Source organism: Anolis sagrei, chromosome 2, assembly GCF_037176765.1.
Source record: "Anolis sagrei isolate rAnoSag1 chromosome 2, rAnoSag1.mat, whole genome shotgun sequence".
Classification (NCBI taxonomy): domain Eukaryota; kingdom Metazoa; phylum Chordata; class Lepidosauria; order Squamata; family Dactyloidae; genus Anolis; species Anolis sagrei.
Window position 1 is genome coordinate 303,655,899 of NC_090022.1, and position 123,248 is coordinate 303,779,146.

Consider the following 123,248-nt stretch of genomic DNA (forward strand, 5'->3'; position numbering starts at 1 on the left):
CCCTTCAAGCCAGGCTTGCTTTTGCCATTTTATATAAGGGACGCCATTTCTCTCTGCTACTTGATACAATGGGGCTGGAGCACCCACATTTGCTGGTGTCTGTGGGGCCCTTGAACCCAGGCCCAGTAATGAAGACTCCGTCGGAACCAATGTCTGAAGGCGACTCCTGGGGAGAAGGAGCCGTTTCCCAGGGACGCGGCCTTCCCACGCTCCCGGGGGCTTTGCTCCCTTGAACCACCCCTTTCCCTCCCCAGAAAGAAAGGGAATAACCACCAAGCGGAGCAAGGAAGAAGAAGGTCAGAAAAGGGGGAATTCCCACTTACAGCACTGGGAGGCAGCGGAGGGCAGCGGCGGGATCCCCACGACATCATCCCTGAAGGAAACCTGAGGAGAAGGAGGACAGGACATCTGTTGAGGGTGCTTTGACTGTGCTTTTCCTGCATGGCAAGGCGTTGGACTAGGTGGCCCTGGAGAACAGAACTCCGTGGAGCCATGGGTTCAAAGGACCGGAAAGGAAGGGGAGTCCACCTGACCATTAGGAAGAACTTCCTGACCGGAAGAAGAACTGTTCAGCTGTGGAACTCTCTGCCCCAGAGTGTGGAGGAGGCTCCTTCTTTTGGGGTTTTTAAGCAGAGGCTAAATGGCCAACTGTTGGGGGTACTTGGATGGTGTTTTTCCTGCATGGCAAGGGGTTGGACTGGGTGGCCCTCGAGACTAGAACTCAGTGGAGCCGTGGGTTCAAAGGACCGGAAAGGAAGGGGAGTCCACCTGAACATTAGGAAGAATTTCCTGACCGGAAGAAGAACTGTTCAGCTGTGGAACTCTCTGCCCCAGAGTGTGGAGGAGGCTCCTTCTTTGGGGGCTTTTAAGCAGAGGCTGAATGGCCATCTGTTGGGGGTACTTGGGTGGTGTTTTTCCTGCATGGAAAGGGGTTGGACTGGATGGCCCGTGTGGTCTCTTCCAACTGTATTATTATTTGCAACACAACCAGATGAGTCCACAGCAGACACTCCTCTGGCTGTTGAATTGGATCACACCTCAGACCCTTCCCAAGTGTCTAGGACTGTGTGATGAATTATTATTATTATTATTATTATTATTATTGTTATTGTTATTGTTATTATTATTTGAAACACAACAAGGTGAGTCCACAGCAGACACTCCGCTGGCTGTTGAATTGTATTGTTTTGATGCGCCACGGTGTTATTGTTAATGTTTTTTGGCTTTATTTATGGGGTTTTTTATTATTGTATTGTTGTTGTTGTGTTTTATTGTTGTTGTATTTGGGCTCGGCCTCTTGTAAGCCACACCGAGTCCTTCGGGAGATGGTAGTGGGGTACAAATAAAGGATTATTATTATTATTATTATTATTATTATTATTATTATTATTATTATATTGGATCACACGCCGGGCACTTCCCAAGTGCCTAGGACTGTGTGATGTGTCGGCAAATAACGCCTGCAGATCCCAGTCAGGTGGCCTATTGCAACTGGCAGGTGGTGGTTTTGTCAGCGCCGATTGTGTTTAAGTGCAGGCACTGCACCCAGTGTAGTATTATTATTACTTTACCGACACCAAACACAGTATGTCGCAGCAAATGAGATTATTATTATTATTATTATTATTATTATTATTATTATTACTATGGCTAGACGGCCATCTGTCGGGGGTGCGTTGATGGTGCTTTTTGTGCATGCAAGGGTGTTGCACTAGATGCCCCACATGGTCTCTTCCAACTCTATTATAATGTGTGTTAAATGTTTTTAATTTTGTTTTATTATCATTGTGGCATCGAAGTGTGCCAGTGTAAGCCGCCTTGAGTCACCTCTGGGCTGAGAAAGGCGGCATAGAAATGCAGTAAATAAATAAATATTATTCTAGGTAAGGAAAACAGAGAGGACTCTGAGCCAAAAAGGGAAAGGGGGGGGAGGGCTTTTAGCATGCTGGCCTTTTAGCCTTTTGCACGCCTCTCTTGTAACATTTTGCATTCTGCCTTGGCCGACCTGTAAGTGCAATGAGTAAACTTGGGAAGTCTGACTTGGCCACGGTAGTCCACGCTCTGGTTACATCCCGTTTAGACTACTGCAACGCTCTCTACGTGGGGTTGCCCTTGAAGACAGCTCGGAAGCTTCAACTAGTCCAACGCTCGGCAGCCATGATTTTAACAGGAGCGGAGCGCAGGGAGCACACAACCCCCCTGTTGCGCCAACTCCACTGGCTACCGATCTGCTACCGGGCTGAATTCAAAGTGCTGGCGTTGGCCTTTAAAGCCCTAAACGGTTCCGGCCCAAGCTACCTATCTGACCGCATCTCTGCCTATGAACCCACCAGGACTTTGAGATCTTCCGGGGAGACCCTGCTCTCGATCCCGCCTGCTTCTCAAGCTCGGCTGGCGGGGACGAGAGATAGGGCCTTCTCGGTGGTGGCTCCTCGGCTGTGGAACGCCCTTCCTACGGAGATTAGACTAGCACCATCTCTAATGGTATTCCGCAAAAAGGTGAAGACCTGGATGTTTGTGCAGGCGTTTGAGTAATTTAGTGCAATCTGGTAATGGGACATAGGAATGGAGCAATGGACGACGAACCTGGACTACGCTTGGATGAGGAGAAGATTGGGTACGGTTGTTTCTCGTAATAATTGTGCATTGTAATGGCTTATTGGTAATTTATGGATAATGTGTTAAGTCAATTGTTCTATGTTGTATGGAACCCCTGCTGTTTCTACTGTTTTTACTGTTTGTGAACCGCCGTGAGTCGCCTTCGGGCTTGAGATACAGCCGTATAGAAGCAAAGTCAATACATAAATAAATAAACCCAGAGAGTAATTCCACACTTGGACCTGGCAGGATTTCCCCCCAAAGCTGCAACATTTCCTACTGGAGAAGGAAACTGGCACCGGGGGGGGGGGGGGGGAGGGCTTGTGCCCTGGGGCCTCCCCCCTCCTCCCCCCCCCCATCCTGTGGCTTGCTCCCACGGGTGGAGCCCAGGACACGCGCCCCCGGCCACTCACCTCCTCGTCTTCGTCCAGGGAGTTGATCTGCTTGAGCTTCTGGGTCCAGTAGCGGGCTTCTTCCTCCGGAATGTCTGCAGAAGGGAAACAGAGTCACGGGACGGACACGGGCACGGGCTCACATCACGCATCAAAACATAGTTGTTGAGCAACGCTCTCAAGCAAAGGACCACAACACACATTTCCTAAATGCAGGGAATTACTCCTTGGCTCTTCCTGCTCCATTCCTGGTCTCTTCTTCCCACCTACTTTTGGCACATTTCTATTCTTCCCATTCGGCCTGGAGTTCACCAAGGGATCTGACCATTTTTCCCCCATGTCAATTTGGTTTTCAGACAGACCTAGTCATGCTGCCCAGAGGAGTCACGTGGACAGGTAACAAAAACGCAAATAAAACAACACAAACCAAGAACACGCACGTGTGCACACACAACACACACCGCCCCGCTCTCCAAACAAAGAATGTAGGTATTGTCGAAGGCTTTCATGGCCAGAATCACTGGGTTGTTGTAGGTTTTTTCAGGCTATATGGCCATGTTCTAGAGGCATTCTCTCCTGACGTTTCGCCTGCATCTATGGCAAGCATCCTCAGAGGGAGTGAGGTCTGATGGAACTAGGAAAAAGGGTTTATATATCTGTGGAAGGACCAGGATGGGACAAAGGACTCTTGTCTGCTGGAGCTAGGTGTGAATGTGTTGTTGTAGGATTTTTCGGGCTGTGTGGCCATGGTCTAGAGGCATTCTCTCCTGACGTTTCGCCTGCATCTATGGCAAGCATCCTCAGAGGTAGTGAGGTCTGTTGGAACTAGGAAAAAGGGGTTTATATATCTGTGGAATGACCAGGGTGGGACAAAGGACTCTTGTCTGCTGGAGCTAGGTGTGAATGTGTTGTTGTAGGCTTTTTTGGGCTATATGGCCATGTTCTAGAGGCATGCTCTCCTGACGTTTCTTCTGCATCTATGGCAAGCATCCTCAGAGGTATGTTGGAATTAGGAAAAGGGGTTTATATATCTGTGGAAGGACCAGGATGGGACAAAGGACTCTTGTCTGCTGGAGCTAGGTGTGAATGTGTTGTTGTAGGATTTTTCGGGCTGTGTGGCCATGGTCTAGAGGCATGCTCTCCTGACGTTTCGCCTGCATCTATGGCAAGCATCCTCAGAGGTAGTGAGGTCTGATGGAACTAGGAAAAAGGGTTTATATATCTGTGGAATAATGTCCAGGGTGGGACAAAGGACTCTTGTCTGCTGGAGCTAGGTGTGAATGTGTTGTTGTAGGATTTTTCGGGCTGTGTGGCCATGGTCTAGAGGCATTCTCTCCTGACGTTTCGCCTGCATCTATGGCAAGCATCCTCAGAGGTAGTGAGGTCTGTTGGAACTAGGAAAAAGGGGTTTATATATCTGTGGAATGACCAGGGTGGGACAAAGGACTCTTGTCTGCTGGAGCTAGGTGTGAATGTGTTGTTGTAGGCTTTTTTGGGCTATATGGCCATGTTCTAGAGGCATGCTCTCCTGACGTTTCTTCTGCATCTATGGCAAGCATCCTCAGAGGTATGTTGGAATTAGGAAAAGGGGTTTATATATCTGTGGAAGGACCAGGATGGGACAAAGGACTCTTGTCTGCTGGAGCTAGGTGTGAATGTGTTGTTGTAGGATTTTTCGGGCTGTGTGGCCATGGTCTAGAGGCATGCTCTCCTGACGTTTCGCCTGCATCTATGGCAAGCATCCTCAGAGGTAGTGAGGTCTGATGGAACTAGGAAAAAGGGTTTATATATCTGTGGAATAATGTCCAGGATGGGACAAAGGACTCTTGTCTGCTGGAGCTAGGTGGGAATGTGTTGTTGTAGGATTTTTTGGGCTGTGTGGCCATGGTCTAGAGGCATTCTCTCCTGACGTTTCGCCTGCATCTATGGCAAGCATCCTCAGAGGTAGTGAGGTCTGTTGGAACTAGGAAAAAGGGGTTTATATATCTGTGGAATGTCCAGGGTGGGACAAAGGACTCTTGTCTGCTGGAGCTAGGTGTGAATGTGTTGTTGTAGGATTTTTCGGGCTGTGTGGCCATGGTCTAGAGGCATTCTCTCCTGACGTTTCGCCTGCATCTAGGGCAAGCATCCTCAGAGGTTGTGAGGTCTGTTGGAACTAGGAAAATTGGGTTTATATATCTGTGGAATTACCAGAGTGGGACAAAGGACTCTTGTCTGCTGGAGCTGGGTGTGAATCATAGAATCATAGAATCATAGAATCATAGAATCATAGAATCAAAGAGTTGGAAGAGACCTCATGGGCCATCCAGTCCAACCCCCTGCCAAGAAGCAGGAATATTGCATTCAAATCACCCCTGACAGATGGCCATCCAGCCTCTGTTTAAAAGCTTCCAAAGAAGGGGCCTCCACCACACTCCAGGGCAGAGAGTTCCACTGCTGAACGGCTGTCACAGTCAGGAAGTTCTTCCTAATGTTCAGATGGAATCTCCTTTCTTGTAGTTTGAAGCCATTGTTCCGTGTCCTAGTCTCCAAGGAAGCAGAAAACAAGCTAGCTCCCTCCTCCCTGTGGCTTCCTCTCACATATTTATACATGGCTATCATATCTCCTCTCAGCCTTCTCTTCTTCAGGCTAAACATGCCCAGTTCCCTAAGCCGCTCCTCATAGGGCTTGTTCTCCAGACCCTTGATCATTTTAGTCGCCCTCCTCTGGACACTTTCCAGCTTGTCAATATCTCTCTTGAATTGTGGTGCCCAGAATTGGACACAATATTCCAGATGTGGTCTAACCAAAGCAGAATAGAGGGGTAGCATTACTTCCTTAGATCTAGACACTATGCTCCTATTGATGCAGGCCAAAATCCCATTGGCTTTTTTTGCCGCCACATCACATTGTTGGCTCATGTTTAACTTGTTGTCCACGAGGACTCCAAGATCTTTTTCACACGTACTGCTCTCGAGCCAGGCGTCCCCCATTCTGTATCTTTGCATCTCATTTTTTCTGCCAAAGTGGAGTATCTTGCATTTGTCACTGTTGAACTTCATTTTGTTAGTTTTGGCCCATCTCTCTAATCTGTCAAGATCGTTTTGAATTCTGCTCCTGTCCTCTGGACTATTGGCTATCCCTCCCAATTTGGTGTCGTCTGCAAACTTGATGATCATGCCTTCTAGTCCTTCATCTAAGTCATTAATAAAGATGTTGAACAGGACCGGGCCCAGGACGGAACCCTGCGGCACTCCACTTGTCACTTCTTTCCAAGATGAAGAGGAAGCATTAGTGAGCACTCTCTGTGTTCGTCCACTTAACCAATTCCAGATCCACCTCACCGTAGTTTTGCCTAGCCCACCTTGGACTAGTTTCCTTGCCAGAAGGTCATGGGGGACCTTGTCGAAGGCCTTACTGAAATCCAGGTACGCTACATCCACGGCATTCCCCGCATCTACCCAGCTTGTAGCTCTATCGAAGAAAGAGATCCGATTAGTCTGGCATGACTTGTTTTTGATAAATCCATGTTGACTATTAGCGATGACTGCATTTGTTTCTAAGTGTTTGCAGACCACTTCCTTAACAATCTTTTCCAGAATCTTGCCCGGTATCGACGTGAGGCTGACCGGACGGTAGTTGTTTGGGTCATCCTTTTTTCCCTTCTTGAAGATTGGGACCACATTGGCCCTCCTCCAATCTGCTGGAACTTCTCCCGTTCTCCAAGAACTCTCCAAGATGGTTGCCAATGGTTCCGAAATGACTTCCGCTAGTTCCTTCAATACTCTGGGGTGTAGTTGATCTGGCCCTGAAAGGGGACTTGGACTCATTAAGAGCGGCCAGGTATTCCTGGACGACTTCTTTCCCAATTTGGGGTTGGATGTCCTCCAATCCCTCATCCACTCCATCTTGCTGAGGTTGAAGACTCTCTTTTTGTGAGAAGACCGAGGCAAAGAAGGCATTAAGTAGTTCTGCCTTTTCCCTGTCCCCTGTCAGCATTGCCCCATCTTCTCCTCGAAGAGGTCCTATCGCCTCCTTGTTTTTCCTTTTTCTACTGACATAAGAATAGAAGCCCTTTTTATTGTTTTTAATGTCCCTGGCAAGTCTGAGCTCGTTTTTTGCTTTAGCTTTGCGGACCTTTTCCCTACAGGTGTTGGCCATTTGTTTGAAAATGTTTCAGCTGATCACCTTGATTAGTATATAATGGCCTGGCAGTGCTGAGGATGCAGGCGAAACATCAGGAGAGAATGCTTCTAGAAGATGGTGCAGTTCTTCTCCCCCACAAAACATTTCCTGAAGTTCGAATCTGCGAGGCCCAGAGAAGGCGGGCTGTTTTGCAAATTCCACCGCAAACATGCAAGGGCCCCCACGCCAAGCCCCCCCCCTTCCCACCCAGCCCCAGAAGCACAGCCAGGAGGGAGGCTTCAGGTCACGCCCTGGGCAAACACACAGCACCCGAGGCACACGCATGCATGCACGGCACACAAGGGCAGAGGTACCACTTTGGCCGCGTCCATCTCATCGCGCCAGAAGGAGTTCTTTCGCCTGGGAAGCGGAAGACAAGAGGGCGCTCAGCCCAAGACAAGGGGGTCTGGGGGGGGGGACCCCGTGAGAAAGGGACGGGCAAGAGGGGAGGGGGCGCAGAACAGAGCAAATGGGACACTGAATGCTTTAGAGAACAGAGACTCTCTCAGGCCAGAGAGGAAGTTTGGACTTTGGACTGTTAACTGTAAGGATAATGTCCTGCGTTACCTTCACAGAGAAACTAATTCAAATCTATTTGTAACTGGATTGATATTCAAAGTTACAAAGTCCTTGTATGCTGAATACATGAAGTTTGTGAGTAAACCAAACTCACAAGTCTGCTTATTTTTGGTCTCTTGAGAGCATGATGTAAAACCAAGATGTTTCAAGGGAGAGGATATGTTTTTTGGGCAACTGAAAGAACACTTCTGAAACTCTGCAAAATATATATATACTAGCCGTCCCCTGCCATGCATTGCTGTGGCCCACTTTGGTGGTCATGGGGGTTCTGTGTGGGAGATTTGGCCCAATTCTATCGTTGGTGGGGTTCAGAATCCTCTGTGATTCTAGGCCCAGCGTACCTGTCCGAACGTATCTCCTTCTACGTCCCACCTCGGAGTTTAAGATCTGCTGGGGGGGGGGGGGGGGCTGCTCTCGGCCCCACCTTTATCAGAAGCGAGACTGGTGGGAACGAGGGACAGGGCCTTCTCGGTGGTGGCCCCTCGCCTGTGGAATGCACTCCCCGGGGAAATTAGGATATCAACACCCCTCCTCTCCTTCAGGAAGAAGCTAAAAACCTGGATGTGGGACCAGGCTTTCGGGTAAGCTGGCAGACGGACAAAGACAACCAATAATGACCAGAGTAGGAAAGGACAATGACGATGTTAGATGGTTTACGGACTTGGATTTGGTGAACACTGACCACAGGATGTTTTTATTGCTGCTAGTATACTGTTTGATTGTTTTAATTAGTGATAACTGTGATATTATATGGTAAATTTGTGTATTGTATATTCCATTGTATGTTGTAATTGTTAGGCATCGAATTGTGCCTTTTGTAAGCCGCTCTGAGTCCCCCCCCCCCCCAGGGGTAGAAGCACCCCAAATAAATAAATAGATGAACTATAAATCCCAGCAACTACAACTCCCAAATGTCAAGATTCTATTTTCCCCAAACTCCACCAGTGTTCACATTTGGGCATATTGAATATTTGTGTAGACTTTGGTTCAGATCCATCATTGTTTGTGTCCACAGTGTTCTCTGGATGTAGGTGAACTACAACTCCCAAACTCAAGGTCAATGTCCATCAAACCCTTCCAGTATTTTCTGTTGGTCATGGGAGTTCTGTGTGCCAAGTTTGGTTCAATTCAATCATTGGTTGAGTTCAGAATGCTCTTTGATTGTAGGTGAACTATAAATCCCAGCAACTACAACTCCCAAATGACAAAATAACTTTTGTTTTGAGTGAAGGACATACATTGGGTTGTTAGGTGCCTTGTGTCCAAATTTGGTGTCAATCCGTCCAGTGGTTTTTGAGTTGTGTTAATCCCACAAACGAACAGGACATTTTTATTTATATAGATATAAAGATAAAGATATATATATATATATAATGTGCATTGGCATTACTTTGTCCCTAACAGTTCCAAGAGACACCTAGGTATATCAGTCCAACAGCCGAGAACCCCAACTGCCTTGCATGAATGCGAGTGGATATTTACCACTAAGGAGAAGGTTGACTCGAGTGAGTTTTTAACTCCTCTCAGGGAGATTCCTGGTTTTCTCTCATGGTAATATCCAGCTAATATCCATTTCCCAAAAAGTGATGTTGTCATTTTTCACCAGGAAACCACAAGATAAACGTAAACGAACAAGCAAGTTCCACAACCACGATTTCAGCAGGAGAGGCAGGGGCAGCGTGGGGTCGGGAAGAGGAAGAAAGGGATGACAGAAAACCGGGGTAACAATCACCCTTTACGATCAGGCTCAATCTGGCATGATAACATGTTCACCTTGGGGGGTAAAATAAGAGAAACTGAAGGTAAATGGATGCTTGATATGGAATGGATGAAAAGCAGCAAAGTCAATGCAAATATTGTACGGAAACTAAGGAAATGGTGCTCGTGGCTAAGGAGAAAGACAGAGATCAGGCATGAGCAAACTTAGGCCCTCCTAGAATCCTAGAATCAAAGAGTTGGGAGAGACCTCCTGGGCCATCATCCTCCAGTCCACCCCCATTCTACCAAGAAGCAGGAATATTGCATTCAAATCACCCCTGACAGATGGCCATCCAGCCTCTGTTTCAAAGCCTCCAAAGAAGGAACCTCCACCACACTCCCTCCGGGGCAGAGAATTCCACTGCTGAACATAGAATCCTAGAATCCTAGAGTTGGAGGAGACCTCCTGGGCCATCCTCCAGTCCAGCCCCATTCTGCCAAGAAGCAGGAATATTGCATTCAAAGCACACCATAAAGATGGCCACCCAGCCTCTGTTTAAAAGCCTCCAAAGAAGGAGCCTCCAACACACTCCCTCCGGGGAAGGCAGAGAGTTCCACTGCTGAACATAGAATCCTAGAATCCTAGAGCTGGAGGAGACCTCCTGGGCCATCTTCCAGTCCAGCCCCATTCTGCCAAGAAGCAGGAATATTGCATCCAAAGCACCCCTGACAGATGGCCATCCAGCCTCTGTTTCAAAGCCTCCAAAGAAGGAGCCTCCACCACACTCCCTCCGGGGCAGAGAGTTCCACTGCTGAACGGCTCTCACAGTCAGGAAGTTCTTCCTCATGTTCAGATGGAATCTCCTCTCTTGTAGTTTGAAGCCATGGCTCCATTGCGTCCTAGCCTCTCTCCAGGGAAGCAGAAAGGAAGCTTGCTCCCTCCTCCTCCTCCCTGTGGCTTCCCCTCACATATTTATACATGGCTATCATATCTCCTCTCAGCCTTCTCTTCTTCAGGCTAAACATGCCCAGCTCCCTAAGCCGCTCCTCATAGGGCTTGTTCTCCAGACCCTGGATCTGCTCCCTCCTCCCTGTGGCTTCCTCTCACGTATTTATACATGGCCCTCATCATATCCCCTCTCAGCCTTCTCTTCTTCAGGCTAAACATGCCCAGCTCCTTAAGCCGCTCCTCATAGGGCTTGTTCTCCAGACCCTTGATCATTTGAGTCGCCCTCCTCTGAACACATTCCAGCTTGTCGATATCTCTCTTGAATTGTGGTGCCCAGAATTGGACACAATATTCCAGGTAAAGTGGTCTAAACAAAGCAGAATAGAGCATAGAGAGCATTACTTCCCTAGCTCTAGACACTATGCTCCTCCTCTTGATGCCTGAGGCCAAAATCCCATTGGCTTTTTTTGCCGCCACATCACATTCCTGGCTCATGTTCCCCTTCCTCTCCACGAGGACTCCAAGGTCTTTTTCACACGTACTGCTCTCGAGCCAGGCATTGTCCCCCATTCTGTATCTTTGCATTTCGTTTTTCCTGCCAAAGTGGAGTATCTTGGAGTATCGTTTTTCCTGCCAAAGTGGAGTCCAAAACACCTCCCTCCAGGTGTTTTGGACTCCAACTCCCACAATTCCTAACATCCTACAGGCTGTTAGGAATTGCGGGAGTTGGAGTCCAAAACACCTGGAGGGCTTAAGTTGGCCCAGGCCTGATATACAGAAGAGTCTCGCTTATCCGACCTCTGTTTATCCGACATTCCATCTTATCCAAGGCCCCCCTTTTCCTCCAGCATTTCCTCTTCAATGAAAGGAGTGCATTTCCCCAACTCTCTCTCCATTCCCAGTAAGAGAAAAAGGGAGGAAAGGGGGAAGGGGGCGGGACCGGAAGCGGAACCCCCCCCCCCCCACTTCCCCCTGGGATCTCCACGCTCCTCTTCTTCCGCATCCGGGCACTTCCTGCTGGGCCGCTCTATCCCTGAGTATAGAGCCTTGCCTTCGCCCGTGGAGTCCCTCTCGTTAGTATTCTCGGTGCCTGGTGCTGCGTCAGGCAGGTATCTGGAGGAGACTCCCTATTATCCGACATATTCGCTTATCTGACGTTCTTCCGGTCCATTTATGTTGGATAAGTGAGACTCTACTGTAGGTGAAATACGTGTCCTGAGGGAGGGGGTCGGGAGGATTTCTACAACTAAAAATGAGTATTATTGAAAGGATGTGGGTGGGGTTCACTATGAGCGGGGGCCGCAGTGAGGAATACAACGGGAGGGAGGGAGAAGGGAGGTCACTCACCAAAAGGCAACTCGAAGCGGGCGTCCATCAGAATCTTGTGTGGGGTGGGGTTCTTGGTGCCGCAGACCTCGTGGCCCTTCATCAGGACCTCCGCCTCCAGGGTGGACCACTCCCCCGGCCCCTCCTGTGGAGAAGAAGGGGGAGCAAGGGGCGTCACTCACTGTAAGGGGGCTCAGGACCCCTCCCCAGGCCCACCCAAAGGGAGCCACGTGCGAGACACCCCCCCACTGTGAGCAAGGGTCCTCAAACGCAACGGCCACGGAGCCTTTGCAGGGCTGCCTTCCCCCACGGGTCCCACGGGCTCCCCATCTCTCCTTGCAAAACCAAGTATCAATGAGAGAATCCCAGCAGGTCTGGAAAAGTCCCACAAAGTCCAAGGGTTCGGCAAGAAGCCTTACTGATGTCATTTGTGTAGTTTGGGGTTGGGGTGGGATTATTTCAGGAAAATGTCACTAAAGAGACCCTTGCACAAAAGAAATGCAAGGAAAGCCTACGGGAACGGGGAGAAGGTCCACGCTCTTGTTACATCCCAGATAGATTACTGCAACGCGCTCTACGTGGGGTTGCCTTTGAAGACTGTTCGGAAACTTCAATTATTTATTTATTTATTTATTTATTTAGTACACTTGTATACCACTAATATCTCAGCCTAAATCGGCGACTCATTGCGGTTTACAACACTTAAAAACAACAATATTCAGATTAAAAGCATAAAACACATATACAATACACAGTATTGGGCCACCAATACAAACCAATGCATCTCTTAGTTAAAATCATAATCCAATTTCGTTGTCTGTGATTGCCAGTCCTTAGTCCAGCAAGAGGCAACCAGATTACTCACCGGAGCGTCATACAGGGAGCATACCACCCCGCTGTTGTGTCAGCTCCACTGGCTGCCAGTTCAGTTCCGAGCACAATTCAAGGTGCTGGTTTTGACCTACAGAACCCTATACGGTTCCGGTCCAGTGTATCTGTCCGAACGGATCTCCCTCTACGTCCCACCCCGAACTCTGAGATCTTCTGGGGAGGCCCTGCTCTCGGCCCTGCCTCTATCACAAGTGAGATTGGCGGGGACGAGGAGCAGGGCCTTCTCGGTGGTGGCCCCCCACCTGTGGAACTCACTCCCCGGGGATATTAGATCAGCGACATCACTCCTTTCCTTCAGGAAAAAACTGAAAACATGGATTTGGGACCAGGCATCCGGACAATCGGGCAGATAAAGAAAGGACTTTGAGAATGGCCAGGAAATGGAATGGAATTTGGAACTCTGAAAGACGAAACGCTGAGCATGGGAATAGTTTTTATATGATGTGAACTATATTGATTGTTGTATTGTCGAAGGCTTTCATGGCTGGAATCACTAGGTTCTTGTGGGTTTTTTCGGGCTATATGGCCATGTTCTAGAGGCATTCTCTCCTGACGTTTCGCCTGCATCTATGGCAAGCTTCCTCAGAGGTTGTGAGGTCTGTTGGAAGTAGGAAAAATGGGTTTATATATCTGTGGACTGACCAGGGTGGGACAAAGGACTCTTGTCTGCTGGAGCTAGGTGGGAATGTGGACAATTTCAACAGAAAGGAAGAAACCATGAAAATGAACAAAATCTGGCTACCAGTATTAAAAAACTCTAAAATTATAACAACTAAACAACAGAGAGGAAAAAACCAGGCACATCTTAACACCTCCCAGCAACAGATTTTCCCAGGCTCAGGCAGGCCTTCAAATGCTAATGAAGGTGATCAGCTAAACATTCACACCTGACTGCAGCAGACAAGAGTCCTTTGCCCCACCCTGGTCATTCCACAGATATATAAACCCATTTTTCCTACTTCCAACAGACCTCACAACCTCTGAGGATGCTTGCCATAGATGCAGGCGAAACGTCAGGAGAGAATGCCTCTAGAACATGGCCATATAGCCCGAAAAAACCCACAAGAACCTATATTGATTGTTATGGTTGTTTTAACTGTGATAATTGTTTTCACTATGGTTTTGTACATTGTGTGTAATTTTGTATAGACATCGAATTGTGCCTTTTTGTAAGCCGCCCTGAGCCCCCCCCCCTCGGGGGTTGAGAAGGGCGGGGCAAAAGTACCCTAAATAAATAAATAAATAAATAAAGGGGTGTTGTGGAGCATGCCACAAGTGGCGCTGCCTGGAGAAGCCATTCCTGAAATGCGTAAAAGTGGTTCTGCCGCAGTGGGTGAGTGACCCCTGAGTGGATCCTCACTCAGCTGGGCGGTCCCCCCCCCCCACCTCTGCCCAACTGACCTCCTCCGACTGGCGGATGGCCCTCAGCGCGATCCAGGCGGTCCCCACCATCGTGTCCCAGATGAGCCCTTTGTTCCAGACTTCCACAATCAGGCCCAGGTCCAGGCGGCTGATCTCGCTGCAAACGGGGGCAAAACACACACACGCACACACATATACATACATGTCAACACCTGAAAGGGAAACCCAGGGCGGCCACTCTGGTGCTTGACCAATGTGTCCCTGTGTGAACCCAGCAGCAGAGGTGCACCCTCGCCCTCCTGCTCTAGGCCGGACCTTAGGAAGGGAAGGAGACCCCATGACCCCATGACCCCTCCCCTGCGGCCAAAGAGGAAGCAAAGTGGACACAGGAGGAGTCCTGATGCAGGCACACACTTTGGCCACTAGAGGGCGACAGAGGACCACAAAGCCAATGGGATCAGGCTGAATAATAATAATAATAGTAATAATAATAATAATAATAATAATCAAACTTTGTTTTCATTCTCTCCTGACGTTTTGCCTGCATCTATGGCAAGCATCCTCAGCCTCAGGCCCCTTCCTTTTGCCCCTCAGCCGCTTAAGCGGCTGAGGGGCAAAAGGAAAGGGCCTGAGGCTGAGGATGCTTGCCGTAGATGCAGGCAAAACGTCAGGAGAGAGTGCTGTTCTCTCTGCTGGAGGTTTTCCAGAGGAACCAGGGAGAAAGGGGGTCATCCCTTGCCTCAATGACAGTAAGTGCAAATATACAAGCCCACATTCAGAGCAACTTAAGCACAGCGACCGTAATTTAAATAAAACATCATCAGTAGAAAATTAGAATCATAGAATCATAGAATCCAAGAGTTGGAAGAGACCTCCTGGGCCACCATCCAGTCCAACCCCATTCTGCCAAGAAGCAGGAATATTGCATTCAAAGCACCCCTGACAGATGGCCACCCAGCCCCTGTTTAAAAGCTTCCAAAGAAGGAGCCTCCACCACACTCCCTCTGGGGCAGAGAGTTCCACTGCTGAACGGCTCTCACAGTCAGGAAGTTCTTCCTCATGTTCCCTTACGTCCTAGTCTCCAAGGAAGCAGAAAACAAGCTTGCTCCCTCCTCCTCCTCCCTGTGGCTTCCTCTCACATATTTATACATGGCCCTCATCATATCCCCTCTCTGCCTTCTCTTCTTCAGGCTAAACATGCCCAGCTCCTTAAGCCGCTCCTCATAGGGCTTGTTCTCCAGACCCTTGATCTTTTGAGCCGCCCTCCTCTGGACACATTCCAGCTTAGAGTCAATATCTCTCTGGAATTGTGGTGCCCAGAATTGGACACAATATTCCAGATGTGGTCTGACCAAAGCAGAATAGAGTATGGGGAGCATTACTTCCTTAGATCTAGACACTAGGCTCCTATTGATGCAGGACAACATCCCATTGGCTTTTTTTGCCGCCACATCACATGATAACTAACATAGAACTTATACATAAAGCAGGATCCCCCGGTGGCACAGAGGGTCAAGCCCTTCTGCCGACAGGACTGAAGGCTGACAGGTCAGAGGTTTGAATCCGAGAAGAGTGTGGATGAGTTCCCTCTGTCAGCTCCAGCTCCCCATGCAGGGACATGAGAGGAGCCTCCCACAAGGATGGGAAAACGTCAAAACATCCGGGCAACGTCTCCAGGGCAATGTCCTTGCAGACAGCCCATTCTCTCATACCACTAGCGAATTGCAGTTTCTCAAGAACAAGCCCTATGAGGAGTGGCTTAAGGAGCTGTGCATGTTTAGCCTGAAGAAGAGAAGGCTGAGAGGAGATATGATAGCCATGTATAAATATGTGAGAGGAAGCCACAGGGAGGAGGAGGGAGCAAGCTTGTTTTCTGCTTCCTTGGAGACTAGGACACAAGGGAACAATGGCTTCAAACTACAAGAGAAGGGATTCCATCTGAACATGAGGAAGAACTTCCTGACTGTGAGAGCCGTTCAGCAGTGGAACTCTCTGCCCCGGAGGGAGTGTGGTGGAAGCTCCTTCTTTGGAGGCTTTGAAACAGAGGCTGGATGGCCATCTGTCAGGGGTGATTTGAATGCAATATTCCTGCTTCTTGGCAGAATGGGGTTGGACTGGATGACGGCCCAGGAGGTCTCTTCCAACTCTTTGATTCTATGATTCTAGGGGCAAAAGGAAAGGGCCTGAGGCTGAGGATGCTTGCCGTAGATGCAGGCGAAATGTCAGGAGAGAATGCCTCTCTCTCTGCTGGAGGTTTCCCAGAGGAACCAAGGGCGGATTCCAACCAACCAACCAACAGGCAAACATCCCATGCCTCAATGACAGTAAGTGCAATTATAAAAGCCCAAGGTAACCCCATATTCAGAGCAACTTAAGCACAGTGACTATAACTTAAATAAAACATTATCAGTAGAAAATTATAACTAACATAGAACTTATAAATAAAACATCTGAATCAAGATATGAAAACAGCACGAAGGTTGACAAATGTGTGCATAGATTGTGTGGCCCAAGTTGTTAAATGCGAGAGTGTGATCTAACAAGCATAGAAGTCAGGTACTTTTGAGGAAAGTCGGCGTGCATCTGCACTAGTCTAGGCGCACCAAAGTACAACTCCTACGATTCCATATCATTGAGCCATGGCAGCGAAGGTGGCATCAAACTGGCTCTATTCCGCCGTGTAGATGCACCCTACACTCCCACCTGCCGAGACACCTGGGGTCCGGAGGTGCCGCACTACAAGAAAGGAGTTGCCCCTCCGTTCTTGGACCCCAGGATCCTCGCCAGCATACCATACTGGGCCAGGACCCCCAGCTCCAGGGCTTTCTGGATGGACCGGACTACCTAGATCCATTCTGTCTGGTTTCAGGCCTGATTGTGGGACATAGAATCCTAGAATCCTTGAATCCTAGAAGAGTTGGAAGAGACCTCCTGGGCCCTCATCCAGTCCAACCCCATTCTGCCAAGAAGCAGGAATATTGCATTCAAAGCACCCCTGACAGATGGCCACCCAGCCATCTCTGGACCTTGGTGGATGATCTATGTGGAGACGTGGGCGGGGGAGTGTGCCCCTCCCTGCTGGTTCCCTGCACCTTTCAGCAGGCTTCAGTGCCATCAACCCACCGGGATCTCCCCCTAAGTCACCTCTCAGGGGCTCCATTCCTTCCTCGGACTCACTCTTGTGGCCCAAGGCCTTCCTTGGTCTCCCACGCTACTTAACATACATGAAACGGCTGGGAGGGGGGCCTGGGGGGCTGGGGCGCACCACAATCAGTCTGCAGGTGATGCCCAACTTGAGGTCTGTTAAAACCTCAAAAACCTGTTGAGGTCTGTTTCTCCACCTAGTTGCAATGAGGCCGTAAGGAGGGACCACAGACTGAAGCAGGACGCGGGGAAGACAAAGGTGTTGCTATCTGTCGGAAGGCCCACCTGGAAGGCGGGCCTCCTCCTCTGCCTGTGCTGAAGGACAGGGGACCTTCCCCCCAAATCCTCATAACTAGTATTATTAGGACTGTGTTTATGTGTATGGATGCCCTGCTTTCTCCCCCCAGAAGGAGACTCCGAGCGGCTTTGTACTCACAAGAGGAAGTCTTGCTCCCAGCAGGGCTGGTCCCCCCGGACGGCCACGGTGGTGCTCTTCACGTTTTGCACCTTCAGAGTCACGTAGGTATTGAACTTGTCTGCGCAGAGAGAAGAGAGCGGGGCGGGGGCCCCTCAGCAAGCCCCTCGGGCCCCTCCCTCGCAAAGGCAGGACGAGGCCGCAAGGGATCCCCCCCCAGAGAGAGTGGGGGGGGACACACTCCAACCACCTCCCTCCACCCCCAGCATTTGGCCTTTGGCTCCCATGCCCAGAAGAGGCCTCTCTTCCCGCTCTGAGGGGGGTCCACCAGCCCCTCCCCAAGCAGACCCCAGGAGGAAGCCCCATTTGGGCCAAAGGCAGAGCCCCCAAGGCAGCAGCAGCCAGAACAGAGGGGGGCATCTCACATCGGAGGGGAGAGTGAGTGGGCAAGGGGAGGCAGGCAGGTAGGCCCTCACTCACTCACTCACCTGGCGGCCCTTGCAGCTTCGCTTTCTTCACTGTGAAGAAAAAGAAAGGAAGAGAACATGAGGAATGGGTCCTTCAAGAGGGTCAATGTTGTATTGTCAAAGGCTTTCATGGCCGGAATCACTGGGTTGTTGTAGGTTTTTTTGGGCTATATGGCCATGCTTTAGAGGCATTTTCTCCTGACGTTTCGCCTGCATCTATGGCAAGCATCCTCAGAGGTCTATGCATCTATGGCAAGCATCCTCAGAGGTCGTGAGGATGCTTGCCATAGATGCATAGACCTCTGAGGATGCTTGCCATAGATGCAAGCAAAATGTCAGGAGAAATGCCTCTAGAACATGGCCATACAGCCCAAAAAAACCTACAACAAGCCAGGGTCAATATTCCCGGTGTAGGTGAATACAGGCCGGGTGCTTCCACACACCTGTGCCCAGGAGCCCCCCCCCCCCCCCGGTCACAGCAGGAGGAGGCCACATCACCTGAGGCACCCCTCTTCTGCCATACAACCCAGGCAGATTATAAAGATCAAGTGGTGAAACGCTCCTATCGACTCAGCTTAAGGACAGCCGTCACTTGAAACTGGCTAGAGGTGGTGGGGGACCCTCTGCGGAAGTGGAAGAGCAGCCCCCAACCCCCCACCCCCCACCCCTTGGCCTGGAGGAAGAACTGGAACACCTTCCTGTGTGGAAGAGTTTTTAACACCTGGGACTGACCCCCACTTTGGGGTGGGATTGCACCTTCCTGGGCACGTCAGACAGCCATGAGTCATTTTTGATATTATTATTATTATTATTAACTTTATTTATACCCCGCAAAATCTCCCGTAGGACTCAATGCGTCTCACAAAGGCCAAGGCCGCCAACAATCAACAACATACAATACACAATAAACTCAAAAGCAAATAATAAACATCGAGCAAAACAATAAACAGTAAAACAATGACACCATGACATAATTAAAACCAAAGGACAAAAACTAAAATGCTGAACTTGACAGGTAATATGTAGAGGGATATGGAGGCAGGTGCAATGTGCAGATCATCCTGAGTCTCTAGCAAAGTGTAATTGGGGCTTAAAGCCAGGAGTTTCCTATTCTGGAAAGGCACGCCGGAACAGCCAGGTCTTCAGGCTCTTCCTAAAGACTGCCAACGCTGGGGCTTGTCTGACGTCCTTGGGGAGAGAGTTCCGGAGTCGGGGGGCCACCACAGAGAAGGCCCTGTCCCTTGGAGAAAAGAGACATGGAAATGCCCCGATACATAAATCAATAGCCGTGCACCTGGAGGGCATGAATGGGGCAGAAAAGCAGCACAAAAAGGAGAAGAGCAGAGAAGAAATGAGCAAGTTTTTCTTCCTGTTTCGGCCTTGAAAAAGATCATTTCCTGAGTCCTGAGCCTCATTCGGATGCAACCAGGCATTTGGGGGGAGATGGGGGGGGGGGGAGATGGGGGGGAGGGCAATGGGTTAAAGCACTGAGCGGCTGAACTTGCTGACTGGAAGGCTGGCAGTTCAAATCCGCAGGACAGGGTGAGCTCCCACTGTCAGCCCTAGCTCCTGCCAAACTAGCCGTTTGAAAACATGCAAATGTGAGTAGATCAATAGGGACCGCCTTGACGGGAAGGCAAAAAGGCACTCCAAGCAGTCGTGGAAGCCACACAACCCGGAGGTGTCTACGGACAACACAGGCTCCCCCAGAGCCAGAAATGGAAGGAGAAGCCTTTGCCTTTGCCTGTTTGTGTCTCACTGTATGTTGTTGTAATAAGGCATTGAAGGTTTGCCTGTGTGTCTGTTTATGTCCTGTAATTCGCTCTGAGTCCCCTCAGGAAGAAGGGCGGAATATAAATAAAGTGTTATTATAAAGTGGGGGGGATGGGGACCAGCCCAGCCCCCCACCCCCTTCTCCCCAAAGGGCACAGCCTCCGAGCTCTTTCTGCCGGCTTCTTGGCCGGAAAGGGGGGCTTGCAGGGCACCCACCTTTTTGTGGGCTTGACTGAAAGCACTCGAGAGTCAGAAGGGGCCCCAAGGGCTATCTGGCCCAACGCCTTTCATCCACCCAGCGAAAGCACTCCCCAAAGAGGCCCATCCCTCCTCCGGGAAAGTGGGGCTGCTGCTTCCATTGTGCTGATGCTCTTGGGGGAGGGAAGAAGGGAGGGAGGGAGGGGCCACAGGGCCAGGCACAATTTTGCAACAGAATATACTGTTTTCACCAGAAATATTTTTGTTGGGATTAGCCAATGAGGCCATCAATAAGAAAAATATGGTTTTCTTTCAAAACACGGTAACAACATAAAATGTCAGGCGCTGGCAAGAAAGTCTGGCCCACACGCAGGGGTAATTACCCTAGGTCATTTTCAACGGTAAGCAAACAGTATTTTGCCCCCCCCCCCCCCCCCCGCGCCAACCAATCATTGATATATATTTTCTGTGTGCCCTATTTGGTTCAATTCCATCCTTGGTGGAGTTCAGAATGCTCTTTGATTGTAGGTGAACTATACATCCCAGTAACCACAACTTGCATATGTCACGGTCTATTTCCCCTCAAGAGCGCCCCTGGGCAACATCAACTCTACCGTAAAGGCTTACTTTGCGTAATGGTTGAGCCGCCCCTGCCCACATGTAGGAAAATGGTTGACCAGACTACCCAACTTTGCAGAATCTGATGCACAGACTTGTCTCCTTAGAAATAAAACTATATAATGATTTCAAAGGAACTGGAAGCCTTTTGCAGAATATATAGGCAGAACATAGAAAGGCTGGACCATAATGGCACGGAGCGATTTAAAAAAGCCCATTGACAGGAAGAAGAGCAAGATCGTGATCAATGTGACATCCTGAGGTCACCTTTGCATGTCATGTAAAGCACAATTCAAAGTGCTGGTCTTGACCTATAAAACCCTATACGGCTCCGGCCCAGCGTACCTGTCCGAACATATCTCCTTCTACGTCCCACCTCGGAGTTTAAGATCTTCTGGGGAGGCCCTGCTCTTGGCCCCACCTCTATCACAAGTGAGGCTAGTGCGGACGAGGGACAGGGCCTTCTCGGTGGTGGCTCCTCACCTGTGGAATTCACTCCCCGGGGAGATTAGGCCATCAACATCCCTCCTCTCCTTCAGAAGGAAGTTTAAAACCTGGATTTGGGACCAGGCCTTTGGGTAAGCTGGCAGATGGATAAAAGACAATGACGACCAGAATAGGAAAGGACAATGACAAGGCTGGATGGATTATGGATTTATGAATTCACGAACGTTGACCACAAAAGGATTTTATTGCTGTTGTTGTTTTAATTTGACTGTTTTAATTAGTTATAACTGTTGTCATTATATTGCATTTTGTATATTGTATTTTGTGAATTGTTGGGCATCGAATTGTGCCTTTTTTGTAAGCCGCCCTGAGTCCCCCCCCCCCCCCCCCAGGGTTGAGAAGGGCGGGGTAGAAGCACCCCAAATAAATAAATAAATAAATAAACTTTGCATACATGTATTGATGAATATACAATGCTGGTTAAGAGCTTTGAGAGGACCAACTATTGAAAGACTCTCTTCTCTACCGGTCTTGGGTCGGGAAGTTTCCTTCCAAAATAGGACACACACACGTGTTTTACTATTATTGGGAGGTGTCAAATGACTTCTGTGAATGGGTGGTTTCCTATACCAAGAGTGATGTTAGAATGCAGGCCTGGGCCAAGTTGGGCTCTCCCTCCAGGGGTTTTGGACTCCAACTCCCACAATGCCCGATAGCCTACCGGGAGGGAGGGATGGAGGGCCCAAGTTGGCCCAGGCCTGTCCTAATGTGTACACTCAGGAGGGAGGGAGGGAGGGAGGGGGGGAACGGGCGAGGAAAGCTGAGAGCAGCAGGAGCCGCGCTGGCCTAGATCTGGGGCTTTGGCAGAGCGGCCCCGAACATCTGGACAGGCTCCCAATGCAGATGAGCGGCTGAGAGGGAGGCAGGGAGGGAGGGGCCAGCAGTGGGCAGGTGCACAGGAGGTGAGCAGCCCTGCGCCGTCCATCCCCAGGTAGTTGCACCTTTTGCGTCCAAAGCCAGGGTGAGGCTGGGTGCATGGCCACAGGAAGGCATGATCCCAAAGGTCAAGCGAGGGGGGCGCGGAGAGGGGGCTGCGCCTGGCCCCTCCCAAGCGCAGCGACCACATTTCATTTATTTATCTATTTATTGTATTTATTTACTTACTTACTGTATTTGTATAGCTCCTTTCTCAGCCCGTAAGTGACTCAAGGCACTTAACAGGGTAAAATTCAATGCTTACAATATCATAAAGACAATTAAAAACATAATAAAAATTAAACATATCAACAAAATATAAATCCATAGTGACTCCTTGTTAAAAACGCTGTCCAGTCTCATTGTCGTCATTCCATTTTCCTACATCAGTTACGCTGTATTTGGAAACGCTTGTTCAAAAAGCCACATCTTGGCGTTTTTCCGGAATGTTAAAAGGGAGGTGCCCGATCTAATATCTATAGGGAGGGTGTTTCACAGCCAAGGGGCCACCACCGAGAAGGGGCCACCTTCCTGGGCCATCCTCCAGTCCAACCCCATTCTGCCAAGAAGCAGGAATATTGCATTCAAAGCACCCTTGACAGATGGCCATCCACCCCCTGTTTAAAAGCCTCCAAAGAAGGAGCCTCCACCACACTCCCTCTGGGGCAGAGAGTTCCACTGCTGAATGGCTCTCACAGTCAGGAAGTTCTTCCTCATGTTCAGGCAGAATCTCCTCTCTTGTAGTTTGAAGCCATTGTTCCCTTGCGTCCTAGTCTTTCTCCAGGGAAGCAGAAAACAAGCTTGCTCCCTCCTCCTCCCTGTGGCTTCCTCTCACATCTTGATCCATGGCCCTCATCATATCTCCTCTCAGCCTTCTCTTCTTCAGGCTAAACATGCCCAGTTCTCTAAGCCGCTCCTCATAGGGCTTGTTCTCCAGACCCTTGATCGTTTTAGTCTCCCTCCTCTGGACACATTCCAGTCAATATCTCTCTTGAATTGTGGTGCCCAGAATTGGACACAATATTCCAAAGCGGAATAGAGCATGACTTCCCTGGACCTGGACACTAGGCTCCTCTTGATGCCTGAGGCCAAAATCCCATTGGCTTTTTTTGCTGCCACATCCCATTCCTGGCTCATGTTCCCCTTCTTCCTCCCCACGAGGAGGACTCCAAGATCTTTTTCACACGTCCTGCTCTCGAGCCAGGCACCCCCCATTCTGTCTCTTTGCATTTCGTTTTTTCTGCCTCTTTGTGCGCACCTTCTGCCCCGCCCAGGTGTCTGTGTGGACAGTTCTGGCCCCGTCTACCAAAGTCTGCCTCGCCCTCCTCCCTCCCACCGCCAATTCCTGCATTCCTTCCCCATGCCGACCTCGACTGCCTTGACCACAGTCTCTTTCTCTGTCTGCACAGGCACATCTCAAGCAGGCTTGACCACCCCGCAATCCTCAGCCCCATCATGGCTGACCACACTCTCCTGTCCAAAATCCCCATGCCCAGACCCCTGTGGCTCTGCAGGACCGTGGCCATTTGACCCTGAGACCTCAGGCAAGGAAACCATTCCAGGCTGGACCACGGCACCTCTGGGGCATATTGCATTGGGGGGGGGGGGGCTCCTGGGTGTGTTGCACTGGGGGGCTTGTGAGTGTCAGGCTCCTCCCTGGGGCGACTGGGTGGGGTCTCTATGCCCCAAAGGCCAGGCTGCGAACCCCAATGGGCCACCCTCCTCCCCCTCCCCCTCCAAGTGGCTCAACCTCCAAAGGCAGGCGGCCCAAGAGCGGCCCCCCCACTCAGGGAAGAGGCCGAGAGTGGAACCAGTACCAGAGTGGGGGGGGGGGGGGGGAGCCCATAGGGAACACAGAGGTATGTGTATGTGTGTGTGTGTGTTAATCGTAGTATTTTAGGGGGAAATGCCGAGGAGGGTTCTGCTGCCGAGAGAGAAAGAAGGAGCAGATGGCCAGCAGATTATATCCCAAATCCAGCACACAATTTGCACAGCAGCCCATTCACCCTCGCGCGGGCGGAAGGAAGGAAGGAAGGAAGGAACCAACCACCGAATAGCTGGCCGGCCAGCCACACAATCTGCTTCCAAGACCAAAAACAAGGCTAGAGGCAAGGAGGAAGCACCCGGGGGGAGAGGAAAGGGAGGATCCAGCGGCCCCTTCTTCAGACCAGTGTGGTCACACAGCCGTTTCCGGCTTCTGCTGGTCTAAGGAAAGGGCCACAAAGGACCAAATGTTCACCTCAGCTTACCTGGCTGAGGGGGGAAAGGAGGCCGGAGGCCGTGAGGAATGCTGGGAGTCCACCACACCTGGAGTGGGGGGGGGGGGCAGCGAACTTGGCCCAGGCCTGAGATATACATTAACTAGGTCTCATTATGTATCTGCATATGTAAAGGAACCCCATAAATCAGGCCCGTGCAACCTGTGACCCTCCAGACATTTTGGACGTCAGGTCCCAGAATTCGTGGACAAGATGGCCAGGGCTTCTGGGAGCTGAAGTCCCAAACCCCTGAGGAGGGGGGGGTGGGGGCATAGGATGCCAGAGAGAACCCAGTTAGCACTCCTCTTTGCTCAGAGGGAGCCCTCTCTCTCTGCCATCGCCTCACGCTGCGGTTGAGCCCTTGGTTGTGCTTTGCCGCCAAGCCACTCCTGGCCTAGGGTGGCCCCTGGGCGAAAGGCCTGCAGGAGTCCAGCTCGGGACTTGCAAAGCCAGGGCGGCAGCAGCAGCAGCAGGGTCCATCCTACTCGGAGCGTCCCCTTCCTCTCTTCCGGCCACCTTCCCTTTTCTTAGCATTCCTATCTTTCCCACACTGTTTAGCGGAATTGCACGACCTGACATCTGCCGGGGAGTAGCAACCAATAGTGAAAGGACCAAGGCAGTGACAGCTCTGGCCCGTGCTCTGTTCGGATATCATCCAGCACACCAATGCCTTATATCAAGAAACAGCTCTCTAAGATCTACAGAGACACTCACTGGGACACCTCAGCAAGTGAGAGTCCAAAAGTGGCAGGCTAGAACCCAGACCTACAAGAAGCACAGCCTGAACATCAAGCAAAAAGTGGGGCGCTAGAAACAACATCATACGAAAGCTGACTGGCACAACCTGGGGATCACAACCAGACACAGTGAAGACATCTGCCCTTGCGCTATGCTACTCTGCTGCTGAGTATGCATGCCCAGTGTGGAACACATCTCACCATGCTGAAACAGTGGATGTGGCTCTTAATGAGACATGCCGCATTATCACGGGGTGTCTGCGTCCCACACCACTGGAGAAATTACACTGTCTAACCGGTATCACACCACCTGACATCCGCCAGGAACTAGCAGCCAACAGTGAAAGGACCAAGGCAGAGACATCTCCAGCTCATCCCCTGTTTGGTATCAGCCAGCACATCAACACCTTACATCAAGAAACAGCTTTCTAAGATCTACAGAGATACTTGCAGGAACACCTCAGCAAGCCAGAGTCCAAAAGTGGCAGGCTCAAACCCAAAACCTCAATCAGTGGCTGAGAGCAGATGACAGACTCCCTCCTGGGCTCACAGATGAATGGAAGGCGCTGAACAGACTGCGCTCTGGCCCCACGAGATGCAGAGCCAACCTCAAGAAATGGGGCCACAAAGCAGAGTCCACGACATGTGAGTGCGGAGAAGACCAAACCACTGGCCACCGACTCCAGTGCAACCAGAGCCCTGCCACATGCACGTGGGGGGAGCATCCCACAGCCACACCAGAGGCACTGCAAGCGGGCAGCTTCTGCTCAAAGGACATTTAATAGAATGCCAAGTGTGCAAACTTTGTGTTAAGAAAATACATCACAACTGTTTGGTTTGATATGATAAATAAATAAATCTTCCCCACAGAGTCCAAACACGTTGAAAGAAGAAGAAACTGGATCGGAATGGGGGATTTTCCATGATCCTGGTATTTGTTGGGAAACCAACTCAAGGAAGCCGGCCCCACGCCTTTCCTTGGCGAGAGACCCTCCTTTCCACCACAACGACCTCACGAACAAGGCTGGTCAGAATTATTTATTACTTTATTATTATTATTATTATTTGGGGTTCTTCTACCCCGCCCTCCTTCTCACCCCGAAGGGGACTCAGGGCGGCTTACAGAAGCCAAGGCACAATTCGATGCCTGCAGCACAGAACAATCAAGACACCAAATTACATCAATTCACAATTCACACTAGTTCATGCATTATATCAATAAGATCAATAAAACCAATACAAACCAATACAACCCCAATTGCTCCTCTTACATGGTCAGCGATCGCTAACTCATAGTTCTAGTTTTCCGTTCCACTTCATCAATCCTGTTGGTCTTACTCGCCTGGTGGTCTTATTTAATTGCCTGGTTGCCCAAAGGCCTGGTCCCATAACCACGTCTTCACCTTCCTCCTGAAGGAGAGGAGGGATGATGATGCCCTGATTTCCCCCGGGAGTGAGTTCCACAGGTGAGGGGCCACCACTGAGAAGGCCCTGCTCCTCGTCCCCACCAGCCTCACTTGTGACAGTGGTGGGATCGAGAGCAGGGCCTCCCCAGATGATCTCAAACTCCGAGGTGGGACGTAGAGGGAGATCCGTTCGGACAGATACACTGGACCGGAACCGTACAGGGTTTTGTAGGTCAAAACCAGCACCTTGAATTGTGCTCAGAATTGGATTGGCAGCCAGTGGAGCTGACATAACAGGGGGGTGGTGTGCTCCCTGTATGTCGCCCCGGTGAGCAATCTGGCTGCCGCTCGCTGGACTAATTGAAGTTTCCGAACAGTCTTCAAGGGCAACCCCACGTAGAGCGCATTGCAGTAGTCTATTTGGGATGTGACAAGAGCGTGGAAGTCAGCAAGCCTCTCCCCTTTCGTGCCAGCTCTCCTCTCTTCCAAATAATTTACCTTCAGCGACAAAAGAGAACAGGCTGGGACCCACACGCTTTCCCCCCATGACCTGAGTTCCCCCAAACAAGCCTGGCAACGGCCCTAAAAGATCAAGTTCTGGACCGGCTGCACTTCCTCCTCGGGGATTTCCTTTGGCGGAAACACTTCCACCTGCAAGGCCGGGAAGCGCCACTGTCCTGGGCGGTTTGGGGGCTCCCTGCCACAACCCACGTCTGCTGGGAAGGAAGCATGGCAACGAAGTGCGCAGCGCATGACGATCATGACGTCAGCGGGAGAGCCAATTTCACGGAAGGACACGCTCTGGATGAGGCACCGGCTGGGCAGGGGGGCAGCTGCAGGAACCCACCCCCACTGTCCCCATGAGGGAGGGTCATCCCCTTGACATTGGGGGAGTGGTCTTGGTTTCCAAGCAGCAGCAGCAGCAGCAGCGTCACCTTTTCAAGCTCCAACACCAGGAGCCTAGTGATAGGGACAGGTAGGGAAGGAGGGAGGGAGGGAGGGAGGGGCAGGATGCCAAGGCGTCGTCAGGGAAAGAGGCCCGGCAGACCAGGAGCCCTCGAGAGGAAGGGGACAAGGAAGGGGGCTCAGTGGAGCCCAATGAGAGGGAAGGAGATCCCCCCTGAACATGAGGAAGAACTCCCTGACTGTTCAGCAGGGGAACTCTCTGCCTTGGAGTCTGGTGGGAGCTCCTTCCTTGGAGGCTTTGAAACAGAGGCTGGGTGGCCATCTCCCGGGGGAGCTTTGATGGTGCTTTTCCTGCATGGTAGAAAGAAGAGGGTGGGACTAGGTGGCTGGGATGATCCCACAATCATAGAATCAAAGAGTGGGAAGAGACCTCACAGGTCATCCAGTCCAACCCCATCCTGCCAAGAAGCAGGAAAATCACATTCAAAGCACCCCCGACAGATGGCTATCCAGCTTCTGTTTAAAAGCCTCCATAGAAGGAGCCTCCACCACACTCTCTCCGGGGCAGAGAGTTCCACTGCTGAACGGCTCTCCTTACAGTCATGAAGTTCTTCCTCATGTTCAGGTGGAATCTCCTCTCTTGCAGTTTGAAGCCATTACTCCATTGCGTCCTAGTCTCCAGGGAAGCAGAAAGGAAGCTTGCTCCCTCCTCCTCCTCCCTGTGGCTTCCTCTCACATATTTATACATGGCCCTCATCATATCTCCTCTCATCCTTCTCTTCTTCAGGCTAAACATGCCCAGTTCCCTAAGCCGCTCCTCATAGGGCTTGTTCTCCAGACCCTTGATCATTTTAGTTGCTCTCCTCTGGACACATTCCGGCTTAGAGTCAATATATCTCTTGAATTGTGGGGCCCAGAACTGGACACAATATTCCAGGTAAAGTGGTCTGACCAAGGCAGAAGAGAGCATGGGGAGCAGGACTTCCCTGGACCTAGATTCTAGGCTCCTCCTGATGCCTGAGGCCAAAATCCCACTGGCAGAGGCCCTGGAGGCAAGGAGCCCTCGAGGAGGAAAGGAGATCCCACCTGAACATGAGAAAGAACTCCCTGGCTGTAAGAAGAGCTGTTCAGCAGGGGGACTCTCTGCCTTGGAGTCTGGTGGGAGCTCCTTCCTTGGAGGCTTTGAAACAGAGGCTGGGTGGCCATCTGCCAGGGGTGCTTTGAATGCAATATTCCTGCATGGCAGGAACCGGGGGGTGGGACTAGGTGTCCCAGGCAGTCTCACCAACTCATACAATCACAGAATATGGGAGCTGGAGGAGCCCCACCGCCTGGCCATCTAGTCCCACCGGCTCCTGCCCTGCCTCACCCAATGCCAGTCCACACACACCAAGGTGTCTTCTGCACAAGCTGCCAAGCCACAAGCCGCAAAACAGGAAGGGGCCTGAGAGGAATGTGAGGAGGAATGGTGGGAGGGCCCCAGTTGGATGATTCCCAGGGGCCCTTCTGCAGCCCCGGCCATTCCCAGAGCGGGAGCCTCTGTCGGCCTTTCTGCCTTGGGAGTGGGAGTCGACCCCTGACCCCCACAACATCTCTGACCCCCTGACCCCTCCGACTGACCCTCCAGCCTCTCTCACAAAGGGAGGGAGGGGAGAGGGAGGGAGGTTCTAGCTTCGCTGTGTTCTAGCATCATTTTCTCCTGACGTTTTGCCTGCATCCACCAGGGAGAAAATGCTGCCAGGAAACTTTGGCCATAGATCCCAGAAACGACACAACACCCCCCGTGATTCCACGTGTGAAAGCCTTTGAGAATCCACTGTCCGTCCTGTGGTTTCTTCCTGTGGGGTGAACTGAGCCTGAGGACAAGAGGAGCGCAATCTCTAATTCCATCACGGAGATTACGGGGAGGGCGTTAATCCCCTGGCGCCAGGAGGAAGGAAGGAAGGAAGGAAGGAAGGAAGAACGGATGGGAGGAAGGAAGGGAGGGAGGGAGGGAGGAAGGAAGGAAGAACGGATGGGAGGAAGGAAGAGAGGAAGGAAGGAAGGAAGGAAGGAAGGAAGGAAGGAAGGAAGGAAGGAAGAACGGATGGGAGGAAGGAAGGGAGGGAGGGAGGGAGGAAGGAAGGAAGAACGGATGGGAGGAAGGAAGAGAGGAAGGAAGGAAGGAAGGAAGGAAGGAAGGAAGGAAGGAAGGAAGGAAGGGAGGAAGAATGGATGGGAGGAAGGCAGGAAGGCAGGAAGGGAGGGAGGGAGGGAGGGAGGGAGGGAGGGAGGGAGGGAGGAAGGGAGGAAGGAAGGAAAGAAGGGAGGAAGGAAGGGAGAAAGGGAGGAAGGAAGAACGAGCCACCGCTTCCTAGGCAACCTGGTTCCCCAAAGAAAGAAAGAAAGAAAGAAAGAAAGAAAGAAAGAAAGAAAGACAGACAGACAGACAGACAGACAGACAGACAGACATGGAAGAAGACTCTTTTGAGGACGGGGGAGATCCCAAGTCTGGCCCCGTTTCTCGTCAAAAGCACAATTAGAAAGTCAATTTCACGCCCAGGGAGGGGGCTCCCCACCCACCGGGGGTCCTGCCCCCCCCCCCCCAATCTTCAAAGAAGGCGCACGTTTCGGCCTAAATTGCATTTCCTTTTCATTTCCAGCTTCTCCTCCCTGGGGAGAATCTCCTGATTAGATGTGGTTTCAAGTTAAGCCCTTTGTATTGGAAGAGGTTTGCTCCCCAAGCAGCCCTACTTCCCAGGCAGGTAGGCAGGTAGATGGGCAGGTGCTGCCCAGGTAAGCCCCCCCCTTCCTCCTCCTCCCCCTCCTGCTGCCGCTCTGCCCGACTTCACAGGCTGCGTGCCCCACTTTGAAGGGGAGAACACGCCAGCCCACGCTTTCATCCCACTAACAAGCATTAAATGAGGAAGGGGAGGCAAGGAGACCCAGAGGCGGGGGGGGGAGGGAGGGGGGTCCGGCAAGGCAACCCAGGAAAGGGGGGCCGTCCCCATTGCAACGACTGAGAACAAAACTCTTCCCGTGTGTGTCGGGAGGCAGGCGGGTAATTTCCACACTAACTTTGTGGACTTGAGGAAGGATATTTCCCGTCACGGCTCCATTACCTCCACGCTAGATTACTTCCATGTTCATTTTGCAGAACACCGTCCCCAAGGACATCCCATTAAACCGTGGCCGTTGGGGCTGCTCTGAAGTGGATGCGCCTGCACTTCTGTGGCCACGGCATAATTGATGGAAGTGAAGGAGATTCCACCCGGGCACCTGCAGAAAGCAGCCAAGTGGGGACGGGGGACGGGGGTGGCATTGTAAGCCGGCTGCCTTGTGTTTCAGGGCCGGGCTTTAGCACAGCTGGTTCATCACCCGCAGCAATACATCTGACCAATCCAAAAGATGGCAGGTTGAAGCCTTCAGGTGAGCACCCAACCTTCATCCTAGCTCACTGTCCGCTAGCTGTGCCCGTACCTCAGGAAGTCTGACTTGGCCACGGTAGTCCACGCTCTGGTTGCATCCCGCTTAGACTACTGCAACGCTCTCTACGTGGGGTTGCCCTTGAAGACGGCCCGGAAGCTTCAACTGGTCCAGCGTGCGGCAGCCATGTTACTAACAGGAGCGGGACGCAGGGAGCATACAACGCCCTTGTTGGACCAGCTCCATTGGCTGCCAATTTGCTACCGGGCTCAATTCAAGGTGCTGGCTTTGGCCTATAAAGCCCTAAACGGTTCCGGCCCAGGATACCTAGCTGACCGCCTCTCGGCCTACGAGCCCACCAGGACTTTGAGATCGTCCGGGGAGGCCCTGCTCTCGATCCCGCCTGCCTCACAGGCACGGCTGGCGGGGACGAGAGACAGGGCCTTCTCGGTGGTGGCTCCTCGGCTGTGGAACACCCTTCCCGTGGACATCAGACTGGCTCCTTCCCTGGTGATATTCCGCAGGAAACTAAAGACTTGGCTGTTCAAGAAGGCGTTCGAACAAGAAGTGCAATAAATGGTAATGACGACAGGAATGGAACAACGGAAAATGATACTGGATTGTGGTTTAACGATGAGACGACGCGAATGGTTTTTTGAATTAGTGATATTGTTGATGTTTTTGATGACGATGTTGTTGATGTTTTTGATGACGATGTTTTTTGGTTATTGCTAGATTGATTTTAGATTGTATCTTGCAATTTGCACCCTGTCCTTTCTCTGTTGTACACGGCTGTGAGTCGCACCCGGGCTGAGAACAGCGGTATAGAAGCACAGTAAGTAAATAAATACAATAAATAAAGAGTCCTAAAACAGCTGTGAGCTGAGAGAGCGGGCACCGTTGAAGTGGGGAGGTATTTTACAGCACCATAAAAAGGAAGTTCCGGAAAATCCTGGCGCTCAAAGGAAGGAGGAAGTCTGTGATGAAAGCTCTTCATTATAGTCGATGGGGGCTGTGGGGCCAGAGCAGATTTTGCCTGCAAGCTGGAGCCCTTCTTCTTCTTCTTCCTCATATCCCAAGCAATTTTATGTCCCAAATGCACTTTATGAGAGATTTAGAATTGTCTGCATGCCTGCCTATCCCTAAGATATCCATCCTATTTCTCTTGGACATGCCCAGCATTTTAAAAGTTTTCGTCATTACATTTGGCCCTGCCACAGGTTTTTAATGCGTCGGGATATTACTGTTATTGTTTTGCTTTGTTGTGAGTTATTTATTGTTGTAGTTGTGTTTTACTGATGTATTTGGGCTCGGCCTCTTGTAAGCCGCACTGAGTCCTCCGGGAGATGGTAGCGGGGTATAAAGAAAGGGTTATTATTATTATTATTATTATTATTATTATTATTATTATTATTATTATTCTGCCTCTTCAAGGCTTCCAAATGGGCCTCCAAGGCGCCTCCGGGCCTAGCAGATGGGATGGGATGAGATGGGATGGGATGAGATGAGATGGGATGCTCCTCGGGAGAGAAGGATGGTCACCAGGTGCACCGTATCCTGCAATCTGGGTTTGGAAGCTTTTAAACAGAGACTGGATGGCCATCTGTCAGGGGTGCTTTGAATGCAATATTCCTGCTTCATGGCAGAATGGGGTTGGACTGGATGATGGCCCAGGAGGTCTCCTCCAACTCTTCTAGGATTCTATCATTCTATGACTGTGAGAGCAGTTCAGCAGTGGAACTCTCTGCCTTCCCCGGAGGGAGTGTGTTGGAGGCTCCTTCTTTGGAAGCTTTTAAACAGAGTCTGGATGGCCATCTGTCAGGGGTGCTTTGAATGCAATATTCCTGCTTCTTGGCAGAATGGGGTTGGACTGGAGGATGGCCCAGGAGGTCTCTTCCAACTCCAGGATTCTATGATTCTATGAATGGGTCCTCACCTGTCCTGCCACCTGCTTTGGTCAAAGGAGCAGGCAAATCAAAATGGATGATGAATGACCAGGTCAATGACCCCTTCCCACACTGGGATGCCCCTCTTCTAATTTCCGGTGCATCTTTCTTTAAAAGCCTTGGCCTGAGGGGGTGGGCCCCTTGTCCAAAAGACACCTCCCACCCAGATGCCTCCTTTCCGAGTCCACGTAAGCGAGTGACGCGCCTGCCCACTTGACGTCAGAGGCCCCGTTATCACTAACACAATTAATGACCGCGTCCAAAACCAACACCTGGGAGGCTTTGCTTCCAAACCTGGCCTCGGCAGAAGGGGAGCGGGAGGGACCAGGAAGACCCCTCCCTCCCGCAAAGAGCAGCGGATCCAGCACAAACAGCACTCACCCTCGCCATTGTCAACTTCCTTCTTTGGGGGGGGGGGGGAGAGGGGGTTGAAGGACACCAGCCCGGCTGGGCCTGTCCGCACTTCCCATCCGTCCCATCTCCTTCATCTACGAAATGGCATTGGTTTTTCTAAAAGATGTACACTAACTTATTGATCGGCTGAAACCAGTTGATTAAAAACCACTTGAAATGTTTTAAAACAACAGAAAGCACGGCACGCTGGAGAGAGCAACCTGCTACGAGCAAGCCTCCTTGTTACTTGTTATGTATAGAATTGAGATTGCTTAATCATAGAATCCTAGAGTTGGAAGAGACCTCCTGGGCCCTCATCCAGTCCAACCCCATTCTGCCAAGAAGCAGGAATATTGCATTCAAAGCACCCCTGACAGATGGCCATCCAGCCTCTGTTTCAAAACTTCCAAAGAAGGAGCCTCCACCACACTCCCTCCGGGGCAGAGAGTTCCACTGCTGAACGGGTCTCCCAGTCAGGAAGTTCTTCCTCATGTTCAGATGGAATCTCCTCTCTTGTAGTTTGAAGCCATTGTTCCATTGCGTCCTAGTCTCCAGGGAAGCAGAAAGGAAGCTTGCTCCCTCCTCCTCCCTGTGGCTTCCTCTCACGTATTAATCCATGACCCTCGTCATATCTCCTCCCAGCCTTCTCTTCTTCAGGCTAAACATGCCCAGCTCCTTAAGCCGCTCCTCATAGGGCTTGTTCTCCAGACCCTTGACCATTTGAGTCGCCCTCTTTCTCTGGACACATTCCAGCTTAGAGTCAATATCCCTCTTGAATTGTGGTGCCCAGAATTGGACACAATATTCCAGGTGTGGTCTAACCAAAGCGGAATAGAGCATGGGGAGCATGACTTCCCTGGATCTAGACACTTGGCTCCTCTTGATGCAGGCCAACATCCCATTGGCTTTTTTTTTTTGCCGCCACATCACATTCCTGGCTCATGTTTATCTTCTTCCCCACGAGGACTCCAAGATCTTTTCCACACGTCCTGCTCTCGAGCGAGGCCTCATTGTCCCCCATTCTGTCTCTTTGCATTTCCTTTTTTCTGCCTCAGTGGAGTCTCTTGCATTTGTCCCCGTTGAACTTCATTGTGTTAGTTTTGGCCAATCATCTCTCTAATCTGTCAGGATCGTTTTGAATCCTGCTCCTGTCCTCTGGAGTCTTGGACAGGAGCAGAATTCAAAATGATCTTGACATACATGTATTGTATGTATGTGATTTAGTGTGCAGTTTTCCCCTTAACTCTAGGTTGTCTGAGGTTGTGGGAGGGCCAGATCTGGGACTATTCAGACTGAGACTCTATTTTAGAAGTCAGTACAGCTGAGTACGGAATAGCACTCCGTATGGCATCAGAAGTTAGCAGAGTACAGTATGCATCGGAAGAGAGTGCTAGCCCGTACACAACAGAGGAGAGGCCAAACCAGAAGGCCTCAGAGAACAGGTGGGTTCCAACCCTTCCCAAGAGTGTGAATGCCAAGAGATCTCCCAGAAGGGTCACCCTTCCACACGGCCGGGGAGATGCTCGTTTTCCAAAAGGTTAGGATCTCTCAAAAGGTCCTGCCTTTCCAAAACGGGATAAGTGTGAACTGGATGGAACCCACTGACCCATCACAGAATCATGGAAGCCTACGTTGAAAGAGACCCCATGGGACATCTAGTCCAATCATAGAATCCTAGAATCAAAGAGTTGGAAGAGACCCCATGGGCCATCCAGTCCAACCCCATCCTGCCAAGAAGCAGGAATATTGCATTCAAAGCACTCCCAACAGATGGCCATCCAGCCTCTGTTTAAAAGCTTCCAAAGAAGGAGCCTCCACCACACTCCCTCCGGGGCAGAGAGTTCCACTGCTGAACGGCTCTCACAGTCAGGAATCATAGAATCAATGAGTTGGAAGAGACCTCCTGGGCCATCCTCCAGTCCAACCCCATTCTGCCAAGAAGCAGGAATATTGCATTCAAAGCACCCCTGACAAATGGCCATCCAGCCTCTGTTTAAAAGCCTCCAAAGAAGGAGCCTCCACCACACTCACCCACAAGAACATGACCAACTTGACCCCTCGCAGCCTTCTGCCCGGTGGCCCGCCGAGAGGCACAGCCTGTCCCCACTCCCCCCCCCCCCGGCTTCCTTTGGGGAAATGGCCCTGGGTGGCCCTGGGAAGCGAGCGGCCACAGCGGCGTGTCCGGACGAGCGCTGGCATTCAGCCTGCCATTCAGCGTTGCTTCCCTGACATTTCCACGCACACGCGCTGCAAGGCAGAGAATGGCAGGGGAAGATTAATAACCATGACTAATCCACAATCCTGGCCCAGATAGGCCGAGAGGAGGAAAAGAACATTTCGGAAAAGCCCCGTTTGCATGTCCACCAGGGAATAAGCGCAGCCGGACCACGCACGACACGAAATCTACGTGGCTTCGGCACCGCCGTCCATGAAACTCCAAACCACTCCCAAGGGAGACAAGAGAGCAGCAAAGCACGGGCCCAAACCAAGGAAGGAAGGAAGGAAGGAAGGAAGGAAGGAAGGAAGGAAGGAAGGAAGGATGAATGCGGCATGAGAGCAGGCCTGGGCAAACCTGGGCCCTCTTCCTCAACTCTCCCCATTCCTCTGATCCCCAGGCCCCTTCCTTTCCCCCCTCGGCCGCTTATGTGGAACGGAAAGGGAAAACTGTTTGCCTTCCACTCCTTTCCTGTCTTCCTCAGCCTTTTTTATCCTGGAGGAGCCTCTGGAATAATTTCCAAGTCCCCAGAACACTGCTGTGCTGGTACAGCTGTACCAGGAGCTCCACTGAATGTTTGCTTTGCAATCCCAGGCTTGGGATTTTGCAGCAGGGTGGCGTCTTGGTATAGTTTGCAATCATAGGGCAAGCCACCTGTCAATTATCGTTAGGTTCCCTGGTCCCGCCCCTTTTTGAGTTTTGGAGGGAAGAGGAGCCTTTTTGAGTCAGTTCTCACAGAGAAGCCTTTCGCGCAGGACATAGAACGAAGAGCTCCTGTAGAAAGCTTCGTCTTCTACGGCTTAGCCGGGGAGATATACAGCCTACAGCCTGACTGGAGTTATACAGCCTTACAGCTCCTTTCGCTGAGTAACTTCAGCCGGCCATCACAGCACCCTGAACTCCTTCTTTTCCCCTGGAAGTCTACAAAGCTTTGTTGGGGCAAGGGTCTCTCACGGAAGCCAGATGCAGTTGGTACCGGGTGCAGGGGCTCCACGCCAACAGAGGCAAAGACAGACTGCCCAGATTAGAGGTTAAGGACTTCCCCATTAGTTACAGTTAAGAAGATAGTGCCTGTCCCCTGTGGACAAGATTGAGAGAGAGCCAATAGACTGTGAAGAAAGCTTTAGAGTCCCTCTTTGTTTTCACCAATAAAGAATTTTGCTGGACTTACTTTCAGCCTCTACAGAACTTTGTTTAAGGAAATCCAAGGGCCTTTCATCTGAGGCATCCCCGTTGGGCATCCCATTGGGCACACGGAATTTATGTCCTGTCTACAGTCTTATGCGCAGGCCCAGCATGTGACAGCACTACTGTCATATAAAAATGCCCACCGCACGACAAGGTGTGTGCCTTGGCTTCAAGCGTGGCCCCACGGAGAAGAAGCCCACAGAGGCTCCGAGGAACGCTACTCAAGGAACCTGGGAGCCCGGCAGACTCTCCTGCCTTCTCTGGAGGCTTTTACGCAGGGGCTGCGTGGCCATCTGTTGGGAAGTCTTTGGTTGTGTCCTCCTGCCTGGAAGACAGAGGTGGGACTGGATGGGCTTTGGGGGCCCTTTCCAGCTCTAGGGTGCCGTGATTCTATAGGATTCTATGAACCCCGTAGCAAGGCTTTATCTAGAGCAGGCTTGGGCCAACCCCGGCCCTCCAAGTGTTTTGGACTGCAACTCCCACCATTCCTAACGGCCTCAGGCCCTTTCCTTTTCCCCCTCAGCCGCTTAAGCAGAAGAGGTCCTGCTCAGGATCTCCATTCATGACTTAGATGAAGGGCCAGAAGGCAGGATCATCAAGTTTGCAGACGACACCAAATTGGGAGGGAGAGCCAAGACTCCAGAGGACAGGAGCAGGACTCAAAGGGATCTCCACAGATGAGAGAGATGATGGGCCAAAACTAACACAATGAAGTTCAACAGGGACGAATGCAAGAGACTCCACTTTGGCAGGAAAAACGAAATGCAAAGAGACAGAATGGGGGACGATGAGGCCTGGCTCGAGAGCAGGACGTGGGAAAAAGATCTTGGAGTCCTCGTGGGGAGGAAGGGGAACATGAGCCAGGAATGTGATGTGGCAGCAAAAAAAGCCAATGGGATTTTGGCCTGCATCAATGCGAGTAATAGTGTCCAGATCCAGGGAAGTCCTGCTCCCCATGCTCTATTCCACTTTGGTTAGACCACACCTGGAATCACATTGTGTCCAATTCCAGGCATCACAATTCAACCCTCAAAGCCAACCTTAAAAACTGTGGCATAGACACTGAGAACTGGGAAGCCCTGGCCCTTGAGCGCTCCAGCTGGAGGTCAGCTGTGACCAGCAATGCTGCAGAATTTGAAGAGGCACAAATGGAGGGCGAAAGAGAGAAACGTGCCAAGAGGAAGGCTCTTTTCTCTCCCTGCGTGATGTGGGCAAGCACCCTCCATCCCAGCCCGGGGAGAACGGGAGCACGGCTGTTTCTGAAGTGCGCACACACACGTTGAATTGTGTGTTAAGCGTGTTGGCAGTGGGCACTGGCATTTCCTTCCATGTCAAGGGTGGGTGGCACTGAAACGCTCTGAAATGCCAAGGCATCCTATTGCAAGAGACTGATGAGAGAGTGAGGCCTGCCTGGGCGCTGGGCAGTGGTCACTCTCTGCGGAAAGCAGGCCCAACCGGGCCAGAGAGGAAGCGCGGCAGCATTTGCACAGGATGTTTGCCCAAGATACGGGAGGAGGAGAGCGCACGCCTTGGCCCGCTCCTTGGCCACTGCATATTGCTGCTGCTGCCGAGGCTCCGGTTGCAAAAACGCAGAGCTGGATGCCACCCAGCCAGAGGTCAGCCTGCCTTTGCCCTCCAGCAAGACCCCCATTAACCCCTTGAGGGGAGGGGGTCTCTAGGGGGAAGGCCCACCACCCATCCCCACACCAGCCTCCCTCCCACAAGGATGTCCTGCCAACCCCAAAGGGCAATCATCCAGGGAGGGAGGGAGGAAAGAAGGAAGGAAAGCAAGAACAGAGAGGTGAAGGGGACAAGGGACCTGGCTTCATGGGATTAGTAGTATCAGCAATAGTATGAAGACTAGCTTGGCCAAATGAAGAGCCTTATCCTTAGAAATCAATTGAAGGTAGTCTTTGTGTTAGAAGAATTGAGCCATGAGGGAAAGACACACTCAGGAAGAGGCTCACACGAACAGCACAACGAAGAAGGCAGGCACCCCACGGATCCCTCAGGAAGCAGGCCACCCCCTTCTCTCGAGGTGCAAAGGAGTCCGTGTGACCCAGGGAACCCCCACCCACAAGCAGGCCGTAAAACTGCAGGGAGAGCAGTCTTCGAGGAAGGAATCGGGAAGGGCAATTTGATGTGTTTTTATTTTGATGCATTGAACCAAATAAAATCCTCAAACCGTCCCAGGAAATCCCAGATGGCCTATTGACACGCTGAATGGTTGTAACTGGGGAATTGTGGGGAATGGCCTTCCTGAACTGTTTTGATACAGCACGGATCACAGTGCCAGGCGCAGGACGGGAAGAGGAAGAGGAAGAGGCAGGTCAAGGAGGGAGGGGCACGAGAACCAGGATGCGAGAGGGGTGAAATGTCCTTGGGAATCCTATAAAGCCCAACCAAGCTGCGTCTCGTCTCGGGGTGGCCCTTCCTTTCCCGTGCTGCCCACAGGTCTCTATCTTGCAAAATAAAGCCTCTCCCCGCTCTCAGCCCCTCATTGAAAACCGGCCTCTCAAAGGTTCCCAAGGGGCTTGCCTTCTCAGAAAAGGGTCCTCGCGGCTCGGCCTCTTGAGAGGAGGAGATGCACACCCCACGGGCAGGCGGGTGGGCAAGGGGCCCCTGCACGCATCAGGTTCCCCCCAGGAAATGGAGGGGGCCCGGCCATGCCATGCCACGCCAGCCCCTTGGCTCTTCTTGCCAAAGCAGTCTGATGCCACGCTGAGCGCCTCTGCCACCCACGTTGAGTGGCTTAATGGAAGCCCTTCCCAGCAAACCTCTGGGATGCAATGTCCACTTCATGTCCTGGCTGGGGGTGCAGAGCGCCCTCTTTCTAAGTTGAAGCCCCCCCCAACCAGAAGGGCCACAGGGGAGCGGGCAAGGGGCCCAAGAGGAAAGTGCCCGCCTCCAAAGAGCCCCCCTCCAGAGGGAAGCTTTACCCATGCTTTACGGTGGAATATCTACAACAGGCCTGGGCCAACTGGTTTAGGACACCCACTCCCACCATCCCTCCTCGCAGCCTCGGGCCCCTTCCTTTTCCTTCTCTGCTTAAGCGGCTGGGGGGGGAGGGAGGGGCTGGAGGCTGTGGGGAGTTATGGTGGGAGTTGGAGTCCAAGACACCTGGAGGGAGGGCGGGAGGGCAGGAGGGAGGGCCCAAGCTGGCCCAGGCCTGATCCAGAGAGACACGAGACTGTGTCCAAAGCCCCCTCCTTCCCCCCCAGGGTGGAGGCAGGCAAGCCAGCACACTCTTCCAACACCAGCCCAGGAGAGAGGAAAGCCCCCACCCACCCACCCACCCACCCCAGATCTCCCACCAGAATCGCCTTGGCCTTTGTTGGATTCAGCATGATCTACTTTGGGTTCAAACTGCACCGGCTTCCCATTCTAAGCAAGGCAATCCCACTCACAGACACACGCAAAGCCAAAACAACTCCGTGCTAACTTCCTTGTTCCCAAATGCCAAGGTCTGGGTGACGCTGCCTCCCGCAGTTCAGGTTCACGGACCCCCTCCTTCCTTCCTGCCTTCCTGCCTTCTGGTCCAGTCCTTGTTTGTGAGAGGAGGAGGAGGAGGAGGAGGAGGAAGCCCTGCGCCAGGGAGAGAGGAGCAGCCAAAGGACCCCTCCCCTCCTTTCCCCCTTTCTGCATGGAGGCAGGCAGCACCTCCTGAAGCCCTGCTTGACCAAGGCTCTCTGGCCCAACACAGGGTCAGGGTCAGCGCTGCTGCTGCCAAGGGACGCTCCCAACAGGTGGGACAGGTGGCAGGGGCCAAGGGGCCCCCACTCACTCACTCGCTCGCTCGCTGGGCCCAATCTATATAAATAAGAATGTCATGTTAGTTCGTGCTACCATCAGAACTCAAAAACCACTGGGGGAATTGACACCTCATTTGGACACAAGACACCTAACAGTCCAATTGATGTCCTCCACTCAAAAAAATTGATTTTGTCATTTGGGAGTTGTAGTTGCTGGGATTTATAGTTCACCTACAATCAAAGAGCATTCTGAACTCCACCAATGATGAAATTCAACCAAACATGGCATACAGGACTTCCATGACCAACAGAACACACTGGAAGGGTTTGGTGGGCATTGACCTTAAGTCTGGGAGTTGTAGTTCGCAAGGCTAAAGCAAAAAACGAGCTCAGACTTGCCAGGGACATTAAAAACAATAAAAAGGGCTTCTATTCTTATGTCAGTAGAAAAAGGAAAAACAAGGAGGCGATAGGACCTCTTCGAGGAGAAGATGGGGCAATGCTGACAGGGGGTGATAGGGAAAAGGCAGAACTACTTAATGCCTTCTTTGCCTCGGTCTTCTCACAAAAAGAGAGTCTTCAACCTCAGCAAGATGGAGTGGATGAGGGTTTGGAGGACATCCAACCCCAAATTGGGAAAGAAGTCGTCCAGGAATACCTGGCCGCTCTTAATGAGTTCAAGTCCCCTTTCAGGGCCAGATCAACTACACCCCAGAGTATTGAAGGAACTAGCGGAAGTCATTTCGGAACCATTGGCAACCATCTTCGAGAGTTCTTGGAGAACGGGAGAAGTTCCAGCAGATTGGAGGAGGGCCAATGTGGTCCCAATCTTCAAGAAGGGAAAAAAGGATGACCCAAACAATGACCGATGTCCGGTCAGCCTCACGTCGATACCGGGCAAGATTCTGGAAAAGATGGTTAAGGAAGTGGTCTGCAAACACTTAGAAACAAAAGCAGTCATCGCTAAGAGTCAACATGGATTTATCAAAAACAAGTCATGCTAGACTAATCTGATCTCTTTCTTCGATAGAGTTACAAGCTGGACAGATGCGGGGAATGATGCCGTGAATGGAGCGTACCTGGATTTCAGGAAGGCCTTCTTGGACAAGGTCCCCCATGACCTTCTGGCAAGGAAACTAGTCCAATGTGGGCTAGGCAAAACTACAGTGAGGTGGTTCTGTAATTGGTTAAGTGGACGAACACAGAGGGTGCTCACTAATGCTTCCTCTTCATCTTGGAAAGAAGTGACAAGTGGAGTGCCGCAAGCAGGGTTCCGTCCTGGGCCCGGTCCTGTTCCAACATCTTTATTAATGACTTAGATGAAGGGCTAGAAGGCAGGATCATCAAGTTTGCAGACGACACCAAATTGGGAGGGATAGCCAATAGTCCAGAGGACAGGAGCAGGACTCAAAGGGATCTTGACAGATTAGAGAGATGATTGGCCAAAACTAACAAAATGAAGTTCAACAGTGACAAATGCAAGATACTCCACTTTGGCAGAAAAAATGAAATGCAAAGATACAGAATGGGGGACAATGCCTGGCTCGAGAGCAGTACGTGTGAAAAAGATCTTGGAGTTCTCGTGGACAACAAGTTAAACATGAGCCAACAATGTGACGTGGCGGCAAAAAAAGCCAATGGGATTTTGGCCTGCATCAAGAGGAGCATAGTGTCTAGATCTAAGGAAGTAATGCTACCCCTCTATTCTGCTTTGGTTAGACCACACCTGGAATATTGTGTCCAATTCTGGGCACCACAATTCAAGAGAGATATTGACTCTAAGCTGGAATGTCTCCAGAGGAGGGCGACTAAAATGATCAAGGGTCTGGAGAACAAGCCCTATGAGGAGCGGCTTAGGGAACTGGGCATGTTTAGCCTGAAGAAGAGAAGGCTGAGAGGAGATATGATAGCCATGTATAAATATGTGAGAGGAAGCCACAGGGAGGAGGGAGCAAGCTTGTTCTCTGCTTCCTTGGAGACTAGGACGCGGAACAATGGCTTCAAACTACAAGAGAGGAGATTCCATCTGAACATTAGGAAGAACTTCCTGACTGTGAGAGCCGTTCAGCAGTGGAACTCTCTGCCCCGGAATGTGGTGGAGGCTCCTTCTTTGGAAGCTTTTAAACAGAGGCTGGATGGCCATTTGTCAGGGGTGATTTGAATGCAATATTCCTGCTTCTTGGCAGAATGGGGTTGGACTGGATGATGGCCCAGGAGGTCTCTTCCAACTCTAGGATTCTATGATTCTATGATTCTATGATACATCCAGAGAGCACTGTGGACTCAAACAATGACGGATCTGGACTAAACTTGGCACGAATATTCCATATGCCCAAATATGAACACAGATGGAGTTTAAGGGAAATAGACCTTGACATTTGGGAGTTGTAGTTGCTGGGATTTATAGTTCACCTACAATCAAAGAGCATTCTGAACTCCACCAAGGATGGACTTCAACCAAACATGGCATACAGGACTTCCATGACCAACAGAAAACACTGGAAGGGTTTGGTGGGCATTGACCTTGAGTTTGGGAGTTGTAGTTCACCTACATCCAGAGAGCGCCATGGACTCAAACAAGGATGGATCTGGACCAAACTTGGCACGAATATTCCATATGGCCAAATATGAACACAGATGGAGTTTAAGGGAAATAGACCTTGACATTTGGGAGTTGCAGTTGCTGGGATTTATAATTCACCTACAATCAAAGAGCACTCTGAACTCCACCAATGATGGACTTCAACGAAACATGGCATACAGGACTTCCATGATCAACAGAACACACTGGTAGGGTTTGGTGGGCATTGACCTTGAGTTTGGGAGTTGTAGTTCACCTCCATCCAGAGAGAACTGTGGACTCAAACTGCGCTTGTATACCGCCGTTTCTCAGCCTAAATTGGATCTGGACCAAACTCTACACAAATACTCAATATGCCCAAATGTGAACACAGATGGAGTTTGGAGTAAATAGACCTTGACATTTGGGATTTCTAGTTAGTGGGATTTATAGTTCACTGCAATTAAAGAGCATTCTGAAACCCACAAATGACAGAAATGGGGCAAACTTCCCACACAGAACCCCCATGACCAACAGAAAATATTAAGGCCATCCAGTCCAACTCTCTTCAACGTGGCAAGAAAATGTAATCAGAGCCCTCCTGACAGAGAGCCATCCAGTCATAAATATAGATAGAGAGATATGATTCACACACACACACACACAGATATAGTATCATAGATTTGAAAGAGACCCTTCAAGAAGGACAATGATATGTTGCAAGTTCCAGAGTAGGCAAACCAGACACTCTCCACATCGACACTGACTAAGAAACAACAAGAAGTACTGTTGACCCTCAAGCATAAAGACATGACATAGATTAGAAACCAACACTTTCTCATGACTTTATTTTCCAGATCACCAGACTGGGCCACAGCAACGCCTGGCAGGGGACAGCTAGTACATCAATACCAGGAAGTGAAGTCTAGGGCCACCTCATCCCTGATGCCGGGCGGTGGCACAGAAGGGCAGGAGCCAGCCACACAGAAGCTCCGCCTGTCCCCTCGCTCTGTGTGTGTGTGTGTGCTCAGGCAGCAAAGCGCAAAGGGCAAGAAGGGAGGCTTTGTTTGCCAGGACCTGCCGAGCCTGAGCCACAGCCCTGACTCCCGCCACATCCAGGAACTTCTCTCTCGGCAAACAGGCCTGACTCACACATCCCCCTGTTTGCAGAAGGATTTAGGCGCCCGGGTTGAACGGCCAGGATAGACGCAGGCCCAGGCCGCCCGCCCTCAGGTGTCGCTCACACAGGGTGCCTCTCGCAGCAACACGTCTCTCTGCAACACGTGTGCTTGGGGAGCGCGCACCGCAACGGCAGCCGTGCCCCGGGCCAGCCCTGCGTCCATCACTCCTGGGAAGCAGCCCGGCCACAGAAGGCCGCCCTCTGTTTTGGACACAGATCCCTCTTTCGGATCTCCTTGATTCCGATCTGTCACCGAGCACAGGCTGCTAGGCAAAGGTCCGTGGCTTAGAGCAGGGGTCCACAAACTTTTTAAACAGAGGGCCAGGTCACAATCCCTCAGACTGTTGGCGGGCCAGATTATAATTCGAAAAAATCATGCACACTTCAAATATCTTATTTGTAGTGCAATTTTTTTAAAACAATACAATTTTAACAAATATAAACGTATTAGTATTTCAATGGAAAGTGTGGCCCTGCTTTTGGCTGATGAGATGGGATTGTTGTTGTTGTTATTGTGTGCTTTCAAGTAGTTTCATACTTAGCTTGACCCAGAGCGAGGGCCGGGTAAATGACCTTGGAGGGCCGCATCCGGCCCCCGGGCCTTAGTTTGAGGACCCCTGGCTTAGAGGAAGCAAAAATCAATTAGAGGTCTGCAAAACAAAACCAGAAGCGCAGAACTAGGAGACGTTTCCAGACTCAGCAAAACCGCAACTGGGTTCACTGGGCCAGCTGCAGAGGCCCCTCCAACAGAGCAAAAGTTTCCACTCCCAGGACACCTCCGTCCATTTCACGGCTGGGTCGCAGTTCCACAAATCAATAGATTATCTAACGAGAGATGATGAGCAGCAGCCAAAGGGAGAGACAGGGCCCTCCTGGCCCCCCTCTCTCTCTCTCTCTGTCAATGGGGAAGCAGGGCTACAGAGAGGCCGAATTGCCTCCTCCCGGGAAAGGCACCCCAGGAAAGGTCTTCCGCACCTCAAAGGCGTGGCCGTGGGAGCAGCCTCAGGAGACCCCCTTCCCGGGACTGAGAGCAGCCAGCTCCTCACAGGGACCCCCAGGATGGTCCAAACAAGTGTCAACAGAAGAACCAGGAAAGCCCACAAGCCGGCTCTTGACCTGGCAAGGACAACCACTGTGCCCAACAACGTGCACAGACCGCAGCCTGTTAGACCCGTCGCAAACTAGGTTCCTGCGGGAGAAAACCTTGCTAGCACGTCCCTGACGTCATGAGACTCCGCCTCTAGCCCCGCCCCTTTCTCCGCCCCTTTCTCCGTGCGAGAGTGGTTTTTCCTTTGCTAGGGCAGCATTGCAAGCGTACTCTCTCAGTTGGCAGAATTCAACTGAGAGAAAATGCGGGCAATGCTGCCCTAGCAAAGGAAAAACCACGCTGGCAAAGAGAAAGGGGCGGAGAAAGGGGCGCAGGCTCATGACGTCAGGGACGTGCTAGCAAGGTTTGCTCCCGCAGGAACAGAGTTTGCGGCGGCTCTTACAAAGACCGCCTGTCATTGCAAGTTTTGACAATGGGCAGCGTTCACACGGGGAGCGGTTTGAAGACTGACCGCTTGAAAGGCTCCGCTCGGCTGCACTGCACCTCGGATCTGAGGTGAAAGGCAGGAAACAAGAAGCACAACTGAAGATGGGGCTAATACGTAATAAGAAATTCAATGTGCAAATTTGATAAATGTGAATTTGAAATGATGTGTGGGAATGAATGGAAGAATGGAAGGATGTATGGATGGAGCTAATAATTTTGGAAACACCAGTATCATATTAAGGCCTGCAATGACTAACTCCCTGCTTGCTGCTTTGTGATTAAAACCTGTTAGTGAGATCTGAAGAATAAACTGTGATAAGAACTGGGACAGTGATAAAGAAAATGTTTGCAAACTTCCTTATGTTAAGAAGGAAGTCAAGATAAGATCAACACCAATCAAGAAGATCAACATCTGGCCAGGAAACTGGGATGGATCCAGGATGGAAGACATCTATCGTTAATTTACCACTTTGGGACAACATCAGAAGAATCTTCCTATAAAAGACTCGGGCTAATAATGCTCAAAGTGTGGCAGACCTGAGGAGTCTGTTCCACCCGCCCTGCTCTGCTCCATGGGAAGGAGAGAGGTGGTGTATTCGGAGAGTGGCAGATCTGCACAGGAGCAGCCTGGTCACTTTGGGACTCCTTTCTCAAGGGAAGAGCGAAGAAGGAGGGCGCTTTTGGAGTCTTAGATTTTGTGCAGGGAGTCAGGTTCTGCTGTGTGGAAAACATCTGGTCGTTGGCATTGTTCTTAGGGAAAGAAGTTTTGGCATCTCGGCGTTTTGAAGTTTTGGCGTTATGGGAGTTTTGGAACTCTGCGTGGGCAGGCTGCAGGAAAGCAGGGTCTGGCCTGAGAGGAGCTTCTCCAAGGAGGGAGAAGAGGATAGGGTCATATATGGATGCATGTGGATGAATGCGTGTACATGTGTGTGAATGTTGAGTGAAAATGTAATTCCCCCTTGTTTGTTTGTCGACCAATGTAATTGTGAATCCAATGTAGTTGCATAGAATCTGTTTGTCTGTCTGTCCAATGTCATTCTTTGTCTGAATGTTTTTCTGTCATCTGATCTACCTTCTCACACTGGAAATTGCAATAAAAAGAACCTATGCTGCAAAGTCATTGAAAAGTCATTCATGACAGCTGTCAGTTTTCCAGAAGCATTCTCTCCTGACATTTCACGCACATCTATAGCAGGCATCCTCAAAGGAGCCCCCGATGGCGCAGTGGGTTAAACCCCTGTGCCGGCAGGACTGAAGACCGACAGGTCGCAGGTTCGAATCCGGGGAGAGGCAGGTGAGCTCCCTCTACCAGCTCCATCTCCTCATGCGGGGACATGAGAGAAGCCTCCCAAAAGGATGATTAAAACATCAAAATCATCCGGGCGTCCCCTGGGCAACGTCCTTGCAGACGGCCAATTCTCTCACAACAGGACACTCCTGACACGACAAAAAAAAATCCTCAAAGGTTGTGAGGTCTGTTGGAAACTAGGCAAGTGAGGTTTATATATCTGTGAAACTAGCCAGGCTTGAAGCTGCAAGGCCATTAAATATAAATGTATAAATATGTGAGAGGAAGCCACAGGGAGGAGGGAGGGAGCTTCCTTTCTGCTTCCTTGGAGACTAGGGCGCAATGGAACAATGGCTTCAAACTACAAGAGAGGAGATTCCATCCGAACATGAGGAAGAACTTCCTGACTGTGAGAGCTGTTCAGCAGTGGAACTCTCTGCCCCGGAGGGAGTGTGGTGGAGGCTCCTTCTTTGGAAGCTTTGAAACAGAGGCTGGATGGCCATCTGTCAGGGGTGATTTGAATGCAATATTCCTGCTTCTTGGCAGAATGGGGTTGGACTGGAGGATGGCCCAGGAGGTCTCTTCCAACTCTTGGATTCTATGAAATGCTAATCAAGGTGGCCATTGCAACCTTCACACTTGCCTCAAGCAGACAGGAGCCCTTTCTCCCTCCCTGGACATCATCCCACAGGTATCTAAACCCCACTTGCCTAGTTTCTAACAGACCTCACAACCTCTGAGGATGCCTGCCACAGATGTGGGCAAAACGTCAGGAGAGAAAGCTCTGGAACAACAAGGCCAGGCAGCCCAGAAAACTCACAGCAACCCAGTGATCCCGGCCATGAAAGCCTTCGGCAACACGAGTGGAGACGATAAGTGTGTTGAGAAACAGCTGCAGACGAGCAACCCACAGATCCCTCAAAATAACATCTGGTTAGCGAGAGGAAACCAGCGGAAGAGCCTGGCTTTGGTGGTTCATGATCACAACCGCCGAGAGAAACCACAGCGCTGGCGGCACCTGCTCTTCAATACGGAAACGTGGTCAGAGGCTGAAGGGAGCGCAGCCGCACTCGACAGAACAAGTGAAGCGGGCAGAGCGGCGGGAGGAACAAATCCTGCGAGAAGGACACCCACGGGCAGTGCTGTCTGGTGGCCACTGGACCAGCTAGCTGCCATGGCCCACAATCCATGTGATCTTTGCACACATGAGACAAAACATGAACACGCCTAAGGATCTCCTTTGAAAGAGGGGAAATGTAATAAGGGTGACAAGGAAAGTCAATGACAAAAGGGCAACGTGTAGGCCAGGCATGGGCAACTTCTGGCCCTCCCTCCCTCGGGGTGTTTTGGACTCCAACTCCCACCATTCCTCACTGCCTCAGGCCCCTTCCTTTTCCCCCTCAGCCGCTTAAGCGGCTGAGGGGGAAAAGGAAAGGGCCTGAGGCTGTGAGGAATGGTTTTCTTCTTCCTTCCTCCCATCCGGGACATCATTCCACAGGGAGGGAGATAGACAGATAGAGAGATCCCTGTGGAATGATGTCCCAGGCTTCAAACTACAAGAGAGGAGACTCCATCTGAACATGAGGAAGAACTTCCTGACTGTGAGAGCCGTTCAGCAGTGGAACTCTCTGCCCCGGAGGGAGTGTGGTGGAGGCTCCTTCTTTGGAAGCTTTTAAACGGGGGCTGGGTGGCCATCTGTCAGGGGTGCTTTGAATGCAATATTCCTGCTTCTTGGCAGAACGGGGTTGGAATGGATGATGGCCGAGGCGGTCTCTTCCCACTCTAGGATTCTAGGATTCTATGAAGGAAGGAAGGAAGGAAGGAAGGAAGGAAGGAAGGAAGGAAGGAAGGAAGGAAGGAAGGCCCTGCTCTCGGTCCCGCCAGCCTCACAAGCGCGGCTGGTGGGGACGAGGGACAGGGCCTTCTCGGTAGTGGCCCCGCGACTCTGGAACTCTCTCCCGCCAGAGGCTAGAGCCGCCCCAACAATCCTGTCATTCAGGAAACAGGTGAAATCGTGGTTATGGAGACAGGCTTTCGAAGAATGAGACAATGATCTGGATGGAAGACGGTGTATATTCGATTTTAGTATGACGACTGACCACTGTAGTTTTAAATATATGTGCTTTTTTAATGTTTTATTGTAATGTGTATTTTGATATTTTACCAATTGTACGTGTTTTTATGGTTGGAAACCGGGCTGAGTCCCTCTTATGAGGTGAAAAGCTCAGTATATAAAACTTTGAAATAAAAAAAATTGTGTGTTGAAGGCCAGTATTAGTCCTTGTTTGTGTTTCACTGTTTATTTTATTTTCACTTGAGGTGTTTTGTGTCAAATGGCACATGTCGAGGTCTCATTTGATTTACCTTCCTGTTTATTTTTTGTTGACTTTGCCCAAACGCCATTGCATACTTTATATGGTTTGTTTGCCGTGTTGCTGCCTCACAAGCTGCCCCACCCCACCCTCTGAATCCGTCTGGAGAGATGGGGTAGGATGTAAACAAAGGTTGTTATGATGATGATGATGATGATTATTATTATTATTATTATTATTATTATTATTTTATTATTAACTTTATTTGTACCCTGCTAGCATCTCCCAAAGGACTCGATGCGGCTTACAAAGGCCAAGGCCTCAATACAAACATAACGTAACAAATACACAACTTAAAGCAAATCATTATTATTATTGCTATTATTATGATTGAAGCCTGGCTCTTTCTCCTGTTCAGTGGAAGGGAATGAATAAAGCAGGGTGGTGGCTGTGGGGCCCCCCATGGAACTGGGTGAGTTTGTGCAGGAAGGGCTGTTCAGCAGGGGAACTCTCTGCCTCGGAGTGCAGTGGGGCAAAGACCTCCTTCCCTGGAGGCTGTGGAGCAGGGGTTCTGGGTGGCCATCTGTCGGGAGGGCTTTGCGCATGCTTCTCCTCCTGCAGGGCGCAATAAAGGTGACGGAGCTGGGGGTCCCGGGGGCCTCACCCCACACTCGGACGGGCACATCTGTGTATATCTCCTTGCCTGGATGCTGGGCACCTCCCACCGCCCGTTCTGTGCTGCCCACCATCTCTGCTTCCAATGCATGTCAGTCTAACCTTAAGAGTTTATCACGTGCTAAAGGTGTGTGGCGTGTGAGGCTGTGTTTAGGAAGAGCTTGCAGACTTGGCTATTCCGGTGTGCCTTTCCAGAAGAGGAAACCCCAGCAGCACGCCCCAAAAGCACTTTACTAGAGACTTAAGATTGTCCGCACGTTGCACTGACCCAAAAACCCTTCTACTTCAACTGTCATACTCAGCACTTTCAATCTGTACCCATCTACACTGGGCCCGGCCTTAGTTTTAGTGTGCTACGGTGTATTGTTTTTTACTGTTTACTGTTTTTGCTTAATGTTTTGATTTGCTTTATGGTCTATGTGTATTGTTGTATTGTTGTTTTATTGAGGCCTTGGCCTGTGTAAACTGCATCGAGTCCTTCGGGAGATGCTAGCGGGGTACAAATAAAGTTAATAATAATAGTAATAATAATAATATATTTAAGTTGACCTGTCTGAACGTCTCTCCCTCTAAGATCCTCCTCGCAGGTAAGGATATTTTTGGGAGGCCCTGCCCTCGGTCCCACCTTCCTTGCAGGTGTGCCTGGTGGGATTGGCGAGGGGGGGCCGGGCCTTCCTCCTTCCTGGCCTTCAGAAGATAAGTGCAAACCTGTCTGTGGGGTGGGGTGGGTGGGGTAGGCACAAACTCTGGCATAGACAGTGAGAACTGGGAAGCCCTGGCCCTTGAGCGCTCCAGCTGGAGGTCAGCTGTGACCAGCAGTGCTGCAGAATTCGAGGAGGCAGGAGTGGAGGGTGGAAGAGAGAAACGTGCCAGGAGGAAGGAGCGTCAAGCCAACCCCGGCCGAGACCGCCTTCCACCTGGAAACCAATGCCCTCCTCACTGCGGGAGAAGATGCAGAGCAAGAATAGGGCTCCACAGCCACATATGGACCCACAAGAATATTGGAAGACAATCATCCTCGGAAAGCGAGGGATCGCCTAAGTAAGTAAGGGGTGGGGTGGGGTGGGGTGGGGTGGGGGGCTTTTGCAGGACCAGGCAGCGCAAGGACAGGCTTGGAATGCCTCTGGAGTTGAATTATGGATGGTATGGTTTATACTGGATGCAATGTTTGTAAACGTTTTAAAGGCTTAATACGCTGACGGTCTTAGTCAGGAGACGCTGAGGATCTTGTTTTTGCAGATATATATTTGGCTTTTTGTATTACATTTCAAATGCTGAATTGTTTTTATAATTGTTTTAACTGTATCTTGATATTTGTTATGGCATCGAATTGCTGCTGACGGTGAAGCGCCCTGAGTCGCCCCTGGATGAGAAGGATGGCGGCATGCAAATGAGGTAAACAAACAAATAAAGGATAAATATTAGTTCTAATGTACTTTTAATATGATTGGAACTGTACTTGTTTTAAGGCATTGAAGCCCGCTTTAGGGTGCAGAATGGAGAGATAAAAGCAGGGTAAATAATTAATAGTTTTAATTGGGGGGGGGGGGTCTTGAGATTGCTTCACCCATTGTTTTGAGGTGTTATTTGATTAGGTTCTTGTGGGTTTTTCCGGGCTATATGGCCATGGTCTAGAGGCATTCTCTCATGACGTTTCACCTGCATCTCTGGCAAGCACCTTCAGAGGTAGTGAGGTCTGTTGGAACTAGGAAAATGGGTTTATATATATCTGTGGAATGACTGGGGTGGGGCAAAGGACTCTTGTCTGCTGGAGCGAAGTGTGAATGGACTGTTGTCGTTTTTTTCGGGCTGTATGGCCATGGTCTAGAGGCATTCTCTCCTGACATTTCGCCTGCATCTCTGGCAAGCATCCTCAGAGGTCTGTTGGAACTAGGAAAATGGGTTTATATATCTGTGGAATGAGTGGGGTGGGGCAAAGGACTCTTGTATGCTGGAGCTAGGGGGGTGAATGCTTCAACTAGCCTGAAGAAGAGAAGGCTGAGAGGAGACATGATGAAGGCCATGTATAAATATGTGAGAGGAAGCCACAGGGAGGAGGAGGGAGCAAGCTTGTTTTCTGCTTCCCTGGAGACTAGGGTCTGGAGAACAAGCCCTATGAGGAGCGGCTTAGGGAACTGGGCATATTTAGCCTGAAGAAGAGAAGGCTGAGAGGAGATATGATAGCCATGTATAAATATGTGAGAGGAAGCCACAGGGAGGAGGAGGGAGCAATCTTCCTTTCTGCTTCCCTGGAGACTAGGACGCAATGGAGCAATGGCTTCAAACTACAAGAGAGGAGATTCCACCTGAACATGAGGAAGAACTTCCTGACTGTGAGAGCCGTTCAGCAGTGGAACTCTCTGCCCCGGAGGGAGTGTGGTGGGGGCTCCTTCTTTGGAGGCTTTGAAACAGAGGCTGGATGGCCATCTGTCAGGGGTGATTTGAATGCAATATTCCTGCTTCTTGGCAGAATGGGGTTGGACTGGATGGCCCATGAGGTCTCTTCCAACTCTTGGATTCTAGGATTCTATGACCACCTTGATTAGCATTTGAATGCCTGGCTGAGCCTGGGGGAATCTTTTGTTGAGAGGTGTTAAGATGTTATTTGATTGTCTTCAGCAGGGGGTGAGGGTGTTGTTGGCTCCTCTGGGACTTTGGCTGGAGACTGCCCTGAGCCCCTGGATGGAGGGCCCCACCTCCCTCCCGGGGAAGGGGACCCCCACCCCAGTAAGACCCCCTCCCAAGGCGAGACTCACCGCGGACGCAGAGGAGGGACATGGCGGGGGGGGGGGCGGGCGAGGGGGGGTGTCTCTTCTTCTCCTTCAGCGGGGCCCTTCTTCTTCCGCCTGCCCGGCCCGGCCTCCCTCCGGCGCCGCTCCCCCTGCTGCTGCTGCTGCTGCCGGGCTCCCCGGCCTGGTCCCGCGCGGCCTCCTCCTCCTCCTCTTCCTCCTCCGGTTCCCGCTCCGCCGCCTCCCGCGCGCCCCGGCCCCGCTCCTCATGCCCCGCCCGGAGGAGGAGAGGAAGGGACACCGCAGGCCGGGCAGGTGGACCGGGCGCGCACCCACCACACGAAGGAAGGCAGGAAGCAACGGGCAGCGAGAGGCGCGGAGAGAGCGGCCAGGGGACACAGAAAGGGGGGGAGGGGAGGGAGGGGCCAATGGCGGAAGGGCGGGCGGGCAGCCAATGGCAGGTCCTCGGGGGCGGGGCCAGGGGCGGATCCCCTGTGCAGGCCCCGCCCCTCCCCCTTGCCGGCCACCTGTTCCAGCCACCTGGTGTGTACATGCAGGCCGGCCGCCTTTGTTGTGATGGCACTGGCTGCAAGGAAAGCCGCCTGGAGAGTGAATGGAGGGAGCAAACAGGCCGCCTGCCTGCCTTTCCTTCCTTCCTTCCTTCCTCCCTTGCTTTCTGGATCTGAGAACCTGGGTTTTGTGGGACACTCTTGATTTCCCACAAACACAAATGTTTTCTTATGGAGATATGGGTCTGAGCGCCAGTTGTTCCCCTGAGAAGAGAAGGCGGAGGACCAGGACTCAATACCTGAGAGGAGAAGGTCATGTGGAGCAGGAGGAGGAGGAGGAGGAAGGGAGGCTTGTTCAAGGAGCTCCATTGGCTGCCATTCACTTTCCGGTCCCAATTCAAGGTGCAGGTGCTCACCTACAAAGCCCTGAACGGGTTGGGACCCGCATACCTGCATGACTGCATTTCTGTATATGAACCCACACAATCCCTTCGTTCATCTGGAGAGGCCCTGCTCACAATCCCTCCTGTGTTGCCTTCTCTGTGGTGGCCCCCCAACTCCTCCACATGTCCTTCTCCTCTCAGGTATTGAGGCTTGCCCCCCCCCCTTCCCTCTGCCATCTCAGGGGAACTACTGGAACTCTCTCCCCAAGGACATCAGACAAGCCCCAACGTTGGCAGTCTTTAGGAGGAGCTTGAAGACCTGGCTGTTCTGGTGTGCCTTCCCAGAATAGGAAACTCCTGGCATCATGTCCCAAATGCACTTTACTAGAGATTTAAGATTGTCTGCACGCTGCACCTATCTCCAAAAACCTACCTATTTCACCTGTCATGTCCAGCATTTTAAAATTTTTAATCATTACATTTGGCCCGGCCTTAGTTTTTAAATGCGTTGTGGTGTTATTCTCTAATGTTTACTGCGATTGTTTTAATGTTTATTGCTTGTTTTATGAGTTTTTTTTTGTATTTGTTATGCTGTTGTTTTATTGATGTGTTGGGCCTCGGCCTCTTGTAAGCCGCACCAAGTCCTGGGAAGTCCACCTTGGTGAGCTTGGTGTCCCTCCCTCTCCCTCCCCTGCCAGCAAGGGATAAAAGGTATGGACACCTCCTCCATACGTTGGATAACAAAACGTGGGATCCTCGAGTTGGAAGAGACCTGGTGGGCCATCATCCAGTCCAACCCTATTCTGCCAAGAAGCAGGAATATTGCATTCAAGGCACCCCCGACAGATGGCCATCCAGCCGCTGCTTCAAAGTCTCCAAAGAAGGAAGGAGCCTCCACCATTCAGCAGTTCCCTCTCACAGTCAGGAAGTTCTTCCTCATGTTCAGGTGGAATCTCCTTTCTTTCCTGTAGTTTGAAGCCTTGGGGGGGGGGGGGGGGGGGGACATGACATATCTCAAGTAAAAACATTTCATTGACATTTTGAAAAATATATGGTTTATTCCTTATTTCCTATATAGAGACATTTGTGTGACACGCCTACACACTGCAACCAACACAAGCATGTGTTGTGATGCACAGCTTGGAAAGCTCTGGTCTAGATGGAGGGCCGTCCCAGTCCCACCTCCCCCCCCCCCCCCCCCAGTCTCTCTCTCTTCTTCTTTGGCCAGACAGGCCTCACCTGGAACAATGGCCCTGAGTCCAGTTCTGGGAACCACAAGCCAAGGAGATGGGCTCCATGCTGGAAGGGCCCAAACCAGGGCAACTAAAGGGTCCAAAGTCTGGGGCAAGCTTGGGCCCTCCCTCCCTCCCTCTGGGTGTTTTGGACTCCAACTCCCACAATTCCAAACATGCAGTAGGCTGCTAGGAATGGTGGGAGTTGAAGTCCAAAACACCTGGAGGGCCCGCATTTGCCCATGGAAACACTTGGCACGTAATAGGCAAAGCAGCAGCAGCAGCGATGGTTCAGTGGATCAGAAGCTCCCAATCTCCTTAACTTATTGGAATAAACACGTTTTATATTTTTAGATTTCTACAGATTCTCACTGCGGAATGTGTGACTCGCCAGGCCTGGGCGGCGACCTCCTCCTCTCGCCAAGGTTGCTCTGTTTCTTTTGATCTATTTATTTTAACGGTTTTTAAATTGTGTGTTTGTTTGGCTACCTTTGCTGTTTTGTTTATCTTGATACAACTATTTCACTTATTTTGATATTTCACGTGGCATTGAATGTTTGCCCTTTTGTTTCTGGGAGCTGCCCTGAGTCCCCTTGGAGAGAGAAGGTGGGCTAGAAATAAAGTTTATTACTTCTAACGGTGGTCCATACTCTGCTTACATTGAGAACAGACTACTGCAACACACTCTTTGTGGGGCTGCCTTTGAAGACTGTTCGGAAGCTCCAAGTGGTCCAGTGAGCGGCAGCCGGCTGCTGACCAGATCGGTGCTCAGGGCGCACACGGCCCCCCGTTGTGGCAGCTCCACTGGCTGACCGCCTACTTCCAAGCCCAGTCCCAATGGCCGGCTTTGCCCATCAAGCCCTCAAGGGTCCTGGCCCAGCTTCCCTGTCCGAACAGGTCTCTCCCCCCCCCCCCCCCCATGGACCATCTTGGAGATTAAGATCTTCTGGGTGAAGTCAAGCATGCCCCCCTCCCCCATAAGGGATAGTAACTTATAGTTCTGTAAAGGGCAAGGGCACCATACTGCACAATAGGGGTTAAGTCTTGGTCAATTTGCCAAGACACTAACAACAATAAGGACCCCATGAGGCTTTCGGGGAGCAGATTGGTCCCTGGGCTCCAGCCCTTGGAAAGAGTGACAGTTTTCCAAGGGCCAAGTCTCAACCTCAACGCTGCAGGACTCCCTTGGCTGGCTCAGTGGAATCTTTTGGATCTTTCCTCGTGGATTTCATGCTTTTAATCATTCCCCATGGACCCTTTTGCTTCACTTTCAAAAACAAGCTGGGTTAGAAATAAAGTTTATTACTTCTAACGGAGGTCCATACTCTGCTTACATTGAGAACAGACTACTGCAACACACTCTTTGTGGGGCTGCCTTTGAAGACTGTTCGGAAGCTCCAAGTGGTCCAGTGAGCGGCAGCCTGGCTGCTGACCAGATCGGTGCTCAGATCGGTGCCTACATGCGTGACCGCCCCCGTTGTGGCAGCTCCACTGGCTGGCCGCCTGCTTCCAAGCCCAGTCCCAATGGCTGGCTTTGCCCGTCCAGCCATGAAGGGTCCTGGCCCTGCTTCAATGTCCGAACAGGCCTCCCCCATGGACCTCCTTGTGATACTGAGCTAGAATTTAGAGGCTCCCGCCCAGGAGAGAAGACCCCTTGGACCCACCAACGAGAGTCTGGTACTCTGGTGAGTGAAGAGAAAAGAGCCAAGAATTTCCCCCGAATTTTCCCAAATAAATCTCACCAAAGTTGAAGAAAAGCCACCATATTGTATTTATTTTGTCCAGCGGGAACGGATGTCAAACCGCGATAGTTCATCAGGAGAGACATGCAAGCAGTACATTTTAGGACATTTTTGTAGAAAAACAGAGATGTCAAAGTTCAAATTTCCCGCCCCCCGCCCCTCAGCCGGCTTCTCTCTGATTGGCTGTTGTCATCAGCTGGAGGGGAGGTGCAGCTGGTTAAGCCACGCCTCAGCCAATCAGAAAGCCAGCGCCGCTTCGAGCTTTCAGCCAATGGGAGCGGAGGAGGTGGTGTTGCAGGATATGGATTTGTATATTAAGTTTTGACAGGGATCATCTCCTGTACGGGTGTGTGTTGAGGAAGAACACCTGGACACTGAAGCAATTAAGTGTGAGCCACTCCCTGATGAGTGTAGATCAGGTGAAGTCTTCCTTGATGTATTCAGTGAGTGAGTGAGAGGGTGTGAGAGAGAGAGGTCTCATCAGATGACCAGAGACCAGATGGGACTACACGACAGGAATGGCTATTTACCAAGAAAGAAGCAGATAATGCATGTATTTAATGCACTGACTTTGTAAGTTATTTTTTCTGCAATGGACAATGTATATTTCCAAGGCTGGTGTGTGTGTGTGTGTGTGTTTTTGTAAAGCTACATATTTGACTACTCAAGAGTAAAAGTTATTTTTTCCTTCTACTCTGTGTGATTCAACTTAAGGGCTGGAGCTGGGAAGACTGCTGGGTATCTTCCATATAGACTAATAAACCGCAACAGGTGGACCTTTGTAGGTGCAGGTGCTTACCTACAAAGCCCTGAACGGTTTGGGACCCGCCTACCTGCGTGACCGCATTTCTGTGTACGAACCCGCACGATCTCTTTGATCATCGGAAGAGGCACTGCTCGCGCTCCCACCTCCATCACAGACAAGATTGGTGGGGACGAGGGAGAGGGCCTTCTCGGTAGTGGCCCCTCGACTCTGGAACTCACTCCCCAAGGACACCAGGCATGCCCCAACTCTGGCAGTCTTTGGGAGGAGCCTGAAAACGTGGTTGTTCCAGTGTGCCTTCCCAGCAATAGGTCCCTACATGCACTTTATGAGTGATCTAGGATTGTCTGCACACCCTACCCCTCTCCAAAAACTCTATGCTAGTCATATTTCACCTGGACATGCTCAGCATTATTTTAAAATTTTAATTATTACATTTGGCCCAGCCATAGGTTTTAAATATCATTGTGCTATTGTTGATGTTTACTGCTTTTTTCTGCTTATGAGTTTTATTTTATTGTTTTGTATTGTTGTTATTGTTTTACTGCTGTTATTGTGGGCTTGGCCTCATGTAAGCCGCACCGAGTCCCTTGGGAGATGGTAGCAGGGTACAAATAAAGTATTATTATTATTATTATTAGTTGCTTTGTGTTGCTACTGAGGAGACACTAGAAATCCCATATAGTCAAAATATCATCCTTCCTAAAGTTGTGAAATCAACTTCAAAAAGCCAAAAAGGCCTCTCTCTGCTCATTTTTGTTGCTACTGAGGAGATACTAGAGATCCCATACTTGTCAGGGTTGGTCCAAAAACGAGGGAGAGAGGATCCCCTGAAGTTTGCCCCGTGCCATTTCCTGGTTTTTTGCGTATTGCACAATCGTGTCCACTATGAACGAAGGGATTCAAAAATTTCGGAGACTTCCAAAAATATTTTCGGAAAAATTTGGTATTCAATTCCGAATCGAACCACCAGTGCCCCCATAAACGGGTTTTGAACCATTTTTTGTCCCTGTTGAACTGGGGAACTGCCTTCTTGCTTCTCTCTGACCTTCAAAGTGACGGCTTTGCTGGACGACTGGGAGGTCTTTGTTCCACACATTCCCTGGATGGCTGTGCCGGAGTCAGCCGAGACACAGGTACACATGCCACGAATAACTTTTTAATAACTTTAAAGCATACGTTCTTTTTATTGCAATTTCCAGTGTGAGGGGGTCTACAGAACTTTTACATAAAGAATGCCATTGGACATACAGATATACATACTAGCTGTGCCCTGCCACGTGTTGCTGTGGCCTATAGCAAGGCCTTTTGAAGTAGAGGTAGATATCTGGACTATTGTGAAAGAGAGGTACCTACCTATTCCTTTCCCCCTTTCTCTTCCCCTTCCCCTCTTTTCTTCCTTCTCTACCTCTTTCTTTCATTCCTTCTTTCGCTCTTTGGTTTCATCCTTCCTTCTCTCTTTCCTTCCTTCCCTCCCCCTTTCTCTCCTTCTTCGTCTCCTTTTTCCCCTCCCCGTTTCCTTTCTTCTTTCACTTTATTTCCTTTTCTCCTTCCTTCCTTCCTTCTTTACCTCTTTCCTGCCTTTCCTTCCCCTTTTCTTTCCTTTCTACTTTCTCTTCTTCCTTCTCTTCTTCCTTCTCTCTTTCCTACCCTCCTTCCTTCTTTCCCTCCTTCATTCCTTCCCTTTTTCCCTCCCTCCTTTCTTCTCTCCTTCCTGTCTGTTCTCCCCCAATAGCATGGTAGAGTCCCTTCTAACTCGATTATAAAGTCTATTTTTATATATATATATATATATATATATATATATATATATATATATATACAATAATATATATATGTATTATATTGCAGTACATATAATAGTAATATATAAAATATTGTATATATATATGTGTGTGTGTGTGTGTGTGTATGTATATCTCACCAACCAGTGATCCAACATCCATATATGTGTGTGTGCGTGTCTATACTGCCATATAATCCAGTCCTAAGTAGATAATCTGGATTTTAGATGGCTGTGTGGAAGGGGTGACTTTGGGTGCATCTACACTGAAGATTTAATAAAGGAGGATGAAGCTGGCGAGGGGAGGAGAAAAAAGGAAAGAAAGGGAGGAAGGGAAGGAAAGAAAGGGAGGGAGGAGTGATAGAGAAAAGGAAAGGAAGAGAGGAAGGAGGGAGGGAGGGAGGGAAAGAAGTAAAGGAAGGAAGGGAGGGAGGGAGGGAGGGAGGGAGGGAGGGAAGGGGAAAGGGATAGAGGGGGTTGGACTGTAAGACCTCTAGGGCTTCCTCCCAACTGCTTGGCCATCTGTTGTGAGGGCTTTGATGGTGTCTTCCTTTACTGCAAAATGAGGTTGGGCTGGATGGTCTTTGGGGCTTCTTTCCAAGCAATGTCAGTTTTGTGTGTCCCTATGACCCCCATCATGGCACCTTAGAATCATAGAATCCAAGAGTTGGAAGAGACCTCCTGGGCCATCCTCCAGTCCAACCCCATTCTGCCAAGAAGCAGGAATATTGCATTCAAAGCACCCCTGACAGATGGCCATCCAGCCTCTGTTTCAAAGCCTCCAAAGAAGGAGCCTCCACCACACTCCCTCCGGGGCAGAGAGTTCCACTGCTGAACAGCTCTCACAGTCAGGAAGTTCTTCCTCATCTTCAGATGGAATCTTAGAATCCAAGAGTTGGAAGAGACCTCCTGGGCCATCCTCCAGTCCAACCCCATTCTGCCAAGAAGCAGGAATATTGCATTCAAAGCACCCCTGACGGATGGCCATCCAGCCTCTGTTTCAAAGCTTCCAAGGAAGGAGCCTCCACCACACTCCCATTGGGGCAGAGAGTTCCACTGCTGAACGGCTCTCACAGTCAGGAAGTTCTTCCTCGTGTTCAGGTGGAATCTCCTCTCTTGTAGTTTGAAGCCATGGCTCCATTGCGTCCTAGTCTCCAGGGAAGCAGAAAGGAAGCTCCCTCCCTCCTCCTCCCTGTGGCTTCCTCTCACGTATTTATACATGGCTCTCATCATGTCTCCTCTCAGCCTTCTCTTCTTCAGGCTAAACATGCCCAGTTCCCTAAGCCGCTCCCCATAGGGCTTGTTCTCCTGCCCCCTTCCCTTGTGCTGTGGGAGTGTGTGTGTGGGAGACAGAGCGTCAGAGCGTGTGCACAGAGTGTGGCCTTCCTCCTTCTTTTTCCGCCGCCCCCCCTCTCCTCCTCCTCCTCCTCCTCCTCCTCCTCAGCCTCTGCCCTTTGATCCCTTGCCTTAGTGTTAGTTAGGGGCCGAGAGACATGCAGGGAGCAGCAACCATTGCACATGAGCCACCCCGCCGCCACTCTCCCTCGCCCATGAGACCCCTTCTCCTTCTCCCGCCTCACCTTCCAAGGACGGCAAAGGCAAAGGGGAAGTCAGGTGGCCTTGCTGGCTGTGTCCTCAGCGCTGGGGCCAGGGAAGTGTGTTGCCTTCTTCCTTTTTTGAATGTAAAGGTGTTTTGTGTTTTATTTTTTTTTCAGTGATGGTCACACCTTGGATTGTGAGGAATTTTGTTGCCAAATTTGGGGTCATTAGACCCTATAGTTTTTCTGTTTTTAAGGTACTCATTACGCACAGAGCATATAGATAGATAGATAGATAGATAGATAGATAGATAGATAGATAGATTCTGTGCAACTACATTAGATTTACAATTACATGGCTAACCAACAAACAATCACCATTCACACACATGTACATGCATCCATCCTCATGTATCCAAATATTACCATATCCTTTTCTCCCTCCTTGGAGAAGAACACCTGTGAGGCCAGACCTGCTTCCCTGCAACCTGCCACGCCAAAATGCATCCTTTCCCTAAGCACAATGCCAAGGACCAGGTCTGTGTTTTTGTCACAGCAGAACCTGACTCCCGGCACAAAATCCAAGACTTCCTCTTCCCTTGAGAAAGGAGCCCCAAAGGGACCAGAATCCTGCTTTCCCAGAGCATACCTGGCACTCTCCGATTACGCCCTCTCTGTCCTTCCCATGGAGCAGAGCATGGCGGGTGGGATAGACTCCTGCGTTCTGCCACACTTTGAAAATTATTAGATTGAGTATTTTATAGGAATATTCTGCTGATGTCGTTCCAAAGTTGTAAGCTAATGATAGCCGTCTTCCATCCTGGCTCCATCGCAGTTTCCTGGCCAGATGTAGATCTTTCTTGATTGGTGTTAGCCTTGTGTTGACTTCCTTCTTAACATTGTAAACATTGATCTTATCACGGCCCAGTTCTTATTGCAGTTTACTTTTCAGTTCTTATTAGCAGGTTTTAATTACAGTCCAGCAAGAAGGTAATTAGTCATTGCAGACCTTAATATTTTACTGGTGTTTCCAACATTGTTAACTCTTTCCATACATCCTTCCATTCAACTCATTCATACCCACAAATCATTAAATCCACATAAATCTGAATTGATATTTTCGTGATAAGCATGTCCCTTCGTCACAGAGTGACCCTTGCGACTGCCCGTCAGAAATCTCTCCTTCGGGTGCTTGAGCACGCTCATCAAAAGAAATCTCTTTTTCAGCAGATACGCGAGGTGCAGGCGGGGCAAGCGATTTCCCTCAATAGGCACTTTACATGTCTCTTGACAACAATTTTGCATTTCAAAGCCTGCAGGCAGTTGAGCTGCTTGACTCTTGCAACCTGCGGTCTTCAAACGTTGCTACAGAATTAATTCTGAACAGCCCATAATAATCATGTGCTGTAAAAACCGTACTTCCATTTTTCATAACTCTGCAACTTTCTTGATCAGTAATGATCTGGCACCCCTTGACTTTCAGCTTTGATACAGGAATTGGGTTGCATCTCATTGCCTCACAGGGATTAACCTAGCTCAGGACGACACTTGCCTTTGGGTGCATACCTGCAAAAACAAGAGTTCCAGATCCTGAACAGTTCAGAGAACCATTTCCTATTCCATTGCCACATGACTCAGGTTCATGCAATTCTGAAAAATAGTCTTTATCAGCAAAGAAATGCCCGTTTGCTCTGCTACCTAAGAAAATATCTTCCCTTGTGAAAGGATAAAATGATCAAGGGTCTGGAGAACAAGCCCAATGAGGAGCGGCTTAGGGCTTGTTTAGCCTGAAGACAAGAAGGCTGAGAGGAGACATGATGAGGGCCATGGATCAATACGTGAGGAGGAGTCACAGGGGGGAGGAGGGAGCAAGCTTGCGTTCTGCTGCCCTGGAGACTGGGAGGCAAGGGAGCCATGGCTTCAAACTGAAGGGAAGGAAGGAGATTCCCCCTGGACACGAGGAAGAACTTCCTGGCGGGGACAGAGAGCTGATTAGGAACTCTCTCTCTTCCTCTGCCCCGGAGGGAGTGGGGGGGGGGGCTCCTTCTTTGGAGGTTTTTAAGCAGAGGCTGGGTGGCCATCTGTCGGGGTGGCTTTGCGCTTTTTCAGCATGGCAGAATGGGGTTGGGCTGGATGGTGCCTGTAGGCTTTTCCATAGAATCATTGAGTTGGAAGAGACCTCGTGGGCCATCATCCAGTCCAACCCCCTTCTGCCAGAATCATAGAATCCTAGAATCAAAGAGTTGGAAGAGACCTCATGGGCCCTCATCCAGTCCAACCCCATTCTGCCAAGAAGCAGGAATATTGCATTCAAACCACCCCTGACAGATGGCCATCCAGCCTCTGTTTGAAAGCTTCCAAAGAAGGAGCCTCCACCACACTCCCTCCGGGGCAGAGAGTTCCACTGCTGAACGGCTCTCACAGTCAGGAAGTTCTTCCTCATGTTCAGATGGAATCTCCTCTCTTGTAGTTTGAAGCCATTGTTCCGCGTCAAACATCTTCCAACTCTATTATTCTAGAATTCTATACAAAAACGGACATCTTGAAATTGTTCAAGGTCTGGCTAAAATAAGGCAATGGCAGCACACAAGCCAAGATCAAGAGCCCAATTAATGCTGACAAGCAGAGTATTATGGAGCCAGGTCAGAAGCAAGACTAAGCCACAGCCAAGGCGACAATAGTCCAACAGTCAGGGGCCAGGAGTTTCACAAAATAACAACCAAGAATGCAAGAGTACAAACCAAAGTCAGAGTTCCAACATCAGGCCAGATAGTGAGGGATGCAAACTGAAGCCCAAGTCCATAAACCAAGCCAGGAAGTCAGTCCAAGACTGAAAACCAACTATTCAGGGTCACCAGTCCAGGGTTACAGGAACAAGGCCAGAGTCCAGAATGGAAACTGAGAGGCATCAGAGGCCAGATCTAGGGCAACAGGACACAGGTATGCCGTTATCCGCTCCCAAAGAGCTAGTCTTTTCAGAGACCTTTTGCCATAAGATCTCAGCTGTTCTGTGATGCTTTCCTGGAGGAGGAAGAGGTCAGGTTGACCCCTTCAAAATGGGGTCCTCTTCTGTGGGGATCTGCTCCCAGCAGCAATCAAGCCAGGCCACGCAGACTGCTGCCCACGACAGATAGAGAACAAGGTGGCGGCCTCCCTCTTTGCTTCCATTCTTTACCTGTCAGTGGAGGGATGGGACCCCTGGCTGGGGAACCCCAGAACGAGGAAACCCCAAGGCAGGTCTCTCCCTATAGCCGTGTGTGGGTCCTGTGGTGGGAATGCAGACTGCCACTCTGATTGAAGCTCTTTCCACATTCCATGCATTGATACGGCTTCTCCCCTGTGTGGGTCCTTTGGTGAGAACGAAGCTCTCCACTCCTAATGAAGCTCTTTCCACATTCAAAGCATTTATGCGGCTTCTCTCCCGTGTGGGTCCTTTCATGGGAACGCAGTTCTCCACTACAACTGAAGCTCCTTCCACATTCCATGCATGGATAAGACTTCTCCCCTGTGTGGGTCCTTTTATGGAAGTTCAGAGATGTACTATGACTGAAGCTCTTTCCACATTCCAGGCACGTATATGGCTTCTCCCCTGTGTGGGTCCTGTTATGGAGGGTCAGAGTTTTACTATGTCTGAAGCTCTTTCCGCATGCCATGCACTGATATGACTTCTCCCCTGTGTGGATAATTTGATGGGCAGTAAGATGTCCATTCCGACTGAATCTCTTTCCACATTCCATGCACTCATATGGCTTCTCCTTTGTGTGGGTCCTTTGATGGGAACGAAGATGTGTACTCTGACTGAAGCTCTTTCCACATTGCATGCATTGATATGGCTTCTCCCCCGTGTGGGTCCTTTGGTGAGAACGGAGCTCTCCACTCCTAATGAAGCTCTTTCCACATTCAAGGCATTTATGTGGCTTCTCCCCTGTGTGGATCTTTTTATGGCGCCACAGAATTTTACTGTCACTGAAGCTCTTTCCACATTCCAGGCACTGAAATGGTTTATCCCCTGTGTGGCTTCTTCGATGGGAACTAAGGTGTCCACTACGACTAAAGCGCTTTCCACATTCCGGGCATTGGTATGGTTTCTCCCCTGTGTGGGTTCTTTGATGGTAACGCAGCTCTGTACTGTCATGAAAGCTCTTTTCACATTCCATGCATTGAAATGGCTTCTCCCCTGTGTGGGTCCTTTGATGGGAAGTAAGATGTCCCCTCCGACTGAAGCTCTTTCCACATTCCATGCATGCATATGGCTTCTCCCCTGTGTGGGTGCTTATATGCTTACACAGAGTTGTACTGTGACGGAAGCTCTTTCCACATTCCATGCATTGAAATGGCTTCTCCCCTGTGTGGGTCCTTTGATGGGAAGTAAGATGTCCCCTCCGACTGAAGCTCTTTCCACATTCCATGCACTCATATGGCTTCTCCTTTGTGTGGGTCCTTTGATGGGAACGCAGAGCTCCACTCTGATTGAAGCTCTTTCCACATTCCATGCATTTATATGGCTTCTCCCCTGTGTGGGTACTTTGATGGCAATGCAGAGCTGCTTTCGAATTGAAGCTCTTTCCACATTCCATGCATGCATATGGCTTCTCCCCTGTGTGGGTCTTTATATGCTGAGACAGAGTTGTACTCTGACTGAAGCTCTTTCCACATTCCATGCATTGAAATGGCTTCTCTCCTGTGTGGGTCCTTTGATGGGAAGTAAGATGTCCCTTCCGACCGAAGCTCCTTCCACATTCCATGCACTCATATGGCTTCTCCTTTGTGTGGGTCCTTTGATGGGAATGCAGATCTCCACGCTGACTGAAGCTCTTTCCACATTCCATGCATTGATGTGGCTTCTCCCCTGTGTGGGTTCTTTGATGGCGATGCAGAGCGCCACTGCGACTGAAGCTCTTTCCACACTCCATGCATTGATGTGGCTTCTCCCCTGTGTGGGTCCTTTGATGGGAAGTAAGATGTCCCTTCCGACTGAAGCTCCTTCCACATTCCATGCACTCATATGGCTTCTCCTTTGTGTGGGTCCTTTGATGGGAACGCAGACTGCCACTCTGACTGAAGCTCTTTCCACATTCCATGCATTGATGTGGCTTCTCCCCTGTGTGGGTTCTTTGATGGCGATGCAGAGCGCCACTGCGACTGTAGCTCTTTCCACACTCCATGCATTGATGTGGCTTCTCCCCTGTGTGGGTCCTTTGATGGGAAGTAAGATGTCCCTTCCGACTGAAGCTCCTTCCACATTCCATGCACTCATATGGCTTCTCCTTTGTGTGGGTCCTTTGATGGGAACGCAGACTGCCACTCTGACTGAAGCTCTTTCCACATTCCATGCATTGATGTGGCTTCTCCCCTGTGTGGGTTCTTTGATGGCGATGCAGAGCGCCACTGCGACTGAAGCTCTTACCACATTCACTGCATGTATATGGCTTCTCTCCTGTGTGGGTCCTTTGGTGGGAACGCAGATCTCCACTCTGACTGAAGCTCTTTCCACATTCCGTGCATTGATACGGTTTCTCTCCTGTGTGAGTTCGTTGGTGTTTAGTAAGAGAACTTTTCTCCATGAAACATTCCCCACAGTCCATACACTTATGTAACTTCTCCCCTGTGTGTGATGTGGAACAGGGCTGCAGATGATTTTCCATTATTTTTAATTTATTGTTCAATTATTATTCCAGAGATTCACAGATATGTTCTTCTGAACAGCACAACATTTCCTCTTCTCGGTCTTTGTATTGCTGTAGTCTTCTGGTCTTCTTCCCAAGCCCTTCTTTCCACAGCACAATCCTCCCTTTCCTCCTTGACTGAAATCTATCTTTCTTATTTCTTGTTCTTGCCAGTGCGGTGTGCCTTCAGTTCAGTCTTAGGTATCCCTAGGCCAAAGCTCTCACAGGGTGTTCTTCACAAGGCGCGTTCAGAGATTACCTGCTGGACGAAGCAGAGGGAAATCTCATCAGGAGTGGAGCACAGAAAGATCTCATTGGGCATGAAGAACAATCGCCTACTGCTGTAGCATATGCAGGGAAAGGAGCGAAGCCGCAGCAAGACGAAGACACCCCAGAGCTTTGTCTACAAGAGCCTGTTCACCTTCACCAAGAAGCGCGCGCACCTCCCTCCCACCTCCTCTTGCCACCAAAGTCCATCTTGATCTCGCACGCATGGTGAGAAAAGGTGCACAAGAAGACGGAGGGAGGCTGCTCTCCGCACAGTCACCTGTGGCCGCTCTCCAGCTGGGTTGCTGTGCGGAGAGCTGCCTCCCACCTCCTCTTGCTGCCAAAGTCCATCTTGATCTCGCACGCATGGTGAGAAAAGGTGCACAAGAAGACAGAGGGAGGCTGCTCTCCGCACAGTCACCTGTGGCCGCTCTCCAGCTGGGTTGCTGTGCGGAGAGCTGCCTCCCACCTCCTCTTGCTGCCAAAGTCCATCTTGATCTCGCACGCATGGTGAGAAAAGGTGCACAAGAAGACGGAGGGAGGCTGCTCTCCGCACAGTCACCTGTGGCCGCTCTCCAGCTGGGTTGCTGTGTGGAGAGCTGCCTCCCACCTCCTCTTGCTGCCAAAGTCCATCTTGATCTCGCACGCATGGTGAGAAAAGGTGCACAAGAAGACTGAGGGAGGCTGCTCTCCGCACAGTCACCTGTGGCCGCTCTCCAGCTGGGTTGCTGTGCGGAGAGCTGCCTCCCACCTCCTCTTGCTGCCAAAGTCCATCTTGATCTCGCACGCATGGTGAGAAAAGGTGCACAAGAAGACGGAGGGAGGCTGCTCTCCGCACAGTCACCTGTGGACACTCTCCAGCTGGGTTGCTGTGTGGAGAGCTGCCTCCCACCTCCTCTTGCTGCCAAAGTCCATCTTGATCTCGCACGCATGGTGAGAAAAGGTGCACAAGAAGACAGAGGGAGGCTGCTCTCCGCACAGTCGCCTGTGGCCGCTCTCCAGCTGGGTTGCTGTGCGGAGAGCTGCCTCCCACCTCCTCTTGCTGCCAAAGTCCATCTTGATCTCGCACACATGGTGAGAAAAGGTGCACAAGAAGACGGAGGGAGGCTGCTCTCCGCACAGTCACCTGTGGCCGCTCTCGAGCTGGGTTGCTGTGTGGAGAGCTGCCTCCCACCTCCTCTTGCTGCCAAAGTCCATCTTGATCTCGCACGCATGGTGAGAAAAGGTGCACAAGAAGACGGAGGGAGGCTGCTCTCCGCACAGTCACCTGTGGCCGCTCTCCAGCTGGGTTGCTGTGCGGAGAGCTGCCTCCCACCTCCTCTTGCTGCCAAAGTCCATCTTGATCTCGCACGCATGGTGAGAAAAGGTGCACAAGAAGACGGAGGGAGGCTGCTCTCCGCACAGTCACCTGTGGCCGCTCTCCAGCTGGGTTGCTGTGTGGAGAGCTGCCTCCCACCTCCTCTTGCTGCCAAAGTCCATCTTGATCTCGCACGCATGGTGAGAAAAGGTGCACAAGAAGACAGAGGGAGGCTGCTCTCCGCACAGTCACCTGTGGCCGCTCTCCAGCTGGGTTGCTGTGCGGAGAGCTGCCTCCCACCTCCTCTTGCTGCCAAAGTCCATCTTGATCTCGCACGCATGGTGAGAAAAGGTGCACAAGAAGACGGAGGGAGGCTGCTCTCCGCACAGTCACCTGTGGCCGCTCTCCAGCTGGGTTGCTGTGTGGAGAGCTGCCTCCCACCTCCTCTTGCTGCCAAAGTCCATCTTGATCTCGCACGCATGGTGAGAAAAGGTGCACAAGAAGACGGAGGGAGGCTGCTCTCCGCACAGTCACCTGTGGCCGCTCTCCAGCTGGGTTGCTGTGCGGAGAGCTGCCTCCCACCTCCTCTTGCTGCCAAAGTCCATCTTGATCTCGCACGCATGGTGAGAAAAGGTGCACAAGAAGACAGAGGGAGGCTGCTCTCCGCACAGTCACCTGTGGCCGCTCTCGAGCTGGGTTGCTGTGTGGAGAGCTGCCTCCCACCTCCTCTTGCTGCCAAAGTCCATCTTGATCTCGCACGCATGGTGAGAAAAGGTGCACAAGAAGACAGAGGGAGGCTGCTCTCCGCACAGTCACCTGTGGCCGCTCTCCAGCTGGGTTGCTGTGCGGAGAGCTGCCTCCCACCTCCTCTTGCTGCCAAAGTCCATCTTGATCTCGCACGCATGGTGAGAAAAGGTGCACAAGAAGACGGAGGGAGGCTGCTCTCCGCACAGTCACCTGTGGCCGCTCTCCAGCTGGGTTGCTGTGTGGAGAGCTGCCTCCCACCTCCTCTTGCTGCCAAAGTCCATCTTGATCTCGCACGCATGGTGAGAAAAGGTGCACAAGAAGACGGAGGGAGGCTGCTCTCCGCACAGTCACCTGTGGCCGCTCTCCAGCTGGGTTGCTGTGCGGAGAGCTGCCTCCCACCTCCTCTTGCTGCCAAAGTCCATCTTGATCTCGCACGCATGGTAAGAAAAGGTGCACAAGAAGACGGAGGGAGGCTGCTCTCCGCACAGTCACCTGTGGCCGCTCTCGAGCTGGGTTGCTGTGCGGAGAGCTGCCTCCCACCTCCTCTTGCTGCCAAAGTCCATCTTGATCTCGCACGCATGGTGAGAAAAGGTGCACAAGAAGACGGAGGGAGGCTGCTCTCCGCACAGTCACCTCTGGCCGCTCTCCAGCTGGGTTGCTGTGTGGAGAGCTGCCTCCCACCTCCTCTTGCTGCCAAAGTCCATCTTGATCTCGCACGCATGGTGAGAAAAGGTGCACAAGAAGACGGAGGGAGGCTGCTCTCCGCACAGTCACCTGTGGCCGCTCTCCAGCTGGGTTGCTGTGTGGAGAGCTGCCTCCCACCTCCTCTTGCTGCCAAAGTCCATCTTGCTCTTGTTGCACGGGCGTGCGCAGTGAGAAAATGGAGGAATGTGCACATGCACCTCTTCTCGCCAGGCATGTACCTTTTCTCGCCGTGTGCGTGCCTCCCTCCCTCTTCTTGCCATGCGCAGCAGCAACAGAAGGTGGGAGGAAGGTGCGCGTGCGGCAAGAAGATGGAGGGAGGTGTGTGGGGTGGGAAGAGGTGCGCGCTCGCCTCCCTTCCTCTTCTCGCTGCACGCACGTTGAGAGCAAGAGGGACTTCAGCAGTGAGAGGAGGTGGGAAGGAAGCGTGCATGCACCTCTTTTCCCTGCGCCTGCCTGCCTACCTCCCTCTATCTCTGCATCTGTCTATCTGTGCATCTCTCTATCTCTCTATCGATCGATCTCTGCATCTACCTATCTGTGCATCTATCTGTCTGTCTGCCTATGCATCTATCTATTTATCTGTGCATCTATCTATACATTCCAACTCTAGGGAATACACATACACACACAGAGGCACATGCATTGCGCCTTATAGGACATAAGGCATTCATAACCTTTTGAACAACACCTTTTGGAGAACATAACCTTTTTAGAAAAGCATGATGTAATGATCCTTACCTCTTAGGCCTCAGCTGAAGCCTAAGATGTCAGTAGGCCGGCCTCCATTTTAGGAAGGTAGTACAGTGAGGCAGACATCTTGAGAGTGTTAGATCAACAGAGGGGAGGAGCTCAGCTCTCCCAGGATTGGTTAAGGCCAGGTGGGAGGAGTTTGAGCTGAGAGTGTAAAAGGCTGTCAGCGTCTGACCGAGAGAGGAGATTGGGTTTTTGATCTGAAGGGAGAGGGTGGGTTTTTGGTGAGCAGACGTTTTTCCAGTGAGAGGGTATTTTGGGGGCAGGTGCTGCTAGAGTGTTTAATCAGGAAGATCAAGACAGACACCTGTGGACTTGTGTTAGACTTAGGACACAAGTTGTTTTACTCTCTAGGGAACAGGGTAATTGTAGCTGTTAGTGATCTCTGTGAAGAGGGAAGCTAATTACTCTGGGGACAGCCAGATTAGGTTTGTCTGAGGAACTCACTGCTGCTAGATTTAGTGTAGAGTGAGGGAACTTCCTCATGTTTAAGGAAGGAAACCTATTTAGTGAAACCACCAAGATTATTAAGACTCTGAAACCATTTGAGAAGAATGCTTTTATAACGATTTAAGCTTGTGTGCCTCATCAAAGAAGCTAGTTGTTTGTTCAAATACCTAAATAACCTTTTCTCTAGTTCAACTTTCAAAGAAGTCTCAGCATTGATTCATCCCATAAGAAATGTTCCAGTGATTTTTGACATCTTTTCACCTCAGTCATTTAAAGGGAGCAAGAAGGGAGGGCTGGTGAAGAAGAAGAAGAAGAAGATTGACCTCAGGGGTAACAACCATATCATTTCCCAAACATCTCCTTGGGTGGTGGCAGCAACTCTACCAAGATACGTACACGTTACCACAACATACATCTAAACGCACCGTACCAGAATCATATTGGTGTCCAGTTGGGGGATTAGTAATCAAGGTCCTTCATGGGTTGTTGTAGGTTTTTTCAGGCTATATGGCCATGTTCTAGAGGCATTTTCTCCTGACGTTTCGCCTGCATCTATGGCAAGCATCCTCAGAGGTAGTGAGGTCTGTTGGAACTAGGAAAATGGGTTTATATCTCTGTGGAATGACCAGTGTCTCACCCTGGTCATTCCACAGAGATATAAACCCTTTTTCCTAGTTCTGTTGGTACCTCACTACCTCTGAGGATGCTTGCCATAGATGCAGGCGAAACGTCAGGAGAAAATGCCTCTAGAACATGGCCATAGAGCCTGAAAAACCTACAACAACCCAGTGATTCCGGCCATGAAAGCCTTCGACAATACAAGATCCTTCATACTGATTCTTTAAACATGACCTTTCAGCCCAAAACCCTTTAGAACAGAATCTTCTCTTGAGGTATACAACCAGATATAGGTAATTATGCAAGGCAATTATGTCAGTTGTTAGACTGAATAACCTGCTATCTGTGATCCGTTAGGAAAACAGAGATTTGCCATTGCATAAAATCAGCCGTGCTTCAGAAGTGTTTCTTGGTGCCCAAAATATACATACTCTCCACTTCTGCCAGAGGTTGACCATAGAATCTCCGAATAATCAAATCACTCTAGACAGGGTCTTCCCCACTTTCCCAGCCCCGCTTTCCATCCCAACCTTTCCCAGTTTCCAGCCCCCTTTCCTTTCCCACCTCAGTCATCCCCCTTCCCACCCAATCTGCCCTACTTTCCACCTCATTTTCCCTCTTCTTCACCCACCCTTCCTATTCCAATCTTTTCCCATTTCCAGTCCTTCTTTCCCAGCCCTTCCCATTCCAGTCTTTCCCACTTTGCCTTATTCATAGACACACAGCATTTCCCCAAAAATGGATAGTTAGAATAAACCATGGTGATTATTGAAAGGATATGTAAGCACATTTACATTGAAGAAGGTTCGAGTAATGATTTGGGATCCCTTTCTTCCTATTCCCACCACCCCCACCGTCCTGAAATAGGGGTCAGGGCCTTCTCAGGGACTGCTCTGGAACTCTCCAGAAAGGCAGGGCTGGGGGTCTTCCTTGCGATCTTTCTGTAGACAAGAGGAGACCCTTCTGTTTCATTAGACCTTTGGGGGCTCATTGCACAGGGGGGGAAAAGACCTTTCGTGGACTGTTTTTTTCTGTATCTGTTGCTCTTCCTTCTAGTAGTCTGTATTTTATTTTAGCTTAGTTATATTTTAAACTTTTGCATAATGTAATAAAAGAGCTGTATTTATTTTATCTCCTGGGAAAAAGTATGAACAATAATTAACAATCATTAATTAATCATTAATCATTCTCATTGTCATCCTTTCAGTCCCATTCTGCATTTCTGTGGGGTCCATGTGTTTGAGGCGGCCTCTGCCCCAGAGATGCAAGCTTCAGAGAAGCCACGCGCTTTCGGCCTCCACAATGATTTAATTAGTGTTGGACAGTCTTAACTTAAACTACAGATTTATGTACATATTTAAAAACATTTATGTTCATTCGTTCAGTCGTCTCCAACTCTTCGTGACCTCATGGACCAGCCCACGCCAGAGCTCCCTGACGGCCGTCACCACCCCCAGGGTCTCCTTCAAGGTTAGTCCAGTCCCTTCAAGGATGCCATCCATCCATCTTGCCCTTGGTCGGCCCCTCTTCCTTTTGCCTTCCGCTTTCCCCAGCATCATTCCCTTCTCTAGGCTTTGCTGTCTCCTCAGGATGTGGCCAAAGTACTCCAACTTTGTCTCTGGTCTCCTTCCCTCCAGTGAGCAGTCAGGCTTTATTTCCTGGAGGATGGACTGGGTTAGGGTTAGGGTTAACTAACTAACATTTAACTAACTCATAAATCTGGTTGCTTCTGGATGCAGAGCCAACCTCAAGAAATGGGGCCACAAAGTGGAATTATTTATTTATTTATTTATTTATTTATTTGCTTTGCTTCTATATGGCTGTATCTCAAGCCCGAAGGCGACTCACGGCGGTTCACAAACAGTAAAAACAGTCGAAACAGCAGTGGTTCCATACAACATAGAACAATTGACTTAACACATTATCCATAAATTACCAATAAGCAATTACAATGCACAATTATTACAAAAAACAACCGTACCCAACCTTCTCATCATCCAAGCGTAGTCCAGGTTCGTCGTCCATTGTTCCCTTCCTATGTTCCATTGCCAGATTGCACTAAATTACTCAAACGCCTGCACAAACATCCAGGTCTTCACCTTTTTGCGGAATACCATTAGAGACGGTGCTAGTCTAATGTCCATAGGAAGGGCGTTCCACAGCCGAGGAGCCACCACCGAGAAGGCCCTATCTCTCGTCCCCGCCAGCCGAGCTTGAGAAGCAGGCGGGATCGAGAGCAGGGTCTCCCCGGAAGATCTCAAAGTCCTGGGGGGTCAGATAGGCAGAGATGCGGTCGGATAGGTAGCTTGGGCCGGAACCGTTTAGGGCTTTAAAGGCCAACGCCAGCACTTTGAATTCAGCCCAGTAGCAGATCAGTAGCCAGTGGAGTTGGTGCAACAGGGGGGTTGTATGCTCCCTGCGCTCCGCTCCTGTTAAAATCATGGCTGCCGAGCGTTGGACTAGTTGGAGCTTCCGAGCTGTCTTCAAAGGCAACCCCACGTAGAGAGCGTTGCAGTAGTCTAAACGGGATGTAACCAGAGCGTGGACTACCATGGCCAAGTCTGACTTCCCAAGGTACGGGCGCAGCTGGCGCACAAGCTTTAGCTGTGCAAATGCTCCCCTGGTCACCACCGAGACCTGGGGTTCCAGGCTCAGTGATGAATCCAGGATCACTCCCAAGCTGTGAACCTGCGTCTTCAGGGGGAGTGCGACCCCATCCAACACAGGCTGTAACCCTATGCCCTGTTCGGCCTTGCGACTGACCAGGAGTACCTCTGTCTTGTCTGGAAGCTCCAATTAGTCCAACGTTCGGCAGCCATGATACTAACAGGAGCGGAGCGCAGGGAGCATACAACTCCTCTGCTGCACCAGCTCCACTGGCTACCGATTTGCTACCGGGCTCAATTCAAAGTGCTGGCGTTGGCCTTTAAAGCCCTAAACGGTTCTGGCCCAAGATACCTATCCGAACGTATCTCTGCCTATCAGCCCACCAGGACCCTAAGATCTTCTGGGGAGGCCCTGCTCTCTATCCCGCCTGCTTCACAGGTGCGGCTGGCGGAGATGAGAGACAGGGCCTTTTCTGTGGTGGCCCCTCGGCTCTGGAAGGCCCTCCCCATGGAGATAAGAGCAGCCCCCTCGCTGATGGTTTTTCGAAGAAGACTAAAAACCTGGATGTTCGAACAGGCATTTGGTTAATTTGGTGCAATTGAATGTGATGATTAAGGACTGGCAAATGGACGACGAAATTGGATCATGATTGGAGTTAGGAGATGCACTGGATGGTTATTGATGTGCTAATAATGTGTATTGTGTTTTATGGTTTTAAATTGTATACTGTTGATTGTTGTATTTTGTTGTAAACCGCATTGAGTCGCCATTTAGGCTGAGAAATAGCGGTATACAAGTATAGTAAATAAATAAATAAATAAATACATTCAGTTTCAATTTGTTCGCCCTCATCCAGACTGTCACAGCGGCCAAGCACCGGTTCAGGACCTGGACAGCCTCCTTAGTAGCAGGTGGAAAGGAGTGACAGAGTTGGACATCATCCGCTTACAGATGACACCGTACCCCGAAACTCCGGATGATCTCCCCCAGCGGCTTCATGTAGATGTTAAACAACATGGGAGACAATATTGAGCCCTGAGGAACCCCACAAGACAATCGTTGTGGGGCAGAACAGGTGTCCCCCAACAACACCTTCTGAGATCGACCCTCAAGGAATGACCGGAGCCACTGTAAAACAGTCCCTCCAAGGCCCATCCCTGCGAGGCGCCCCAGAAGGATACCGTGGTCGACGGTATCGAAGGCCGCTGAGAGGTCCAGCAGCACCAACAGGGACACACTCCCCCTGTCCAGCTCCCGACGGAGATCATCCACTAAGGCGACCAAGGCTGTCTCTGTTCCATGTCCCGGCCTAAAGCCAGACTGTGCCGGGTCTAGATAATCCGTGTCTACCAAGAATACCTGGAGTTGTGAGGCCACCACACGTTCCAAGACTTTGCCCAAAAAGGGGAGATTGGAAACTGGCCGATAGTTGTTGAATTTGGTGGGGTCCAATGATGGTTTCTTCAACAGCGGCTTTATTATAGCTTGTTTTAAGCTCGCTGGACATGTGAGTCCAGAGGAGAGCCAACCACTGACCACCTGCTGCAATGCACCCTGAGCCCTTCTTCCACATGATGCACCAGGGAGGACCTCCTTGCGGCAACATCTCTACCTACGAACCCACCAGGACTTTGAGATGTTCCGGGGAGACCCTGCTCTCGATCCCGCCTGCTTCACAAGCACGGCTGGCGGGGACGAGGGACAGGGCCTTCTCGGTGGTGGCTCCTCGGCTGTGGAACACCCTTCCCGTGGACATCAGACTGGCCCCTTCTCTAATAATATTCCGCAGGAAATTAAAGACCTGGTTGTTTAAGAAGGTGTTTGGACAAGAAGTGCAATGATTGGTAATGATTATAGGAACGGAATAACGGAAAACGATATTGGATTGTGGTTTGGACGATGAGACAACGCGGAATGGTTTTTGTAGTAGGGATGTTGTTGTTGTTGTTTTTTTGGTATAATGTTGTGAATTGTTTTTATATCGTGCCTTGTATTTGCCGTTCCTATGTTGTACGCCGCTGTGAGTCACCCTCAGGCTGAGAACAGCGGTATAGAAGCAAAGTAAATAAATATAAATAAATAAATAAATAATAAATGCCCAAATGTGAACACTGGTAGAGTTTGGAGAAAAGAGACCTTGCCATTTGGGAGTGGTAGTTGCTGGGATTCATAGTTCACCCACATTGAAAAAGCATTCTCAACCCCACCAACGATAGAATTGGACCAAACTTCCCATGCAGAACACCCACGGCAAAGAGAACACGCTGTGTATTGTCGAAGGCTTTCATGGCCGGAATCCATGGGTTGTTGTAGTTTTTCCGGGCTATATGGCCATGTTCTGGAGGCAATTTTTCTCCTGACGTTTCACCTGCATCTATGGCAAGCATCCTCAGAGGTAGTGAGGTCTGTTGGAACTAGGAAAACAGAGAGAGGTCAACCCTTCTGTTTAAGGAGCTCCACTGGCTGCCGTTCATTTTCCGAGCCCAATTTAAGGTGCAGGTGCTTACCTACAAAGCCCTGAACGGTTTGGGACCACCCTACCTGCGTGACCGCATCACAGTCTACGAACCCACACGCTCACTCCGGTCATCAGGAGAGGCTCTGCTCGTGATCCCGCCCGCGTCGCAGGCGCGTTTGGTGGGGACGCGGGACAGGGCCTTCTCTGTGGTGGCCCCCCGCCTCTGGAATGCCCTCCTGAAAGATCTGACTGGCCCCTACCTTGGCGGTTTTCAGAAAGAACCTGAAAACCTGGCTGTTCCAACGTGCCTTCTCAGATTAGGAACCCCACCACCAAACCCCAGAAGCACTTTAGTAGAGCCAAGATCACTGCTCATTGCACACTGCACTTATATTTAATCCCATATCCCTCCGACACTTCAGCACTTTAACCCTGTACCCTATTCCAGGCCGGCTCAGTTTTTAATAATGTCCTGTTGTATTGCTATTGTTTATTGTTTTCTGCTTAACTGTTTTATTTGCGATGTACTGTATTGTTGTATTGTGTTGGGCTCCGGCCTGTTGTAAGCCGCATCGAATCCCTTGGGAGATGCTAGCGGGGTACAAATAAAGTTATAATAATAATAATAATAATAGGAAAAACTAGGTTTATATATCTGTGGAATGATGTCCAGGGTGGGACAAAGGACTCTTGTCTGCTGGGGCTAGCTGTGGATGTTTCAGCTGATCACCTTGATTGGCATTCAATGGCTTGGAAGTGCCTGGGGGGAATCTTTTGTTGAGAGTGATTTCATGTGCCTGTTTGTTTCCCCTCTGTTGTTTTTCTGCTGTAATTTTTGAGTTTTTTAATACTGGGAGCCAGACTGCGTTCATTTTTTTTGCTGATGGTCTTGGGCGACCCCTCTGACACCCCCCCCCCGCGACCCCCCAGGTTGAGAAACACTGCTATAAAGGCAAGCAGACCTGGATCTATGCCTGTGCCTCGACACCTCTAGTATCGACACAGACCTCACCTAGACAGGCGGGCACGCTTACCTGGCCGCCTCCGCCTTCCTCTCCCTCTCCTCTCCGAGGAGGCCACGAAGGCACGCCCTCTCCTTCCTCCGGAAGTGGCCCCTCCCCCTCCGGAAGTGAGCGCGTCCTCCGAATCCAACCCCTCCCGAGCCGCCTACTTTTTCGCCTATCTAGGAAGCGGGGGCCTCCCCTCTCGCTGGACTTTTGCCCGGCCCAAACATGGCGCCTGAAGCCAGGGAGGCGGGGCTTCTGCCCTCACTTCATAGAATCCTAGAATCCTAGAGTTGGAAGAGACCTCCTGGGCCATCCTCCAGTCCAACCCCATTCGGCCAAGAAGCAGGAATATTGCATTCAAATCACCCCCGACAGATGGCCATCCAGCCTCTGCTTCAAAGCCTCCAAAGAAGGAGCCTCCACCACACTCCCTCCGGGGCAGAGAGTTCCACTGCTGAACGGCTCTCAAAGTCAGGAAGTTCTTCCTCATGTTCAGGTGGAATCTCCTCTCTTGTAGTTTGAAGCCATTGTTCCCTTGCGTCCTAGTCTCCAAGGAAGCAGAAAGGAAGCTCCCTCCCTCCTCCTCCCTGTGGCTTCCTCTCACATATTTATACATGGCCTTCATCATGTCTCCTCTCAGCCTTCTCTTCTTCAGGCTAAACATGCCCAGCTCCTTAAGCCGCTCCTCATAGGGCTTGTTCCCCAGACCCTTGATCTGCTCCCTCCTCCCTGTGGCTTCCTCTCACATATTTATCTATGGCCCTCATCATGCCTCCTCTCAGCCTTCTCTTCTTCAGGCTAAACATGACCAGCTCCTTAAGCCGCTCCTCATAGGGCTTGTTCCCCAGACCCTTGATCATTTGAGTTGCTCTCCTCTGGACATGTTCCAGCTTAGAGTCAATATCTCTCTTGAATTGTGGTGCCCAGAATTGAACACAGTATTCCAGGTATGGTCTAACCAAAGCGGAATAGAGCATGGGGAGCAGGACTTCCCTGGATCTAGACACTAGACACTTCCTGGGAATGGATCCCTGCTGCGGGGAGAAAAGGCGCAGTATTATAATATTAATACAATAAATAATATATTTATATTAATACATTAAGACATAATAGTAATACAATATATAAATGTGATTTACATATTATGTCATAATGTAATATTAATAGATAATACCTACAATGTAAATAAGTTGTATTAGAATTATATATTTATAATATTAATATTTTATATAGTATAATACAAATAATACGTGTATATATATTTATAATATAATGTAAATATATTATAATATAACACAAATGCCTGTCTTACCTCCTGCTATCTAAATAAAAATATAATAATAACAATCATCATCATCTACGATATAAATACTTATATAAGTAATCATGCAGGAAAATCACTGCAGAATCCCACCTGACAGAGGGCCACCCAGTCTAAGAATAATAATAATAATAATAATAATAATAATAATAATATAGAGTTGTAGGGACCCCAAAGGCCATCTAGCCCAGCCCCCTTCTGCTATTACATAGGAATGACACCATCAAAGCTCCCTGACAGATGGCCATCCAGCCCCAATAATAATAATACTAATCCCTACTGGTGATATTTAGACTGGATTTGGGAGAGTCTCCCCAGTAGAAGAGACTCCTAGGACCGCACCAAAGAGAGTCCCTTGTCCTTGGCGAGCCGTCAGAAGAAGCCTGATTCCAGCAATTTTATTGATATTAATAATTGAAATGAGACTCTTGCCAAGGCGAAGAAGAAGAGGCACCGAGGTTTAGTGAGCGATTCAGCTGAAGCGGATGCAATTGCAGTGATCATTCACATGCAAGCATACCAGTACATGGATCAGAGGCATATTTATAGCAAAATACAGGTTTGAAAGTTTCAAAACCCCCTCCCTCTTCGGCTCCTTAGCCAATCAGGGAGAGGGAGGCGGGACGGAAGAGGGACGAGGTGTCCAGAGAGGATGATGACATCCCACTGTCCTGGATTTCCGGTGCCCGAGGGATCAGCCAGCCAAGGAAACTAGTTTTATTGTTCTTGTGATGGATCAGTGATGAGGGATCATCATTTGATTCAGGTTTTCCCCTTCCAGGATCAGATAAGGTAAAAGGTGAGGCTGGGAAGGATGTTTGTTGTGAAGGAAAACTTGGCAGAGGAGGAAATCACAGTCTGATGACCCCCCCCCCCCTAAAGTCAAATAGTCACTCCAGGTCCCATTGTTAGTTCTAAGTAAATAGGTGTTTTTGTGATTCCTGATCTGATGAGGTGTGTCTCTTGATGGGTCTTGCGAAAGAAGCAAACACAGCCGGGGCGAGGAGACCTCTGGGGCCGGCCTCGACCCTTTGTGATTAAATTAAAATGTGACCAGAGAAATTCCCTGTTTACCAGGCCAACTCAGAAAAATAAACAAAGAATTTCCAGTTGCTATTGTCCATGCAAATGTCTGTGATAAGGTTGGTTTCGAGGGAACAACAGCCCCCTCGGGCACTGAGTGGTTTTTCTTGGTTGCCTTTTTGGGGCAAAGGGCAAGGGTAAAGGGGGCAAAAGATATTTCATAGCAAGATACATACATTCAAATCATAAGCATTTCATGGCAACAAAACCCCCTCTTTGTCCCACATCCCAAGTAGGACAAAGCGACCCTTGCCAAGCAGAGCTTTGTAGACTTCCAGGGCAAAAGAAGGAGTTCAGGGTGCTGTGATGGCTGACTGAAGTCCCTCAGCAAAGGAGCTGTAAGGTGGTAAAATCCTCAGCCAAGCTGTAGGCTGTGTATCTCCCCGGCCAAGCCGTAGAAGACGAAGCTTTCGACAGGAGCTCTTGGTTTCGTGTCCTGTATGGAAAGCTGCTCTGTGTGGACTGACTCAAAAAGGCTCCTCTTCCCTCCAAAAACCCAAAGGGGGTGGGACCAGGGAACCTAACTCTAATTGACAGGTGGCTTGCCCTATGATTGCAGCCAAAAGAAGCCACCTATCTGCAGAGTCCCTGAAACTTAGGACTGCAAACAAACATTCAATGCAAAGCAAACAAAATTGGAGCTCCTGGAAAGTACTGTTTGGGTCAGTTAATGATGATCTATGTGGTCTCTTTCAACTCTATTATCCTATGATTCCAATATCACCCTCCTAGTCACTTTTGCCATCAACTTCTGGTCGATAAACATCCCATTTTATCATACAGTCTTTCACTTGCTCATCTTCCAACTGAAATGGAAATGTATTTTACCAATATTACCAATTATCTGTTCACAATATGTGCGTAACCGACCCTTTTGGATTAGTGAGAGAGTGCTTCATGTTAAACTCTTCTACACCAATTATGTAACTTCCAATAAAGAACACCCTAGGCACCATCATGCATTCTGCCATACGTAGCTTCATAGAATGCAGTTCAAAGCAGTTCAACGATATTCTAGAGTATTGCAGATGGGGCCTGGTGGCAAGGGTTGCCTAAACTGTTGTTGACATGGAGGCAGCCTCAGCTGATCACAAACACTCTGATGCCATGGGTGATGATGATGATGATGATGATGATGTCACTATCGGGATGACCTTCAGGTCTGAGCAGAGGTGGCAGCTGGGAGGGAGAGAGGCTGGCCACTTGCCAGACAGCCAACTCCTGTCCAGTTGTGTCTTTGGATCCGTTACAGATGTGGTTATATGCGGCTTGACTACACTACATAGAAAACCCAGATGTACCTTGAGTTCAACATAGAGTTCATCTGCTATGCACATGTATTTTTGGTGAGTATTCTAGGTTTTCCCGGTTGAATGCTACTTTGCCCCATTTAGGCCAAGTCTGGGGATGCTCCTTCTTCCCTATGGCATGGGAGTCTCATTCTGACATTAGCAGACTCGGTTGGTGACAGACAGGCAGTCGCGCAGAGCTCCATGGCCCCCAAGAAATGGTGGTGGTGGTGGTGGTGACACAAAGAATGATGATGTCCCACTGTGGCCAAATTGGAAATATGACATTTCCTTTGTGACGTTTGTGATCCGTTCCTGGTTAATTGACCCGCGATTGGGGAAAGAAGGAACCTTTCCCAAAGTTTTTAGTGCTTTATATTTTAGTAAAGTGGAAACATTTGGCATCTTTTACATTAATTGTTATTTAAAAGAACAGAAATACAAACATGCAAGCAAGCAGAATAAAGACTCTACAAAGGAAGAGGAAGAGACAAAAATGTTTTTCTATATGCAAAACTAAATGACAGCCAGGAACAGAACTCTAAGGCGATCATCCTAATCGATGCAACCCACACTGCTCAGAAGTCCCATAGAATGACTCTGTGAGACGGAGCCCCCAGCCAGTGGCGCAAAGGGTGAAACCCTCGTGTCAGCAGCAGGACTGCTGTTTGGGAACCAGACGCCTTGTGCCGTGTCCTCAAGCCCTTTCTTTCTTTCTTTTTTTCTTTCTTTCTTTCTTTCTTTCTTTCTTTCTTTCTTTCTTTCTTTCTTCAGGAGCACAGCTTGGACTACAAGCCCCACAAGAAGCACCAAGGGTGAAGCAAAACTTTCAGACAAAGCTCCAGACACATCAAAACCCACCCCGCCCAACACGGTACAAGTGTGTATGGATAAGTTGTACCACGAAGATCTGTATCATGAAGAAATGCTCACACGTATGGCCGAGAAAGACCCAGGCCTGTTTGGCTGCCAACGATGCAAGGAGAAGGATGCTGCAAGTGGCTTCCAACTGACACCAGAGCTCTTGGGTTGCCCCGTTCCTCCTCCTCAGGTGAGTTCAATGCAGCACAGGACAAAGTCTGTTCTAGAAGTCTTGGGTAGTCTTTGCATTTCCTTCTCTGGTTCATTAAAGCAGTTTGAACTGGTCTGGCTGGCTTCCCGGCATGGGGTCTCCACTCCTCTTCCCTGCTGGACTTCTGATCTGGGAAGGGAGCCAGGTGGGGGGCAACAGGCATCCTCATATTTTAGATCTGGGCCCAAAATTGGGTCCTTCACCAAGCTGGTGAAGCTGCCTTGTGTCACGGGATGTCCTTCTTCTCATTCTCCTCAGGTGAAAAGCCTCACAAGTGTTGGGATGTGGCAGAGATATCAGCCAGGGTTTCAGCCGGATCAAGCCTGGTCGGAAACATACTCTGTGCCAAAGACTTGGGAGAAAGGTGAATTTGCAGAGACAACAGGAGACAACAGCACCAGGAGTGAGAGAGAGCCAGGTGGAATCCGAGGAAAGCAAGAGAACCACGACTACGCCAAGGCAGCGTTTGGCCTTCTTCTTCTTCTTCCTGATGGGTTGCCCAATGCCCAATGTTCCTCTCCTCAACCGCCTGGATGTTGGATCCACTTCTGGCTAGATTTGAACTCAACAGGAAATCACAGCATTGACCAGTCGTGAACAGAACTGAACCCAAAACATCTTGAGATGAGAGTAGAAGGCCATGGTTGAAGGAAGACAGGCTGAACCGTCCTCTTTTTTCCTGCTTTTTTATACTTCCCACCAGTTTGAAATCCCAAAGACTTGAGATGTGTGTTCAGTTGTGGCAAAAGTCTGACTGTTCAATCCCCCTCCCTCCCACCCTTTCCCCTCCCCCCTCCCCCTCCCTCCCCTCCCCCTCCCCTCCCCCTCCCTCCCCTCCCCTCCCCTTCCTTCTCCCCTCCCCACACCTGACACACCACACACATCACACAGAACACTTCATCACACAGAACACACACATCAGGTCATACATAATACACACGCCTCATACACCAGACAAACCACACACATCACACATCACACATCACACACATGTCACACAACATGCTATATTCCTGCTTCTTGGCGGAATGGGGTTGGACTGGATGGCCCATGAGGTCTCTTCCAACTCTTTGATTCTATGATTCTATGAACACGCCCATTTCATATCACCCATTTCACATCATATGCATCACACAGAATACGAACATCGCACAGAACACATGCCACACACATAGTACACACAGTTCATACACCACACAAATTGTGCACATTATACTACACATGCATCACATACACCATGCACATCTCACACACGTTGCCCATCTCAAATCACTCTTTTCTCCCTTTTTCTTTTTATATTTTTCTTTTTTTCTGGTTTTTTCCCTCTCTTTTACCTTTTTCTTCTCACACACTATACACATCTCACATCCCTCACATTCTCACTCATCTGCCTCCTTTCCCCTCTTTCTGTCTCTTCTCCCTCCTTTCGTCTCTCTCCTCTCCCTCTTCCCTTTGCCCTTCTCTGTTCACTTTTTCTTTCCTCCTTCTCCTTTCGTCTTCTCCTTTCTTTTCTCAGGCCCCTCTCACGCCTCCGTCTACCTCTTCTTCACCTCAGTTTCATACTTTGATCCAATTCTCGCCTAGGTCGTAAGAGTTGGTAGATTTCACTTTCTTGCTCCAAATTCTTTTCCCAATCAGTCATTCATAGAGTGTGTCCAATATTTGCTGCTCACTTTGTGAAGCAATCTTTAATTTCTTCCTTTTCAGTTGACCATGTTAGAAGGGCTTTATATATTTTAGTCATCACTTTTTTCTGTGATACCATTATCTTGTCCCATAGTTTTCCTCCTTCTTCAAATCCTAATTTCTTGTCCTTGTTGAAGGCCTCCTTCAGCTGTCTGTATTGGAACCAGGAGAGATTATTTCCATCTAGTTTTCTGATTTCTTCCTGGGTCTTTAGCATAACTATTGTTTGGGTTCACTGTCTCTCTTTGTCTCTGAGCCACCTTTCCCACCCTCGATCTCTCCTCTGTACCGCTTCCACGGTGGGTATTCAGAGGGTTTTCTAAAAATGAAATCTGCTTTTCTACTTTCCCCAAATTCTTATCAAGGAGGATCTTACAACGCTCCTTGCTTATTCTATACCGATTTTATGGCATTTGTGAAGTAGTGCCCCATATCGAATTCTTGCATGAGTTAGATGAAGAACTTCCAATTTATGTTGTTGAAGGCCTTCTCCGTGTCTAGCGCTAAGAACGCACATTCTTCATCGTTGTTCTTTTCAGAATGACGTTTGTCACGGTTCTGACGTTATCATTCATTCTTCGTTACGGGAGGAAGCCCCATTGTTCTTCCTTTATCCATTAGAAAGGGCTTTAGTCTTTCTACCAAGATATTAGCAAATAATTTATAATCAATATTCAATACTGAAATTGAGCGGTAGGTTTCTTTACATCCATCTTCTCCTTTGTTTTCTCTTTCTGTTTCTCTTTCTCTTTTTCCGTATCCTTTGCTTTCTATTTTTCTTTTTCCTTTTTCTTTCTTTCTCTTTCTTTCTTTCTTTCTTTCTTTCTTTCCTTCTGTTTCTCCTTTCCCCACCCTTCCCCTTCCCCCTCCCCTCCCCTCCTTTCCCCTCCCCTTCCCCTCCCTTCCCCTCCCCTTCCGGTCCCCCCCTTCCCCTTCCCCTTCCCCTTCCCCTTCCCCTTCCCTTTTCCTGCCACTCTTCCGCTGCCTACTTGCAGAATTCAAGTTATAGATTCCTCTTCGAAGAAATGTAAGAGCAGCTGAAAAGGAAGAGACTAAAAACAAAGAAATAAACTCAGTATTTTGCTATTAAGAACTGATGTTGTGTGATGTTGTGTCAAAATGGGAGCAATCCATGCGCAGAAACAGACCTACCTTCTGAAATGGTGGCTGGTGCTTGAAGTGTGGAGGGATGGGTATGTCGTTTTTGTGATGCCTGTTGGGGAATTCATTTCCTTTTATTGTACAATGTACAGTGACAATAACGTTATTCTATCATTTTAAAGACATTAAGTGATACCTTATTGGACCATTAAGTGAGAGGTAGCCAATGTGCTTCTGATACTCTGGTGTCTCTATGTGGGGGATTGGCTCTGAAATGTCCCTGTTTCTGGAATGACTGAGGACTTTGTGTCTATGGAAAGAAGAGTAGGACACCCGTGTGATAAATCACTAAGGCCACCCAGCCCAAGCCCTTTTGGCTAGGAAGGAAGACCAGGGAAAGCCCTCCCAGAAGACGGCCATCCGGCCTGTTTATGTTGCTCCAGGGAATGAGATGCCAGAGACCCCCAAAGGGAATTGGGTCCAGCCCCCTCCAGCCAGCAGAGAAACTTACTCCCTACAGAAGTGGAAAGCTGGTCTTGTTCCAGTGGAGATGATACTATTATCACGTTTATCACTTGCACAAAGTGTAGGTTGATTTGAGTTAAATAACACTAACATGGATCCTATTTTTCAAATTAATGGGCGTAATTTGGCACAAATAACCGATATGCCCAAATCTGAATACTGCTGGAGTTGCAGTGGGATAGATTTTGTCATTTGGGAGTTGTAGTTGCTGGTATTTCACCTACAAACAAAGAGCACTCTGAACTCCGCCAATGATGCAATTGAACCAAACTGGGCACACAGAACTCCCATAAGCAACAATAAATAATGGAAGGGTTTGGTAGGCATTGACCTTGAGGTTTTGGAGTTGTTGTGCTGTCGCACGCTGGGCCTGTGCATAAGGCTGTAGACAGGACATACATTCCGTGTGTACAACGGGATGCCCAACGGGGCTGCCTCAGATTAAAGGCCCTTGGATTTCCTTAAACAAAGTTCTGTAGAGGCTTAAAGGAAGTCCAGCAAAGTTCTTTATTGATGAAAACAAACAAGGACTCTAAAGCTTTCTTCACAGGCTATTGACTCTTGCAATCTTGTTCACTGGGAACAGGCACTATTTTCATAACTGTATACTAACTCATGGGGAAATGCTTAACTTCTAATCTGGGCAGTCTGTACATGGTTCTGTTGGTGTGGAGCCCCTGCACCCGGTACCAACTGCGTCCGGCTTCCGCGAGCGACCCTTGCCAAGCAGAGCTTTGTAGACTTCCAGGGCAGAAGAAGGAGTTCAGGGTGCTGTGATGGCTGACTGAAGTCCCTCAGCAAAGGAGCTGTAAGGCGGTAAAATCCTCAGCCAAGCCGTGGGCCCTTTTCTCCCCGGCCAAGCTGTAGGCTGTGTATCTCCCCAGCCAACCCGTAAAAGACGAAGCTTTCTACAGGAGCTCTTGGTTTCGTGTCCTGTATGGAAGGCTGCTTTGTGTGGACTGAACCAAAAAGGCTCCTATTCCCTCCAATAACCCAAAGTGGGCGAGACCAGGGGTGCGATGCCATCTGTACGCAGATGATGTCCAACTCTGTCACTCCTTTCCGCCTGCTACTAAGGAGGCTGTCGAGGTCCTGAACCGGTGCTTGGCCGCTGTGACGGTCTGGATGGGGGCGAACAAATTGAAATTGAATCCAGACAAGACAGAGGTCCTCCTGGTCAGTCGCAAGGCCGAACATGGCATAGGGTTACAGCCTGTGTTAGACGGGGTCGCACTCCCCCTGAAGACACAGGTTCGCAGCTTGGGTGTGATCCTGGACTCATCGCTGAGCCTGGAACCCCAGGTTTCGGCGGTGACCAGGGGAGCATTCGCACAGTTAAAACTCGTGCGCCAACTGCGACCGTACCTTGGGAAGTCTGACTTGGCCACGGTAGTCCACGCTCTGGTTACATCCCGCCTTGACTACTGCAACGCTCTCTACGTGGGGTTGCCTTTGAAGACGGCCCGGAAGCTCCAACTAGTCCAACGGGCGGCAGCCATGGTATTAACAGGAGCAGGGCGCAGGGAGCATACAACTCCTCTGCTGCACCAGCTCCACTGGCTGCCGATTAGCTACCGGGCCCAATTCAAAGTGCTGGCATTGGCCTTTAAAGCCCTAAACGGTTCTGGCCCAACATATCTATCCGAACGTATCTCGGCCTATCAGCCTGCCAGGACCCTAAGATCTTCGGGAGAGGCCCTTCTCTCCATCCCGCCTGCTTCACAGGTGCGGCTGGCGGGAACGAGAGATAGGGCCTTTTCTGTGGTGGCCCCGCGGCTTTGGAATGCCCTCCCTATAGAGATAAGATCAGCCTCCTCGCTGATGGTATTTAGAAAAAAAATGAAGACATGGATGTTTGAACAAGCATTCGGCTAATCCGGTGCGATGAAGTTCATGATCAAGGACTGGCAATCACAGACAACGAAATTGGATTATGATTTTAGTTAAGAGATGCATTGATCTGTATTGGTGGCCCAATACTGTGTACTGTATACATGTTCTATGTTTTTAATCTGAATATTGTTGTTTTTAAGTGTTTTTTAATTGTTGTAAACCGCAATGAGTCGCCGATTTAGGCTGAGATATTAGCGGTATACAAGTGCATAAATAAATAAATAAACCTAACTCTAATTGACAGGTGGCTTGCCCTATGATTGCAGCCAAAAGAAGCCACCTATCTACAGAGTCCCTGAAACTTAGGACTGCAAACAAACATTCAATGCAAAGCAAACAAAATTGGAGCTCCTGGAACAGTTGTACCAGCACAGTTTGCTTTGTTTACCTGTGTTATATCAGTCCTTTATTTATTGTGGATTTCTGGCATCAAATAGCTGCTGTTTTTGTTGTGAGCCGCCCCGAGTCCCCAGGGGGAGGTGGGACGGGATACAAACAGAGTTTTATCATTATTATAAAAGGAAGAGGGACACACAATTAACTACACAACGAGAACAAAACTAACAGGCAGAAAAACTCTCCCTACGTGCTGATTTTTATCTCAATTTACTCCCTTTTAATGCTGTTCTATATCTACTCTTCCATTTCTATAATATTAATCTAATTCCTAAGACTCACAATAAACAAATGTGCCCTCCCCTCATTATTATAACGAGAGGGGACGTGGCTTTAAAAAGGGAAATTTCAGAGATGTTCCCAATGCCTGATATATGTCCCAATTGACTCCCATATTGGCCTATTTCTTCAGCAGGCCTCTGTTTACAGAAAACGCTGATTGTTTGAGAAATCAGCGCTCCAGAGAAGGAGTTACGATTCCAGGATAACAGTCTGTCCGGACAAAACCGGCTCGCTGGAACCAACTAGTTAGAACCCCCAAGTTTCCCTTTCGCTCTGAAGCCATGTTTGCAACAGACTTACCGATGAGACCGATTCGTTAAAACAGTCGTGGTCAGAGAACAATGGGCTATAGCTGTGTTATACTTGTGCCATTGTTAGGATCCCACGTGTGCTATAATTTCAATCAAAATCATAAACAACGAATGAACAACTGTATAGCTAGCTTAGACCAATGAAATTACTTGTCTTTGGGAACCAATGAACATGTATATTTGTGCAGGTACAGCTGTACCAGGAGCTCCAATTGTGTTTGCTTTGCATTGAATGTTTGTTTGCAGTCCTAAGTTTCAGGGACTCTGCAGATAGGTGGCTTCTTTTGGCTGCAATCATAGGGCAAGCCACCTGTCAATTAGAGTTAGGTTCCCTGGTCCCGCCCCCTTTCTGGGTTTTTGCATAGGATCCTTTTTGAGTCAGTCCACACAGAGCAGCTTTCCATACAGGACACAAAACCAAGAGCTCCTGTAGAAAGCTTCGTCTTCTACAGCTTGGCCGGGGATTATACAGCCTTACAGCTCCTTTGCTGAGCGACTTCAGCCAGCCATCACCGAAACCTGAACTCCTTTTTTCTCTGGAAGTCTGGTAAGGGTAACTCGCAGAAGCCAGGCGCAGTTGGTACCGGGTGCAGGGGCTCCACGCCAACAGAGGCAAAGACAGACTGCCCAGATTAGAAGTTAAGGATTTCCCTATTAGCTAAAATACAGTTTATGAAGATAGTGCCTGTTCCCTGTGGACAAGATTGAGAGAGAGCCAATAGACTGTTAAGAAAGCTTTAAAGTACCTGCTTGTTTTCATTAATAAAGAACATTGTTGAACCTTTAAGCAATCTAAAGACTCTTGTTTTAAGGAAATCCAAGGGCCTTTAATCTGAGGCAGCCCCGTTGGGCATCCCGTTGGGCACACGGAATTCATGTCCTGTCTGCAGTCTGATGCACAGGCCCAGCGTGCGACAGCACAATATTCCATTTACTAGCAAAGTGATGAAAGCTCTGCAGCCCCCTCGGGGGTTGCAACAAACCCTTGGGTTGCATTCCTCCTGTGTGCTCGTTTGTCGTTATTGCTATGGCCACGCAATAAATAGTTTTGTGCAGTTTAAAAGATTCAACTTTTGTGGTGTCCATCCTTGCCATCCCTATTAGAAAGGAGGCTTCTGCTTTTTTTTGGGGGGGGGGGTATTTTGGTTTCTTAGCCCCTACATAACTAGTCAATGATTAAGTCCCAATCTCACTTGTAGACAAATATTTCCCTTCATCAGTTTACTTAATGTGCCCATCTCAACAGATTCATGAATCTTCCTCGGCTGTTCTCATCATTCCTTGTCTTCCATTCTGCAGTTGGGGAGAGATGCTGTGTGTCCATCCTAAAGGGTCCTTGGCCAATGGTAGGGATTCCACCGTCTCCGTTACTACAGGGAGTTCACACTAAGCAGGGGTAAATATACACAAAGCAGGAAGGGATGGCCCCGTGACCAGAGGACTTCCCAGTATCAAGGATGAGGTTTATTAAATAAAAGCCGTATTTACTTAAAAAGGAATGCTGTGATCACTCAAAGAAAGCATGGATTTCTCAAAAACAAGTTATGCCCGACTCATCTCATATTTCTGATAGAGTTACAAGCTTGGTAGATGCAGGGAATGCAGCGGATGGAGAGATCTTGATTCCAGCAAGGCCTTCCTTTGGCCTTCTTGGTTAATAATAATAATAATAATAATAATAATAATAATAATATTTATTTGTATCTCCCCACCATTTCTCCGGAGGGACTCAGGGTGGCTCACAGAAGCACTCAATGGTGCAACGTGCACAAAACACAACAAGCACATAGCAATAAGACAATTACAACATACATTTATAACCAAATACATAAAATACATAAAACGTCATATAAAGTCATACTAATTAAAAACTGAATAAAATGCAGTATTGCAAATATAAAATAATTGAATAAGTATCGGTCCTATAAAGTGCAGGGGAAACAAATCACTCAGTCCTAGGGTTAATCAGTTTAGATTCCGGCCATGGTGAAGCGGCCAAGCCCAAAGGGAGCTTCTCCCCAGTGGTCCTCCCTCTTCATCTGGAAAGAAGTGACCACTGGCATGCCATGAAGAAGGTCCAGTCCTGGGCCCAGTCCTGGTCAACATCGGTATTAATGACGTGGGCAAAGGTTTAGAGGGTGTGCTTATCAAGTTGGAAGAGGACACCAAATCAGAAGGGAGCGCGAATACTCAGAGGACAGGATCAGGATTCAAAACAACTTCAACAAATCATAGAATCCTAGAATCAAAGAGTTGGAAGAGACCTCATGGGCCATCATCCAGTCCAACCCAATTCTGCCAAGAAGCAGGAATTTGCATTCAAATCACCCCTGACAGATGACCATCCAGCCCCTGTTTAAAAGCTTCCAAAGAAGGAGCCTCCACCACACTCTGGGGCAGAGAGTTCCACTGCTGAACGGCTCTCACAGTCAGGAAGTTCTTCCTTGTGTTCAGGTGGAATCTCCTCTCTTGTAGTTTGAAGCTATTGTTCCCTTGCGTCCTAGTCTCCAGGGAAGCAGAAAACAAGCTTAGAGAGATGATTGGCCAAAACTCCCAAAATGAATTTTAACAAGGACAAATGTAAGATATGACACTGAGGCAGAAGAAAAGAAATGCAGAGATACAGAATGAGTGACACTTGCCTCGAGAATAGACTTCTATGTTGAAAAAGGTCTTGGGGTCTTCGTGGGGAACAAGGTGGACACGAGCCAAAGTGGGATGCAGCAGCTCAAAAAGCCAATGGGATGTTGGGCTGCATCCAAAGGAGTCGAGTGTCCAGGTCGAGGGCAGTCATGGTACCTCTCCATTCTGCTTTGGTCAAACCTCTTGACCTGGAATCACACTGCGTCCTATTACGGGCACCACAACTTAGAAGAGATATTGACTCCCAAGCTGGAGAGTGAACAGAGGAAGAGGGCAACTCAATGAATAAAAGATCTGAAGACCACGAATCCCTATGAGGACGGCCTTAAACAGCTAAGTCTGTTTAGCCTCAGAAGAGAAGGTTGACTTCAGGAGACATGAGAGCCAGCAGTAAATACATGAAAGAATGCCACAAGGAAGAGGGAACAGGCTCGTTTTCTGCTGCCCTGGAAACCAGGACTCGGAGCCATGGAATTTCAAACGAAATTCCACCTGAACATTAGGAAGAACTTCTTGACCGGGTTGTTGTAGGTTTTTCCGGGCTATATGGCCATGTTCTGGAGGCAATTTTTCTCCTGACGTTTTGCCTGCATCTATGGCAAGTATCCACAGAGGTTGTGAGGTCTGTTGGAAGTAGGAAAAATGGGTTTATATATCTGTGGAATGACCAGGGTGGGACAAAGGACTCTTGTCTGCTGGAGCTAGGGGTGAATGCTTCAACTGACCACCTTGATTAGCATTTGATGGCCTGGCAGTGCCTGGAGCAATCTTTTGTTGAGAGGTGATTAGATGTGCCTGGTTGTTTCCTCTCTGCTGTTTTGCTGTTGTAATTTTTGAGTCCTTTAATACTGATAGCCAGATTGTGTTCATTTTCATGGTTTCCTCCTTTCTGTTGAAATTGTCCACATGCTTGTGGATTTCAATGGCTTCTCTGTGTAGTCTGACATGGTGGTTGTTGGTGTGGTCCAGCATTTCTGTGTTCTCAAATAATATGCTGTGTCCAGGCTGGTTCCTCAGGTGCTCTGCTATGGCTGATTTCTCTGGTTGGAGTAGTCTGCAGTGCCTTCCATGTTCCTTGATGCGTGTCTGGACAATGCTGCGTTTGGTGGTCCCTATGGAGACCTCTTGCCAACAGCTGCATGGTACACAATGGTAGACTCCTGCAGAGGTGAGAGGATCCCTCTTGTCCTTTGCTGAACGTAGCATTTGTTGGATTTTCTTGGTGGGTCTGGAGATAGTTTGTCTGTTGTGTTTCCTCATCAGCTTCCCTCTGCGGTCAGTGGTTCCCTTGATTTCTGGCAAGAACCCTTTTCTTCAGGGTGGATCTTCGTCTTGACTCTCGTGGCTTGTTCTCGGTTGTCTCGCAGCTCTTCTGATGTCCGAGGTGGAGTCTCCCTTGGCCTGGAGAGCCCAGTTGAGGTGGTTCAGTCCATCTTGGCAGAGGTGGGGATTGCAGATTCATTTTACACGGTCTGCCAAGGCTTTAATGGTGCTTCTTTTTTTACTTGGGTGATGGTTGGAGTTTTTATGTAGATATCTATCTGTGTGTGTGGGTTTTCTGTAAACGGTGTGACCAAATTATTGATCTGGTTTACGGATGACTAGGACATCTAGAAAAGGCAGTCTTCCTTCATTTTCTTTTTCTATGCAAAATAAGTCTCTCCAGAACTTTGTAGAGGTGGCACAACAGGGAGATTGGTCTGTAGCTTTTTGGATCGTTACGGTCTTTGCCTGGCTTCAAGATGGCGATGACTCTTGCTTTCCTCCAGATTTTGGGGATCTGACAGGATGCAGTGCAGTTGTTCATCAGCTCCAGCAGCCAGCGCCTTGCTTTTGGGCCAAAGTTCTTGATTTGTTCCATCCGTAGATCATCCAAGCCAGCTGCTTTGCCATTCTTACATTTATTGAGAGCCATGTCCAATTCAGTAGATGTAACATGAGGTTGTTGTTCTCAATCTCTGGTTGTCTGGCTATTGGTTTCTTCCTTACTTTGGTGGCAAGGTTGGGCTTCCCATTCTTCAAGAGTCGGTGTGCTATCTGATCTGCCTTTATGTTGGCATGGGTATTAGTTTGTGAGGGTCATTGCTCAACCTTCTCAGCAGCCTCCACACCTTCTGGCTGCTCCTGCCCAGCTTGATCCACAGTTCTTTCTTGGCTTCAGAGATGGAGGACACAATGTTCTGCGCTGCCTGAAGAGTCTGCTCACTAAATGGGTCTTCGTTGTGGAGCCTGTAGTAGTTTTCCAACAAGGCAGCTGTTTCAGGAGTCATGCCCTGAAGGTAGTGGGTTCTGCAGCCTCTCGGTATCGAGGCCCGTGAGCAGGTTTTCATTATTTCAATAAAATGCTCGTATTCCTTAGGGATTGGCGCGACCAATATGAACATGTCTGAGAATTTAGTCCAATCTGCCTTTCTGAATCTTTGTTTAAATCGAACTTCCTGAGGCCTTATGGTTGGGAACAGTTGGCATACTGTTGGTCGGTGCTGTGTGTTTGGGATTGGTGGTCCCACTGATTTGGTGCATTGCTGTACGATGCTGTCGCTCACAAATAGGAGGTCTGGGTTGTAACCTCGGTGCCATCTCCCGCTGTTGTAGGATGGTGGGATCTTGCTATCATGGATGAGTGATAGTTTGTGCAGTTCAGACCAGGAGAGGACAGCCTCTCCGTTTTTGCCATATATATGTTGTGCTCCGCCCTGAGTCCCCTTCGGGCTGAGAAGAGCGGAATATAAATGTTTTAAATAAATAACAAATAACAATAGCACATGCACAGAGAGAAAACAATTACAAGAATTGAAAGTTAAAATGCCTATAAAACAGAAGCTAAATCAAAACATGGTGCGATGCCCCATTTATAAATGTTCACTGTGATGTTTATTGTGATTGAATAAACACACTAAAAGGTCTCCATCTCTGGTGATTGACTGAGTCTTGAAATTTCCAGAGATTTATGTTGGCTGTCTGGCAAAGGGAAACAGGATCTGGATAATTTCATTATGGGCTGTTCAACAGTGGAACTCTCTGCCTCAGCATCTGGTGGAAGCTCCTTCCTTGGAGGTTTTTAAACATTGGCTGGATGGCCATCTTTTCGGCTGGCTTTCATTGCACTTTTCCTGCATGGCAGAAAAGGGTTGGACTGGATGGCCCCTGTGGTCTCTTACAACTCTATTCTTCTATGATTCTATAAGAAAGTAGACATCCTGGCATTTTTCAAGGTCTAACTAAAATAAGACAACGAGCAGCACAAAATTCAAGGTCAAGAGTCCAATTGATGCAGACGAGCTGAATACTATGGACCCAGGTCCGGAGCAAAACTAAGCACCAGCCAAGGTTACAGTCCAACAGTCAGGGGCCAGGAGTTTGATCATCAGAGTTCATAAAAGAACCACCAAGAATGCAAGAGTACAAACAGTCAGAGTTCCAAAGTCAAGCCAGATAGTGAGGGATACAAACCGAGGTTGAATAAATCAAGCCAGAAAGTCAGCCCAGAACTTAGAGCCAACGATTCAGGGTATGACAGATTCCAGAAGCGGGCGACAGAAGCGAGGCCAGAGTCCAGAATGGAAACCGAGGGGCAGTAGAGCCAAGACTCAGGACAACAGTATGGAAGCATGCCATTACCTGCTCCCAAAGAATTCGTCTTTTAAAGAACCCTTTTATCCTAAGATCTCAGCTGCTCTCATTTCAGAAAGCTTTCACAAATCATCCCAGAAGTCTATGATGCTTTCCTTGAGGAGGAAGAGGTCAGGTTAACTCCTTAAAAATGGCTGCAATACTGTGGGGAACTTGCCCCAGCAGCAATCAAGCCAGGCCACACAGAACAAGGTGGTGGCCTTGCTCTTTGCTTCCATTCTCCCATTCTTTGCCTGCCTGTGTGTCATATGTTCTGCAGTTGATGGTTGGTGATGGAAGGGTTCATGTGAGTATAAGTTCTAGAGCAGTGGTTCTCAACCTGGGGTCCCCAGATGTTTTTGGCCTACAACTCCCAGAAATCCCAGCCAGTTTACCAGCTGTTAGGATTTCTGGGAGTTGAAGGCTAAAAACATCTGGGGACCCCAGGTTGAGAACCACTGTTCTAGAGGGTTTGGTAATCTGTAAGTGGGAGTTCATGGGTGAAAGCAATTAGGGGTGGAGGTGTGCAGGAGATGGGTTGCAGCTGGGTGTCTCTGGATTTAAGGAGCTAACCTTGAGACTGATCTTTGGGAGAAAAGTATCTGTTGTATTTTGGTGGTGGATGCTGCTGGTTTTCCCCCCAGGTATGTTGGATTTTTGACTTGTCTCCTGCAATCTTGGAATCCTGGAACCTTGAACCTTTGGACTGGCTTTTGACTACGGTATAGACTCTTGATTCCTGGAGTTTGTTTATTGAACTCTCGGCATTTGACCACTGGATTGGATCCTTTTGACTATGAAGTTATTTTTGCTATCAATTTTTGTTTATTCTGTAGTTGCGTGTTACCTTTGTGTTTTATATTTTGGTCTATTAAAACAGCAAGTAAGTGCTGTTTTAATTAAACTGTTTGATAAAACTGGGAGTTTGATTCATCTCTACCTAAATAAGGCAGAGCCCTGGCAATGTGACACTGTTGAGGGATGGGGCCCTTGTCTGGGGATTTTTTTTAGAAGAACTAGAAAACTCAAAGGCAGGTCTCTTCCCCTAGCTGCGTGTGTGTCATTTGATGGGAATGTAGAATTTCACTCCAACAGAAGCTCTTTCCATATTCCATGCATATATCAAAGCAGTGGAGATATGACTTCTCCATTGTGTGGGAGCTCTGGTGGGAATGGAGCTCTCGACTCCTAATGAAGCTATTTCCACATTCAATGCTATTATGTGGCATCCCCCCTGTGTCGCTCCTTTGGTGGAAACATAGCTCTCCACTCCCAATGAAGCTCTTTCCATAGTCAGTGAATTTATATGACTTCTCCCCTGTGTGGGTCCTTTGATGGGAACGCAGACTGTCACTCCGACTGAAGCTCTTTCCACATTCCATGCATGCATATGGCTTCTCTCCTGTGTGGGTCCTTTGATGACAACGGAGAAGTCCACTGTGACTGAATAACTTTCCACATTCCATGCACTGATACGGCTTCTCCCCTGTGTGAGTCCTTTCATGGGAACGCAGATATCCACTTTTACTGAAGGTCTTTCCACATTCCATGCATAGATATGGCTTCTCCCCTGTATGGATCCTTTGGTGGGAACGCAGATCTCCACTCTGACTGAAGCTCTTTCCACATTCTATGCATTTATATGGCTTCTCCCCTGTATGGGTCCTTTGGTGGGAATGCAGCGGTCCACTTTGACTGAAGGATTTTCCACATTCCATGCACTGATATGGCCTCTCCCCTGTGTGTGTCCTTTGATGGGAATGCAGTTGCGCATTTTGACTGAAGCTCTTTCCACATTCCATACATAGATATGGTTTCTCCCCTGTGTGGGTCCTTTGATGGGAACGCAGATCTCCACTCTGACTGAAGCTCTTTCCACACTCGATGCATTGATATGCCTTCTCTCCTGTGTGGGTGCTTTGATGTGAACGCAGATCTGCATTGTGACTGAAGCTCTTTCCACATTCCATGCACGTATATGGCTTCTCTCCTGTGTGGGTTCTTTGATGGGAACGCAGAGCTCCACTCTGATTGAAGCTCTTTCCACATTCCATGCATGTATATGGCTTCTCCCCTGTGTGGGTCCTTTTATGGCGACACAGAGTTGCACTGTGACTGAAGCTCTTTCCACATTCCATGCATGTATATGGCTTCTCTCCTGTGTGGGTCCTTTGGTGGGAACGCAGATCTCCACTTTGACTGAAGCTCTTTCCACATTCCGTGCATTGATACGGTTTCTCTCCTGTGTGAGTTCGTTGGTGTTTAGTAAGAGAACTTCTCCACATGAAACATTCCCCACAGTCCATACACTTATGTAGCTTCTTCACTGTGGGTGATGTGGAACAGGGATACAGATGATTTTCCATTCTTTTAAAAGTATGATTTAAATATTATGTCAGAGATTCGCAGATATGTTCTCCAAAACAGCAGAGGATTTCCTCTTCTCGGTATTTGTATTGCCGTAGCCTTCTGGTCTGTTTCTTAAGTCCCTCTTTTAACGGCACAATCCTCCCTTTTGTCTATGTATTTCATTTGAAGTATGTCTGTCTCCTACTTATTCCTTGTTCTTGCCAGTCCTGGGACCCTTCATTTCAGTCCTAAGGCATCCCTAGGGCAAAGCTCTCACAGGGTCTTCTTCATAAGGCTTGTTCAGAGGTTACCTGCCAGATGAATGAGAGGAAAACCAGACTTATTCATCTATCCCTTCATTGCTCAATATTCAAGATGGTTGCCCTTTCCATATTTCATCTCCCAATATCCAAAATGGCTTCCCTTTCCCAATATCCCAGATGGCCAATTTATTAATTAATCCAAATAACCAGGATTGCTGCCTGCTCCATATTTCCCCTCCCAATATCCAAAATGGCTAACTTCTCAATGAATTCTTCCCTCTACTAATTTCCGAGGCGGCCAACTTGTTAATGAATCCCTATCTCAATATCCAAGTTGACTGAATTATTCATATATCCCTCCCACTCAAAATCTAAGATGGCCACCCTTTCCCAATATCCAATATGGCTTCCCTCTCCAATATATCCCTCCTGCCAATCTCCAAGATGACTGACTTCTTAATGTATTACTCTCAATATCCAAAATGACTGACATCTGAATACTGCATCTCCCATTATCCATGATGTATCCTTCATTCTACCAATATCCAAGATGTCCAACTTCTTAATGAATCCTACTTCCCAATACCCAAGATGGCCACTCTATCAATGAACCCTTCAATTAATAATAATAATAATAATAATAATAATAATAATAAACTTTATTTATACCCCGCCTCCATCTCGGGGTGGCTTACATGAGGCCACGCCCATCAATACAGTAAACACAATATAACACCAAAGCGTAACAGAAAATCAGAAAATAAAATAATAAGATGCAAAACCAATATAATAAGCAACACGGCAATATAAAATCAAACATTAAAACACAAATGATTACACTGGGCAGGGCCAAATTCAAAGATAAAATTTTAAAACACTGGGAGATAGGACAATGTAAAAATATCAGGAGGGGGGATGAGGTAGGATTTAATTTACCATTATTTAAGATGGAAGACTTATGTATCCCTCTCCCAAAATCCAGGATGGCTGACTTCTTAATGTATATCTCTCTCCTCCCAATACTCAAGATGGCTGTCCTTTCCCAATATCCAAGATGGCTAATTTCTTAACTAATCCCTCTCTCAATATCCAAGATGGCTGCTCTCTCAATATATCCTTCATTCTACCGATATCCAAGATGGCCAGCTTACTAATGTACCTTTCACTCAAACAATATCCGAGATAGCTGACTTATTAATGTATCTCTTCCTTTCTCAATATTCGAGATGGCTACCCTCTCAATGTAGCCTTCATTCAATCAATATGCAAGATGGCCGACTTATTGATGTATCTCTCTCTCAATGTGTTAAGAGTGTAATTCAATTTTTGTAAAAGAAGAACTCTTTCCTTCACTGTGAAAAATGAAGGAAATACTGAGCAGGATTCTATGGATGCAGATACTAAAAGACAAAGGAGTTATGGATGGATGGGAGTTTTTCAAGAATGAAATACTCAAGGCACATTTGCAAACAGTGCCAACAAAGAGAAAAAAATAAAACAAATGCAAAGAAGCCAAAATGGATCTCTAAAGAACTTCTAGCTGGGCTAAAGTTCAAAAGAAACATGAACAAGAAGTGGAAAAGGGGAGAAATCACCAAAGAAGAATTCTTTTAGCCAGCAGTGATTGACAGTTGGAGGGCAGAATTTAGGAAAGACTTGGAACCCTTCAGAATTTAGGAGAGACTGGGAACCCTTCAAAAGGTTTTTAGAGGGAAAGGCTATTTCAACATGTCCAAGACTGACTAATACAAAATCCTGATTTTCATCAAATAGTTTGACTTCCTTCTGAAGAAAGAAATGATGAGGAATCCTTTGTGGCTCTTTTGGTGTGACCTTCTTTTCCATGGTATATGTGTTATGGTGGAACTCCTGAGATGTGAATACTATGTTGATGTTTAGAAAAGGGATAATGTATGGGTGTCAAGAAAAGAAAGGGAAGGGAAGGGAGAAAAGGGGGGAAAAAAGAAAAGGGAAAGAATAAAAAAAGAAATATGTAATACTATGCGGACAAGCTGGAATGCTATAAAATAGAACAAAGTGATTCCTGGAAAAGTTAAATATGTTGGCATAATGCTAATGAAGCATTTGATTACAGTTTTGGACATCCTTCAATTTACGCAATTTGGGTCTTTGCAGTTGTCCATGCCTGTGTATGTAAAATAGTCAGAAAGCTCTAGTCATAAGAGAGTACTTTGCTGCCTGCTCCCATTCTTACGTTTTCTTTAATTGATGTACTATCAAGATGTATTTGGACATACTCTGAAACCGTCTTAATCATGAAGATATATTTCTTGCCTTGTAAGGAATTTTCAAAAAAAGAAGATATATTGGCATTTTTATTTTATTTTGCATATGATATGGGGGGGGGGAGGGGGGGAGTAGCTGGTGGCACTATTGCTGTTAGCTAGATGGAAACAGTTCTAGTTAGGAATAGTTTGCTTGGATTTTCCTTTGAAAGTGCCTTAAACTCGAGTGAATAGTAAAATACGTTATACTTACTTTGTACAAGTTGCCATCTACATACAGATCTAGACATGTTTCATTATTTCTGAACGTATATTTACTGATTATATATGTGATTGTGTCAAATAATTAAAAAACAGAAAAAAATAGCTGCTGGGAGTGTTTGCTTTGTTTGAGAGGCAGGGCAAGGCTAAATTCTTTTAGCCAGCAGTGATTCACAGTTGCAGGGCAACAATTAGTGACTCATTGTTCTGGCAGTGAGTCATTCCTGTTTAACCTATATAAGCCAGGTTCAGAACTCAAGTGGCAGTTGTGCTCCCATAGAAGTTGTGGGAGCAAGAAGCCATTTTGTTCCCTTCTGCTTTAGGTAAGCCTTGTCTTAGAGGGCACTAGGAATCTGAGTGAGTGTTTAAAATTAGCTGCTGGGTGTGTTTGCTTTGTTTAAGAGGCAGGGCGAGGCTAAATTCTTTTAGCCGGCAGTGATTGACAGTTGCAGGGCAGCAATTAGTGGCTCATTGTTCTGGCAGTGAGTCATTCCTGTTTAACCTATATAAACTCACACACTCACTAACCTACACCTTCTCCCGTGCATACAGACAACAACATAAAACACACACTAAAGGGGAGGTAATTAGCAGTCTGCAGATGGAACAAACACAAAAACTTCCCATCTCATGCACAAGCTGTGGCATGTTCAGCTTTTTCACGCAACAATTACTCAATTACATCTGCCCCAAATGTAAACAGATCACTCACATGGAACAGAGGCTTCAACAACTTCAGGACCCCTTGCTAGTTTGGCTTGGAGTTTCGTCCTGGACTGCTACCAATATGCGGACGATACCCAACTCCTTCTGCGCCTGGAGCCTGGAGCAACGTCAATTCCAGACAATGTCACCCTCTGTCTGGAAGCTCTGTCGAACTGGCTACGTGCTAGCAGACTGAAGGTGAACCCGGCGAAGACTGAGATTCTCTGGCATGGCTGCCCGGCAGGTCTGACTCCTCCGTTGCCCACCTTCGATGGTGCCGCCCTATCTCCATCGACCACTGTTAAGAGCTTGGGTGTCGTTTTGGATTCACAGCTGACAATGGAAGCTCAGGTGGCTGCTGCCAGCAAACAGGCCTTTTTCCATCTACGACAAGCGAGGCAATTGGCACCCTCCCTATCTGACGAGGCTCTGGCAACGGTCATCCATGCCACGGTCATGTCTAGGCTGGACTATTGCAACGCCCTGTATGCGGGCCTTCCTTCCGATGTCTACAACCCGAAAGCTCTGTATTGTTCAGAATGCGGCAGCCAAGCTACTCACAAGAACGCCCGTGAAATGCCATAGAACTCCTTCAGTGCTGCAACATTGACATTGGCTTCCAACTGAGTCCCACTGTGGCCTGTATAAGATGCTAGTTCTGACCTCTAAAACTCTTTACAGCCAGGGTCCATCGTACCTTAGGGACCGCCTCTCCTTCTCCCATCATCGGATATCGCAACGACCAGCCCAACGGGACTTACTCCATAGACCGGGTCCTAGAGAAGGGCCCTTGGAAAGGACCAGGCGCAGGTGGGCTTTCTCTATTTCTGCCCCTTCCTTCTGGGATTCCTTGCCGCCCTACATGATAGCCACGCGTGACTGAGGGCCGTTTACTCTCGCACTTAAGACAACTGGCTTTTCACTAGAGCTTTTGATCTGTGTTAATTTTATCAATATCTGTATGTGTGTATTTTTATCCTTTACAATTTTAGCTTGTAAATCGCCTAGAGAATTTTCAGATGGAGGACGATTAATAAGTAATTAAATATGATGATGTATATGATGATGATGATGAAAGCAAGCCACATCCCAATGTTCCTTTCTCTCTCCATTGGTCTGGAATTTGCATGGCCCCGCCCACTGCCCCTCTCTCTCAACCCTTTCCTATGGCACACAGCTAACAGAGGAATTGAATAGCAAGCGAACATACTGGAGGGGGTGAGGGACTGACTGAACAGGATGGAAGTTGCAGTTCACCCTGTATCAAGAAAACAGCATTGTGACCGCCACCCAGAATGGGCCTGGACCACATTTGCCACACAGAACTCCCAGGACCAGGTTTGGGGGGAATTGACGTTGGTTTATAGGAGTTGTAGGGATTGGGACGTATAGTTCACCTGGATTCTAAAAGCCCTCTGAACCCCACCAACGATGGGCCTGGAACTAACTTAGAACACAGAACTCCCGTTACCAACTGAACATACTGTAGAGGTTTGTGGGAGCAGACCTTGATTTTGGGAGTTATAGTTCACCCTTATCCAGAGAGCACTGAGCCCAGCCGATGTTGGATCTGGACCACACTTGGCACACAGACCCATCATGGCCAACTTTGTATACTGGTGGGGTTTGGGGGTGATAGACCTTGACATCCAGGAGTTATTGTTCACCTGTCTTCAGAGAACACTGAACCCAGCAGATGACAGATCTGGACCAAACTTGGCACACAGACCCAACGTGGCCATTGGGGAATACTGATAGACCGGGGGGGGGGGTGACATTTAACTCTGGGAGTTATAGTTCACCTGGATTCCGTGAACTCTCAGCAATGATGGATCTGGACCAAACTTGGACCAAACAGACCCAACACTGCCAATTTTGCATAGTGGGGAACTTTGGTGATTGACCTTGGCATCAGAGTTATAGTTATTATTATTATTATTATTAACTTTATTTGTCCCCCGCTAGCATCTCCCGCAGGACTCGATGCGGCTTACAAAGGCCGAGTCCTCAACACAACAACAACAAACCATAACAATACGATGCAAAGCAAATTAAAAACATAAGCAATAACACAACAAAACATTACACTATTACGCAATAAAACCAGGGCCGGGCCATTGATGGGTACAGGTTAAAAAGTGCTGGGTGTAAGAGGTGATATGTTGGGATTCTAGGCAAGTGCCAAGTGCAGAGAGTCTTATTATTCTAATCAAGTGCTTCTGGGACGTAGTGCTGGGGGTTGTCCTATTCGGGAAAGGCACATCGGAATAGCCAGGTCTTCAAGTTCTTCCTAAGACTGCCAACGTGGGTGCTAGTCTAATGTCTTTGGGGAGGGCGTTCCATAGCTGAGGGGCCACAACAGAGAAGGCCCTCTCCCTCGTCCCCACCAAACGCACCTGCGACGCAGGTGGGATCGTGAGCAGGGTCTCTCCGGATGGATGAACAGAGGGAGAGGGTGGATTCGTAGACAGAGACGGTCACGCAGGTAGGCAGGTCCCAACCGCTCAGGGCTTTGTAGGTGAGCACCTGCACCTTGAATTGGGCTGGGTAGTTCACCCAGAGTCAGAGAGCGTTGAACTCGGGAAGTGATGGATCTGGACCAAGCTTGGCACACAGACCCAGCATGGCCAACTGTGGATCCTGGCAGGGTGCTGGGGGGGAGGGGGGGTGGACCCAAGGCTTTTGGGAATGGCGTGCACCCGAGTGCCTTCCCTGACGGGAGCGGTGGTGCGGGATCCGAGGAGGCAAAGGAATGAATGGAGGGCGGGCGGGCGAGGGGGAGGCCGGGGCCGGGAGGGAGGGAGGGAGGGAGGGGGGGATCCGGGGCCCTGGCTGCGGAAGGGAGGAGGGACAGGGAGGGAGGGAGGGGGCTCCACGGCCACCCAGGGGACCCCCCCCCCCCCCTCCTGGCCTCATTCAATGGGCTCTGGGGAGAGATTCCAAAGGCAAGCCCGCCCAGCCCGCCTTACCTCTCTCTCTCTCTCTCTCTCTCTCTCTCTCTCTCTCTCTCTCTCTCTCTCTCTCTTGTCGTGCCCTCCTCCTTCCGCCTTGGCGGCCACCCAGCCCCTCCTCCTCCTCTCCCGGCGAGGCCTCCTCCCCTTCTGCAGGAAGTCCCCCCCCCCCCCCGGAAGCAGCGCCTTTCTAGGAAGCACGGGCCTCCCGCTCTTGTTGGACTTCCACCCCCCCCCCCAAAGACGGCCCCCCGGGGGGGGGGGAAGAGGCAGGCGGGCTGCGTGGCCGGGTTTTGGGGGTTGTCGCCTTGGGCAGAGAGAGGGGGAAAGGAGTCCTGTCACAACTACACTCTCCAGGGTATTATTATTATTATTATTGTACTTATTATTACTATTATTATTATTATTATTATTATTGTATTGTTGAAGGCTTTCATGGCTGGAATCACTCAGTTCTTGTGGGTTTTTTCGGGCTATATGGCCATGTTCTAGAGGCATTCTCTCCTGACGTTTCACCTGCATCTATGGCAAGCATCCTCAGAGGGAGTGAGGTTTGTTGGAACTAGGACAAGAGGAAAAGTGTTCCTGCCAGACATCAAGGGAACCACTGACCGCAGAGGGAAGCTGATGAGGAAACACAACATACAAACAATCTACAAACCCACCAAGAAAATCCAACCAATGCTACGTTCAGCAAAGGACAAGAGGGATCCTCTCACCTCTGCAGGAGTCTACCATTGTGTACCATGCAGCTGTGGACAAGAAGTCTCCAGAGGGACCACCAAACGCAGCATTGCCCAGGCATGCATCAAGGAACATGAAAGGCACTGTAGACTCCTTCAACCAGAGAAGTCAGGCATAGCAGAGCACCTGAGGAATCAACCTGGACACAGCATATTATTTGAGAACACAGAAATGCTGGACCACACCAACAACCACCAGGTCAGACAACACAGAGAAGCCATTGAATTCCACAAGAAGCAGGTGGACAATTTCAACAGAAAGGAAGAAACTATGAAAATGAACAAAATCTGGCGACCAGTATTAAAAAACTCAAAAATTATAACAGCTAAACAACAGAGAGGAAACAACCAGGCACATCTTAACACCTCCCAGCAACAGATTTTCCCAGGCTCAGGCAGGCCTTCAAATGCTAATGAAGGAGATCAGCTAAACATTCACACCTAACTGCAGCAGGGAAGAGCTCCTTGCCCCACCCCAGCCATTCCACAGATATATAAACCCATTTTTCCTACTTCCAACAGACCTTCTCAACCTCTGAGGATGCTTGCCATAGATGCAGGCGAAACGTCAGGAGAAATGCCTCTAGAACATGGCTCTATAGCCCGAAAAAACCCACAAGAACCTAGTGATTCCAGCCATGAAAGCCTTCGACAATACGGTTTATATATCTGTGGAAGGACCAGGGTGAGAAAAAGGGCTTTTGTAAGTTGGGCTAGGTGTGAATCTTTCCACTGACCACCTTGATTAGCATACAATGGGCTGACTGTGCCTGGAGCAAACTCTTCTTGAAAGGTGATTAGATGTCCCTGCCTGTTTTTCTCCCTGCTGTTTTTGCTGTTGCAATTTTAGAATTTTTTAATACTGGTAGCCAGATCTTGTTCATTTTCATGGTCTCTTCCTTTCTGTTGACATTGTCCACATGTTTGTTTGCTCCAGGCACAGTCAGCCCATTGTATGCTAATCAAAGTGGTCAGTTGAAAGATTCACACCTAGCCCAACTTACAAAAGCCTTTTGTCTCACCCTGGTCAGTCCACAGATATATAAACCCCTTTTTTCCCAGCTCCAGCAGACCTCACCCTCTGAGGAAGCTTGCCATAGATGCAGGCGAAACGTCAGGAGAAAATGCCTCTAGAACATGGCCATATAGCCCGAAAAAACCCACAAGAACTGAGTGGATTATTATTATTATTATTATTATTATTATTATTATTATTATTATTATTATTATTATTATTATTATTATTATTATTTCCCCCACTGTTTCTATTCTGAGAGGTGAATGGGAACTGGCCCAAGCGGCCACCCCCCCCCCCCGCCCTCTGGTGGACACACGGGAGCATTGCGGCGCTGGCCTTGAGGGTCCGCTCTGCAGCCCTTGGCTGCCATCAGGTGGCCGAAAAGGGAAATGCACCTCTATGTTATAGGCAACAAATTATTTATGTATTTATTTATTTATTTGCCTTACTTATATACCGCTGTTCTCAGCCCGAAGGCGACTCACAGCGGTTCACAACAAATACGAACAGCAAAAATTCAGTGCTACAGTATAGAGACAGTTAACAACCTAACACATTACACATTACACGACCCATTCACTGTCGTCTCGTCATCAAAAACATGTTCCAGATTCGTCGTCCATTGTTCCATTCCAGTGTTCATTAACCAATCATTGCACTCATTCAGTTCTTGTGGGTTTTTTCAGGCTATATGGCCATGTTCTAGAGGCATTTCTCCTGACGTTTCGCCTGCATCTATGGCAAGCATCTTCAGAGGTCTGCTGGAGCTGGGGAAAAGGGGTTTATATATCTGTGGAATGACCAGGGTGAGACAAAAGGCTTTTGTAAGTTGGGCTAGGTGTGAATCTTTTCAACTGCTCTGCTATGGCTGACTTCTCTGGATGAAGTAGTCTGCAGTGCCTTTCATGTTCCTGGATTCTTGTTTTTGGGCAAGAGCACCTGATGAACCAACCTGGACACAGCATTTTATTTGAGAACACAAAAATGCTGGACCACTCTCACAACCACCATGTCAGACTACACAGAGAAGCCATTGAAATCCACAAACATGTGGACAATTTCAACAGAAAGGAAGAAACCATGAAAATGAACAAAATCTGGCTACCAGTATTAAAAAAACTCTAAAATTAAAACAGCAGAGAGAAAAACAGGCAGGGGCATCTAATCACCTTTCAAGAAGAGTTTGCTCCAGGCACAGTCAGCCCATTGAATGCTAATCAAGGTGGTCAGTTGAAAAGATTCACACCTAGCCCAACTTACAAAAGCCTTTTGTCTCACCCTGGTCATTCCACAGATATATAAACCCCTTTTTCCCAGCTCCAGCAGACCTCTGAAGATGCTTGCCATAGATGCAGGCGAAACGTCAGGAGAAATGCCTCTAGAACATGGCCATATAGCCCGAAAAAACCCACAAGAACTGAGTGATTCCGGCCATGAAAGCCTTCGACAATACATTGCACTCATTATTCGAACGCCTGCTCAAACAGCCAGGTCTTCACCTTTTTGCGGAATACCATTAGAGATGGTGCTAGTCTAATGTCCGTAGCAATAAAAAGGGGGGGGGGAGGCGGGGGGAATCCAAGTAATATTTATTTATTTATTTATTTATTTATTTATTTATTTATCGTGTCGTCCAGACCATTGTATTACATTTCTACCAGAACAAAACATACAAACAGATTTAAAAAAACACAAATTTTGCAAATTTGGTATTTGGTTAAATGTCCTTTGACCAGTCTCTGGCCCCTTGGGGTGCCTCTGGTGTTGCCGCAAGAAGGTCCCCCCTTGTGCATCATGTGGCAGGGCTCAGGTTGCATTGCAGCAGGTGGTCAGTGGTTTGCTCCTCTCCACACTCGCATGTCGAGGATTCAACTTTGTGTCCCCATTAAGAAGCCTCCTCTCAGGATTGCAAGACATCCGGGCGTCCCCTGGGCAACGTCTTCATAGACGGCTGATTCTCTCAATCCAGAAGCAACCAGAGTAATAATGATGACATGATGGCAACAGTTTTGGACACCAATGGCTCCCAAAGTGACCCATTTAAGGTGGAATCAGGTGTCAAACAGGGAAGATGTGTTATTGCCCCAGCTCTATTCTCCATCTTCATCGCTATGATACTTCACGTTGTTGGCGGGAAGCTTCCCACCGGAGTGAAAAGCATCTATCGGACAGATGGCAAGCTGTTCAACCTCAGCAGACTGAAAGCCAAAACCAAGGTCACAACAACATCTGTTATAGAACTCCAGTATGCTGATGACAATGTCATCTGTGCGCATACAGAAGAAGATCTACAAGCCACTGTAAACACCTTCACAGAATTGAGAAAACCAAAGTGCTCTTCCAGCAAAAGTCACCAGCCATCCCCTCCCCAATGCCAGAGATACAGCTTAATGGCGTAACATTAGAAAATGTGGACCATTTCCGCTCCCTTGGCAGCCACCTCTCCACCAAAGTCAACATCGACACCAAAATACAACACCGCCTGAGCTCTGCGAGTGCAGCATTTTCCCGAATGAAGCAGAGAGTGCTTGAGGACCGGGACATCCGTAGGGAGACCAAGTTGCTTGTCTATAAAGCTATTGTCCTCCCAACCCTGCTACATGCCTGTGAGACATGGACTGTCTACAGACGTCACATGCAACTCCTGGAATGATTCCATCAGCGCTGCCCCCAGAAAATCCTGCAAATCTCCTGGGAAGAGAAGTGGACAAACGTCAGCGTGCTGGAAGAAGCAAAGACCACCAGCATTGAAGCAATGGTCCTCCGCCATCAACTCCGCTGGACCAGCCACATTGTCCGGATGCCTGACCACCGTCTCCCAAAGCAGCTGCTCTACTCCGAACTCAAGAACGGAAAATGGAATGTTGAAGGACAGGAAAAGAGATTTAAAGATGGGCTCAAAGCCAACCTTAAAATCTCTGGCACTGAGAACTGGGAAGCCCTGGCCCTTGACCGCTCCAGCTGGAGGTCTGCTGTGACCAGCAATGCTGCAATTCGAGGAGGCACGAGTGGAGGGTGAAAGAGAGAAACGTGCCAGGAGGAAGGCACGTCAAGCCAACCCTGATCAGGACCGCCTTCCACCTGGAAACCAATGCCTTCACTGTGGGAGAAGATGCGGGTCAAGAATAGGGCTCCACAGCCACCTACGAATCCACAAGGAACCGCATAATGGAAGACCATCTTACTCGTCCAACAAGGGATCACCTAAGTAAGTAAGTAAGTAATATCCTAATATATTCTCCAAAGTCATCAACAAAATAAAAAACCAAACAAAATAATATTTAAATTATCCAAAATAATAATAAAATGGAAAAATCAAAATAATAATAAAATATTCTCAAAAATAATCCACAAAATAATGTCATAAATTAAAAATAATAAAAATGCTTTAAAATGACCACAAAAAATAAAGGAAAAATCAAAATAATAATAATAAATATTCTCCAAAATAATAAAAAATGGAAAGAATCAAGATAATAATATAAAATTTTAGCCCAAATAAAAATAATCTATCTAGCTGTACACATAATAAAAGTTAAAATGTATGTGTGTGTGGCTGGGGTGTCCACTTAACAGACAAGCTCCCACTTCCACAAAGAGCTATCGCTCCCACTAGTCAGGAGACACCAGTGGCCCCCCTCCCTCTTATAACATTGCAAGTTATAGAGAGCACCATAAACATGTCCAAGAGTTCTGCCAATGTCCAACACCTTACTGCCCACCAATTTCATCCAAGATTTTGTTTTTCCTCCACCACAGACATCCCAGTGCTCCTTACTGTGTGAGAGAGTTTGGAGAATGAATATCTGTCTATGCCAGGGGCCCTCAAACTAAGGCCTGGGGGCTGGATGCGGCCCTCCAAGGTCATTTACCCGGCCCTCGCTCAGGGTCAACCTAAGTCCGAAAGGACTTGAAAGCACACAACAACAAAGACAACAATCCTATCTCATGAGCCACAAGAAGGCCCATACTTCCCATTGAGATACTAATGTCGTGGCCTCCCCTTGGTGGCCCCGTTCCTGAAGGTTGGCTCTGCGCCTTCGCCTGGGGCCAGAGCGCAACCTGTCCAGCGCCTGCCTTCCTTCCTTCCTTCCTTCCTTCCTTCCTTCCTTCCTTCCTTCCTTCCTCCCAAGTCGCCCCGTCCTCTGTGTTTCCTTTTCAGAGAAATTAGTATTATATGGTATTACATTACAGCGTGATTATCAATATTATTTATGTCTACGATATATTATAATGTTAGCCCAGCACAATATGAGCATTCTCTATGACTGTGTTGTTGTTGCTGTGGGGAGGGACCCAGAGACGTGGTGGAACTCTGTCTTCCGGCTCCCCTTCTACTCGTAGTGGCGGTGGTAGTAGTAGTAGTACTCATAGCCTGCTCGGGGGCTGAAGGACGCACTACCTTCAGGGCAAAAGGGAATCATGGGACATCAGGCCCGTAGCCAGGATTTCGTTTCGGGGGGGGGGGGCTAAAATTTTTCAGGGGGGGTTCGGGGGGGCTGAGTTTCGGGGGGGGGGGCTGAGTCTGAGTGAAAGAGGGTCTAGCCTAGCAAACCTTTTGTATCATTACCCCAATACCCCCATGCATATGGGATATATTGAGTATGGTGATCAGATCATGATATGAATAAACATAATGGTGTCGACAAGAATGACTCTGTGAGACGGAGCCCCCAGCCAGTGGCGCAAAGGGGGAAAAGGGCTCGTTGATGCCCAAAAAGGGTAAGCGCCAGAGAGTTCACGATCGGCGGGGGCACAAGGGGGGGGGAGACTGGACTCCTTGGAGCCGGCAGAAACAGCCCCTCCCCCCTGCCGTGCTGCGATCGGCTTCCTTGAGAGTCCTTGGTGAACTAGAACTCACCCGAAGGGAGGGGGCCTTCCTGGCCAGACCCTCTCCGAAGTCCCATGGGGTATCCACACCCAGTCCCCGGGTCGGAGGCCAGCAAACACGAGGAAATGGAGCGGAGGGAGCCAGCTGATTTTGACAATCAGCTGTTTTGAGCTGGAAAATATTCCTGGAACTTTAAAGGTTGTTACTCGGGCGTAGGGATCCATAGAGGGAAAAACGAGATAGCAGTTATGTTTGGAATTTCGTGCAGAAACATATGAGACTAAAATCGACCCGATCCGCCATGTTAAAGTTTTGGCGGATACAGAGATCTGGAAGGGAAAACTCTGTCTCCACGATTGTTGTGAGTATAGATTCCGCATCCCGGGGACACCAGAAAGGCGCCCCAGGCAGGCTGGCGGTTCCCCGGAGCCCAGAAAGGGTTCATTTCATGCATTCGACACTTCAGTCAAGCCAAGGACACCAAGTAGCAAGCGGGAAAGTTTAGAAGTTGCAATTTTGGATCTTTTATTGGGGGATAAGAGACAATGTCAGGGCTTGGGGAAAGGAAAGGAAAGGAAAGGCGTTGAGGCTTGCTCGTCCCTGCCTGGGCTGGCTGCTGGAGGCACATGTCACCAGTGGATTGCAATTGCGGAGCCCAGGAACTGTGGAACTCTCCGCTGCGGTTTTTATACCAATTTGAAGGCGGGGGTCTCTGCAGCCCTCGATGTCAATCCCTCCACACTTCAAGCACCAACCACCATTTCAGAAGGAAGGTCTGTTTCTGTGCACGGGTTGCTCCCATTTTGACACAACATCACACAACATCAGTTCTTAATAGCAAAATAGTTTATTTCTTTGTTTTTAGTCTCTTCCTTTTCAGCTGCTCTTAAATTTCTTCGAAGAAGAATCGATAACTTGAATTCTGCAAGTAGGCAGCGGAAGAGTGGCAGGAAAAGGGAAGGGGAAGGAAGAGGAGAAGGGGGGGGAACCGGAAGGGGAGGGGAAGGGAGGGGGAAGGGGAAGGGTGGGGAAAGGAGAAACAGAAGGAAAGAAAGAAAGAAAGAAAGAAAGGAAAGGGAAAAAGAAAAATAGAAAGCAAAGGATACGGAAAAAGAGAAAGAGAAAAGAGAAACAGAAAGAGAAAATAAAAGAGAAGATGGATGTAAAGAAACCTACCGCTCAATTTCAGTATTGAATATTGATTATAAATTATTTGCTAATATCTTGGTAGAAAGACTAAAGCACTTTCTAATGGATAAAGGAAGAACAATGGGGCTTCCTCCCGTAACGAAGAATGAATGATTACGTCAGAACCATGACAAACATCATTCTGAAAAGAACAACGATGAAGAATGTGCGTTCTTAGCGCTAGACGCGGAGAAGGCCTTCAACAACATAAATTGGAAGTCCTTCATCTAACTCATGCAAGTATTCGATATGGGGCACTACTTCATAAATGCCATAAAATCGGTATATAACAATATACCGATTTGTAAGATCCTCCTTGATAAGAATTTGGGGAAAGTAGAAAAGCAGATTTCATTTTTTCAAAAACCTCTGAATACCCACCGTGGAAGCGGTACAGAGGAGAGATCTAGGGTGGGAAAGGTGGCTCAGAGACAAAGAGAGACAGTGAACCCAAACAATAGAAGATTGCTTCACAAAGTGAGCAGCAAATATTGGACACACTACATGAATGACTGATTGGGAAAAGAATTTGAAACAAGAAAGTGAAATCTACCAACTCTTACGACCTAGGCGAGAATTGGATCAAAGTATGAAACTGAGGTGAAGAAGAGGTAGACGGAGGCGTGAGAGGGGCCTGAGAAAAGAAAGGAGAAGGCCAAAAGAGAAGGAGGAAAGAAAAAGTGAACAGAGAAGGGCAAAGGGAAGAGGGAGAGGAGAGAGACGAAAGGAGGGAGAAGAGACAGAAAGAGGGGAAAGAGTTAAGAGAAAGGAGGCAGATGAGTGAGAATGTGAGGTATGTGAGATGTGTATAGTGTGTGAGAAGAAAAAGGTAAAAGAGAGGGAAAAAACCAGACAAAAATCAAAATATAAAAAGAAAAAGGGAGAAAAGAGTGATGGGTGATCTGAGATGGGCAACGTGTGTGAGATGTGCATGGTGTATGTGATGTGTGTGCAGTATAATGTGCACAATTTGTGTGGTGTATGAACTGTGTGTACTATGCGTGTGGTGTGTGTTCTGTGCGATGTTCGTATTCTGTGTGTTGCATATGATATGAAATGGGTGATATGAAATGGGCATGTTCATAGAATCCTAGAATCAAAGAGTTGGAAGAGGCCTCATGGGCCATCCAGTCCAACCCCATTCTGCCAAGAAGCAAGAATATAGCATGTTGTGTGACATGTGTGTGGTGTGTGATGTGTGATGTGTGTGGTTTGTCTTGTGTATGAGGCGTGTGTATTATGTATGACCTGATGTGTGTGTTCTGTGTGATGAAGTGTTCTGTGTGATGTGTGTGGTGTGTCAGGTGTGGGGAGGGGAGAAGGAAGGGGAGGGGAGGGAGGGAGGGAGGGGGAGGGAGGGGAGGGGGGAGGGGGAGGGGAGGGGGAGGGGAGGGAGGGGGGAGGGGAAAGGATGGGAGGGGGGGATTGAACAGTCAGACTTTTGCCACAACTGAACACACATCTCAAGTCTTTGGGATTTCAAACTGGTGGGAAGTATAAAAAAGCAGGAAAAAAGAGGATGGTTCAGCCTGTCTTCCTTCAAGCATGGCCTTCTACTCTCATCTCAAGATGTTTTGGGTTCAGTTCTGTTCACGACTGGTCAATGCTGTGATTTCCTGTTGAGTTCAAATCTAGCCAGAAGTGGATCCAACATCCAGGCAGTTGAGGAGAGGAACATTGGGCATTGGGCAACCCATCAGGAAGAAGAAGAAGGCCAAACGCCGCCTTGGCGTAGTCGTGGTTCTCTTGCTTTCCTCGGATTCCACCTGGCTCTCACTCCTGGTGCTGTTGTCTCCTGTTGTCTCCGCAAATTCACCAAGACTCTCCAAGTCTTTGGCACAGAGTATGTTTCCGACCAGGCTTGATCCGGCTGAAACCCTGGCTGATATCTCTGTCATATCCCAACACTTGTGAGGCTTTTCACCTGAGGAGAATGAGAAGAAGGACATCCCATGACACAAGGCAGCTTCACCAGCTTGGTGAAGGACCCAATTTTGGGCCCAGATCTAAAATATGAGGATGCCTGTTGCCCCCCACCTGGCTCCCTTCCAGATCAGAAGTCCAGCAGGGAAGATGAGTGGAGACCCCATGCCGGGAACCCAGCCAGACCAGTTCAAACTGCTTTAATGAACCAGAGAAGGAAATGCAAAGACTACCCAAGACTTCTAGAACAAACTTTGTCCTGTGCTGCATTTACTCACCTGAGGAGGAGGAACAGGGCCACCCAAGAGCTCTGGTGTCAGTTGGAAGCCACTTGCAGCATCCTTCTCCTTGCATCGTTGGCAGCCAAACAGGCCTGGGTCTTTCTCAGCCATACGTGTGAGCATTTCTTCATGATACAGATCTTCGTGGTACCACTTATCCAGACATACTTGTCCCATGGGGGGCGGGGTGGGTGTTGATGTGCCTGGAGCTTTGCCTGAAAGCTTGGCCTCACCCTTGGTGAGGCTTGTGGGGCTTGTAGTCCAAGCTGTGCTCCTGAAGAAAGAAAGGAAGGAAGGAAGGAAGGAAGGGCTTGAGGACACGGCACAAGGCGTCTGGTTCCCAAAGAGCAGTCCTGCTGCTGACACGAGGGTTTCACCCTTTGCGCCACTGGCTGGGGGCTCCGTCTCACAGAGTCATTCTATGGGACTTCTTCTGAGCAGTGTGGGTTGCATCGATTAGCATGATCGCCTTAGAGTTCTGTTCCTGGCTGTCATTTAGTTTTGCATATAGAAATTTTTTTTGTCTATTCCTCTTCCTTTGTAGAGTCTTTATTCTGCTTGCTTGCATGTTTGTATTTCTGTTCTTTTAAATAACAATTAATGTAAAAGATGCCAAATGTTTCCACTTTACTAAAATATAAAGCACTAAAAACTTTGGGAAAGGTTCCTTCTTTCCCCAATCGCGGGTCAATTAACCAGGAACGGATCACAAACGTCACAAAGGAAATGTCATATTTCCAATTTGGCCACAGTGGGACATCATCATCCTTTGTGTCACCACCACCACCACCACCATTTCTTGGGGGCCATGGAGCTCTGCGCGACTGCCTGTCTGTCACCCATCGAGTCTGCTAATGTCAGAATGAGACTCCCATGCCATAGGGAAGAAGGAGCATCCCCAGACTTGGCCTAAATGGGGCAAAGTAGCATTCAACCAGGAAAACCTAGAATACTCACCAAAAATGCATGTGCATAGCAGATAAACTCTGTGTTGAACTCAAGGTACATCTGGGTTTTCTATGTAGTGTAGTCAAGCCGCATAGAACCACATCTGTAACAGATCCAAAGAAACAACTGGACAGGAGTTGGCTGTCTGGCAAGTGGCCAGCCTCTCTCCCTCCCAGCTGCCACCTCTGCTCAGACCTGAAGGTCATCCCGATAGTGACCTCATCATCACCATTCATGGCATCAGAGTGTTTGTGATCAGCTGAGGCTGCCTCCATGTCAACAACAGTTTAGGCAACCCTTGCAACCAGGCCCCATCTGCAATACTGTAGAATATCGTTGAACTGCTTTGAACTGCATTCTATGAAGCTACGTATGGCAGAATGCATGGTGGCGCCTCGGGCGTTCTTTATTGGAAGTTACATAATTGGTGTAGAAGAGTTTAACATGAAGCACTCTCTCACTAATCCAAAAGGGTCGGTTACGCACATATTGTGAACAGATAATTGGTAATATTGGTAAAATACTTTTTTTTGTTTTACATTTCAGTTGGAAGATGAGCAAGTGAAAGACTGTATGATAAAATGGGATGTTTATCGACCAGAAGTTGATGGCAAAAGTGACGAGGAGGGTGATATTGGAATCCTAGGATAACAGAGTTGGAAGAGACCACATAGATCATCATTAACTGACCCAAATAGTACTTTTTCTGTGACTTTTGTGAGTGTTGACTATAAAAGTGTAGCTCAGAACTGTCACGGTTAGTTTCTCATCACAACATTACGACTATGCTATAAAGGTGCCAATATATGGAAGAAAGAAGGCGGTTCTGCTCACGGCGGAGACCTGGGCCTCCATTGTCAGCAGAGGCTCCAAAAGGACTCCCAGACTCTTGACCAATGATGACGGGCGTAAGGCCTCGCCATCCAGGGTGGGCAGATGGATGTCCCCACTGCCCGGTCCACCCAGCCATAGGATCTCCTCCGTCTTTGCTGGATTCACCCTCAACCTGCTGGCACGCAGCCATCCAGTCACGGCCTCAATGAGGCACTGAGGGAAGGAATCGGGTCCAGAGTCCGGTCGGCCGTCCATCTTCAGCACCAGCTGAGTGTCATCGGCATACTGATAACACTCAAGCCCAAAACCTCGAACCAGCTGAGCAAGTGGTCGCATAGAGATGTTAAACAAGAGAGGGGAGAAAATGGCCCCCTGAGGAGGAACCCCACAAGAGAGAGAGGGGGGGGGGGACCTCTCAGAGACCAGGCCTCCCCTCTCCACTCACTGTCCACGGTTGTGAAGAAAGGAGAACAGCCAGTTCAAAGCTCTCCCCCTGATTCCAGCAACAGCAAGGGGGTGGGTCAAGAGATTGTGGTCGACTGTGTCAAATGCTGCTGTGAGATCCAATAGCACGAGCAGCGCTGACCCGCCCTGGTCAAGCTGGCATCGGTGGTGATCCGTGATGGAGACCAGCACAGTCTCTGTCCCGTGCCCTGCACGGAAGCCGGACTGGAAGGGATCTCGTCCGGCTGTGTGTTCTAGGAATTGCTGCAACTGCTCCGCTGCTGTATACAGTTATGAAGATAGTGCCTGTTCCCAGTGAACAAGATTGAAGAGCCAATAGACTGTCAAGAAAGCTTTAAAGACCCTCTTTGTTTTCCTCAATAAAGAACTTTGCTGGACTTACTTTAAGCCTCTACAGAACTTTGTTTAAGGAAATCCAAGGGCCTTTAATCTGAGGCAGCCCCGTTGGGCATCCCGTTGGGCACACGGAATGTATGTCCTGTCTACAGTCTTATGCACAGGCGTGCGACAGCACAACAACTCCAAAACCTTAAGGTCAATGCCTACCAAACCCTTCCATTATTTATTGTTGCTTATGGGAGTTCTGTGTGCCCAGTTTGGTTCAATTGCATCATTGGCGGAGTTCAGAGTGCTCTTTGTTTGTAGGTGAAATACCAGCAACTACAACTCCCCAATGACAAAGTCTATCCCACTGCAACTCCAGCAGTATTCAGATTTGGGCATATCGGTTATTTGTGCCAAATTACGCCAATTAATTTTAAAAATAGGATCCATGTTAGTGTTAATTCACTCAAATCAATCTCCACTTTGTGCAAGTGATAAACGTGATAATAGTATCATCTCCACTGGAACAAGACCAGCTTTCCACTACTGTAGGGAGTAAGTTTCTCTGCTGGCTGGAGGGGGCTGGACCCAATTCCCTTTGGGGGTCTCTGGCATCTCATTCCCTGGAGCTACTTAAACAGGCCGGATGGCTGTCTTCTGGGAGGGCTTTCCCTGGTCTTCCTTCCTAGCCGAAAGGGCTTGGGCTGGGTGGCCTTAGTGATTTATCACACGGGTGTCCTACTGTTCTTTCCATAGACACAAAGTCCTCAGTCATTCCAGAAACAGGGACTTTTCAGAGCAAATCCCCCACATAGAGACACCAGAGTATCAGAAGCACATTGGCTACCTCTCACTGAATGGTCCAATAAGGTAGCACTTAATGGTCCATAGAAACCTTAAAGTCTTTAGAATGATAGAATAACGTTATTGTCACTGTACATTGTACAATAAAAGGAAATGCTTTTGTCAACAGACATCACAAAAACAACATACCCATCCCTCCACACTTCAAGCACCAACCACCATTTCAGAAGGAAGGTCTGTTTCTGTGCACGGGTTGCTCCCATTCTGACACAACATCACACAACATCAGTTCTTAATAGCAAAATACTGAGTTTATTTCTTTGTTTTTAGTCTCTTCCTTTTCAGCTGCTCTTACATTTCTTCGAAGAAGAAGATATAACTTGAATTCTGCAAGTAGGCAGCTGAAGAGTGGCAGGAAAAGGGAAGGGGAAGGGAGGGGAGAAGGGGGGGGGCCGGAAGGGGAGGGGAAGGGAGGGGAGGGGAGGGGGAGGGGAGGGGAGGGGAGGGGAAGGGGAAGGGGAAGGGTGGGGAAAGGAGGGGAGGGGAGGGGAGGGGAGGGGGAAGGGGAAGGGTGGGGAAAGGAGAAACAGAAGGAAAGAAAGAAAGAAAGAAAGAAAGGAAAGGGAAAAAGAAAAATAGAAAGGAAAGGATACGGAAAAAGAGAAAGAGAAAAGAGAAACAGAAAGAGAAAACAAAAGGGATGGATGTAAAGAAACCTACCGCTCAATTTCAGTATTGAATATTGATTATAAATTATTTGCTAATATCTTGGTAGAAAGACTAAAGCACTTTCTAATGGATAAAGGAAGAACAATGGGGCTTCCTCCCGTAACGAAGAATGAATGATAACGTCAGAACCATGGCAAACGTCATTCTGAAAAGAACAACGATGAAGAATGTGTGTTCTTAGCGCTAGACGCGGAGAAGGCTTTCAACAACATAAATTGGAAGTTCTTCATCTAACTCATGCAAGAATTCGATATGGGGCACTACTTCATAAATGCCATAAAATTGGTATATAATAATATACCGATTTGTAAGATCCTCCTTGATAGGAATTTGGGGAAAGTAGAAAAGCAGATTTCATTTTTTAAAAACCTCTGAATACCCACCGTGGAAGCGGTACAGAGGAGAGATCGAGGGTGGGAAAGGTGGCTCAGAGACAAAGAGAGACAGTGAACCCAAACAATAGAAGATTGCTTCACAACGTGAGCAGCAAATATTGGACACACTACATGAATGACTGATTGGGAAAAGAATTTGGAACAAGAAAGGGAAATCTACCAACTCTTACGACCTAGGCGAGAATCGGATCAAAGTATGAAACTGAGGTGAAGAAGAGGTAGACTGAGGCGTGAGAGGGGCCTGAGAAAAGAAAGGAGAAGGCCAAAAGAGAAGGAGAAAAGTGAACAGAGAAGGGCAAAGGGAAGAGGGAGAGGAGAGAGACGAAAGGAGGGAGAAGAGACAGAAAGAGGGGAAAGAGTTAAGAGAAAGGAGGCAGATGAGTGAGAACGTGAGGTATGTGAGATGTGTATAGTGTGTGAGAAGAAAAAGGTAAAAGAGAGGGAAAAAACCAGAAAAAAAGCAAAATATAAAAAGGAAAAGGGAGAAAAGAGTGATGGGTGATCTGAGATGGGCAACGTGTGTGAGATGTGCATGGTGTATGTGATGTGTGTGCAGTATAATGTGCACAATTTGTGTGGTGTATGAACTGTGTGTACTATGCGTGTGGTATGTCTTCTGTGCGATGTTCGTATTCTGTGTGTTGCATATGATATGAAATGGGTGATATGAAATCGGCATGTTCATAGAATCATAGAATCAAAGAGTTGGAGGAGACCTCATGGGCCATCCAGTCCAACCCCATTCCGCCAAGAAGCAGGAATATAGCATGTTGTGTGACATGTGTGTGGTGTGTGATGTGTGATGTGTGTGGTTTGTATGAGGTGTGTGTATTATGTATGTCCTGATGTGTGTGTTCTGTGTGATGAAGTGTTCTGTGTGATGTGTGTGGTGTGTCAGGTGTGGGGAGGGGAGAAGGAAGGGGAGGGAGGGAGGGCGAGGGAGGGAGGGGGAGGGGAGGGGGGAGGGAGAAGGGGAGGGAAAAGGGGCGGGGAGGGAGGGGGGAGGGGAAAGGGGGGGAGGGAGGGGGATTGAACAGTCAGACTTTTGCCACAACTGAACACACATCTCAACTCTTTGGGATTTCAAACTGGTGGGAAGTATAAAAAAGCAGGAAAAAAGAGGATGGTTCAGTCTGCTTTCCTTCAACCATGGCCTTCTACTCTCATCTCAAGATGTTTTGGGTTCAGTTCTGTTCACGACTGGTCAATGCTGTGATTTCCTGTTGAGTTCAAATCTAGCCAGAAGTGGATCCAACATCCAGGCGGTTGAGGAGAGGAACATTGGGCATTGGGCAACCCATCAGGAAGAAGAAGAAGGCCAAATGCCGCCTTGGCGTAGTCGTGGTTCTCTTGCTTTCCTCGGATTCCACCTGGCTCTCACTCCTGGTGCTGTTGTCTCCTGTTGTCTCCGCACATTCACCTTTCTCTCCAAGTCTTTGGCACAGAGTATGTTTCCGACCGGGCTTGATCCGGCTGAAACCCTGGCTGATATCTCTGCCATATCCCAACACTTGTGAGGCTTTTCACCTGAGGAGAAAGAGAAGAAGGACATCACATGACACAAGGCAGCTTCACCAGCTTGGTGAAGGACCCAATTTTGGGCCCAGATCTAAAATATGAGGATGCCTGTTGCCCCCCACCTGGCTCCCTTCCCAGATCAGAAGTCCAGCAGGGAAGAGGAGTGGAGACCCCATGCCGGGAACCCAGCCAGACCAGTTCAACCTGCTTTAATGAACCAGAGAAGGAAATGCAAAGACTACCCAAGACTTCTAGAACAGACTTTGTCCTGTGCTGCATTGGACTCACCTGAGGAGGAGGAACGGGGCAACCCAAGAGCTCTGGTGTCAGTTGGAAGCCACTTGCAGCATCCTTCTCCTTGCATCGTTGGCAACCAAACAGGCCTGGGTCTTTCTCAGCCATACGTGTGAGCATTTCTTCATGATACAGATCTTCGTGGTACCACTTATCCAGACATACTTGTCCCATGGGGGGCGGGGTGGGTTTTGATGTGCCTGGAGCTTTGCCTGAAAGCTTGGCCTCACCCTTGGTGCTTGTAGTCCATGCTGTGCTCCTGCAGAAGGAAAGAAATAAAGAAAGAAAGAAAGAAAGAAAGAAAGAAAGGAAGGAAGGAAGAAAGGAAGAAAGGAAGGAAGAAAGGAAGGAAGGAAGGAAGGAAGGAAGGAAGGAAGGAAGGAAGGAAGGAAGGGCTTGAGTCCACGGCACAAGGCATATGGTTCCCAAAGAGCAGTCCTGCTGCTGACACGAGGGTTTCACCCTTTGCGCCACTGGCTGGGGGCTCCGTCTCACAGAGTCATTCTATGGGACTTCTTCTGAGCAGTGTGGGTTGCATAGATTAGCATGATCGCCTTAGAGTTCTGTTCCTGGCTGTCATTTAGTTTTGCATATAGAAAAACATTTTTGTCTCTTCCTCTTCCTTTGTAGAGTCTTGATTCTGCTTGCTTGCATGTTTGTATTTCTGTTCTTTTAAATAACAATTAATGTAAAAGATGCCAAATGTTTCCACTTTACTAAAATATACAGCACTAAAAACTTTGGGAAAGGTTCCTTCTTTCCCCAATCGCGGGTCAATTAACCAGGAACGGATCAGAAACGTCACAAAGGAAATGTCATATTTCCAATTTGGCCACAGTGGGACATCATCATCCTTTGAGTCACCACCACCACCACCACCATTTCTTGGGGGCCATGGAGCTCTGCGCGACTGCCTGTCTGTCACCAATCGAGTCTGCTAATGTCAGAATGAGACTCCCATGCCATAGGGAAGAAGGAGCATCCCCAGACTTTGCCTAAATGGGGCAAAGTAGCATTCAACCGGGAAAACCTAGAATACTCACCAAAAATACATCTGCATAGCAGATAAACTCTGTGTTGAACTCAAGGTACATCTGGGTTTTCTATGTAGTGTAGTCAAGCCGCATATAACTACATCTGTAACAGATCCAAAGAAACAACTGGACAGGAGTTGGATGTCTGGCAAGTGGCCAGCCTCTCTCCCTCCCAGCTGCCACCTCTGCTCAGACCTGAAGGTCATCCCGATAGTGACCTCATCATCATCATCACCCATGGCATCAGAGTGTTTGTGATCAGCTGAGGCTGCCTCCATGTCAACCACAGTTTAGGCAACCCTTGCAACCAGGCCCCATCTGCAATACTATAGGATATCGTTGAACTGCTTTGAACGGCATTCTATGAGCTACGTATGGCAGAATGCATGATGGCGCCTCGGGTGTTCTTTATTGGAAGTTACATAATTGGTGTAGAAGAGTTTAACAGGAAGCACTCTCTCACTAATCCAAAAGGGTCGGTTACGCACATATTGTGAACAGATAATTGGTAATATTGGTAAAATACATATTATTTTTTTTACATTTCAGTTGGAAGATGAGCAAGTGAAAGACTGTATGATAAAATGGGATGTTTATCGACCAGAAGTTGATGGCAAAAGTGACTAGGAGGGTGATATTGGAATCCTAGGATAACAGAGTTGGAAGAGACCACATAGATCATCATTAACTGACCCAAATAGTACTTTTTCTGTTACTTTTGTGAGTGTTGACTATAAAAGTGTAGCTCAGAACTGTCACAGTCAGTTTCTCATCACAATATTCCTACTATGCTATAAAGGTGCCAATATATGGGAGATGATTTCCCAGCCACAGAGTAGAGATACCACAATACAATGTATTTGGATCTCCAATATGTTTTTTTGGTATATGCAAGGTCTACATCAGTGGTTCTCAACCTGCAAGTCCCCAGGTGTTTTGGCCTTCAACTCCCAGAAATCCCAACAGCTGGTCAACTGGCTGAAATTTCTGGGAGTTGTAGGCCAAAACTCCTGAGGATCCACAGGTTGAGAACCATTGGTCTACATTTAGTCAGCTAACATTGGGAACTTGTATTAACTGACCTAAACATGGATGGGTTATGGATAGATAAACCAATAAGCCAATGGGTGCTAAATACCTATCCTCTGATGACATTTACGATACGCCTTCCGAGACAAGGTCCCCCATGACCTTCTGGCAAGGAAACTAGTCCAATGTGGGCTAGGCAAAACTACGGTGAGGTGGATCTGTAATTGGTTAAGTGGACGAACACAGAGACTGCTCACTAATGCTTCCTCTTCATCTTGGAAAGAAGTGACAAGTGGAGTGCCGCAGGGTTCCGTCCTGGGCCCGGTCCTGTTCAACATCTTTATTAATGACTTAGATGAAGGGCTAGAAGGCATGATCATCAAGTTTGCAGACGACACCAAATTGGGAGGGATAGCCAATAGTCCAGAGGACAGGAGCAGAATTCAAAACGATCTTGACAGATTAGAGAGATGGGCCAAAACTAACAAAATGAAGTTCAACAGCGACAAATGCAAGATACTCCACTTTGGCAGAAAAAACGAAATGCAAAGATACAGAATGGGTGACGCCTGGCTCGAGAGCAGTACGTGTGAAAAAGATCTTGGAGTCCTCGTGGACAACAAGTTAAACATGAGCCAACAATGTGACGTGGCGGCAAAAAAAGCCAATGGGATTTTGGCCTGCATCAATAGGAGCATAGTGTCTAGATCTAAGGAAGTAATGCTACCCCTCTATTCTGCTTTGGTTAGACCACACCTGGAATATTGTGTCCAATTCTGGGCGCCACAATTCAAGAGAGATATTGACAAGCTGGAATGTGTCCAGAGGAGGGCGACTAAAATGATCAAGGGTCTGGAGAACAAGCCCTATGAGGAGCGGCTTAGGGAACTGGGCATGTTTAGCCTGAAGAAGAGAAGGCTGAGAGGAGATATGATAGCCATGTATAAATATGTGAGAGGAAGCCACAGGGAGGAGGGAGCAAGCTTGTTTTCTGCTTCCTTGGAGACTAGGACGCGGAACAATGGCTTCAAACTACAAGAGAGGAGATTCCATCTGAACATTAGGAAGAACTTCCTGACTGTGAGAGCCGTTCAGCAGTGGAACTCTCTGCCCCGGAGTGCGGTGGAGGCTCCTTCTTTGGAAGCTTTTAAACAGAGGCTGGATGGCCATTTGTCAGGGGTGATTTGAATGCAATATTCCTGCTTCTTGGCAGGGGGTTGGACTGGATGGCCCATGAGGTCTCTTCCAACTCTTTGATTCTATGATTCTATGATTCTATGATATGTCAACCCTGGCTAGGTGACTCTGATGTCTATCTGACCCGGAGGAGGAGCCCTGGACCCAGCGTCGATGTCATGAAGCTAGAGCTGTTACAGCCTTAGAGGTGGATTCAGAGTGGCCTTCCTTCCTGCCCGTGGAAGGAAGGAAGGGCTCCATCTCCTTCCATAAAGGACGTTGTGTCCCAAGGACGTTCCTCCGGAAAGAGAGGCAGAAAGCGCATTTCATTCATTTCTCTGTGTGACTTGTACACACACAGCAACAACAACAACGACAACTCTATGCTTCTGTTCTGTATTCGGATCTGTTACTTAATAGAGATCTCAGTCGCTGTTACAGGAGACTAGTTACTTACTTACTTACTTAGGCGATCCCTCACTTTCCGAGGATGATTGTCTTCCAGTATTCTTGTGGGTCCGTATGTGGCTGTGGAGCCCTATTTTTGCTCTGCATCTTCTTCCGCAGTGAGGAGGGCATTGGTTTCCAGGTGGAAGGCGGTCTCGGCCGGGGTTGGCTTGACGCGCCTTCCTCTTGGCACGTTTCTCTTTTTCACCCTCCACTCGTGCCTCCTCAAATTCTACAGCACTGCTGGTCACAGCTGACCTCCAGCTGGAGCGCTC

General features: G+C 48.9%; 2 protein-coding genes across 5 annotated transcripts in view; both read right to left on the bottom strand.

Annotated features, from left to right (window-relative positions):
- The window catches only part of LOC132768096 (uncharacterized), a 253,159-nt gene extending 200,292 nt beyond the window's left edge, over positions 1 to 52,867 (bottom strand). The window contains exons 1-7 of the mRNA XM_067464869.1: positions 52,509 to 52,867; positions 18,008 to 18,037; positions 17,541 to 17,640; positions 14,000 to 14,117; positions 11,729 to 11,852; positions 3,012 to 3,085; positions 324 to 384 (exon numbers count right to left, since the gene is read on the bottom strand). Of these exons, the coding sequence (XP_067320970.1) occupies positions 324 to 384; positions 3,012 to 3,085; positions 11,729 to 11,852; positions 14,000 to 14,117; positions 17,541 to 17,640; positions 18,008 to 18,037; positions 52,509 to 52,530 (529 nt within the window). The 5' untranslated portion in view covers positions 52,531 to 52,867. The remainder of the gene's footprint in view (positions 1 to 323; positions 385 to 3,011; positions 3,086 to 11,728; positions 11,853 to 13,999; positions 14,118 to 17,540; positions 17,641 to 18,007; positions 18,038 to 52,508) is intronic.
- A 6,070-nt stretch (positions 52,868 to 58,937) lies between these two features.
- Positions 58,938 to 103,092, bottom strand: LOC132766779 (zinc finger protein 850-like). 4 transcript variants are annotated; one of them, XM_067464735.1, is made up of 2 exons: positions 77,031 to 77,104; positions 58,938 to 66,356 (listed from the first exon to the last, which is right to left on the bottom strand). In XM_067464735.1, exon 2 carries the CDS (start codon positions 66,074 to 66,076, stop codon positions 63,677 to 63,679), a length of 2,400 nt encoding a protein of 799 aa, XP_067320836.1. In that variant the 5' UTR covers positions 66,077 to 66,356; positions 77,031 to 77,104; the 3' UTR covers positions 58,938 to 63,676. The 4 variants fall into 4 exon arrangements, with proteins under 4 accessions (XP_067320836.1, XP_067320834.1, XP_067320835.1 ...); XM_067464733.1 differs by having other exon boundaries at positions 58,938 to 66,359; XM_067464734.1 differs by having other exon boundaries at positions 77,009 to 77,104.
- Positions 103,093 to 123,248: the final 20,156 nt, after the last annotated feature.

Excerpts from the sequence above, each read along its gene's own strand:
- LOC132766779 (XM_067464735.1), bottom strand. The coding sequence starts at position 66,076 with ATGGAAAATCATCTGCAGCCCTGTTCCACATCACACACAGGGGAGAAG.